At 36.5% G+C, this 118463-nt stretch overlaps 18 protein-coding genes, 2 non-coding genes and 3 pseudogenes across 29 annotated transcripts; 9 read left to right on the plus strand and 14 right to left on the minus strand.

The window, feature by feature from the left end:
- The window catches only part of LOC125589702, a 5044-nt pseudogene extending 2634 nt beyond the window's left edge, over positions 1 to 2410 (minus strand).
- Positions 2411 to 20338: 17928 nt separating this feature from the next.
- Positions 20339 to 21304, plus strand: LOC106409997 (annotated as a pseudogene).
- A 4135-nt stretch (positions 21305 to 25439) lies between these two features.
- Positions 25440 to 29179, minus strand: LOC106408290 (agamous-like MADS-box protein AGL8 homolog). Its single transcript, XM_022705445.2, has 8 exons — positions 28888 to 29179; positions 27930 to 28008; positions 27788 to 27852; positions 27160 to 27259; positions 26734 to 26775; positions 26623 to 26664; positions 25789 to 25892; positions 25440 to 25675 (listed from the first exon to the last, which is right to left on the minus strand). The coding sequence occupies exons 1-8, from the start codon at positions 29070 to 29072 to the stop codon at positions 25567 to 25569; spliced, it is 726 nt and encodes a 241-aa protein (XP_022561166.2). The 5' UTR covers positions 29073 to 29179; the 3' UTR covers positions 25440 to 25566.
- Positions 29180 to 39400: 10221 nt separating this feature from the next.
- LOC106411053 (protein COBRA) lies at positions 39401 to 41895 on the minus strand. Its single transcript, XM_013851730.3, has 7 exons — positions 41630 to 41895; positions 41186 to 41265; positions 40982 to 41108; positions 40572 to 40901; positions 40343 to 40502; positions 39974 to 40257; positions 39401 to 39878 (listed from the first exon to the last, which is right to left on the minus strand). Exons 1-7 carry the CDS (start codon positions 41730 to 41732, stop codon positions 39586 to 39588), a joined length of 1377 nt encoding a protein of 458 aa, XP_013707184.1. The 5' UTR covers positions 41733 to 41895; the 3' UTR covers positions 39401 to 39585.
- A 1375-nt stretch (positions 41896 to 43270) lies between these two features.
- LOC106410762 (kinesin-like protein KIN-4C) lies at positions 43271 to 49909 on the minus strand. Of its 3 annotated transcripts, none has more exons than XM_048762012.1 (26): positions 49591 to 49909; positions 49329 to 49475; positions 49088 to 49240; positions 48737 to 48990; positions 48474 to 48649; positions 48243 to 48367; positions 48115 to 48151; positions 47943 to 48034; positions 47740 to 47853; positions 47535 to 47648; positions 47370 to 47453; positions 47087 to 47291; positions 46819 to 46928; positions 46652 to 46750; positions 46458 to 46571; positions 46262 to 46378; positions 46081 to 46161; positions 45766 to 45837; positions 45587 to 45680; positions 45483 to 45514; positions 45293 to 45378; positions 45140 to 45211; positions 44823 to 45053; positions 44583 to 44727; positions 43854 to 44492; positions 43271 to 43764 (listed from the first exon to the last, which is right to left on the minus strand). In XM_048762012.1, the coding sequence occupies exons 1-26, from the start codon at positions 49699 to 49701 to the stop codon at positions 43456 to 43458; spliced, it is 3813 nt and encodes a 1270-aa protein (XP_048617969.1). In that variant the 5' UTR covers positions 49702 to 49909; the 3' UTR covers positions 43271 to 43455. The 3 variants fall into 3 exon arrangements, with proteins under 3 accessions (XP_048617969.1, XP_048617971.1, XP_048617970.1); XM_048762014.1 differs by having other exon boundaries at positions 44823 to 45050; positions 46819 to 46919; positions 49591 to 49908; XM_048762013.1 differs by having other exon boundaries at positions 46819 to 46919; positions 49591 to 49908.
- Positions 49910 to 50125: 216 nt separating this feature from the next.
- On the plus strand, positions 50126 to 52872 carry LOC106410620 (cleavage stimulation factor subunit 50). Its single transcript, XM_048762015.1, has 13 exons — positions 50126 to 50319; positions 50572 to 50655; positions 50731 to 50840; positions 50933 to 51002; positions 51121 to 51204; positions 51296 to 51373; positions 51455 to 51525; positions 51609 to 51660; positions 51751 to 51808; positions 51894 to 51994; positions 52087 to 52241; positions 52328 to 52436; positions 52523 to 52872. The coding sequence occupies exons 1-13, from the start codon at positions 50215 to 50217 to the stop codon at positions 52736 to 52738; spliced, it is 1293 nt and encodes a 430-aa protein (XP_048617972.1). The 5' UTR covers positions 50126 to 50214; the 3' UTR covers positions 52739 to 52872.
- On the minus strand, positions 52752 to 53934 carry LOC106410619 (COBRA-like protein 5). The gene is made up of 4 exons (XM_013851162.3): positions 53697 to 53934; positions 53507 to 53580; positions 52990 to 53428; positions 52752 to 52912 (listed from the first exon to the last, which is right to left on the minus strand). Exons 1-4 carry the CDS (start codon positions 53761 to 53763, stop codon positions 52872 to 52874), a joined length of 621 nt encoding a protein of 206 aa, XP_013706616.1. The 5' UTR covers positions 53764 to 53934; the 3' UTR covers positions 52752 to 52871.
- A 59-nt stretch (positions 53935 to 53993) lies between these two features.
- Positions 53994 to 55716, minus strand: LOC106410618 (pentatricopeptide repeat-containing protein PNM1, mitochondrial-like). Its single transcript, XM_013851161.3, has one exon. It carries the CDS (start codon positions 55714 to 55716, stop codon positions 54172 to 54174), a length of 1545 nt encoding a protein of 514 aa, XP_013706615.2. The 3' UTR covers positions 53994 to 54171.
- A 180-nt stretch (positions 55717 to 55896) lies between these two features.
- Positions 55897 to 55969, plus strand: TRNAA-CGC. Its single transcript has one exon. It is a non-coding gene; the product is annotated as a tRNA-Ala (tRNA).
- On the plus strand, positions 55935 to 58199 carry LOC106407451 (pollen-specific leucine-rich repeat extensin-like protein 2). 2 transcript variants are annotated; one of them, XM_013848310.3, is made up of 4 exons: positions 55935 to 56200; positions 56452 to 56988; positions 57083 to 57933; positions 58028 to 58199. In XM_013848310.3, exons 2-4 carry the CDS (start codon positions 56508 to 56510, stop codon positions 58055 to 58057), a joined length of 1362 nt encoding a protein of 453 aa, XP_013703764.1. In that variant the 5' UTR covers positions 55935 to 56200; positions 56452 to 56507; the 3' UTR covers positions 58058 to 58199. The 2 variants fall into 2 exon arrangements, with proteins under 2 accessions (XP_013703764.1, XP_013703768.1); XM_013848314.3 differs by lacking the exon at positions 55935 to 56200 and adding an exon at positions 56211 to 56298.
- Positions 58200 to 58373: 174 nt separating this feature from the next.
- TRNAT-CGU lies at positions 58374 to 58445 on the plus strand. Its single transcript has one exon. It is a non-coding gene; the product is annotated as a tRNA-Thr (tRNA).
- An 8618-nt stretch (positions 58446 to 67063) lies between these two features.
- On the minus strand, positions 67064 to 69029 carry LOC111213732 (transcription factor TCP5-like). The gene is made up of 2 exons (XM_022715553.2): positions 68720 to 69029; positions 67064 to 68452 (listed from the first exon to the last, which is right to left on the minus strand). The coding sequence occupies exon 2, from the start codon at positions 68414 to 68416 to the stop codon at positions 67322 to 67324; it is 1095 nt and encodes a 364-aa protein (XP_022571274.1). The 5' UTR covers positions 68417 to 68452; positions 68720 to 69029; the 3' UTR covers positions 67064 to 67321.
- A 5477-nt stretch (positions 69030 to 74506) lies between these two features.
- On the plus strand, positions 74507 to 80237 carry LOC125589706 (annotated as a pseudogene).
- A 238-nt stretch (positions 80238 to 80475) lies between these two features.
- Positions 80476 to 83435, plus strand: LOC106410936 (nuclear transport factor 2). Of its 3 annotated transcripts, none has more exons than XM_013851570.3 (8): positions 80476 to 80599; positions 81332 to 81511; positions 81614 to 82126; positions 82205 to 82370; positions 82461 to 82582; positions 82668 to 82733; positions 82802 to 82865; positions 82966 to 83435. In XM_013851570.3, exons 2-8 carry the CDS (start codon positions 81332 to 81334, stop codon positions 83208 to 83210), a joined length of 1356 nt encoding a protein of 451 aa, XP_013707024.1. In that variant the 5' UTR covers positions 80476 to 80599; the 3' UTR covers positions 83211 to 83435. The 3 variants fall into 3 exon arrangements, with proteins under 3 accessions (XP_013707024.1, XP_013707025.1, XP_048617977.1); XM_013851571.3 differs by having other exon boundaries at positions 82671 to 82733; XM_048762020.1 differs by lacking the exon at positions 80476 to 80599 and adding an exon at positions 80663 to 81063.
- A 260-nt stretch (positions 83436 to 83695) lies between these two features.
- LOC106410935 (DEAD-box ATP-dependent RNA helicase 10) lies at positions 83696 to 86501 on the minus strand. Its single transcript, XM_013851569.3, has 13 exons — positions 86201 to 86501; positions 85917 to 86076; positions 85749 to 85818; positions 85597 to 85659; positions 85440 to 85514; positions 85223 to 85342; positions 85078 to 85119; positions 84904 to 84978; positions 84634 to 84780; positions 84408 to 84545; positions 84211 to 84322; positions 84038 to 84126; positions 83696 to 83940 (listed from the first exon to the last, which is right to left on the minus strand). The coding sequence occupies exons 1-13, from the start codon at positions 86334 to 86336 to the stop codon at positions 83803 to 83805; spliced, it is 1365 nt and encodes a 454-aa protein (XP_013707023.2). The 5' UTR covers positions 86337 to 86501; the 3' UTR covers positions 83696 to 83802.
- Positions 86502 to 86544: 43 nt separating this feature from the next.
- LOC106409231 (replication protein A 70 kDa DNA-binding subunit D-like) lies at positions 86545 to 89831 on the minus strand. Its single transcript, XM_013849892.3, has 10 exons — positions 89375 to 89831; positions 89043 to 89189; positions 88737 to 88952; positions 88472 to 88649; positions 88129 to 88399; positions 87805 to 88032; positions 87492 to 87715; positions 87245 to 87405; positions 87035 to 87155; positions 86545 to 86938 (listed from the first exon to the last, which is right to left on the minus strand). Exons 1-10 carry the CDS (start codon positions 89503 to 89505, stop codon positions 86732 to 86734), a joined length of 1884 nt encoding a protein of 627 aa, XP_013705346.2. The 5' UTR covers positions 89506 to 89831; the 3' UTR covers positions 86545 to 86731.
- Positions 89832 to 90790: 959 nt separating this feature from the next.
- On the plus strand, positions 90791 to 93779 carry LOC106410754 (exocyst complex component EXO70E2). Of its 2 annotated transcripts, XM_048762016.1 has the most exons (3): positions 90792 to 91091; positions 91199 to 91350; positions 91701 to 93779. In XM_048762016.1, exon 3 carries the CDS (start codon positions 91964 to 91966, stop codon positions 93620 to 93622), a length of 1659 nt encoding a protein of 552 aa, XP_048617973.1. In that variant the 5' UTR covers positions 90792 to 91091; positions 91199 to 91350; positions 91701 to 91963; the 3' UTR covers positions 93623 to 93779. The 2 variants fall into 2 exon arrangements, with proteins under 2 accessions (XP_013706803.2, XP_048617973.1); XM_013851349.3 differs by having other exon boundaries at positions 90791 to 91091; positions 91199 to 93779.
- Positions 93780 to 93876: 97 nt separating this feature from the next.
- On the plus strand, positions 93877 to 95820 carry LOC106410386 (glycine-rich RNA-binding protein 3, mitochondrial-like). The gene is made up of 5 exons (XM_048762021.1): positions 93877 to 93990; positions 94277 to 94414; positions 94516 to 94584; positions 94682 to 94788; positions 94966 to 95820. The coding sequence occupies exons 2-5, from the start codon at positions 94291 to 94293 to the stop codon at positions 95590 to 95592; spliced, it is 927 nt and encodes a 308-aa protein (XP_048617978.1). The 5' UTR covers positions 93877 to 93990; positions 94277 to 94290; the 3' UTR covers positions 95593 to 95820.
- LOC106410385 lies at positions 95774 to 98153 on the minus strand. The gene is made up of 3 exons (XM_013850879.3): positions 97106 to 98153; positions 96747 to 97021; positions 95774 to 96644 (listed from the first exon to the last, which is right to left on the minus strand). Exons 1-3 carry the CDS (start codon positions 97764 to 97766, stop codon positions 95892 to 95894), a joined length of 1689 nt encoding a protein of 562 aa, XP_013706333.2. The 5' UTR covers positions 97767 to 98153; the 3' UTR covers positions 95774 to 95891.
- Positions 98154 to 98168: 15 nt separating this feature from the next.
- Positions 98169 to 101612, minus strand: LOC106410384 (histone deacetylase 5). The gene is made up of 13 exons (XM_013850878.3): positions 101322 to 101612; positions 100930 to 101131; positions 100700 to 100846; positions 100500 to 100612; positions 100216 to 100427; positions 100069 to 100133; positions 99797 to 99967; positions 99630 to 99713; positions 99321 to 99530; positions 99050 to 99243; positions 98832 to 98955; positions 98692 to 98756; positions 98169 to 98618 (listed from the first exon to the last, which is right to left on the minus strand). The coding sequence occupies exons 1-13, from the start codon at positions 101510 to 101512 to the stop codon at positions 98453 to 98455; spliced, it is 1944 nt and encodes a 647-aa protein (XP_013706332.1). The 5' UTR covers positions 101513 to 101612; the 3' UTR covers positions 98169 to 98452.
- Positions 101613 to 101697: 85 nt separating this feature from the next.
- LOC106407639 lies at positions 101698 to 104956 on the minus strand. 4 transcript variants are annotated; one of them, XM_048762018.1, is made up of 7 exons: positions 104817 to 104924; positions 104471 to 104519; positions 103513 to 104095; positions 103300 to 103423; positions 102957 to 103184; positions 102760 to 102899; positions 101698 to 102675 (listed from the first exon to the last, which is right to left on the minus strand). In XM_048762018.1, exons 3-7 carry the CDS (start codon positions 104075 to 104077, stop codon positions 101909 to 101911), a joined length of 1824 nt encoding a protein of 607 aa, XP_048617975.1. In that variant the 5' UTR covers positions 104078 to 104095; positions 104471 to 104519; positions 104817 to 104924; the 3' UTR covers positions 101698 to 101908. The 4 variants fall into 4 exon arrangements, with proteins under 4 accessions (XP_048617975.1, XP_048617976.1, XP_048617974.1 ...); XM_048762019.1 differs by lacking the exon at positions 104471 to 104519 and having other exon boundaries at positions 103300 to 103417; positions 104817 to 104956; XM_048762017.1 differs by lacking the exon at positions 104471 to 104519 and having other exon boundaries at positions 104817 to 104956.
- A 4553-nt stretch (positions 104957 to 109509) lies between these two features.
- LOC125589709 lies at positions 109510 to 111798 on the minus strand. Its single transcript, XM_048762022.1, has 2 exons — positions 110438 to 111798; positions 109510 to 110359 (listed from the first exon to the last, which is right to left on the minus strand). Exons 1-2 carry the CDS (start codon positions 110885 to 110887, stop codon positions 109835 to 109837), a joined length of 975 nt encoding a protein of 324 aa, XP_048617979.1. The 5' UTR covers positions 110888 to 111798; the 3' UTR covers positions 109510 to 109834.
- A 3853-nt stretch (positions 111799 to 115651) lies between these two features.
- Positions 115652 to 117235, minus strand: LOC106409134. The gene is made up of 5 exons (XM_013849815.3): positions 117025 to 117235; positions 116632 to 116717; positions 116246 to 116520; positions 115925 to 116119; positions 115652 to 115837 (listed from the first exon to the last, which is right to left on the minus strand). The coding sequence occupies exons 1-4, from the start codon at positions 117100 to 117102 to the stop codon at positions 115950 to 115952; spliced, it is 609 nt and encodes a 202-aa protein (XP_013705269.2). The 5' UTR covers positions 117103 to 117235; the 3' UTR covers positions 115652 to 115837; positions 115925 to 115949.
- Between the last annotated feature and the right edge of the window lie 1228 nt (positions 117236 to 118463).

Consider the following 118463-nt stretch of genomic DNA (forward strand, 5'->3'; position numbering starts at 1 on the left):
AAGAATGAAATTCCGTACCAAAAGTGTTTTGACTCTGGGGCACAAGGTTTTTACTCACCCTAATTATTAACTTTTTTTATTGAATTATTAATTATACTACCCGTCGGTTTTGAAGTTAGTTATCATGAGAAAATTGACTCACCTGAGTAGGCAACAGAGTGTCGGTGGGATGATCGAAGCTCAACCACAAATCTTCGCCGGAATCTTTGCTCAGCAACCGGAAGTTTCCGGCGTCGGTTATGAGCCCTCGAGAAACAGAGCCACTACCTGGAGGAAGTGAAGAAATCCAATGCTGTTGACCTCGAGGGTCTGTGATGACCAGACCGCGATCTGGTGTTAATGTAACCTTTGAACCCTCAGGGACAAGACCGGTGGTTGTGTTGACTGCTTGTGCGTGCCACACGATGGTTTTATCAGGAATCTTGTCGAACCAAATGGAGAGAGTGAAACCATGGTTAGGCTGGATCTTGCGGAACCCGAAAGCAAAGTCACCGGAAGGGGAGCGCCATGAGCTAGAGAATTGTTGGGACTCTGAAGCTGTAAGAGATTCTCCGACAGGAATAGATCCATTTATGATGTTTTCAGACGAAACCAGAAGTGTTTGTAGTTGTAAAACAAGAAAAAGATAAATCATCGAACAAGAGAGGAATCTCATTTTACTGAATGATCTTGAGATATATTACACAAGATTTATAATATATATAAGGTTAATATTTCGTTAATACTGAACGTATAAAAGGGTTAAGAAGACTCATCGAACGTTTTTCTTTCCATAAGTCAATGTATCAGTTTTTCAAGAGTCAACTGAGTATTTTCCTCCATGCAAATATATGGTTTACAAGCTTTCAAAGGAAAAAAAAGGTCTACAGCCATATAACGTGTGTTGTAAATAAGAGTACAAAGTGTAGTTATATATTTATTATGATAGGACCATTTATGAATTTTAAACGTAAAAGACTTTTGTTTCCTCGGGTTGAAGTTTGAATGGGAAAAACTTTTTTTTTGGACAAAAAGACTATGATTTTAAAATCGGGATATTAAATTGTTGTTCAAAGTACTCTTCATGCTATATATCAGGTATTTTGAATGGCAAAAAACTTGTAATATTTCCGATAGATTGAAATATTATAATTAAACATACGTTAAAAAAAATATTCAAGTATTCTTCATGCTCTATCGACAAGTCAAATGTTTTTGTCAAATGCCTCCATCTGACAAACCTCTTGATTGATTCCACATTCAAAGATTCGAATCATGTCTTTCAAGTTTCAACTATAAACTTAAGCTATTTTTTTTTTAGTAAAAATGTTAAGTTTATTACCATTTTCAATTTAGACAGAATTTACAAAGATCACAAGAAGCAGATTTGCAGAAAAATTAAATCTAAACACAACAACAAAAAACGGAAATTGAAAAAACGGAGGAGACCCCAATCACGCACAACATCGAATACATAGCATTGCCTTGACTGAAGGGAGAGGAAGCAAAGTTGCCTAATGCAACCGTTGAATGAAGCAGGCCGCTTTAAGCCCAGGAGCACGAACCCGGTAGATTGGCCCCATACCCGGTGTCCGCCTCAGAAGATGAGCGGCCAAGTCACCCAAACCTCCAAACCGGGAAGGCCACCACGCTCAGACACCGCCGCTGTTGGTTCTCACACGTGCGTGCGTGTGGGTTCTCAATGGTAAACTTACGCTATTACCATTGAGTCCAACCGTCTAGCTAGCTATCAGCATATACAAAGAAAAATCTTAAATTTAATTTGTTATAAATTTGCTATGGAATAGATCTTTCCTAAATCCGTTATCGGTTCTAGGTGAAAGTTGGTTTCTAAAGTTATGGTTTTCTTTTTTAGTTGTAGTTTCTTAGCTTCTGGGTTTGTCCGGTTAATGACTCCGGTTTCTATCCGGCTTATGTATCTCGTGGCCAGTGCCGTGCTTAGAACAATCGGGGCCTAAGGCAAATATAATTCATTTTAACAAAACCAAATTCTACATAGATAATAATAATAACAACTAAATAATAATATAAATAATATTAGTATAATAATAATATTTTAATATAAGTTGACAAATAAAACTGGGTTTTTGTTATTTCATAATTTGAAACTAGTTTATGAAAAAATTATAAAAGCTTTAAATGGAAAGCATTATATGTTTTGTTATTAACAAAACCAAATTCTACATAAACAAAAAAGTTTTCAACATTAATTAAAACAGAAGTTAAAGCTCACGACAACAAATGAGAATATAAATGGAGGTTTGGTTAATTAAAAACATATTTTCCGGTGACTATTATCATTTTATTTGTGTCATAAACTGTAAAATTGGGACTCCAAAATTAACAGGGGCCTGAGGCCAATGCCCTCAAAATCAAAAGCGTAGGCACGCCTCTGCTCATGGCCTATGTTTAGGTTCCTTTTGTTTGATTATTCTATCTTTGTTGTAATGGGAATGGGATGATAGGATGTACTGAACTTGTTCATCTTTGGTGGTTAACTAAAATTCACATATGACAAAAAAAAAAAAGATTTTTAATTCCGTTATAGAAAAACATCGACGAACATATATATCACATTTTACACGGATGGATTCTTGCCATCAACTCATTTGCAACGGTTTAGTGACGACTTGAATAAGACCGCAAGTTTTTATTTATATATATGAAGACCGCATATTAATCCCCTATATATTAATTGAGAAGCATTTGAAAAATTAGAATCTTAATTTTGTATTAATTAAAAAAAAACTCAAATCCTAGGTGGCACTCTAAATGCATTCTAAATTTAATTTCAAAGAATTCTAAAGCATATAATATAAAGTATAGTTTAATCTAATGGTGTCACATTATTCCATAATTATATAACACTAGAGAACATTATATTAACCCAAAATATAGGAAGTGTGTATTCTTTCCTTAAATAAAAGCTACAGAATTACCTAATATGATTTACATATATATGGCAATTAATGATTATGAATAATAAAGATTTGATAACAATTTTTGCATCCTTCTTCATTTTTGTTTAAATTTATATTATTAAAAAAAAATTAAACAATCACATTAACCATATAATAAAAAATTAGATTTTTTCTTATATGTTATATTTTGAATTTTTTAAAATGACTTTAAAATTACAAAAATGAGAAAACCTTATATGTTATATTTTTTTTTAAAAAAATGACTTTAAAATACAAAAAAGAGGACATCTTATATGATATATTTTTCTTATATGTTAGAATTTTCTTATATGTTATATTTTGATTTTTTTTAAAATGACTTTAAATTACAAAAATGTAAGTTTTCCTTAAGTATACGACTAAAAACATTAAAATGACATGTAACAATTCGATGGTTGATTTGAAGGCTTTCAAAACCATATGGAAGATAAGTGTCAAAATAATTTAACTGTGGAAACAATATTGTTCACTTTTTTCAAGAATGTGTTCGAGGGAAAAATAAGGTTTTTATGTCATAATTTGTTTAATGTCCACTAGAGAACATTATATTAACTTAAAATGTAAGAAGTGTGTATTCTTTCCTTAAATAAAAGCTACAGAATTACCTAATATGATTTACATATATATGACCATTAATGATTATGAATAATAAAGATTTGATAACAATTTTTGCATCCTTCTTCATTTTTGTTTAATTTTATATTATTAAAAAAATAAACAATCACATTAACCATATAATAAAAAAATTAGATTTTTTTCTTATATGTTATATTTTGAATTTTTTAAAATGACTTTAAATTACAAAAATGAGGAAACCTTATATGTTATATTTTTTTTAAAACGACTTTAAAATACAAAAATGAGGACACCTTATATGTTATATTTTTCTTATATGTTAGATTTTTTCTTATATGTTATATTTTGAATTCTTTAAAATGACTTTAAATTACAAAAATGTAAGTTTTCCTTAAGTATACGACAAAAAAATTAAAATGACATGTATCAGTTTTGTGTTAAAAAAAAAGAAGACATGTATCAGTTTAAGGGTTGATTTGAAAGCTTTCAAAAACATATGTAAAATAAAAGTCAAAATAATTTAACTGTGAAAACAATACTGTTTACTTTTTCAAGAATGTGTTCGAGGAAAAAATAAGGTTTTTATGTCATAATTTGTTTAATGTACACTAGAGAACATTATATTAACCTAAAATATAAGAAGTGTGTATTCTTTCCCTAAATAAAAGCTACAAAATTACCTAATATGATTTACATATATATGACAATTAATGATTATAAATAATAAAGATTTGATAACAATTTTTTCATCCTTCTTCATTTTGTTTAATTTTATATTATTAAAAAAAATAAACAATCACATTAACCATATAATAAAAAAATTAGATTTTTTCTTATATGTTATATTTTGATTTTTTTAAATGACTTTAAATTATAAAAATGAGGAAACATTATATGTTATATATATTTTTTAAACGACTTTAAAATACAAAAATGAGGACACCTTATATGTTATATTTTTCTTATATGTTAGATCTTTTCGTATATGTTATATTTTGAATTTTTTAAAACGACTTTAAATTACAAAAAGGTAAGTTTTTCTTAAGTATACGACTAAAAACATTAAAATGACATGTATCAATTCAATGGTTGATTTGAAAGCTTTCAAAACCATATGGAAGATAAAAGTCAAAATAATTCAACTGTGAAAAAATACTGTTCACTTTTTCAAGAATGTGTTCGAGGAAAAAGATAAGGTTTTTATGTCATAATTTGTTTAATGTACACTAGAGAACATTATATTAACCTAAAATATAAGAAGTGTGTATTCTTTTCCTAAATAAAAGCTACGAAATTACCTAATATGATTTACATATATATGACAATTAATGATTATAAATAATAAAGATTTGATAACAATTTTTGCATCCTTCTTCATTTTGTTTAATTTTATATTATTAAAAAAAATAAACAATCACATTAACCATATAATAAAAAAATTAGATTTTTTTTTATGTTATATTTGATTTTTTTAAAATGACTTTAAATTATAAAAAGGGCTTTTTGCAAAAGTGACTCAAAACTTGGAGTCAAACAGAAAACTAACCTTTTCTTTTGACTCCTTTTTTTTTTGAGATTTTAACCCCACACCTGCATTTTATCTACGAAAATGCCATTAACATTTTTTTTTTTTTTCGAAAATGGCTTCTTTACTGTCTCAACCTCATCTTCTTCAAGTATTTACAATATTGCCACTGCAATGAATAGTGGCAACAACCTTGTACGAACTGTTTGGAGCTTTTAATGCCCTTTAATGCACGTAAATCTCTTTACACTCTCTCTGTTTCAATTGTTATGAACTAAAAACAACATTTCTTTCACTTTCTCTCTATATTCATCCAAAAAACTCAAGCTTTTGATTCAAAATATGGGCTATGGTTGACAGAGCCATATTTCTTTCGTTTTGACTTACGGTTGCTTTCGTTTGAGGTTCTGGGTGGTTGGAGAAGACCCTGTGTGCAAACGAAGTCATCTCACCTAGTTTAAGGTACGAATTTGAATTTTTTTCAAGATCTGTTCGCGTAGAAGACTTACTAGTAAGTCATCTGTATGTAGAAGACTTACTGATGAGTCTTCTGGTCAAACGGACGACTTAAATTAAGTCGTCCAGCTTTGTTTGTTAAAAAAAAACACTCCAGACGACTTATATATACGTCGTCTACGAGAAACGGGCTAGTTTTGCATTTGACCGAATCGTGTCAGATCTTTGACTATTTCTGGACGACTTATAATTCAGTCGTCTCTGGGAAAGTTAAAATTTCAATATTTTATGAAAACTTGACGACTTACGTGTAAGTCGTCCTAGGTTAGTTTTGTAATTGAAAAATAAAACTTCATAATTTAACTTTAACCAGACGACTTAATATAAAGTCGTCCCTCCAGAAGACTTAATTTAAAGTCGTCCGGGGAAAGCAAAGTCGTCCAGAATTTTTCCCAATTTTCTGGTCAAACCTTGCTTATCCCGGACGACCTTAAATTAAGTCGTTTAGCTGGACGACTTTCATCTAAGTCGTCTGGAGAAAGTTAAATTTCAAGTTTTATTTTTCAATTACAAAACTAACCTAGGACGACTTACACGTAAGTCGTCAAGTTTTCATAAAATATTGAAATTTTAACTTTCCCAGAGACGACTGAATTATAAGTCGTCCAGAAATAGTCAAAGATCTGACACGATTCGGTCAAATGCAAAACTAGCCCGTTTCTCGTAGACGACTTATATATAAGTCGTCTGAAGTTTTTTTTTTAACAAACAAAGCCGGACGACTTAGAATTAAGTCGTCCCTTTTAATTTTCAATTGCAAAAGTGACCTCTTTAGACGACTTACCTTTAAGTCTTCTGGACGACTTAATGCTAAGTCGTCTGCGGCAATGTTTATTGAACTTCTTCATTTTCTCTATGTTTACTAATGTGTTTTATTTTGAATATTTGCAGATGATTTTTCAGTTACATGCAGTGTATGGAGAATGGTTGTTGAGAGATTTCCGTTGGGATTTTGTGGTTGATGATCTCAAAGGAGCAAGATTGTTTTTATTGAATGAAGATTCAACACATGCTGAACTTGTTGCAATGGCTCAAGAAGATTATAACCTGGACATGAGAACAGTGAGTGTGGAGATTAGCTACTCATTACCAGCAGAAATGATGATGGCTCCAGGCAGTCTTCCCATTCATGTTACAAGTGATAGACAAGTTCGAAACTTGCTGGAGATACTCAAAACCCATAGAGTATGTCTTTGTGTATCAAGCCGCAGCAAGGTCGAAACGGTTTCAGAGAAAAGGGATATTGATGAAGCTGGTGAATGGGAAAAAGATGTTGGTGATAATGATGAAGCTGGTGAATGGGAAGAAGATGTTGGTGATGATGATGAAGCTGGTGAATGGGAAGAAGATGTTGGTGATGATGATGAAGCTGATGAATGTTTTGAAGATGTTGGTGATAATGAGTTTGTTGAAGATGAAAATCAAGATGGGGAGGAGGAAAATGGGGAGGAGGATGCTGATAATTCTATTGTTGGTGAAACGGATCAGAATGGTGGGGATTACAGTCTTTATGGAAAGGTTCCAGATGAGGACGAGGAAGATGATGATAATATTTGTTTTGAAGAAATCCAAAAGACATATGCTAAGACAAATGCTATTGAAGGAGGAAAATCGAATGGTACCAGTATCTATGTCAACCAGAGTTTTGTTAGCAAGGGTGCACTGCTTTCAGAGCTGCGGTTGGCAGCAGTGAGGGGTAAGTTTTCTTTCAGATTATACAAATCAACGAAAACTCTCGTTGTGGCAACATGTCGGGTTAGCTATTGTGGATGGAAGGTCAGAGCGAGTGTCAAACATGGGACAAACACGTTTTGGGTAACAAAGTATGTGGAAAAACATTTATGCTCAGCGGGAGACCGAATCGCTCAGCGGAGACACTGTACTCCGAAGTATGTAGGTAGTCTTTTCATTGATCGTGTTGGAATCATTGATGGGATAACTCCGCAGCATATCACTGATGCAATGAGGAACATGTTTGGCATGGCGCTTGATTACACCACTTCATACAGAGCACTGTTATATGCACAAAGATTGGTGAGAGGATCAGCAGAAGAAGGGTATTCGCGTCTGGCATCATATCTCGAGCAAATCTCCATTGCAAATCCTGATTCTATCACGGCGATAGAACTTGATTCTATGAAAAGATTTAAGTATCTATTTCTCTCTTTTGGAGCTTCTATCAAAGGTTTTAAGTATCAGAGAAGGGTCATTGTGGTGGATGGAACTCACCTAAGTGGAAAGTATGGAGGAACTATGTTAGTTGCAGCCGCACAAGATGGCAATTTTCAGATATTCCCATTGGCTTTTGGGATCGTGGATGAGGAAGATATACCTTCTTGGGAATGGTTTTTCACAAAATTGGCTAGTTGTATATCTCATGACAAGCCTCTGGTGATAGTCTCCGACCGGCACAAGGCCATTAAAAGTGCGTGTGATAAGGTGTTTCCTTGGGCAACCCGAGGAATATGTTATTATCACCTTCAAGATAACATTGTCAAAAAGTTTAAAGGGAAACATCTCATGTACTTGGTGAAAGGGGCTGCTTATGCTCACACGGTTTACGATTTTGACCGGTACATGGCTGAGATACGGAGTGCAAACCCGGAACTTGCAACGTATTTGGAGAAAGCCGACGTCAGGCTATGGTCAAGGGTTTATTGTAAGGGGAACAGGTTCAACATAAAAACAAGCAACATTGCTGAATCTATTAATTCCGCACTGAAGCGAGCAAGAGGATTTCCGATTACGTTCCTGCTGGAGTTCATAAGGCAGAAGTTAGGAAAATGGTATTGGAAAAGGAGACAAGATGCTTTGAGTCTCACAACTGAACATAGCGGGGGTGTTGAATACTTGCTTGCTGTTCGAGAAGAGATAGCGGATACGATGACGGTCGAACCAATTGATGGATGGCATTTCTTTGTCAAAGGTGGCAAAATGGACTGTGTGGTTGATTTGGAACATGCAAAGTGTGATTGTGGTGTCTATGGAGTGGAGAAAATACCTTGCTCTCATGCTATAGCTGCTGGAATACATGCTGGTTTGCATATCTCCACACTTGTATGTCCACTGTACTCAAAGAATTATCTGTATGCAGGATACTCAGAGAATATATATCCTATCGTGTCACAACATATTGAGGAACGAGAATGCTTTCCTCCAGAACTAAAGCGTGGTCGGGGGAGACCGAAGAAATCAAGATGGCAATCTTGGTTGGAGCTATCTAGGATGAGAGGACACAAACCCAGGAAGAAACACAGGGCACGGAGATGCTCAAACTGCAAGGAAACTGGCCATACGAAACCACAATGTACACAACCAGTTGACTAGTTGTCCAGACGACCTAAATTTAAGTCGTCCAGTCTTGATTACCCGTCCAGACGACTAAATTTTTAGTCGTCCAGTGTATTTTATTTTTAGACGACCTTCTACTAAGTCGTCCAGTGTATTTTATTTTTAGACGACCTTCTACTATCCCTTCAAGTGTATTTTATTTTTAGACTACCTTCTACTATCCCTTCAAGTGTATTTTATTTTTAGACTACCTTCTACTATCCCTTCAATTGTATTTTATTTTTAGACTACCTTCTACTAAGTCGTCCAGTGTATTTTATTTTTAGAAGTCCAGTGTAAGTCGTCCAGTGTATTTTATTTTTAGAAGTCCAGTGTAAGTCGTCCAGTTGGAAAACCTTCCAGACGACTTATAATAAGTCGTCCAAACCTTCTAGACGACTTATTTGTAAGTCGTCCAGTTGGAAAACCTTCCAGACGACTTATAATAAGTCGTCCAAACCTTCTAGACGACTTATTTGTAAGTCGTCAAGTTGGAAAACCTTCCAGACGACTTATTTCTTCCAGACAACTTATATATTTACAAATCTATACAAAGACAAGCTGAAATACAAATACTTCGCTCGTTAAAAAATCATGTTCAAATACAAAGACAAGTTCAAATACAAACACAAATCTAATCATACATGCCCACGAACTTATCACCATCCACATTTTCTTTCAAATGCTGATCAACAAGCTCCTTCCATATATCCACCGCCATATTATCCCTCATTTTCTTCGCGTTGCACCTAGCAAAGTCTTTAGGGTCAAAGGAGACCCCAAGAGCATGACATTCAATGTACTTTACAGCGTACACGCCACAATCACCATTGTTGGCCGTGGGTACACCTTTCAGCGGTCTCTCATATGTGTATGGCTCCAACCCGTATTTGACCCGTATTTCGTCGGTGGCTGCGCACTCAACAAGCAGATAAGGGACCATCTGGAGAAAAGGCTCCATTATCGCATCCCATGCGTCTGGTACACTAGATGAAGGTATGCTGTCCCAGACGACTATGTGCCTCTTAGGGATCGATATCCAAATAGCAACCCAATGCTTGTCGTTCAAGTTCACTGGCGCATAGATATCATCAATGTCCTCCCCCCACTTCTTGTTTGATTGGCAAAATGAAGGTATTGATCCGTCATAAAAATTCGACGCCCCACCAGGTAGAACTCTTCCTAAACCTTTGTGATCAGGTTCCGATGTTTTGAAGAGCTGATACTGCTCTCTCCAAGACTGGGAAAAGTTGTGATCCAGGAAGCACATTCGCTCGCTCCTGAAAGCTTGTGGGTTCTCCTGATACCTCTGCCTTAGCACATTAATCCAAGCATCTATATGCTGCATATTAAATATAACAAGTTAGAAGTTACCAGACGACTTAAATATAAGTCGTCTACGTGGTCGATTTATCTTTAAGTCGTCTGGAAAGTAGTCTACTTGGACGACTTTGTAGACGACTTAAATCGTGTGCAGAAGACTTACGCAGTCTTCCAGCCATTCTCTGGCTGTCCGGAGGAAGTGGTACCACCTTGTTGGTGATGTACGTGGTTTGTCCTCGGTCTTAGTTGAATAATGACTGCAAACAAAAAAGCAATCAGTTTTGGACGACTAAATCAAGCTATTATGGGTAAAGCAATCACTTACGGATCAGTTTTCAACCAATCAGCGAGTTCCTTCAACTTATCTTTGTTTACTGGCGGAAATGGATTATAGGCTGCCACTTTATCTTTTTTTTTCTCTGCCGTATAAGGAGATCTCACAGTGGGAGCAGGTTTCTTCGCTCGTTTACTCTTTGCACGCTTGTCCAATACAACCAGGCTCGGTTCTGAAACTGGATCGCTTGGCTCGGTGGAAGCGAGGCTCGGTTGTTGATCGGTGGAAGCGAGGCTCGGTTGTTGATCGGTGGAAGCGAGGCTCGGTTGGTGATCGGTGGAAGTGACAGCAACAATCTCTTTGGAGGTGACACCATCTGCTTTATCCTCCGGCAAGATCTTATATACCGAGTTCGCCTCGGTTGCTGTATCCTCCGGCAACCATCTCTGCAATAAAAGTTGCACACAAGTTAACCCTGGACGACTTAAATAAAAGTTGTCTGGACGACTAGTTGACCCTGGACGACTTAAATATAAATCGTCTGGACGACTAGTTGACCCTGGACGACTTAAAATTAAGTCTTCCGTGGTCAACTAGTCGTCCAGACAACTTACGTTTAAGTCGTCCAGGGTCAACTAGTCGTCCAGACAACTTTTACAGTCGTCTGGACAACTAGTTAACCCTGGATTTGATACTAACCTCTTTGATTTGAGGAGGCTGTTTCTTTTGAGGAGGAGGCTGTTTCTTTTGAGGAGGAGGAGGAGGCTGTTTCTTTTGAGGAGGAGGAGGCTGCTGTTTGGTTTGATGAGGAGGAGGCTGGTTACTAACCACGGTTTCATTGGCATGAGGGGTAGCCTGTTTGTTACTACCCCCGGTTTCTTTGGCAAGAGGGGTAGGCTGTTTATCTTGAGGGGTAGCCTGATTGGTTAGAGGTGGAGGGGTAGCCTGATTGGTGACACCAACCTTCTTCTCCACAGCTTCCAATCTATCGGACAACTTCCTAAACTCCCTCATGCACTTATTAAACCCTTCTTTCATGCAGTCAGCTACGCCCTTGAACATAATTTCCAAATCCTCTCTGGTCACCCCTCTAGCCTCTTCTCTAGCCTCTTCACTAGCCACTTTAGGAGCCTCTTTACGAGCTTTCTTCCGAGGTCTTGGATTGTCTTCCTCCTCCTCCTCCTCCTCCTCCAACACAACCATCTCTTTGGCTTTCTTCGATGGAGTCACAACCTTAGGTTTTGTATTGACCTTAGTACCAGTGACTTCCCAGCAATCCATGGTCCACTTCCACGGTCTCCGCTCATACATGACTTTAATGATGTTCTCCGCGGGCAGGTCCTCAACATCAGAGTCCCATTTTGGCCACATTTCACTAATGTCCTTCTCAACAAAGTTGATCACGCGGGTCTGCAGTAAATAGAAGAATCGAGTTAGATATTTGAAAAAAAATACTAAATAGACGACTTAATTATAAGTCGTCTACAAACAGACGACTTATAATAAGTCGTCTAATAAGTCGTCCAGCTGGAAGACTTTCCAGACGACTTAATTAAGTCGTCCGATAAGTCGTCCAGCTGGGAAGACTTTCCAGACGACTTAATTAAGTCGTCCGATAAGTCGTCCAGCTGGGAAGACTTTCCAGACGACTTAATTAAGTCGTCCGATAAGTCGTCCAGCTGGACGACCTTCCAGACGACTTATTATAAGTCGTCTGCGCAGTCTTTTGGATTGAAGTAAATACCTGACTCAAGATAGCAGCTTTCATTGATCTGCGGCCTCTGCTGCCCTCGTAAGCCAGTATCGGTGGAGACGGACTGTCTGCTCTGGGACCACCAATACTAGCACCCAATTCCGGCATAGCTGTGTACGTCCAGACCTGAAGAACTTGTATAAACCCATCCACGGTGTAACAGCCAGCAATTTCTTTGTTCCACAAAGAGTCCATCAGCACCTTAAACGCGACTCTCCCCCATGGATAATTCTCAAACCGTTCTAAATCCATCACTAGCCTTGCCAGAGTAGATCGTGTAGCGGTTGAAAACTTTCTCCCTTCAATGAATCCAGTGAAGATGGAGAGGTACGCGAGCCGCTTGCGATCTTCCCTGGACCAATCCCCGCATCTCTTCAGTGCTGCTATTATCTGATCAGTAGTTGGCCCAGCTTCCAGATGAACTCCCAGCATCCCCCAGAAAGAAACCATCTCTTGGGTAACGTCACATTTTGGTGTCTCAAGGTCCTCGATGTACTCGCAGTTTAGACCAGTGAGGTTTTCAAACTCTAACAGTGAAAACCTCAAAGGTTCTGGACCAACGAGAGACCACATCTCATACTTCTTCTTAATGTCCAGCTTGAAACTGAGCATGTAGTGAACCAGCCTTGAAGCCCAACCAAATCCCTGCTCCTTGAACTTGATGAAAACTCCCAAACTCGACTCCTTGAGCTCTTCAAATTCGTCATCAGTAAGAGCTTCCCTAAGAGCAGTATGCAACTTGCTGTTATCCGTATGATACGAAATGCTATTGTGGGCTTCTGGCTCTTCCCCTGATGTGTATAACCTACGGGGGAGTTCTGGAATATCCATCCTTTTTGTCTGCAAAATAATCAAAGACAACAATATAAGTCCAGACGACTTATAATTAAGTCATCTGGAAAGTCTTCCAAATGGACGACTTATATTTAAGTCATCTACTAAGTCGTCCAGTTGGAAGACTTTCCAGACGACTTAAATTACTTACAAGTCTTCCAGTACAAAGCGGACCTGATTAGTCGCAGAACGAGTTGGAGTACTCGTCATTGCGGTTATAGATCTGAAAAAATAAACGTGAAACGGTGAGAATAAGTAAATTGATAGAGACAACGTTTTATGTTCATCTTTTCCTCGAGATTGATGACTTAGCGGCGTTAGGGTTTACAGAGAAACGGCGCTAAGGTTTACAGAGAAGAAGCGGCGGCGCTAGGGTTTAGAAGAAGCGGCGGCGCTAGTGTTTAGAGGAAGCGGCGGTGAGAACGTTGGTGACCACGGTGGCGAGGGCGACGGTTTGTTCGGAAATAGTGGAAGCGGCGGCGCTAGGGTTTAGAGGAATCGGCGGCGCTAGGGTTTAGAGGAATCGGCGGCGCTAGGGTTAGAAGAAGCTGCGGCGACAACGGTGAGAATGAAGTGAGATAGATAGCCGACGTTGAGAACGATGGTTTGTTCGGAAATCGTGGGAATTCGAAATCGCCTTTGAGAGAGAACTGTTAGGGTTTCTGAATTTCGCGAAAAATGAAACAAAAAAAAAAAATCACCTTATATATTGGGTAAATAATCCGGTTAGCTTTAAAAGTACATTGGTAAACTTTAAGGTTTGGTCCGGTTTAGACGACTTATTCTGGCTGATAATGTACAACAGACGACTTAATATTTAGTCGTCTGTTTTCAGACGACAAAATATTAAGTCGTCCTAGACCCTAAAATGAACCCCTAAACTAAAATGACTAGATTAACTAACTAACCACGTTATAAAATCAAATTATACTTAAATAGTGTTTACTATACACAGAAATGAACACGCATAAGTAATTTTAAAAATTTTCAAAAACGGTTTTAATGCTTTCCAAAATCTAACCCTAAGAACACATACAATACTACAACATATGTTGATGAAACATAAACTAAAGAATATCATGACTCACTACTTTCACTCATCTATGCTGAAAACAATTGAAATTTGTTATATCTTAATTTATACCTCCTAAGACATATGTTAATTACATAATTCCCATTTTTCACTTATCAAAATATTTTTTACAAAAATTTTAAATTATGTTTAAGACTAACTGTCCAGACGACTTTCAGTTAAGTCGTCTGGACGACTTATTTTCAAGTCGTCTAAACAGACGACTTGCGAGGGGTAGAAACGTAAAAAAAATTCCGTTTTTTTGTTTGGTCACAAGGGGATAGTTGTAATTTCAATAGCCTTTTAGGTTACTTTTGCCTTTGACCCAAGTTGGGGTATTGTTTTGGGTTTGACTCCAAGTTTTGAGTCACACTTGGCAATTCTCCCTTATAAAAATGAGGAAACATTATATGTTATATATTTTTTTTAAAAACGACTTTAAAATACAAAAATGAGGACACCTTATATGTTATATTTTTCTTATATGTTAGATCTTTTCGTATATGTTATATTTTGAATTTTTTAAAACGACTTTAAATTACAAAAAGGTAAGTTTTCCTTAAGTATACGACTAAAAACATTAAAATGACATGTATCAATTCAATGGTTGATTTGAAAGCTTTCAAAACCATATGGAAGATAAAAGTCGAAATAATTCAACTGTGAAAACAATACTGTTCACTTTTTTCAAGAATGTGTTCGATGGAAAAATAAAGTTTTTATGTTATAATTTGTTTAATGTCCAATCCGATCAACCCATGATGTATTAATTATAGTTTTGTCCCATTATTTTTAATAAAAATTGATCTGATCCATCGGAAAGAAATTATATAATAACAATAAAAAATATTTTATATATATAAATAAAATGATCAAATATATAAAAGAAACTATCGAAATATATACAAATAAATTCATCCTGCGCAAGGCGCAAGTCTTATTCTAGTATATAGTTAAAGGATGATTCAATTTACCATTCCTTTATATTAAAAGAGAAGCATTTGTCTTAAATGCATTCACATTACCTTTGACACGTGGCGGCCTCACAAAGCTTTTAGAATAAGACGCTGACGTGGCGACGTTAGAAAGCTTCTCAAAAAGTTTATTGTGGTTTAAAGACAAAGTTTCCTTATAAATGTTTACTAATGGGACAGAAACTTTGGGACAAATAAATTACGACTTATTCTTGGGTTCACCCCTTAGGGTGAACCTCTAGGTTCACCAATCAATAGGATTGTGTTATTTCATATTCTATATCTTTTAAAAAAGGAAACAAAATATTGTCAAATTATATTATCTTTTTAAAATTAAAAGGTAAAAAGAAATAAATAAAAAATAATAGTAATTACAAAAAAAATATTTTTAATGTCGTCAGCAAAACATTAAAACCCTAAATCCTAATCCCTAAACCCTAAATCTTAAACCCTAAACTCTTGGGTAAACCCTAAACTCTATGATAAATCTTAAACTATAGGATAAATCTTAAACTCTAAATCAAAATCACTAAACACTAAAACATTCAAGGGTTTAGGGTTTAGGATTTAGGGTTTAGAGTTTTAGGGTTTAGTGTTTTTATTTAGAGTTTAGGATTTATCCAAGGGTTTAGGGTTTACCCAAGGGTTTAGAGTTTACCTACGGGTTTAGGGTTTACCCAAGGGTTTAGGGGTTAGGATTTAGGGTTTAATGTTTTGCTAACGACCTTAAAAAAAAAATTTTAATTCTTTTTTTAGTAGTTGCTATTTTTTTTATTTTTTTTATTTTAAAAACATAATATAACCTGATAATATTTTGTTTCTTTTTAAAAAAGATATCGAATTTGAATTAATGAAATCCTATTGGCTGGTGAACCCAAAAATAACTCATAAATTACGAGACATTCATATCGGCTGCATGAGTTGATGAGTTTCGAAGGAGAGCAGCTAAAATTTGACTTTTATTGTCTACTAATACGAATAATTAGGCCTGGGCAACCGGGGTCCCATTCGGGTTTCGGTTAAGTCCATTCGGGTTTCGGGTTTTTGTATACCAAGAAAACAGCTCCATTCGGATTATTAAAATGTTCGGTTCGGGATCGGTTCGGGGTGTTGCGGGTTCGGTTCGGGGTGAGTAAGCTAGCAAGAAACCGGTGAAACCCGGTATACTTTCGGGTTCGGTTTTAAATCGTACTATCGGTTCTTCGGTCCTCAATTTATACTAATTTGTAACCAATTTAAAACAAAACATAACATTTGAAAGAAGGATTCATACCATTAAACAGAAGATCAACTTGAATGAAACAAAAGTCACCAATATTATTGATATGAAGAAAACCAAACAAATAACACTTTGATTCTCGTAAACAAAAGGAAGCAGATAACTCATTCTCGTAAACAAAAGGAAGCAGAAAAAGTGATAAAGAAAACCAAACGCTCAAGATATGAGAGACATTATGAATAGAAAAAAAATTCTTAAAACTTGAAAGTGCAAACTCCAACCTGCACGCTCCAACCATCAATCATCAAGACTTTGCGCTTCAAACTCTGCAACACAAACCAAATGAGACGAAGTTAAACATTCATTACAGTACATGATAAAATAACCTAAAGTGAAAAGGAACACAAACCTTTCTCAAGCAGGTCAAGCAGTTCCACATCAGCAAGCATCTGTTCGTTTGTAGGGACTTGTTCAGCTGCCTTGATATCAGCGTGCATCCACTGCTCAGAACACATGAGCACTTCAATCATATAATGAGTTAAGCAGCTCCGATAAGGCTCCAAGATCCTGCCACTTGTGCTAAAAGCACTTTCTGAAGCAACAGAGGAAACCTGCATGGCGAGTAGATCTCGAGCCATCTCTGCAAGAACAGGATACTTCAGCTTGTGGACCTTCCACCACGAAAGAATGTCGAACTCAACACCAAGCAACAGCTTTGGAGTTTCAACTGGATCCTTCAAGTACACCTCTAGCTCATCTCTTGTATCATCTCCCTTCTCAGCAACCAGCTCCTTGTACACACAATCCATCCTCTCATACCCATAATCTTCAACCACGAGCTCCATTCTATCCACGCCTTGTTCTTGAGAATCTTGACTAGGCAGAGAAGTCTCAGCTTGACTCGACTGAGAAGACTGTCCAGTAGACCCTCTGAAACGGTTGTTATACTCCCGGAACATGGACTTGAGAAGATCACCAACAGAGTCTAGCATTTCTTTAGACTCCAAGCTGTTCTTCCCATAGAGTTTCTCAAAGAAAAGTTTGGCAAACTGCATCTTCTTCCTAGGATCAAACACAGTCGCCAATATCAGCATCCTGTTGACACTCTTCATGCCATCCCAGTACTTCAGAAACTTCTGAAGCATATCAGTTGCTTTCACCTTCAGCTCAGGATCAAAACTGTTAGCTAGTGCAGTCAGGTTCCTCTCAATCGTCACAATCTCACCATAGCACTTGTAGGAGTTCACCTTTGATGACGAAGAGATCACCAAGGTGCTGTTGTAGAAGATGACCAGAAATCTCTTCAGCTTGTCAACAGCACTCCAGTCTCCATAACCAGGTGGTCCACACCTCTTAACACCATTTTCCGTATCCAGGAAATAGTCATTATATAGCCGGTCTTCTGCTTCCATCTTTTCAAACGCTACACGGAACTGAAGAGCCCTAGACAGCATAAGAAATGTAGAATTCCACCTAGTCTTTACATCTAGAGGCAAGCTACCACGACTCATTCTCCCACTAGTAACTCTAAGGTCAAATGCATTCAGCCTAGGTGTAGAAGACCGCACATACTGGATAGCATTCCTAATCGCTAAGACATTATCCCCCACCTCAGCCAAACCATCCTTAGCAATCAAGTTGATTATATGAGCAGAGCACCTCATGTGCAAGAAATTACCATCTAAAACGAATGCATCAGGGGCAACCTCACTAAAATCCCTATGGAATTTTCTAATGGCATAAGTATTAGCAGTCGCATTATCTACCGTGATGCAGAATACCTTCTCAATCCCCCAGTCAGCTAAACATTCCAAGAGGACAGTAGCTATGGTCTGACCTTTGTGGTCCATCACGTACTTGAAGCCAATAATGAGCTTCTTCAGCTGCCATGAAGCGTCAATGAAGTGGGCAGTTATCACCATGTAACTAGCACCTGTTAACCATGGAACAAGAAAACATGTTAGAATAAGCGTTTGAAATGTACAGAAAATTAAACAAGTAGAGTAGCATTACCTGTGACTTGAGAAACCCAAATGTCAGTTGTTAATGACACTCTTTGTTTGGTTGTGCGAAGCAGGTTCTTCAAAGCTGCCTTCTTTTGCACGAACATCTCAACAATGTCTCGAGTCGCAGTCCTCCTAGAGTGTGGCTTGTAAAGGTTAACCTTGCAAGAGAAAAGTTGGAAAAGTTAGACTTATATTAAGTTACACTTATATTAGAGAAGCTTAAAAGGGTAAGAGGTTCTACGGTTATACCTTTCTGCAGAAATGTTTCCAAGCCGTACTTTCAACAAAAGAAAGAGGCAATTCGGCTAAGACAATCAGCTTGTTAGAGGCTTCTCTAAAAACCGGCTCTGGGACCTTTGATGACTTCAGATTGCCTTCTGTATTAATCAGAGTCTGATTCTTTCCTTGGCTGGTTAACCATGTTTGGTATTCTTTGCAGATGGTCAAATGCTTCTGGAGGTTTGATGTTCCTGATTTGGTAGCACAAGAGAATACCTTCTGACAATAGTGACAAATGCACTTGTCACGAGTGTCCTTGGTTCGGGTGTAATGGCTCCACACACCAGACCTTGGCACAACAGCTTTCTTCACCTTCACCGACTGAGCAGATACTCCAGTTGTTGCATTTGCATCAATGGACTTCCCTCGACTTTGAGTACTTTGGTGCTCTTGTCCATCGTAAGTCACTTGAACATCAGTTGTCTCATCACCAGTCTGTCTTTGTCTCGATGATGAGGAAACCATCTGCAAGATAAGAAGAAAAAAATTTACATTTTAGTTACATCAAACGAGTGTTGTATATAGAAAAACATAAAGACAAATAGTCCCATCAAGCGAGTGTTGTATCAACTAAACTAATAGTCAAGCTCTCTAGTAAAACATAAACAAATCAAACCCGCATGAAGAGAAATTATCTAAGACAATATAAGATTGAAACAATGTTGACTAACTATCACGGATCAATCATCAAGTTACTTGATTCAAGAAACTTCAGATATGATATAATCTACACAATACAATACATGCATCTTAAATATTATATAACACTCAAAGCCATCAAGAGACAAGAGCATCGACAGTACTAAGGATAGAGAAGAATCGAGACTACTAAAATGAAGAGACAAGCATCGAGAATCCTAAGAATACAGAAGAATCAAGACTATTCATAACAAAAAAGCATTGACACTACTGTAAAATTAAAATCCGAAAGTTAAAAAAAATGAAGAGACAAGCATCGAGATTACTCAAAATAAGTCTGAGTACCTTTGATTGATTACTTGCGCTTTGATATGGAGAAGACTAGGTCGAAGATACATATATATGGATCTTTCGATTAGGGTTTCGGTTTCAAATCGACGAAGAGATTCAGTGAGATATGAGAATATGTGATGATTGAAAAAATTTCGGAGTAAGGAAACGAATTGGTGAGAATATTTAGGGAGATCAAAGCTTTAGGAAGGTTACGGAGATTCCGGGTGGTGAGAATCTGTGAGAGAGATCGAAATGAACTGAGTATCGAAAAGGGGAAAGAGGGCTTAGGGTTTCGTAAGCTCGGGTCTCGGGTGTAACCAATCGGATTTTCGGTTTATAACCAACCCGAACCGACACCCGATATACCAAATAACCAGCCCCGATCGGTTTTTGCACAGGATTTGAACCCGACCCGAACCGGTTTTATCGGACCGGGTCCGGTTCGGGTTTTCGGGTTCGGGCTTTTTGCCCAGGCCTACGAATAATAATGAAACTAAGACTCCTAAAACAGATAGGAAGAGGATTGGCTGTTAAGCAATACGTTTATGAGTTTCTACGACTTCTAAACCATTGCTAAGAAATCGTAAACCAGACACGAAAAGGATGGGTTGTTAAGCAAGAAGTTGATGATTTAGTGTATATCACGGCTCAGAAGCGTAGAATATTGTAAGCCTCTCGGCTCTAACGTGTACGTTGAATACCATAAATTTAACAAACCATCACAACTCACTTTATAGCACACACCAACTAAAAAAACTCCAACAGTAGAGAACACACAAAAACCCTAGAAGTTTTAAGATAATTGTCATCCATGGTTGCAGGAAGTGAGAGTTTTGACCGGACGGTGGAAGATACGACAACGAATTGTCTGATGTTGTTGTCGAGAGTTGGGGAATGCGGCGGAGGAGACGCAGAGAGTCGTGTTTTCAGATGCAAGACTTGTATGAAAGAGTTCTCATCGTTCCAAGCTCTGGGAGTTCATCGCGTAAGCCACAGGAAACCCGTTAGCAATAGCAGCGGCGAAGAACAGTCGTGAATCGTCATGAAGAAGAAGACCAAGAAGACGGGGTGGCATCATCGTTGTTCGATATGTGGCCTGGAGTTTGAGATGGGACAGGCTCTTGGGGGTCACATGAGGAAGCACTGGAATAAGGAAGACTCTGGCGGCGCGTTGGTTACACGCTCTTTTTTCCCGGAGGCGGCGATGGCTAGAAATTTGGAGGAAAGGAGTAAAGGGTTTTGGAACTAGGATCGGATTCGATAGAGGGTATCAATTTGAAGTTAGAGTTGGGAAGAACGATGTACTGATTTTTCTTTCATCTTTTCGTAGAAGTTTTATAGACTAGCCAAAATCTTGATATACTCTTTTACCTGACCCATCAACCTGAATATATTTTGATTTTACTATCCAAGATTTCTTTTCTTGGTAAGCTATCATTTTTTTTTTGGTTTTACACACTACAGGAAATAAGGGTAGGACTAGCGGACGAAAAACGCTATGAGTCATGTATAATAGCGCTTCTTTGTCCGCTCTGACATCGTCCGTTATAATAGGTCCAACACTTTTGATAGCGGATCTGTCGTATGTTATAGTTAAATAAACAACAATAGCATTAATTCCTATGCAATTGTTAATATTTATAATAATGAATTGATTTTGTTTTTTAAATGTAATATTTAATCCAAATTTTTGTAGTAAAAGCAATTAATCATATTATAAAAACAAAAAAAATTAAATGATTAAAACAATAATTAAAAATTTAATCAACCAAATATAATTAAATAGAGAATTAATTAAATTTAAAGGTTAAATTATTCATTAATTAAAATTTGTTTACAAACAAAATCAGTTTATACATCAAACCAAAAAAAATAAACCAAAACCTAATTAACCAAACCTAAATAAACCAAAAATTTAATAACCAAAAAAATTTAAACAAAACCTAATAAACCAAAACCTACATCTCTACTTCTCTTTCTTCTCTTCTTCTTTTCTTGTTCGGGTTCACCTACACCACAACCGCCACCGCCGCCGCCGCCGCCAGCTTTCTCTGCCACCTCTGCCATCTCCGACTAGCTTTCTTCCATGGCTTGAGATGTCACAGCTAAATTTTGTACCACTCTTTCTCGAAAGTTAAGCATTAGCATTAGTCAAGGTCTGAAGAAGCTCGACTTGGGACTTGGCAGCCTGTTCAGATTACCTGACAGAAAATATCAAAACAAAAGAAGACCATACGCATCAGATTGCAATGAAAGCTAGGAGCAAAGCAAGAAACTCACATAGCTTTTCTTAATCAAAGTTGAAATCTTTTTCCAAATCCAAAAACACATCCTAATCACTCGTATAAATTATTAAACTTCGGAGACAAAACATTCAAACCAACTCTGCTCACGACCCACTTCATGTACCAAAATCAAAACAAAATCAGAGAGAGAGAGAGAGAGAGAGAGAGAGAGAGAGAGAGAGAGAGAGAGAGAGAGAGAGAGAGAGAGCTTGAACGGAGAGGTCCATGGCAAAGAGAGGATGAGACTTCCCCCTCTACTTATGAAGGACAGCCGTCTTCCGCCTTGCCACCGGCGCTGCTCCGCCATCTCTGTTTGTCACTCGCCATCTCTGTTTTTGGATCGAATCTGACTCGAGTCAAACGTTGTCAACGAAGCTTTCGTCATGGCCGATTGAGAAAGATAGAGATAGAGAGAGAGGTTTGTATCCAGACAGGTTGAATCGTAAGAGGCTGAAGACTTTGTGATTTTAGGTTTAACGATTCAAAGGATAGATGGAGAAGACTGAATCGTGAGAGAGAGAGATGGAGTAGATTGATCTTAGGGCACATGATCAAAAATAATCAATGGCCACAAATTGTAATCCTGGTTTTTGATAGATTGACCAATAAGGAGAAAGTGAGAGGATTGACTAAGATTGATTTGTAACCATTGGATTAAAAACAATCAAAAGGTCAAAAATTAACCAATCCAAAACTATTTTTTAATAATTTTTTTAAAAATTATTGTTTAACTAAATTTATTTATATAAAATTAAATTAGATTCTTATTATTGTTATATTTATTTTGTATTTAAAATTTAGAGTTTAAAAATATGAGTTTAGAGTATATGTAATATGATTTACGGTATATGATTTGTGCTATGGTATACATTTAGAGTTTAGGGTTAGAGTATTAGAATTGAGATTTGAATTAAAATTAAAAAATTTAAACTAATAAAAATTTATAATTTGAAGACTTTTAGTTAGAGTTTAGGGGATGTGATTAATTTAGGGTATGGTATATAAAAGTGTATAGTTGATTTGGGGTATGATATATATAATGAGAATTTACGTTTGGCATTTAGTAGATTTAGAGTTTGTATAATTTTAGTTTTGAAATATACATAGATTTAAAGTTTAAGTTTGAATTTTGGCTTTAAAATCTGGAAAAAAAATTATTTAGAGATTTTATTTAGTATTTAGAATATCATCTAAGTTTGAATCTTAGGGTTTAGAGTATTAGATTTAGGGTATTAGATTGATTCGGGTTGCATTAGTATATTTATATCGAACTTTATTTTTATATAAAGTTTAAAAGTTTAAAATTTAGATCTTAGGATTATGTTTAGGGTTTAGGGGTTAGAGTATATATGGATTCGGGTTGCATTACTATATTTATATCGAACTTTATTTTTATATAAAGTTTAAAAGTTTAAAACTTAGATTTTAGGATTATGTTTAGGGTTTAGGGGTTAGAGTATATTTAGGGATTAGGGGTTAAAAATAAGTCTAGCAAGTCATTTTGTTAAAATTATATATCCCTAAATTATATATATATATATATATATATATATATATAGAATTTTAAGAATTTTAGTTAGAGTATAGGGGATGTGATTAATTTAGGGTATGATATATATAAGTATATAATTTAGGGTTTGAGGCTTAGATTAATGTTTGAAATTAAAATTTTAAAAGGTTAAAACTTGAATATATTTAAACTTAAGATTTATACTTAGAATAAGAAAATGCTTGAGTTTTAGGGTTGTGTTTTAAGTTTAGGGTCTAAGATTTTGGGTTTAGCTTGGGTTTAGGTTTTTTTGGAGGGTTGAGAAACGAAATGGAATGAGAGGGAAGTGAAAAACGAGGATGAGAGGGAAAATGAAAAAGATTAGACACTTGTTTTTTCACTAAGTATCTGGTGGAAAAATGAATTATGTGTTGTGTCTATTTACAATAGCGCTGAATTTTTGATCTGCAATGGTAAAGCGTTTACACTTTGCAAATTAACGCGGCTAAATTTTTTTATTTTCCCGCAATAACAAACATAGCGTTTAAATTTTATAAACACTATTAGAAAAGTCAGTATTGGTATACAATAGCACAATTGTTAAAAACTCTATACTACGATGCTATTAATACCCACATTGTGACATGACAAGGTTTGAGATGTGAATGTTGCGGTAGGTTTTGGAGTACAATATATAAGTTTAGTTTTCATGGTTACTGTGGTGCAACTAAATTTGAGAAGTTTAATGATCACTGGCATAAAGAAGCTTAACACCAAAAGACAATCATATCAGATGTTTGTATTTGAGAAAATTCAATGGAAACCTACTGCGTAATTAAATCTACATTTCAAACTGTTTGGTAGAATCAAAAGCTCTAATGGTCGTTGTATTGTGTGGAAAGATTAGTAAACAACTCTTAGAAGTCAATATACTTAATTAAAGAGATATATTCAGTCCTCGTCGAGAAAATAAGCAACATAAAAAGAAGATTACAAGTTTCGATTAAAACCTTCGTACAAATAGGAAAATGCATTTTTTCTTAATGACAAATCAATTTTATTTTTAATTAATTTTATGAAAGCATATTAACTTTCAACTGTTATATTGACCAAAACAGTTGTTTCAATATTAATTAACGGTATGTGATGCCCTTTTTCAAAAAAAAAAATAAAAAAATTAACGGTATGTTTATATATTTATCAATCACTTTTTATATTTTTACATATATATATATATATATATATATATATATATATATATGTAATTTAAGTAAATACCTATACATTTTAATATTCACAGTAAGTGAGATTTCTAAATCTATAGGAATTTCGAATAGAAAACAGAATTTTAATGGTTTATTTGACTTAGTTAATGAAATGTTTTTTTATAAATTCTTTTTTTCGTCGACAATTATCTCGAATTGATTTAATTTTGCATGTGTTTAGAAATTTGAATATAATATGAATGCTTAACATAAGTATTGTGTAAACTTCATATGACATGAAACCAAATAAGTAGTTATAGTCTTCCGGTTACAACCATAAAATCAAAAACTTCAACCATATTAACGTCGCCAATCTATATCATCCTCATTAAAACACAAAACAATCAACCCAAAACAAACTAATATCCAAATTAAACAGATTTAATGTCTTTTTATCTCGTAAATTACAAATTTAATCATCTCATCCCGTGCAAGGCACAGATCTTATCCTAGTTGTTTTGTAATATATATATGCGAATGCTAACTTTTCCTTTTCTCCAAAATCATAATAAACATTTGAGCCACGCGGTACCTTCCCGTGACAACTTTAAAGCGCACCTCCATAATGAGCAGATTTACAATATGAGTAAATTGACTAAATTCATACGCCTAGTGAGCACATTTACAATTATAGAATATTGATATAGTGTTGCTTTCGCGCATTTATGCCACAGCAAAAGAAAAAGTATTAACACGTCATTCATCAGAAATCATCACAAAGATAAGACGGAGTGAATCTAGTGAATAGTGATAGTGTACGTACGTCGACACTGTAATTACATCACTAGATATAAAATTTTATCTGACTAGTTAAAAGTTAAAATATATCGGTTCAGTAAATCCAGAAAAATGCTGATATACATAAATATTATGAGAATATTAAACATAAATTGTCTTAACATATAGAGATAATTCTATTCATTCGTGGTAGGGCGTAACATCCAAGCCGGAAGAAGAGAGTTTGGTTCCGCCAGTGATGATGCTACGCCGTTCTCTTCCCCAACCCTCCCCACGAAGCCATCTCTGCCCATTTAATGACTAATTAATCAGAATCATTCACAGCTAGATATGTACATTACACAATGAATCAAACTCTATAAATCTAATTTGGAATACTACGGAAAGAGAGACGATACCTGGAGGAGGTTAAGCAGTATTGGGGCTGAAGAATTGAAGAACTGTTGGAGCATTGGATTAGTTGTCCTCCTTGCTGAACCGTGTTCTTCTCCCTCTCCTTAATCTATCATATCATAACTTTTGTCATTGTTAATACTATACAGATGCACGAATATGTTCTGTTTTATAAATTACTATATAAATATAATTCTTATAATGTATTTTATATAAGTATAAAATAACAACTTTAAAAGTTTTCAAATAAACTATACATTTAGTTAAATAAAACTATCAAGGTTCCAAAACTAGGTCAATTAATCGATCAAACTATATATGTTGTTTTTAAAACTAATCGGCTTCTAATTGGCTTGGCTTCATAAAAAAAACTCACAACCGATTGTCCTAGCGCATATAAATGTTTTCAACATTGATATTTAGTAGTACACTAATAATAAACAAATAAATACTAACCATTTCTAATGCTAATAGAATATTAGAGACACTACTAATAAATAAACAATAATGTATCTGGTCGTGAAGACTGTTACCGACACATATAATATATATGTCGTAAACAATACTAATATAGAAACATTTCTCTACATTTATATATTAATATTAATTATGCAAATATTTTTGTAAAACAGTAGTATAAAAGCTACTCGAGAATTCTATCGTAAATAAATTATATTTAAACATACGTATATTTTATAATGCTATAATATATTTTGTTCAAATAATCTTTTACTGTAAATTTTGGTGAGATGACATACTTGTATAATTCACTTTGCAACTTTCAGTCCCATTTTTAATACAAATGTAACCACTAAATACATAAAAAGAAGTTGTATAACCTTTTTGAGAAGCGCATTGTTGTGATCTTGCAAGGCCTTATCCTGATGAAATCAAATAAAACAAGTAAGCTTAAATCTAAAATGATGGTCTGCTTGGTTGCGACACTATACCTTCTTTTGGAGCGCCGATATGGATTCGAACATAGCTTGGTTCTGCAAATATTATAAATTTATTAAAAAGGCCATCACAAATTTCAACTCCAATTCATATGAATGCAGGGCCGGAGACAAGCGGTGCGACCGCCCCGGGCCAAGCCCGTGTCCCCCGTATAATACTAATTAAGGGGTCCAAATTTTTAAAAAATCTATATTTTTATATATAAAAAATTATAAATATAATAAATAAAATTAAAAAGGGCCCAAATTATTTGATATGTATATAGTTTTATTTTCATTACAAAATATTACTGATTAAATTTTATAAACATTTTAAACATTATCTACATATAATTTTAGAGGGTAAAAAAAAATATTTTTCGCCCTAAGACCTTTAACAGTGTTGAACCGGTCCTGTATGAATGTACGTTCTGATATTACCTTTCTTGACCTAATGCTCTTGATAGCAGCATGGAGCTGATGTTCCAAGCTTTGGAGCTCCTTTAAGCTCAACGAATCAAGATCTTCCCCCATAAAATTCCTGCACATTATTTTACCAAAAAACAAAATTCCTGCACATTTTCATTTTTGCAACTTCTTATTATATAAGCATTGTGCTTTCTTTTTGTTCCTTGCTACATGTGTGATATTACGCGCAGGTATTACGTTCAAATTTCCTTACAGAAAATGAATATTGTGAGGATTTCATTCCAAAAAAAAAGAATATTGTGAGGATCCAAAGACACAAATAGTAAGTTCCCCGATTACCATATATTAATAAAGGATTTCGAAGATGACGAGATCTTAAGTCAAGAAGTACTTGTTATTATAAGTTGTGAGAAATAAGTCTTTACATAATGCATTCCCCCTTAAGCTGTGTTATGTGTTAGTATTTTTAACGATAGGTGCTAAGGCAGCAAGTTGGACGCGTTAGATATTTATGTTCAACCAAAATCTAGTTCAGTTAAAACAACTCTTGTATATATACGTTTAATTGCTAGTTGACAAGCACACAGATTATGAAGCAATCTTAATTTGGCATTATGCACTACAAGATAATATTACATACCTTTTGTTCTTCTCGAGTACCTCAATTCTAGCCTTGAGCTTAGCATGTTCAAGAACCCAATTTTCCTACAAAATTGGTATACGTTAGGATTAAGACTTATGAACATAAACAGCTAGAAGTAAAACCAAATCTTAAAACTTACACTCTGTGAAATCTCTCGGCCTACAAGTTGTTTGTCCGAATACAAATAGCGATCGTAGCGTTCAAGTATCCTTTCCATGCTAGATTTCAGAAAATTCAAAAGAAACAAAAATTTACTTAATTAATTTGATCCATACATATAAATCAGACTATAATTTAAAACGTTGTAATTTGTAACATTAATTTGTTACAAAGTGTTTAGCCAAAAGTTTACCTTGCTTGATATACTGACAAAAGATCGCTAAAAGTAAAGCACATAAAACAAAAACGTATATAAAACCTGGTTCATGGTGAGTCCACACAACATTATAGAAATTATAGGTACAAATTCAATGTCAAGATTCGAGTACTGACTTAGTTATCAAAGCAAACGGTAAAATAGTACAAGCAACACATATATAAACATACAAAAGCGCATTTATATCAGTACGAACTTACATATATGTTGAACGTTATGTATTGTCCATTGGATTATAGCACATCCTTGTAAATGCTTTATTTCTTTGTTTCAAATCAACCTTTCTTTCAAATATATGTCATTAAGTGTTATACATGTTATATACATATACATAAGCGTACGTCTCACTGTGAGCACGTGCTTCTATACATGAAAAGAGGCAATCAAATCGTGAGTCTGTGTACTAAGTATCATAATTTTATGCTATTTTCATTCGGGTAAAGCAAGGGAAAATAAACATAACCAGCTTTTTCATGCGTCCATATACGTAAAATCCCAAAAAAAAACCCTAATTTCTCGAGCCACTTCTTAGGGAACAAACAAATCTACAGTATATATGCAACACACAGGGATAAGATTTGGATTTAAAGACTGACGACAATCGAGATGGAGACGTACGAATAAGAAAACAAATCTAATTGAAAATCAAGAAAGCAGATATGGATACGATCGATGTGAATATAAATAATATAATATATGGTTTATAGATGAAAATAATTACCAAGAGTCGGTGGAATATTCGAAGAGTTTGCCTTTGGAAGAGAAGATGACGAGGGCAACCTCAGCATCGCAGAGAACAGAGATCTCATGAGCTTTCTTGAGCAAACCAGACCTTCTCTTAGAGAAAGTAACTTGCCTATTGATCTTGTTTTCTATCCTCTTCAGCTGAACCCTACCCCTTCCCATGTCTCTCTCTCTCTCTCCTCAAAAGCTCAAGAAAAAGAGAGAGAAACGACAACCTTGAAATGTCCAAGGACCTCTCTCTAGGTATCTTTTGTGTTGAATGTGTGATAATTTTTTCATTTATTTATTATTATTTCCGTGGACTTTTGTTAGGTTTCGCGTGAGTCTACAGTGACGTAAGCGTGTGAACAGTGACGTAAGTGATGTAGGTATAAATACGGTATGTTGATGTTTATACATAGACGATGGTATTTGTCGAAACAGAGAGAAAAAGCCACATAGAAAGTGGAAGAGACCAGAGTGGAGATAAAGTTAAGGGCTGTTTGGGAAATAAACCATACGAATTGTTGTCGAGTTCTCATAGGCTCTCTTCTACTGTAATTACAACTTGTTCGTTAGTTTGTGCCTCCCCATTGGCTTACGTTGTTTCCGTACCGTACGGAGTTTTAAATGTCATAGCTTTTAAGGTTAAGAACAAATCAGTCAAGATTCAAGAACTCAAATGTTAATGCGTATTAAAGGGAAAAAAAAAATTAATTCCTTACAGGTTTGCACAGTAAAACTGTATATGAAATTATATGATATTTTCATGGAGTTATCACACTGTCTCTATTTAAGTTGTTTTATATTCGTTCATGTGAGTTGTTTTATATGATATTTTCATGGAGTTATCACACCGTCTCTATCAGACCTCGACGTCTCCTCAGACAACACAAGGCTCATCAGAGCAATTAATGAATCCAAAGAAAAGAGAATCGGAATCATTAGTGATATACGATCAATCTCATCTGGATTCACCTCTCTATCTTTCTCTCATATCGCAAGATCAAAAAATGTTATCTCAGACTCCAGAGTTCTGTAATGACACTTTTAGTGGACTAACATTCTGTATTTCTACTTCGGCTTGGCCCTTTAATTATGAAGTATTTTGTGACAAAAAAAATATATATTCACTCATGTGATAATTAGTATATTTTAAGCATATGAATTTATGATAAACCGTTTATCCTGTCTTCAAGTATCGAGTTATCAAAAAAAAAAAAAAAAAGTATCGAGTTTCTCTTTGTATCATCACAAGTGGAAACTAGGCTCAGTTGACCCAACTAAAGTTGAAACATAATTAAACGAAAAATTAAATTTTCTATCGGCTCCCGTTGATCTTTTGGACCAACATGCATATGTACTAGAATAGAAGTAATTCTATATATATATATATATATATGTATATATACAATTTATCTTTTGACCGAAAAAAGTAGCCTATTTATGGGATGCGAATCTCGAACGTATGATACTCTCAATATAGGAAAGCTAATTTTAATTATCAATTTTATAATTAGTTTTTATATTTTGTTTAGGTAAAAATACAAATAATAATAATAGTGTTAACTTAACTAATATCAAACTTATTTATAATATCTCACTGAAAAACAAAAAACAAACATACCATTAGATAGGTCCCCAATCTCTTTTGCTTAAGGCCCCCATATCTTCAGGGACGCCCCTGCCTCTGCGTGATATACGTAAACTGATCAGAATAATGAAAACCATAACTGAGCCGGTGAGATGTATAATTGAATGATATCAAAATTCTGAAAGAATTTATAAGGTTATAAGTTATAACTGAGGGAATCACTTGTGATTTTAACCTTACTTCAGACGTTAGTAAGCCTTCACTGAAAAAAAAAAACCTTACTTCAGACGTTTTTGTTGCACATATTAGCACTGGTATTCTATTGTTTGATTAAAGACATTTAAATTTCAGTTACCAAGAAAAAAAGACACTTTAAATTTCTGTCAAGCACCTTCGGAACAATAAATATATAAAGAACTGCGAACAGTGCACTTTTTATTTCAATGTCAAGTTGTCAATGCCTCAATGGTACAGTCTCGAGAGAGAAAGTTATTCTACAATTTTGAAATGTGTGATAAATTGTACTATACTAATATATATGAAGTGATTAGCATAGCCTATAAATGAACGAATAAAAGGAAAACTTTTGCTTTTGTTAACAATAAAAGAAAAAACTTAATTTGACCTTCTTACTATATAATTCAAAATTCCAAATGTAATTTTCAGAATAGTAATTAGCGGAACAAATTGGAACAATAGTGTAATCCACGATTATGAATAGAGAGTGTGCATCGTGTAATTGACAATAGTGAACTTGGAACAATAGTGTAATACTCGCTCAAATCAAATGTACGTAAATTTTTATAGACTAAATAGTATATATACCAAAATCGGACCACGTAAAGAAAAAGAAATGGACCACAATTGGGTGTTGATGAGCCCTAATCATCTAAATGGATGGGTAGTACCCTAACGTATTCAATTTCTCTGAATCGTTATTAACATAAATTTGGTTCGCTCCTTAGTACCAAATATGTTTGCCCTCTTAGATCAAAACTCTGGATCATTTCTTCTTCTCATACCTTATGTTAAGTCCACATCTCAAGAACGCATATATTATATCGCACGTACGTCTTGTCAAACTTATACCAATATACCGTGGACATAAACCCATATTTTCCATTAATATTATTTCTATCGAATCATCCTTTCGTGAAATTTGAATTTTAAGACATCCATCGCTAAAAGCTTGTAATTTACGAGCACATGTCAACATATGACTATTTAACATCACGCCTTGTCTTTGTGTAAATGTATATGTGTGACCACATTCGTACATGATATCTCGTGTGCACATATATGGTATGGTGAAAACTGAACATTTCTGTGCCATTATATATTAATATTCATAGAAGTTTATTTCTTTGTTTTTGCAGAATTTGAAAGTTTGTGAAGCCATTATTATCATATATTTTTCAAGTTGAATTTCTCTAAAATTCTATTAATATTTAATAATAAAAAATATTATGAGTTTTTGTGTTCATATAATGAGAAACTCAATTTGATTTTTTTTCAAATATAGATACTATGAGGTTATGTTTTAACCAAGCATGATATAAAAATTCTTTTTGAAATGTTATATTTACTTTAGTTTACAAAAAATGTTATATTTACTAGCTTAAATAGTTTAGCATGAAAATGATTTTAACAAAATTTATTACTAGAAGAAAGAGGAAATCGTCCACAAAACCCTTAAATGGTTAATGCAAACATAGATCAACAAATTTTGATAGTGACTTCGCGATAGTCGTTTGGAAATCAGATTGGCATGAGTTGCTAATTGCAAATAGCAGATCGATGCCAAATTGATAAATTAGATTTTGGATGGCCGTGTCGATATAGACACTGTTGCATGGATATCCAAGCAGTTTCGGCCAATTGGTAGAAGGGATGTGACGGTGTCTTGCAAGTCTTGAGTTGCGTTGTCGTTTACAAATGTTGCCGTTCAGCTAGTCTACACTAAGTATGTGAATGCATTATGCTTAGACATACAAATAACAATGGTTACTAGATTTTTTCATTTTAAAAACATAGAAATTGTTAAATAGAAATAGTTATTCTTATTCTACTTTATCTGACTACGTGTTCTTGTATGATCAATTCGTTCTAATCTTTATTTTAATAAATGTTTATGCGTTTATTTAAAAAGTAAAGGTTATATATTAATAAATTTTGTTTTCTAGTTTTGTCCAAAAGGAAACATCATCCATTCCTCGAAGTTAAATTATAGGAGTCAAAATTTGACACGTAATAAGAATCTAGTGAACTTTTAAACCAATCGAAAGGGATGATTACGAAGAACAACAACCACAGAAGTACTTTGATTTGTCACTCGACAAAACCAGAGGAGACATCCATGTGGAGCTTATTGAATTATTGTCCTAGACTCTTGGGAAGGCACAAAAACTAAAATTTTAATTGAGATTATCAGATAACCACGCCAAAAAAATAAGGAAAATGTAGGAAATCACTCCTTTCTTTTCAAGTTTTTCATATGTTTCGTACGTAACATTCTTAAAAAAAAAAAAAAAAAAAAAAAAAAAAAAAACATTCTTTTTGATATTTTTTTCTTTCCATTTTAAACTGTCAAATAAATAATATTAAGATGAGTTATACAGTTCTGAAAAGGAGTTTCGTTTTTTTTTTGTAATACAAATTCATTAATTCAAATCTAAAATATTTCGGCTATTACAACCGGAGGTATGCTCGACGGTAAGATAAACAACAATAACAATAGTACAATAAAACATGAGATAGAACACTACAAGAAAACATAACTATAGCGAGGAAAAATAACGAGGAAATTTAATCCTCGTAAATTTACGCCGACTTTACGAGTATCTTACAAGGAAATTAAAAGCAACGTTAAGTCGTCGTAAAATAACGACGAAAGGATTTCCTCGTAAAAACGACGTAATATAACATGGTTTTTACGAAGAAAAATAGTTTCCTCGTAAACTCGACGTAAAAGTAGTGTCTACTTTACGAGGAAATATTTTACGTTTACTTAACGACAGAATTTCGAGTCCACCAACTTTATAGTTGTAACACGTTTTTTTTGTTTCGGCTACCTAACTAAATTTTGTCGTAAATTCCAAGTAAACATTCAACTATCAGATTCGAAAATTCCCTATAAATATGGACGTTTGAACATCATTTTAAACACACCAACAAAAAAAAAGTGAAAGAAAACAAAATGTCGGCTCTGAGAATATTTTCAAGTTGCGGAGGTGGATGTATATGCACAGAGATGCTAACGGGAGAGTGACGAAAGAATACCTCGAAGGGCTGGAGACATTTAGGCATCAAGCAGATTCCACACCGCTCGCCCAAGAAAGCGGTAAGATGTTCTGTACTTATCGGAAATGCAACAATTCGAAATTGACAAATCGTGAAAATGTTTGGAAGAATTTAATAAATAGAGGTTTCACGCCAAATTACTATATCTGGTTTCAACATGGAGAATGTTATAATTATGAGAATGAAGCTAGTAGTAGTAATAGCAATTTTCAGGAAGAACCGGTTGATCATCATTTGCATAATGAACATAGTTACCATCAGGAAGAGCAGATGGTAGATTATGATAGGGTTCATGATATGGTAACTGATGCATTCGTAGCTCATGATGAAGATGAACCTAACATAGATGCAAAAAAGTTTTATGAAATGTTAGATCCTGCGAATCAGCCACTTTACAGTGGTTGTAGAGAAGGTCTCTCTAAATTGTTGTTGGCTGCTAGAATGATGAATATTAAAACTGATCACAATCTACCTGAAAGTTGCATGAATGAATGAGCAGACTTGTTTAAAGAGTATTTGCCGGAAGACAATGTGTCTGCTGATTCTTATTATGAGATTCAGAAACTGGTTTATAGCCTTGGGTTGCCTTCGGAGATGATAGGCGTTTGCATCGACAATTGCAAGATCTACTGGGGAGATGATGAGAAGTTAGAAGAATGTCGATTCTGCAAGAAGCCACGATTCAAGCCGCAAGGACGATGACGTAATAGGGTACCGTACCAAAGAATGTGGTACCTACCAATTACAGACTGATTGAAAAGATTGTACCAATCTGAGCAGACTGCCGGAGGGATGAGATGGCATGCCGAGCATACTCAGACGGATGGTGAGATGACTCATCCATCAGATGCAAGAGCCTGGAAACATTTTAACAAAGTACATCCGGAATTCGCTAGCAATAGTCGGAATGTGTATCTCGGATTTTATGTTAATTAGTGTTGATTAGGTGGTTAATGTAGGGAATTTAGCTACATTTATAGAATTTGTTGATTACTGTTGATGTTAATTTTAAAAATTAAAATTTTTTTCCAGGTTCGAAAGAACAGACTTACTCCTCATTACAGAGAGATGTTCGGTGAGCTTGGTAGTCGTTTAGACCCGTCTTCTTCAGCTCACGGTTCTTCGGGTCCGGAGACTGTCCCCGAGAGTTAGTCTTCTCAGAGAGTCTCTCGGTCGCCTCCTTCTGGTGCACCATCGGTTCTTCGATTCGTTGCACCACCGGTTCCTCATGCTCATGTCCCAGAGGTGCCTCCTCCTGTGCCTCCTCCAATGGCTCCTCCGATGCCGGCCGGGATTCATCCCAATTTGATGGTGCCGCCGAGTGCTCCTTACTCGCAGTACATTGTCGAGGACCTTCTCGCTCAGCCAGGCAGAGAAGGTTTATCACTCCTAGACCCGACCGACCGGACCAAGACGATCAAAGGTTACTTTAAATTTATACTTTAAATTTATACTTTAAATTCTTCTAAAATTCTTTTATAACAATAATAAATAATTTATACTTTAAATTTGTTTTTTCAGGTTTGGGGTTGACAATTGTGTTGCTCGAAACGTAACCGAGACGATCAAAGGTTACTTCTCCGAGCCACATCCGAACTGGAAGAAGACGCCGATCTACGTCAGAAAGACGTGGTTCAAAATTTTCGCTGTAAGTAATTAATTAATTATATATACTTCAATTTTTTATTATTTAGAGTTTTTAATTTTTTAAAACTAATTCTTAATTTGATTTTTTTAAAACAGCAAAAATACCATTGGTCCAAAAGGGTCAATGAGAGGGTAAAGAAGGCGTTTAACGCGAAAACGAAAGTTCGTTTGTTGGAAATGGTCTCCAACTGGAAGGGAGACTGGATCGTGAAGGGGTATGAGCGTGGCAAACCCCCTGAGCTCACCACAGATGTGTGGGATGGCCTCATTCCTTATTGGCGGGATCCTGACGCCATTAGAGTCGCCGAATCTTGCTCTGCCTCCCGTCAGACGGTAGATGAGCACGGCCACGGACCGATGTTTCACTCTACGGGTCAAAAACCCCACGCCGGTATCCGTCTCGATATGATAATTAAATATTTAATTTAATTAATTTTTTTTATATATATATTCTAACTTTCTTAAATGTTTTTTAGGCCAAAGAGACGGGAGAACTCCCGTCTCTTTTGCAACTTTACGAGAGGACCCACAAGAACAACGCGGGCCAATTTGTAGATGCTAGGTCCGAGGAGATCTTCAACGACTTGGTTGGCTGGGTTGAAGACCGCCAGACCCAGCTGACCCAGGAGTCCACCGACGGATTATCCGTCACCTTATCCACAATTGAAGTGGATAAGATTTACGAGGAGGTAAAATTTTTAAAATATTAAATTTTTTTATTATTCATTTAATTTAACCTTAATTTTTTACTAACAATATTTATTTTTTGTTTTTAAAGTTGTCCCTAAGAAAAAAGGACGGACGTTGGGGATTCGTTCCGTCAACGTTCCGAGAGCGACATCGTCTTATGGTCAGCGACGGGATAATGAAGTCACTCAGCTGCGTAACGAGTTGGACTCGACGCGATCTGCGTTCACAGCTCGTATGGCTGGAGTCGAGGGCTTCTTGGACGTTGTAGCGTCCACAAATTTGGAATGGGAGTCCTTGTTGAGGAACATGTGACGAAAAAATCCCATTCCAGGCGAGTCATCCGGCACACATGACGAGACGGATGTAGAGATGAGGAGTGAGAAATTCTACCGGGCGATAAACGACCCTTAGTTCTTTTTCTTTTCTTTTCGTTGGTTGTATTATAAATTCAAAATTTATTTATGTATAAAATATTTTCGTATTTACGTTTATTTTTATATTATATTTTTATAAATTATTTTTATATAAATTAAATAATTTTTATTATATTTTTTAATTCTGGAAAATAAAAAATCGAAGTAAATTCGTAGCTAAATTACGAGCACATTACGTGGAAACTTTGCGAGGAAGTTACGAGGAAATTATTTACGACAACACTACGAGGAAAGCTTACCGAGTATATTACGTGGAAAGCTTTACGTGTAATTTACGAGGAATTACTTTCGAGGTATTTACGAGGAAATGTAGCGTCCTTCTTACGTGGAATGGTTACGTGGTTTTTACGACGAACACTGTGCTTCGTCTTTACGATGAATTGTGTTTCTCGCTAGTTTACGACGAATTTGCGAGGAATATGTGTTACGACGAACGAATAACGACGAAACGTGTTTCCTCGCTAATTCCTCGTAAAGCTCGTTTTACGACGAACTTACTACGAATTTCGCCGTCGTTAATGTTGTGTTTTCTTGTAGTGAAAGTTTTAAAATTAAAGGAGAGACTTGCTCAAAGTAAAAAGACCCACAAATAATCTTCACTTGAATCCTAGAAATGACAGTTTAAAAGAGCTTCAAATAGTCTGAAACGACGTAAATACCTTAGTGAAAGAGATTTGGAGGAGTTCAATATCAGGTTGAACACCGGATATGATTCACCTCTCACAGAGAGGGAAGATGCAGGAGAGTATCTCTCAACTGCAAGGTCAGCAGTAACCTCAACAAAACTCACCGAAGAGACTAGGTGAATCTCAAACGACGGCGAGGCGGACTATGAAGCATAGGTATCAATAGTATCAAAAGGCCTTAATTGCATAGGTTTGACATTGAAACGTGCACTATCATCTCTAAATACCGCAATGCTTATTCAAGAGACTAGGTGAATCTCAAACTTTAGCTTCACTTTCAGAAAAAACAATTAAAACAACAATGGAGTTTGGTGACAAAGCATACGGTTTAATCGGGTCAGAAGCTCGGACCTTGACATTAATATGTTAAAGTACAACAGATTTTCTTAAACATAATAAATTCGTTTATTTTTTAATCCGTAATTGATAATCATATGTTATTGGGTACTAAATGTACATAGAGTAAAATTTTCGGGATAGTTTAATCTTCTTATGTTTCATATAAGTGTCCTTGTAGATTTAAAATTTTATTTAAATATAAGTTTCATTTATTTTTAATTCATATGTTTGCTAGTTTTACCAATTTATGTATATTTTCAACTCATTAACTAACAAAATAAAATAAAATAAATATTAATTATAATGTATAATAGAAAATTTAATAATTTATTAATATGTATGAAAATTTTTAAGGGAGGGTGTATTCAACTAAGAGTTTGAAGTGATTTGTATTAAAATGACAAATCCACTGTTATTCTTAAAAAACACTTTAAAATCTAGTGTTATTGAACTTGTCATTTCATAAAACACTCTGAAATCCGCTGTTATTGAACAAAATTCAAATCAGAGATTTTAGAGTGCTTTAATTGTTTTTAGAGTATTTGAGAAGAGTTCATTAGTTATTAAAATAAAAATAAAAATCTCATTGTTTTAGATGAGATTCTAGAGTTGTTTAACAAAATCATCTCAAATTCTCAGATTTACCTAAAATCATCTAAGAATTCACTAAATATCAAATCACTTAAAATATCAGATTCAATACAACCGCCTAAACTACATATATAACATTGGCATTTTAGGGTTTGAGCCTTATCACTTCACTTGTATGATGTTCATTTTGAGAAATAAGTCCACGAATCCCAGTTTTTTTTTCCTTCATTAAAAACAATCATCTCAATAGAAACACACACGACTATATCGATTGAACTAAATTCTATAATAATGTACACTTGAATAATCTAAACTTTTACACTTTAATTTCTTTGTTTGCTTTTAAGGAGAGTTGGCAATTTTAGGGTTTATGTGCAAATATGGAGTCGACAGCGCACACAAACTTTTTTAAAGCAACCTCCCACTTTGTCTTATTTTGGATGGGATTCTGCCACAAAACTAATCAAAGAGCCCCATTTACACGAGTCCATTATCTCTTTCTATTTGTTTTTTTCTTCTTTAATGATATTGATACCCAATAGATTCTTCAATCCAATAATTGTCTTTTGAAAGTTACAACTAAGAAGGAAATAATTAACTTCCAAATTTTAGCAAAAAAAAAAACTAAGAAATTTAAAAAAAAGAAGAAGATTTGATTGAATTTATTTCATATCAAACAATAATTTCAATGTCAAGAGGGATGTAATAGACTACTAACTGCTCTGGCAGCGGGCAATGTTTTTTGGTTATCGTCTCTTTACAACTAATTACCAGCACCAATCCTAACAACTTCGCTTTATGACATTGATCAAAGATTGCTAAGTCCTTCTGTAGCTTCTTTAGATTTTGTTTGCATTGTATATAGTCCTTCAATTTTTATATGTAATAAAATGTAAATATGATAGATTGTGATTAATTGTCAAAGATCAACATGCAAAGCTCTCATTCCCCCCCCGGTAAGGATAAGATCAAGATCTGGATATTCGACCGAAGATAAAAAAAACGAAAACAAAACATGAAGATATAAACCGACTGAAACCAAAAAGGACGATTCAAAGAAACTAAACCCGACTCCGGCTCTGAGAGAGCAACCGGAGACGGAGAGTAAGCTTCAATAATAGAGGGTTGATGAGAGAAGGCAGAGAATTTTCGAAGAGAGAGAGAAGGTAGATGTTTTTTCTTTTTTTTTTTTTAACTTACGAAATAAAATAAGAAACAGAAGAATAAAAATAACGAAGATGAAAACTATATATAAATTATAAAAGTATCAAAAGATTCTATATTTTTCTTTTGGGAAACAAAAGAATTACGTAAAAAACGTTTATACCAGTCGACCGAACAATCAAACCAGGCGCCCTCTAACCCGTAACCGAACGGGACACAGGATCGTTCGTCAGTGGCAAAAACTTTCAAAATTACGCGGAAAAGAAGAAAAAGACAAGAAGAACAGGGAGGAGGACGGCGGAGAAGAAGACAGAGAACTCTGTCCGGAAACCACCGTTGGGAAGAAAAGGGTAAGCGTCAGGAGGAGGCATGACGCAATTGTCTCCGTTAAAGTAGATCCTACGAGGAAAAGCCCATCCTTTCTCGAACGTAAACGTTGATTGATCTTTACGGAACAAAATCTCCGACTGCACATTCCCAAGAGGCCCTGCTTCTGATAAGAAGTCGTTGTAGAACTTCATTCCCCACAGCATCGCCGTATCGTCTGCAAATTAAAAAAAAGAAAAAAAGAATCAATCTTTATGATCCACCACAGAGAGAGAAGATAAGATAGAAACAGAGTGGATGTGTGTGTTTTACTTAATCCGGCGTAAGGAGAGAGAGATTTGTAGTTGAAGCTGAAGATCTGAGTGATGTTGTCGAGGTTAGGATGCTGAGCAACCATGTTCCACTGCGAGTAGTTTAAACGGTAGTTGAAGTTTGTGATTGTGATCTTCACTCGCCAATACTCTTTGTAGTTCTGCTTCACGTGCCAATGCACTCGGATGGGGCACAAGTGTCTCGTGCATTGCACCAACGGTGGTAAGATCGTTCCTTTCTTGGTCGGTGGTGAGATGACAGACGCTAAGTGAGGTGTGTCCGGGCTGCAATGTCACAAAGTTTCAGACTTTGTTGTTTTGTAAAAAACTGAAACCAAAAAGAAACAAAGTTTGAGACTTTATGACTCACTCGAGACAGGCGCCGGATCCTGTTTTGTTGTTCTGGCATCCGCAAGCGCAAGTTGGACATCCGACAATGGTTTCGTTGTAAAAAGAAGACAAAGAAACGCAGCAGGTTGGGGTTCTCTGAGCAAGGAACTGCGAGTATGTGCATGTAATGTTCCATGTCACTGCAATGATTGAAAACTGTTAGAACGAAGACAAATGCTACAATATAAAAACGAATTATTGGTTCTTACTCATAGCCTGAGTGGTTCTGCGAGTGTCCGGGGTGACAAACTGGGTTGGTCTCACGATCTTAGCAGGGCCGCAAGTGTAGCCTGGACCAGGGCCCATGAGCGTGAAGTTTCTCGGCACGCGGACGGTTTTATTCGTGGTTCCAGCAGCGCCAACGCTGATCTGGAAGGAGCTGGCTGCAGTGCCAGGGTCTTGAACCCATGAGTTGAGGACACCGCCTTTGCAGCAGTTTGCAATCTGCTGGTTGTAAGGAGTCCCCGGGAGCAAATCTACAACCGTTGGATCTTTCTTACAACAATGCGGTAGGTTTCCTTTGTACTTTGAACAGTCACCTGTTTAAAACATTAACACATATTAAATAAACTCGCAATTAGAACATTAGACTAATGGTACTTAAAACATTTTAGTTGACCTTGTTCGGTTGTTTGTGCTCCGACCATACTCCATATAACTTCCTTCTTAGCCCATTTCCAGCCTAATGTCCATCCTGGAGATGGAATGTGTCTGTACTTCTGGAAGTTGAACATGGTAACCACGGCCTAGATCACAAACAAATAAACAATTTAGCAAACTTAGTTTTGTGAATCATAACCGATAAACAAGTTCTTAAACTTACAACATAGCCATCAGGAGTCCAGCTCATGACATCCCATTTCATTGTAATGTTGCCTTCTGGATCTAGCGCATCATATGCTTCTGCCAAAATGGTTTTACCAATTATATAAAACAAAAGGTTAGAGAACTTTGTTTCTACTGATCCAACTTTGCTAACATACCAAACTGTCCGCATAACTAAAAGTATGCATCAAGTTCTGTACTTCTCGGAAAGTTTCTATTTTTGGATCACAGAAACTTGAAAAGCATAGAACATACAACATTACTAAAAATATAGGAAGCACTAATATGTAAAACTGAAGTCATAGTTTTATGATCTGAGATTTGCAAAAGCTTTTTGTTTCACTAATTGAATAAAGATCTAGCATTGCCACCAAGAAGGCAATTATGTAACAGAGTATAAAAAAGAAAGCAGATCAATGTAATAAGGAGAGTAAGAAGTCACCTGTGGAAGTAAAAGAAGAGGAAGAAATCAAGAAGACGATCCCTACGGCCAAGAAACTCATCTTGGAGACAATGGAGGTGGATCTGGAGATGAAAGACTCCATTTTTGTTATTCCTCTGTTGATCAGAGCAACGGAGCTTGTTCCAGATCCCTTAAGATGGGTCTGGTTTAAATCTTATACGAATCAATCTCAGAGTAATAAGCTTTGCTTGAATGTGAAGTGGACTTATAAGAGAGAGCAGCAAGATTTTCAGCTTTGCAAATAGAAGAAGCACTGTTTGGGATCTGGCTGGCTTAGTGGCTGTTGCAGTAATTTTTGAGCTGGGTTTTTACTGATTTGCCCACTTTACCCTTCTATTTTGGAGTAAATGAATTCAAATGATTTCTCCACTTAAAGATTATAAATATACTTTCTTCAAATAAAACCCTTAATCTTGCATATTTTAAATCAAAATTAATGTTTAACAGCTATAATAAATATAATATATTTTATTTTAAAATTTTGGTAGTATATTCGAGACTGACTAGGTGTTTTGTCCGCGATGCGGGTTTAAATATTTTCATAATTTTTGAAAAGTTCTTTGTACACTATATTCATAATTTTAGTAAAAATTTTATTTGATTAATATTTAATTATATAATTTATGTTTTTAATTTTTTACTAAAATACTTTTTCGGATAACAATACAATATATATATAGAAATTATATTTTTTAATTATATTTTTATATTTTGGATAATTCAATATTTTATTTTTAATTATATAATTAAGAATTTTATTTGATTAATATTTAGTTATATAATTAACTTTTTACTAAAAGACTTCTTCATATAACAATACAATATATACAAAAATTATTTTTTTTTTAATTATATTTTCAGATTGTGGAGAATTTTTACTATTATTTTTATTTTAAAATTTTGGTAGTATATTCGAGACTCATAACGATTTCTAGTCTAAAATAAAGGTTGTTTGTATAAATAGATTCACATTTAAATAAAAAAAAGATACAAATTCTGAAGGAAAAAAAACATATATATAATTAAGTACAATAATTTTCTTGAATTACTTTATTCAAAGCTCTAAAATTTTCTGGAAGTGTTTCACGAGTTAGAAAGGGGCTTTTGTGTAATTGTCATCAGAAGTTAGTTTAATACCAGAAGATTATTACCGGAGACGACAGCTTTAAGAAGGAACGTGGGCAATTAACACTGTTTTAGGTTGTCGGTGGGGAAGAAAAAATGACATATGTGGACAGATTTTCAATTATTCTCATTTATCTACTTGTGTTTTTCAAGATTTAAAAAGCTAAAATCGTCGAATTTAAGGTGTCGATATATAATGTGAAAATATGAGACTACTATTCTAAAAAAGAAAAAAGACTAGCCTTGGCTTATTAATTTCGTACTGGTAAAGTGGTAGTATGGTATTGTTTGTTGATTCATTAGTTCATTATTAATTTTACTGATATAGTATTGCCGACACTATCAAAAACTAACCCAATAGTAACATTCGGTTTGGTTTTTGTTTGACTAAAATATCCGAAATAAAGACAACAAACCAAACACCAGTTGTATTAATATTAGTGGTGAAAGTTTCATTCATTAATTGATCACCGTGAAGGCGTGAAACTAACCATCAAGTTCAAACATGTATCTCAATGATTTTGTATTGTCAACAAGACTCACAACTCTAAAAATTCGCATATGCATTCGTTCATCTAGAACATGTTCTTGACACACACCAAAACAAAGATTATCGGATAATAAGAAAAAGATCCAAACCCATCTTTCCTCGTTCGTCAAGCAACGTCTCCGTTTCCTGGTTAGATCCGACGAGTGTGGTTCTCTTTTTCATCTGAAGTTGTACTTCCACTTGCCCCACCAGAACTGCTCTGCACAAAACCACCATTACCAACTGATTCACCACCGCTTTGGTCGGCGTTTCTTTCTCTCAGCATGTTGCTGCCTTTAGAAGTCATCGACCTCGGTAGCTTCAGTTTGGTATTATTTGCCTCTCCAGAGTCGCTCGGCTCCTGAGATGAAGTTGTTGCTGGTGGTGGATCTACAACGAGCTGAAGCAGAGGCTTCCTCCATTTCCTTCGTTTCATTGGCTTTGGCACATTTGTTTTACCCTGAAACCAAATATCATCAAATAAGCTATCTGCTGTCACAGAAACGGAGAAATGATCAAATACAATGAAAAAGTCTTAGAGAATGTTACCGTCGTGTTTCCTATGTCTGACAGAGGCTTTCTTCTTGTTCTGGTTCCTTCTCCATCATTAGTCTCCTCAACTGGCTTGTCAGCAAGAGCGTTTTGGAGCAGCAAAGCTCCACGTGAAGCAAGGACTTGTTGTTGTTCTTCCTGAGAACTCTCACTGTTGTTGTTCTGCTTTTCGTCTGCGTTCCTGTTGGAACATTTAACTGAAGAGCAACCGCATGAAGGACCACAAGATCCCTTTGTAGCTCGACATTGACATTTCATCGTTTTGCAAGAAGAGCTCTTACTGCAAGTGCAGCACACATCAGATGTTGACGTGGGTTTCACTGCCTCATCTGAAGGAGAGTCCAGGTTCTCTTCGTATGAACGCCTCGGCACCACACTAGAGCGCCGTCTTCCCACTTTGAAGTTTCTTTTCCTGTTCAGTTTTATAACTGAGTCCTGCTCCGACTCACGCTCTGATTCTTGCTCAGGTTTCCACTCATCGTCAAGATCTGGATCTTCCCGTTCATGGTCCGAGTCATCAGAATCAGAGGTGTCCATGTCCTCATGAACTATAACCGAGTTCCGGGCTTCCTGCTTTTTCAAGCTGTGCTCGTTGTTTAAATTCCCCTCCGCAGACCTTTTGATCAATTCAGAAGCCTGTAAAATGGAATCCATGCAAAATTTCAGAGGATAAGTGGCATTAGCTATCAAGATAAAACAAGAGTAGTAGAAGCTAATTTTACTAACCTGTGCCTTCACCTGATGCGCGAGGTCTGCTTTTTGGATCTCCAAGTATCTAACAAAACTGCTAAACTTCACAATTTTTTCTTTCAGGTCTCTTATTAGGACGTCCTTTTCCCTGCAGTCTGCTTCTCTATCTCGAGCTAGACACCTTTTAATTAAACAATGGACATGTATAAGAATAAAGAATGAGTTGGGAGTCATATTTGGAATATGATCTCTAAAAATGCTTCAGTGAGATCTTACCTCGCAGTTGATGCCAAATTGAACAGATAGTTCATGATACTCTTTGCGTCACCTAATGTTCGAACTTGGTTCCACCTCCCTCTTCCACCAAATACACGCTCCCGTTCCTCTGCTTCAGACAATTGTGATGCCATGGAAACGAGAGTGTTTGAAGAGGTCGCAAGCATATTCTCCAGAGCGAAAATCCTTGAGTTTCTTGCACCCGGAGACATGGTATCATCATCAACGCTGCTTTGGTTACAGAAGACGTAAAGGGTTTACTAGTTTTTCAGTAATGAAATGGTAGTGGTACTGGTTTATACAAAATCACCACTCACCTTATCTTGGCATTCTTGAGCAACTCGTTTTCTTCCCTTAGCCTTGCAACTTCCTTCGCCATTCTTGCTCTCCTGAATTATGACAGGAGAAAGTTTAATAGGAACATTATTTTAGAATCAGGCCATGAAGAAAGATATAAAACAAGCACATACTCTTCCATTTGCCTCTCGTACTCAGAACGCACTTCGTGAACCCGAACAGTGACTTCAATCTCATGCTCAATTGCTTGCATCAATGCCTGCAAATAAATCATCAGAAAGTTGCATTAACAAACCAACCAACACAGTCACCTAATAAATGGAAAAACAAAGCATCGATTTCATATAAGTTGGCGGGTGTTACCTGAGTTCCTGGACCATTAGCACTTGCACCACCTGCATATATAGTAGGATAACCAGTTAGTAATTTATACCAACAAAGATAGAACTGATTATACTAATCCTTACTCAATGTCTCCCGCGAAGACGCCTTTCGATTTTCTAAAAGCTCTTTGAGTCTTTTTGTCGCCTGGGAAGCCTCTTCTGTCTTTCTTTGCAAAACCTGTTAAAACCACAGACGATTGAGCAGACATGATAACAGAAAAGATCAAGTTAATTTGTCTGAAAGTTTATAAAGATGTGCGCACCAGCTTCTGTTTTTGATTCAGAGCCATGAGCTTGTGCATCTCATACTCGTTTCTCCTTCCCTCTTTTTTTAGCTGGTTAAATTTCAAAATACAATATAACGAGAGGTTCAGTACACACAAGAGATTTCTGAATAACCATGTCAAATGTCTTCCAAACTACAACGAGACTTTCTACAAGCACATGTTGTATTTGAATAGAGGTGGTGACTAATGATTGAGAAGATGAAACTTGTTTAACTTGTTCCTTAGTGGTGCAAGACAGACACACTTATCAATCAAGTAAGCCTCAAAGTGATCAAGAAAAATCTAATATACCTGCATGACTTCCTTCTCTCTTGAGGCCTTCCAAGCCCTGAACTGTTCTGATTCTTGCTTAATTTTTTGCTGCAATTGCACCTGCAAGTCCAACCGAAGCAGAAAAGTATAGTTAAGAGACACAGCATGAGCATATATGTTACAGTGTATTAAAATGGAGATCACAGGAGAAAAAGAACACCTTTTGGGACTTAATTCTGTGTATTTCATCTTGTAGTTTTCTTGCTGCGTCGTCACTTTTCTGCTTTTGCCTTAAGAGTTGAGCTTGTGCATCTTGTTTCTTCTTCAACTCAGAAACCTAAAGGGACGATGCATCATGAAAAACCATACTGTATGTAGATGACTGAGTATAGCTGATAAACCAAAAGAGGCGGTACCTGGGTTTCAAGCGTGTTCAGTTTCTGAAGATACGATTCCTTTAGTTTTTGGGCACCATCGCCTGGGGCAGATGGTATGCTAGCAAGGTTCTGTCTCAACCCTTCAATTTCTCTCTGCCAATCCATATATTATTTAATCAAAATCCGAGTTCATAAATTTCATCAAAATACAATATAGAGCACATAACACTGACCTGCAGTGCCCTTTTTTCTTGTTCTAGTTCATGGACCTTTTTCTCATAATGTTGTTTGAGAACAGATGTACCACCGCTTGAATAACGCTTCATTTCAGCCTTCATGAATGAATTGAAATGTTATTGCAGATGAAATACTAAAGGAGAAGTTGATATGAAAATAGTACCTCCTTTTCTTCAAGCCTCTTATCCAATTCCTTTAGCTCCATATCTAACTTTTCTTGAAGTGAGCAATGTTCAAGCTCCTTTTCTTGAAATTCAACCTCATCTGCACACACTGCAAATCATGTCATCTATGTAAACAAATGAACACAGCTTAGCATGGCATCTATGTAAAGAATGTGTTTATCAATTTAAGAATTAGCATATGAAAGTCTGAGGCGCTTCTTTCTATTAGGCAAGCAAAAATGGTAAAACATTAGTAAAAGTTTCAACCTGCGACATCGATCACTTTGTCTTCACAATCTGACGACTCATTGGATGAGGGGAACAAGACATTACTCGAACGGGGTCCATCTTCATGGGAATCAATAGACTCAGAATATTTGTAGCTACTGACTTTCTTTAAGCTTTTGACATGCAGCAGCTCTCCTTCTAGCTCTTGAATTTTTGAAACGTACTTGTTGATCAAACCAACATCCTGGAAGAATAAACACGTTAGCCAAAAAGTATCACTTGGTCATAGATTTTAACTAAGGAATCGTAAAGGACACCTCACCTCATCTTGGCAGGATTCAATCTCATCCAAGGATTTACCATTGCGAACAGATTCAATTTTCATTATAAGTTTGTCCTTCTCAACCTAAATGGACGAAAACAGAGTATTAAATGCTAGATCTCATATAAAGCTGACCCATCAAAATAACGTGAATAGAAGAGAAACCTGAGCGTCATAAGCACGTTTTGAGAAATGCTCACAAGCTACTCGCCGTTCTTGAAGTTCATTTTGTAGCTCACGATTGCTCGTCTCAAGCAGTGCTACTTTGTGCTTGAGGATCTAACAAAGATTATATAGGTTTAAGGTTTAAATACTGAAATCATGTGACTAGCATCAAATGTAAATGTCTTTCTAAGTTCGGACTGAATACCTGAAGCTCATCAAAAGCACCACTGTCACCCCTATAGAACAAGAGTTCTGTCTGCAGCTGCTCAATTTGGCTCCTCATTCGTTGCATTTGTGCGGCTGCTGGGTCTCGATTAATCTAATCATTTCAAAAAATGACAAAACGGTAAGGTCATAAAGTGCAAATAAAAACATAGAAATATCTAGTAAGAAGTAAGATATACGTACCACGGCTTTATTCTGAATATTGCGTGCACGATTAGCATATTTTAGTGTGTTTAGTGTCTCCTCAGCATTTGTATCAGCGGGACTTACACAAGCTGCGTCATTACTTGCGTGATTAAATCAATGTAGGAATAAAACTGATTGATCAAAAGGCTAATATAAGTGAAAATCATACCAATCATCACAGTTTTACTATTGCCACCAAGAGAGTCCTATATTACAAGATAGTACGGTTAATATGCTCGTGAAATATAAGTTTTATTGACAAAGTATTGTAAAAAAAGATACAAAAAGCCTTAGTACCTGAAGCAAACGAGTGAGCTTGCTGTCACGGTAAGGAACATGACCTCCTTCCTTTCTCTTTCTCTCATCTCCTAATGCACTGATTACATTTCCTAGCGCAAGTAGACCTTTGTTGATGTGGATTCCTGTAAAAACGTACAGTAGACAAATCTCACAGCTTAGTAATTTGTCTCTCTTTACAAAACAAAAGAAGAGTAATGTAGAACAGAAAGAAAGGTGGGAGATGATAACCTTCTTTCAAGCGCATCCCATCGGCTCCGGTTCGTTTTGCACGTTCTGAACCAGCAAGATCGACCAAATGAAGCTTTGCACATAGTATATCTTCACCGGCATCTTCAGTCATTGTGGAAGAACAACTAGAAATTTTCTTTTGTTCCAGCGTGATTGTGAAGATTGCATGAGACCGACTATAAGAAAAAAAACTTACATTAGCAAATTTGAGGAAAACGGAAAGGAATATCTAGTGAAACCATGTAAATTTTACTAGATTTCACCTTGACTGGCTATTCATGTTTGTGCTGCCAGTAGCACGAGCCAAAGATCCTCGAGCTAGAAAGGAGCCCATCTCCTCTTTCGTCTTCACTTCTGCCTCAGTAACACCAGCCAAAGTGATGCCTCCACTAGCAGTTTCCCTGATCTGAATTGGAGCTCTTGAGAGGGCAACATGCTTCGCCTGAACCGCACCATCATTCTTTAAGAGAGCCGGGGAATTTGAGTCAAGCAGATCGAAAACTTCTTCCTTAAATATCTGCAATTTGAAAGGCAAGCATTGAAAATCAAATGGAAACATACAAATCAGATCTCAAAAAAAAAAAAAAAAAAGCAAGCTTGATAAATCCTATTACCTCGATAAAAGACACACGTATCAACAGTTCGGTCGAATCTTTAGTTGTCCCCACTCTTTTAAATATATCTTCCATCACCTTTGGTATAATACCACAATTTGCTCCATCTCCACTATAGTTAGTCCCCATGGTGTAAGTTTTACCTGAACCAGTCTACAATAAACAGCAAACAATGAATTTCAATAGTTGAACATCATGTAGCTCTAAAGAAAACATCATCAACGAGAATCTAAAATCAAACCTGTCCATAGGCAAGAACTGTAGCGTTATATCCTTTAAACAGTGCGTCCACAAGAGGAGCACAACAATGATCGTAGATCTCCAAACACGGTAATCCCGCATTCCCGAATACGAAGTCGTATGTAAAGGTGTGTGAACCTATATGAACCTGTTGAATTCAAAAACAAAAAAACTCAATTCAGCAAAACCCTATATCAGAATCGAATCAGCCAATACGAAAACCACCAGAAAAATTTGAGAAATTAGATGCGGAAACGCCTTACCTGAGGCTCCTTGGGCACAACGGTGATGCAATCGGTGCATCCATTGAGAAGCTCGGGGGTAATCAACGGACGAATGTTGACGGCGACCTTGACGCACTCTGCGGCCTCCATCTTCTCAGCTCACAAACGCGGAAACCCTCCGTTACGGATCCAGCAGAACCACAGCGAAAAACCCAATCGGCACACCACCGAAAAAGCAGATCCAATCCGGGAACCGAGAGCTGGGAGATTTTGAAATGTTCGCGATGTGCGAAACCTGTGGAGGAGAGGATTCAAAATTTGAAGGAGAGACAGTGAGGAGAGAGAAGCTTATACGAGAAAGAAATAATAGAAAAAAAGGTAAAATTAAAAATTAAAAAATATATTTCTGTTTCGGGTGGAATACCGCGCCTCAAGTCCAAATTCAAAACTCTTTGCGACCGTTACGCACGTGAGCGTAGCACGTGACCACTAGAAATTAAAAGGCCCATTAGTTTGATATTCGCTCATTTTAAGCCCATTTGGCCCATAGTTAAGGCCTTTTGTCTGAAAGTGAAGGCGAGGAAGACGGAAGGTTTTAACTTAACAGGAAGCTCAGAGCTACTCTGGTTTCGAGCTTGAGAAAGAATTTTAAAGGGTTAAAAGATGGAGAATAGTGGCAGTTTAGAGCAAGCTCTGCAAGAGGGAAACATCTTGAGGCAGCTCAATGCCCTTATCGTGGCTCATCTCCGTCACCATAATCTCTCACAGGCATGTCTCGTCTACTAACTACATACAGCTTCTCAATTTGGGTTCTTTTTAGTGTTCAAGGGTTAAACTTTGAAATTCATTTATATATATAGTTTGTCTGGATTTGAAATCTAGCTAAAGCTCTTCTTTTCCTGAAGATGAATCATGTGATAGTAATACTTAGAGGATGATGTGTTAGAAGAGTACTTACTTAAGTTCTCAATCATTATTGTTAAATGGTTAAAGTTTTGATTTTGAGGTTGAACTTTTTAGGTTGCAAGTGATGTTGCTTCAGCCACCATGACACCATTGAATGTTGAGGTTTCTCCAACCCGTCTTCTGGAGCTTGTTGCAAAGGTTGTTCGTTGTTTTTTTTTTTCGGTTTCCCTCTCTTTTCCACATATGTATGTTGTTTATGACCCATGAGAACAGGGTCTTGCAGCGGAGAACAACGGGTCACTGAGAGGTGTTTCTTCATCAGTCTTGTTACCCACTTCTTATGGATCAGTCACTAATCCTCGCACAGCTTCTATTGACTTCAGGTCTTGTCCTTTTTTTTCCAACGGGTAACACATTTCTATGTTACTTCAGAGCTGAAATAATCTAATCGAATGTTTGGACTTTTCCCAACTAGTGCTACTCATGTAAAGGGCTCTTCAAAAACTCTCCCAAAGCATGAATCAAAGCAGCTATCAGAGCACAAGGTATATATAAATGCATTATTCATGTCTCTGTATGAGTCACATCTTAGTCTATCCTTAGTTATATTCTTCTCTGAGCAGTTTGATATTAGGCTGATGTTAAGCTTATGCATTTTTATAGAGCGTCGTCAGGTGTGCAAGATTTAGTTCTGATGGAATGTTTTTTGCAACCGGCGGTGCAGACACATCTATTAAGCTCTTTGAGGTACTAAAACTACCTGGAAACTTTTACCCCTTAAAGCATCATCAAGAATTGATAGTTCTTTGTATATGCCCTGTTGTGCTGTGTTTTTGAGGTGCCAAAAGTAAAGCAGATGCTTTCAGGAGATACTCAAGCTCGACCATTAATACGAAGTTTTTATGATCATGCTGAAGTAAGCCTTACCGTTCTTTTATTATCCCACAAACTTCTTGATTTGTTTGTGTCTCATACTCTTAATGAAAATCATTTGTAGCCAATAAACGATCTTGATTTCCACGCTCGGAGCACAATCCTAGTATCCAGTGCCAAAGACAACTGTATAAAGTATCTACTTATCATTTATGTTCCCTATCTGAATGTGATTACTAGAAATTGTGTGTTCACTTCTTTCTTTGCGTCTCTGTTAGGTTCTTCGACTTCTCTAAAACAACAGCTAAACGAGCATTTAAAGTTTTTCAGGTAGACCTCATGGTTGTTCTCAGTTTCTGTTTAGCTACATTGTGACAAAACACGCCATGTCATTGAACTAATAACTCTAAAATTCTGTAGGATACACATAACGTGCGCTCTGTGTCTTTCCATCCTTCTGGAGAGTTTCTTCTTGCAGGTGAAATCTCTCAGAAGACTGTTACAATAAGCTGTTTTATGATTCTTCGATTGTATATACCATGTTAAATCTTTTCTTTTGGCAGGAACTGATCATGCGGTTCCACATCTGTACGATGTAAACACTTATCAATGCTTCCTTCCTTCAACTTTCCCAGACAGTGGAGTAAATGGAGCCATTAATCAGGTACTTAACATGTTCTGAAGTAAGGCTCTATCTGTCATCATCTCTTGTGGTTAATCATGGAGTCATGACTGTGAGATTCTTGGTTTCCTCAGGTGCGGTATTCTTCAACTGGATCCGTCTACGTTACAGCCTCAAAGGATGGATCTATTCGACTCTTTGATGGGGTAAGCGCAAAGTGTGTACGCTCCATTAGCAGTGCACATGGAAAATCAGAGGTCACTAGTGCTGTATTCACCAGAGATCAAAGGTAGAAAGAATGTTCAATCATTCTTCTCAGAGCATACACTAGTTCTTGACAGAACAGTTGATTGAATCTCCTAGAGCTTTTGTTAGGTTTGTTCTCTCGTCTGGTAAGGATTCTACGGTTAAGCTATGGGAAATAGCTTCTGGTCGAATGGTCAAGGAGTACCTCGGAGCAAAGAGGTTAAAACTGCGGTCTCAGGTGATGATTTTCTCAGCCTCTTGGAACTGTAATTATTCACTTGGTCGACTTATTTTAAACGGTCTTCATTGTTGTGGTTAACGCAGGCAATCTTTAATGACACGGAAGAGTTTGTAATCTCCATAGATGAAGGAAACAATGAGGTCGTTACGTGGGATGCGAGAACAGCAGAGAAAGTGGCAAAGTGGCCTTCAAACCATAACGGTGTACCGCGGTGGGTCGAGCACTCACCGGTTGAATCAGTCTTTGTTACTTGTGGAACCACAGATAGATCAGTTCGGTTCTGGAAGGAATCCGTGTAGAAGATACTTTTAATCAACCAAACAAATGTTTTCATATCTTGAAAACATAAATGTTACATGAAGATACAAAACAACATAATTTATGGAGATATATGTGTCCTTATGAGGATATTATTTTAGAGACTTGTGGTGTTCATGTTGCCTTGTTGAAGACGCAAATAATGTTCCAGGTCACTGCATAAGTATAGAAACAAAGGAAGTGAGCTCAACAATTAGAACTATATACTTGTATCTGTTGGGATTATACTTACTCAGTGCTCTAGTCATTCTCCTTTTGTCAGCGCTTATAAACGTCGTGGGTCTAACGTTCTTAGTAGGTCCACAAAGATACTGTTGTTTAGGTGCTGTGAACATGAAGTTTACCGGCATCCTAACAGTCTTAACCGTTGTACCAGCTTTACCAACGGATATCTGAAATGCACTTTCTAAACCGGGTTTCAAGACACCGCCTTTGCAGCAGTTAGCAATCTGCTGGTTGTAGGGAGTTTTAGGAGGCAAGTCTACAACTGTTGGTTTATTTATGCAGGAATGAGGGCTGTTTCCTTTGAACATGGAACAATCTCCTTGCTTTGTGGTTCGTGCACCGACCATGCTCCAGATCACCTCTTTTCTGGTCCATCTCCAGCTCATTTTCCATCCCGGTGAAGGAATTGAGCGTTGTTTCTGGTAATTGTAGGCTGAAACCACAGCCTGAGAAAACACAAAGGTTCGTTTATTCTCTGAGTTTTGGTGAGACAAGAAGTAGCTATCTATGATGGTTGAACTTACTACGTAGCCATCAGGTGTCCAGTTCATGAGATCCCATTTGATTGTGATGTTTCCGTTGCTGCTTGTGAGAGCTTCTGCAGATTAGATAACACAAAGACTTCATAAGTTTTTCAGAAGAGACAAACAGAGAAATGAAGGTGAATGTGTAGGAGTAGAGAGATCCTCTTCTTCTTAAGATTCAGAGATTTACCTGAAGAAGTGAAGCATGAAAAGGAAGCGAGGAGCAGAACGATCATGGCAGAGAAGAGAGACTCCATTTCAATTTCTTGTGGTTTCAATGGGAGAAAGAGATCAAGTTATGTAAGAAGAAAGATCAAGCCGCAGACTTTGACTTCATACCCATTTGACTTCTTACCCACGTGATGAACAGCTGTACAGTGATATCCGGGATCCTTGTTTTAATTATTATCAAACATGATCAACGACAAGTGCAACCTAACTTGGATTCACAAGAGAGCATTTTCAAACAAGTGAATAACCAAGCAAAAAGCAAAGAACTTTCTTTTATCTCCGATTCTTGAGCCAACCCATAACAAGTGTCTAAACGTTACACTAAGCTGAAAGATTATTCGGCTACTGATCAAAAGTTCACAGTACCTTCTCACAAAACAATAACAAGGAAAGAAGAACAAAGACTGTTTTGAACCATAAGAGAATGCTACCGATCACATTCTCCTCCTCATCTTATTATGCGGTTTCTTAACAAAACTCATGTTGATCTGCTTGAGCCTTCTCCTCTTCCTCGCGGTCTTCTCAGGCAAAGTCTCCCTCTTCTTCACATTGCTATCAACCTCCTTACTCTTCTTCTTCAAAAACCTCGGATCAACTCTGTACTCCTTAGGACTAACAGCAACACCTCTCCTCGCCGCTTCTTTGTACAAACCATTAGCTCTAGTCAGCTGGTTATTCGCACACATCTTCCCCATCAACAAATCATAAGTCTTGATCCCAGGCTTACACCCATCAGCCTTCATGTTCTTGAACACACTCATCGCATGCTCAAGCCTCTCAATCCCACACAGTATCTTCAAAAACCCGTAATACTCCTTCTTATCCAAAGCCTTACCGTACCCAGCCGACTTCATCTTATCAATCATTTCATCTCCTTCTCCGATCCTAGCCGCCTGATACAAACTCCTTATCAAAACAAGATAAGTCTCAGCATCCGGCTGACAACCCCATTCACTCATTCTACCGAACAACTCCATCGCCTCTTCGGTTCTCCTGATCTTAGAGAGATTGTTAATCAACACATTGAAAGTCTTTGTATTTCTCGGCACGCCACGTGTCTCCATCTCGAGCAAGACCTTCTCGACTTCGGACTGGAGCCTAAACGGATCTTTCTTCCTACAAAGCTTACACACACAATCAAGAATCACGTTGTAAGCCAACGTACCTATCTCGAACCCTCCTCTCGCCATCTCGCCGGCGAATCTCGTCGCCTCGTCGAGCTTCTCGGCGGCGCACCAGCCGCTGATCAACAGATCGCAGATCTTTTCGTCGGGGAAGATCTCGTTAGCCGTGCTCTTCACCATCTTCTCGGCGAAACTCGCGTGTCCTTTCTCGCAGAGCTTCTTCACCACCAAGGTGAGCGACTCTCTGTCTCGTTTCAACCCGTAATCGATCTCCATCCTCTCGAAGAACTCGACGGCCTGCTTGGCTCGGCCAGCTCGGGCCAGCCTGTCGACGGCGGAGTCCAGCGTCTTGGCTCCGGCGACGCCTTTGTATTTTGCGATGATCTCTTGCATCCCTTTGAAATCCTTGCGACGGCCGAAGTAATCGACGAACAAGGAGACGGTTTCGTCGTCGTGGGAGAAGGCGGCGTTGGAGTCGAGCCAGTCGTTGAACCCTAGAGCGGCGCGGCCGGCTTCCGGGGAGAGGTTGAGCGTTTGGAGGATCAGGTCGCGAGTTGGAGTGATGTGGGAGAAGCTGAGGTGGAACCTCTGGGAGATGGACTGGGGATCGGCTTCGGGGGTTCCGGTGAGCTCCTTGGAGAAGGAGAGAGCGATCTGAGTCGGGTCTGGAGTTTGTGGATCCGACGCATTGGTTTCGGATGAGAAGAGTCTGGAAGGGAATAGAGGGAACCTGGGAGGGGGAGGGTGGGGAAATGACGTGGTGGGGGGGATGATGCGGGAGCGTGATTGGAGAGGAGTGGTGAAGGTGCGGAGGAGGAGTCGCCGGAGTTGCAGAGACGGTAACGGCGGCGGCATTTTAGAACTAGGGTGAGAAATGAGAAATCGAGGGAGAGGAGGAGAAACAAGGCAAGTAATAATATCCAAAAACCCTACTTCATGAGTGAGATCGGGCTTCGCTTTTGGGCTTTCGGATTGATTGAGCCTTTTTTGAAATAACATAGATTATTAATAGATAAGTGTAGTGAGAAATCGTTAGGGGATGTAGCTCATATGGTAGAGCGCTCGCTTCGCATGCGAGAGGCACCGGGTTCGATTCCCCGCTTCTCCACTTTTTGATTTTGTTTGGCCTCTCTAGACAACACGTTGGTAAAACTAAAATCTAAAGCTCGAATCGAATCTTCCTCCCCGGTTTAACACACTGCAATAAAAATCTCCGGAAACTTTCACAGATTTTAGGGTTCTTCTTGTCCCTTTCCCAGTCAAAAAAACTCCCTATCCAGAGTCTTCATCTCGTCGGGAGTAAAAAAAAAGAATCATCTCTTTTTGATTTTGTAATCTGGTGAGTATCTCTGTCTTCAGTGAGACGTCAAACCTTCGCGATTGGAGCTATGTTGCGTTGCGTTGATAACTTTTTAGTTTTCTTCGATTTTTGTATAAGTTAGTGTCTTTCTAATATCCATTTAGTTAGGTTTCTGATGAACTCTCAGGAGTTTAGAGTCGATTTCTAAAAACATTGGTTTTCTCTTTGCTTAGAGCTTTAACAATTTTTTTTTCATCCAGCTAACTTGTAACTAAGTGTTTTCTTGGCAGTGGGCGTTTAGCTTGAGATCACAAGCATCCTAACTTGTCGCATCTTGTACCAAAGAATGTACACTAGTGGAAGCTCTAATCCTGCGCCACGAAACTGCCCTCCTAACGAGATCCATCCGCCTCCTCCTCCCTATATGTATCCGCCGTCTCCTGCTTCCTCACAGCAGTATCACTCTCATCTTCCACCTGTTTCAATGCTGCCGCCTCCACCACCGTTACCTCCTGGTGCCACGCCACCCTCACAAGCATTCCCTAATCCGTTTCATCCTCCACCAAGCTTCCTCCCACTTTCTTTTCCCCTGAAGAGTTTGGAACCTCCTGGGATGCCTCTTCCTCCTCCTCCATCTTCATCCCCACTCTTTGCAGACACCGCTTGTGCTAACCCTGAATCTGCAAGCCATGTAAGCGTGTCTTTAAATGGCAGAGCTCTTGACCTTGAACAACCTGTTGTTGAAGACGCTGGATCTTCTTCACCACATGAGAAGAAGGCAGAGCATGGCTCTCCTTTATATGATGATCCTGACATTGAGATGGAAGGTTCGTGTTGAGACAATTTTGTTAACTTTTAACACCAAAGTTTGGTTCTTTCTTGTTTACCCATTTGTTTTATTTGTCTTCCTTTTTGTTTCAGATGATATCACTCTGCCTGAGAGTAGTTACCCAAGCCAACCTCTCAACTACGGTTCTGAAACCAATACTCTCACAGGCGCAACGCTTCCTGTTTCAAAGTCAGATACTCAAATACACCAAGATGTAGATGATGGTTCTACACAAGCTTCTTCCTCGCCTTACTCCGGAAGAGCCAAGATTGTTCCCGTCGGTGACATGTATGATCCTTTCGTAGACAGCTTTGAACCAGCATCTGTTAAACTAGATTGCCTTCAGGAGCATGAACCAGTCAGCGACTCTTACACTGTACCCAAGGCGAGCATTTCCTCAAACACCCCACTCAATTTGGAAGAAAACAACCAAGGTGTTGTTGATAAACAAGCTCCAAGTGAGTCAGACATGACAGCTCGTGTCAGTGTTTCCTCAAACAAACCACCTGACGTGGAAGAACACACCACGGGAAACGATATCGGAGCAGTGGTCTCTCAAGATAACGATGAGTTTGGTGAGAATGCAGGAGAAGGTAACAGCCATGAGACCCTGACTCCAAACTCCAACAACGAGAATCCAAAGGCGACTAACACTGCACGCGAAGGTGATATCACGAGGAAAAAGTCTCGAGGGGATGCAAAGGAGAAACACTCATCGAGGTCCATGAAGCTTTTCAAGGTGGCGCTAACGAAGTTCGTGAAGGAGCTTCTGAAACCTTCGTGGAGGCAAGGGAATATGAGCAAAGAGGCGTTCAAGACTATTGTGAAGAGAGCCGTGGATAAAGTCTCCAACTCAATGGAAGGTCGTCCTGTGCCCAAGTCAAAAGCTAAGATCGATAAGTACATTGACAGTTCACGGGACAAGCTGACCAAACTCGTCATGGTAAGAAAACATAAAAAGCTGTGGCACAATCTCTTCATGGTCCATCGTTACCCGGACTAGACTCAACCTGGTTCTTCATTGTTTTTGTTGGCAGGGCTATGTAGATAAGTATGTGAAAGCGTAGAGAACCACGTGACACGGTGTTGCTGCCGCTTGGAGAAGAACTAAATGTTGTTCTACAGTTTTGTCTCGTCTGAAAACAATGGATGTTTATACAGAAAAGTTCTTCGCTTGTGATTTTTACGATGATGAAGTCATTTTGATTATTCTCGTAATCTCTTTCTAACTTGATAGCGTTTTCGCAAGTGAATGAATCCATTTGATAAAGCTTCATGGTTAATAAACATGAAGTTATTGTAATCTTATTCGTGCTTGATAAAGGCGAGAATGAATGATTAGTTGTAGCAAATGTTTTAGTACTAGCTAACAATGGTCGTGATGCCTCCGTAGCATAGTGGTATTGCGTTCGCTTCGTAAGCGAAAGGCCGCGAGTTCGATCCTCGCCGGGGGCTTGCTGAATCCCTTAGTATTTTTCTTACTTTTTCTTAAGGCCCAATGGTGTTATGTGACTCCCCAATGGTGTTATGTGACTCATGTCATCTTTGCGTAGATAGAAATACGGCCCAGATTATACTTTTGGGATCCTACCTCTGAGAGCAAAATAACCTTTGTATTATTTTTTGTTACATATACTCCTAATCTAACCATAGTTAAAGTAAAATATAAAATCCTGGATTTTTATTTACTCTCGTGGAACGGTTAATATTAGATATTAGATCTTTTCAATATCAAACACTATAAACATGCATTTATCTTTTTTAAAAAAAATTTAATATCAATTATCAACTTTTTTGTTTTGTCACAACTGACATATGTGTGAATATAAACCAGTTAGGTCTATGCTTAAAAAAATATTGTCAGTTTAACAAGCTCGAAAATGTCCAGCAGATATATTTTCAGTGGACTAGTAGGAGGAGGGGGGAGGGTTTCAAACCTATAATCATCCAAAGATCTAATACTCATTTTGTAAAGTAATAGATGTTTTACTAACCCAAACTCAAGAGATGGTGCGGAAGAATTAATCATTAAATGTTTATAACACATTAAACTCGATGTTATAAGTGGACTGCATCGACATCAAAATACTAATATTTAGATACTTGAAAATGTGAACATAAATTTAAACTCGAAATGTTCTCAATCTATTGAGTGAGAGGCTGTTTGATCGGGAAACGGTACGGAACGAGAGAACGTTCAGTTTTTAGATGTGGGCAAAGCAAAGACGTCTTATTAATGGTCAGAAGAGCGTTTCAATGGTTACAAGGAAAAGAGATGCGTAAAAAGAAAGGTACCGAAGCCTAGAAGGTTTTTCCGGAGAGATACAACAAGGCGAGATAACAAATGTAAAACCCTAATCTAGCCGCCCAGTGAGTGTCAATGATTTCGGATCCTTCTCTCGTTGCGTCTCCTTCCCTTTATATAGTTGACCTCGTGCTCTCCCATGACCTAGTTTGCATCGTCTTCGTGGGCTTCTAACTCGCTGGACCGAGAAGCCCATGCTGCCTCGAGAGGCCGTTAAGTCGGGGACGCTTAGCCGGGAAGTCGACCGAAAGCTTTCCCACGTTACGCCGAGAGACACGCGTTTTGAGCCATCACGCCGAGCCACCGTTTCGTCCTGAGTGGGCTGGGCCGTCTGTTCTTCGGACCTTGAGGGATGTCGAATTCACCCTCTACAGTAAGTCCCCCCAGTTCATCGAGATAAACGTCCTCTTGAACTTGATGAATTTAGAAGGTTAATGGCTTGGAAGAACAGACGGGTCGCCTCGAAGATACATTATCGGATCGGGCATCGCGAGGCACCGTTAAGTATTTCGCTCTGTCGGGCAGTTTAATCAAATCTTAGCTAAACCGGTTTTGGTTTGGTTAGATCCGATTCCACCCCAACCGCTGGTTCGACTTGGAGTCGGGTCCGGTTATTTCGGGAAGCCGAATCGACGTTTCGATTTCTTAGGCGACTAAATACTGTTCCTAGGCCCACGTAGGCCCACGTAGATATCATGATGACGCCTCGGGGAAGCACCCCATCACTCCCTATAAATACTTGCTCGTTTCTCATTCCTTCTATTCTTCGCCGCGTTATCCAGGTACTTTCTCTCTCTTTCCCTCCACTTCTCTCTCTAGGTTGTTGTTGTAACATAGATATCGATATGTCGTCTGCTGGGAGGTTATCTCGTGAACAGAAAGGGAAAGAGGTCGCGACCGTATCTCATCCCTCGAGAGACGCGAGCGAGGTTCCACTCGAGGAATTCGAACGGGTTCATCACGACAAGGTACCGGAGCCTAGAAGGCTTTACCGAAGAGATATAACAAGGCGAGATAACAAAGGTAAAACTCTAATCTAGCCGCCCAGTGAGTGTCAATGATTTCGGATCCTTCTCTCGTTGCGTCTCCTTCCCTTTATATAGTTGACCTTGTGCTCTCCCATGACCTAGTTTGCATCGTCTTCGTGGGCTTCTAACTCGCTGGGCCGAGAAGCCCATGCTGTCTCGAGAGGCCGTTAAGTCGGGGACGCTTAGCCGGGAAGTCGACCGAAAGCTTTCCCACGTTACGCCGAGATACGCGCGTTTTGAGCCATCACGCCGAGCCACCGTTTCGTCCTGAGTGGGCTGGGCCGTCTGTTCCTCGGGCCTTGAGGGATGTCGAATTCACCCTCTACAGTAAGTCCCCCCAGTTCATCGAGATAAACGTCCTGTTGAACTTGATGAATTTAGATGGTTAATGGCTTGGAAGAACAGACGGGTCGCCTCGAAGATACATTATCGGATCGGGCATCGCGAGGCACCGTTAAGTATTTCGCTCTGTCGGGCAGTTTAATCAAATCTTAGCTAAACCGGTTTTGGTTTGGTTAGATCCGATTCCACCCCAACCGCTGGTTCGACTTGGAGTCGGGTCCGGTTATTTCGGGAAGCCGAATCAACGTTTCGATTTCTTAGGCGACTAAATACTGTTCCTAGGCCCACGTAGCCCCACGTAGATATCATGATGACGCCTCGGAGAAGCACCCCATCTCTCCCCTATAAATACTTGCTCGTTTCTCATTCCTTCTATTCTTCTCTACGTTATCCAGGTACTTTCTCTCTCTTTCCCTCCACTTCTCTCTCTAGGTTGTTGTTGTAACATAGATAGCGATATGTCGTCTGGTGGGAGGTTATCTCGTGAACAGAAAGGGAAAGAGGTTGCGACCGTATCTCGTCCCTCGAGAGACGCGAGCGAGGTTCCACTCGAGGAATTCGAACGGGTTCATCACGACAAGGTACCGGAGCCTAGAAGGCTTTACCGGAGAGATACAACAAGGCGAGATAACAAAGGTAAAACCCTAATCTAGCCGCCCATTGAGTGTCAATGATTTCAGATTCTTCTCTCGTTGCGTCTCCTTCCCTTTATATAGTTGACCTCGTGCTCTCCCATGACCTAGTTTGCACCGTCTTCGTGGGCTTCTAACTCGCTGGGCCGACAAGCCCATGCTGTCTCGAGAGGCCGTTAAGTCGGGGACGCTTAGCCGGGAAGTCGACCGAAAGCTTTCCCACGTTACGCCGAGAGACGCGCGTTTTGAGCCATCACGCCGAGTCACCGTTTCGTCCTGAGTGGGCTGGGCCGTCTGTTCTTCGGGCTTTGAGGGATGTCAAATTCACCCTTTACAGAGGCTCGGATGGATCTCCATATCGAGTTTTTATATTTCTTTATAATACCAAAGGAAGAAAATGTGGTATAATGTTTCTTTGGAACGATAAACTAGATAGTTTCGTTGTTGTGGCCTACAAAAATTAGGAATTAAAAAGGGGAAAGAAATTTTATGTGTACCACTTTCATGGTACCATTTTTCATCTTTACCACCACTAAAATAATTTTTTTAAAATATCTTATTTATTAAGTGGCAAAAGACTCTTATACCCTCGTTATATATATAATAAATCATTATTTAAATAAATAAAAAAAATAAAAAATATTTTTCTTTATGTTTTCAAATTATACTTTTTCAAATTCGAACTTTATTATAAATTTTTTTTATATTTTTTTCAAAATTTCTCTTTGAAATTCGAAAATTATGTTTGAAACTATATTTTAAAAAAAAAATGGGAAATTGCCACAAATATCACATTCATAGTACCACTTTTCATGTCTACACTAATCACTTTTACCCTCACTTTTAATGAAGGGTAGAAGACACTTATACCCCTAGGGTTAACTAATCTAGACTTAGGATTTAAAGTTGAGGGTGGGGTAGGGTTTTTGGAATATAAAATTTAGGATTCTAATAAATATATAAATAAATATTTAAAAATATAAAAAAAACTTTTAAAAATAGTTTCAAACATAATTTTCTATTTTTAAAAAGAAAATTTAAAAAAAAAATCAAAAAAAAAATTTGAATTGTGTTTTTAAAAAAAGTTCGAATTTGAAAAAGTATAATTCGAAAACATTAAAAAATATTTATTTTTATTTTTTAATTTAAATAATGATTGATTATATATAGATAACAAGAGTATAAGAGTCTTTTGCCACTTAATGAACAATGTATTTTTGAAAATGTTCCTTTAGTGGTGGTAAAGATGAAAAGTGGTACCATGAAAGTGGAAAACATGAAATTTTTCCAAAATTTTTATATTTTTTAAGTATTTATTTATATATTTATGAGAATCCTAAATTTCACATTCTAAAAACTCCACCCCTCAATTCTAAATCCTAAATCTAGATTAGTTAACCATAGAGGTATTAGTGTCTTTTACCCTTCATTAAAAGTGAGGGTAAAAGTGGTTAGTATAAACATAAAAAATGATACTATGAATGTGGTATTTGTGGCAATTTCCCAATAAAAAATGTATCATAAATAAATGCCTCTGCAAAAAAAAAAGAATTGAAAAAGAAAAAGGAGAAAACAAAAAGAATTGCATGCCTAAGTCAGTGAATTATGTGAAAATGAAATGAAGTGGACCTGTTTGTTTTCTTCCTCTCTTAACTTTGAAGCATGCTGGTGATGAAAAAGAAGTCTATAATCATATGGATCATATATATATATCCCATTAATTTAAGATATACTCGTATTATTATGTCATCTAATGCCCATCTTGAGGTATCATACTCTCATATATATATATATATATGTATGTGATCTCGTCACATGCTCATTTATATGATATTGTAAATCACATCAGAGAGCTGTAGAGGAGATATACATGTAGGTTGATGGATTAATAATATTATCATCTAAGACTAAGTGCAATGAATACCCTTTCAGCCGATCTATAAGAAGAGATGTGGTGTAGGTAATTAATAGAGATCTTGGTTGAAAGAAGAAAGAGAAAATCTAATGGCAAATCTTTGAATTTTCTTGACAAGTATGTGCCCATCTATATCTAAACAAGATTTATTAAAAAGATCAAAAGGACCACCTAAAAGGAAAATAAGTTATGTTTTCAACCGATAAATTACTAATGGCGATTAATGGCCCTACAACTGAGAGAGAGGACTAAACTTGGAAGATAGGGATCAGTTCTTGCCTGCAATTCAGTTGCTGTCTTAACTGCTTCTCTTATTTCCCTTTCCTTCTCTGACCCCTCTAATCCCAATGCTCACTTCTCCTTCTCACTTCTCCTTCTCACTTCTCCTTTTTCTTTACATATTTATATTTTATTTTATTTGGTGGTATATTATTATGAACCAAGAACTTGAGATTACAAAGACGTTGCAGATTTTATCATTTCTGTCGCGATTATAAACTATAGATCGTTCAGTGAAATTGACCAGAAAAGAATGTTCAGTGAAATAAGACCTATATATATACATACATTTGTGTATATGTTATTTGATCACAATATTAATTGATAAGTAAAAGGATTCTTGCTGGTGTATCGTCTGCGACATAATCCAAAATCCGGATCCAAAACTATTTTTGTATTATATGCTTTTTGAAGTGTTTAGGAATTATGTGTAACTTAAATTATTAATTTAGATGAGTTATAAATATAAGATTAATTGGTGATAAATAAACTGACTCATAACTTTTAATGTATCAGTTCGAATCATTTTCATTTTCTAAAAATAAATTTTGTCCTTAATACACCATTTTAAAATGATCCTTTGATCATTAATTTTAAAACATTTGGACAAAGATTAATATACCAATATTGTGTTGAGTTGATTGTGGATCAACTTATAAGAGTATTTTACATCATTTTTTTGTCTATTACTGATTTTTCCTTTAAATTTTGTCTATATTACATGACATCAAGAAAAGCCTTAAATTTACTTATACACAATAAATTTAATGGTGCGTTTTATGTTTGTCTTACAAAGAATATTGTTTTATATATATAGCTTTGGGATATTTTGTTTTTCTTATAAACAATTTTATTCCTTGTAGATGATGATTATTTTGTGAAATTTGCAGAGTTTTACTTGGAATCCATACAAATTTTTTAGATATGTTTAACTTTTTGAAAACACTTAATCAGCATATTACTCATAAATTTTACTGTTCTTTTTTTTGTAACTGAAAAAATTAATATCTTCTCTCCCTCACACACGAGGGTGAACCTCTAGATTCACTAACCAATAGTGTTTGAGTATTTGATATTTGATATCTTTTAAAAAACGAAACAAAATTGAATTTCCAAATAAGATTATATTTTTAAAATAAAACAATAAAAATACATAAAAATAGTTACAAAAAATAAATAAATAAATATTATCAAACCGTTAGCAAAATACTAAATCCTATACCCTAAATCCTAAACTCCAAACCCTAAATTATAAACTTTAAATCTTGGATAAACCGTAAACCATTGGAAAATTTTAAACCCTAAATCATACATTAAAAACTAAATCTTAATAACACTAAACCCTAAACTCTAATCACTAAACTCTAAACCCTTGGATAAACCATGAACCCTTGGATAAATCATAAACTCTAAATCAAAAATATTTAAAATTAAACCCTAGAGTTTATGATTTATCCAAGGGTTCAGAGTTTACCCAAGGGTTTAGGGTTTAGTGATTAGGATTTAGGGTTTAGTGTTATTAAAATTTAGTTTTTAATGTATGATTTAGGGTTTAAGATTTTCCAATGGTTTAGAGTTTATCCAAAGTTTAAGGTTTAATGTTTAGGGTTTAGGGTTTAGTATTTAGGGCATAGGGTTTAGTATTTTGCTGAAGACTTAACAATATTAATTAATTTATTTTTTGTAACTATTTTTATTATTTTATTTTAAAAATATAATCTAATTTGGATATTTAATTTTATTTTCTTTTTCAAAAGATATCAAATATCAAATACACAAACACTATTGGATAGTGAATCTAGAGGTTTACCCTACGGGGTGAACCCAAAAATTTCTTCTCACACACAATCACAAACACGTGAATTCGAATGTACTTATGAGTATAATTTCATCACATTTATTACCTCTCTTATTGAAATCAACCCAGTGTCGGCTAAAGACCACCATGTCGAACATTTGGAACTCTGATCTTGAGGAATAGATCAAAAGTCAGCAATTACGGAGATGAGGAAAACGCTAGCTAACAATCTCAACTAGTGGTTCTAAGAAAAAACAATCTCAAACTAGTTTGTCTTACAGTGTATATTATATATATACATATATAAATGCACACTTTCTTAGTAAATACTAAATACTCACGTATATATATACGTGTGACGCATATTTACACACGAGGCTAGGGTTTGGCATGCATTATATACTGCCGTGCGCCTAGGCACTACGAAAAGGAATCTATCTATACTTCTAATTTTGTATACGTAGAACATGCATATAACACATTTGTATTTTATTAATAAATTCGTAAAATCTCGTCCAAATACACGTAGTTGTTATAAGAAAATGTATAATGGTAGATATACAATTATTGGAATTATTGGTGTTCTTTTTCTGACACATGACAAGCAACGATCCCTTCAGTTGCTTTCCATTTGACTTGTGCACGAATAAATTTATTAGATATATCACCACAAGAATATTTAGCGATAGCGTACAGTACAAATTACGTACTTAAACGAAAAGTACCAAATTTGTATATATACATATATATATATATTCAATTTGTGACTATGGAATCATGGTTGAGGTCGATCTTTTATTTTTTCAAAGTTTCAACAATATTTTTTTTGTTAACATTTTTCCTTGTCGAATTTGGATTAGAACTGAATTTAAATTGTAATACTTTTGAATCATATTCGAGTAGTGAGGCCTAATCTCTTGAAACTAATCTCTTTAAATTGTTAATCAATACAAATGTTTATAGAGTTATCTGGATTCATTTTGCCTAAGAGATCTTCCTGAATAGATTGAATCCTGAATGGATGATGAACAACTCAATCTCTTTTTAGGAACTCTTAAGGTTTCTCTAACCTCGCCTATAACGTTAGTTGTTGCTTTTATGATATCTTTATGATGGTATAAAGATATGTATTTATAGGTGGAGAGATGACATAATTCCTCTTTAGGATTTACTTTAGATTAATCTCAACCGTCCATCAAAGTAGAGATAAATTAAAAATTATTCATTTATTTCCAATTTCATTGGTCACCAAATATATTAAAGAATAGCAATATTCCAATAGAAAACGGATAACTATAAGACCATATAATAGGGAAAAAAAATATTCCTTACGACTAATGCGTGTTCCGACGACCAGGCTGCACACTGGTGACTATAATTTCAAGATGTATGCTCGTATTATTGTCGTTTATCATTTTTGTTAGCGAGAGAAGCATGTTATGATAAAATTCATAAACATGCCTTTATGTTTTTTTTTTCTAAATCGTTTTCTAAGCGATCGCTGTGGGATTCAAATGCTAACAAGTAATGCCATGTTTCCAAAACATAAACCCTAACTAGTGAAATATAATTACTAATCAAAACTATACATATTGCGAGAATATACATTATGTTAAAAATTCTCTACATGTTAAGATATTTATGACAAACCTACATCGTCTATATCCCTTTTTATTTGAGCACCATGTTATGTATATATTAATCAATGAATAGTTGGATACAGAAGACGAACTAGGAGAATTCATAGAATTTCATAAGCAAGCAAAATCTAACGAGACATCGAAAATTAAATTATATAAATACAAGCACCAAATATATATAAGCATAAAACACCAACCTCGCATTACGAATATCTTTATTCGAATCCAAGTCCAAGACTGATCATCAGATTATTAAAACTCAATATATACATAAAAGATGAATTTATAAAAACCAAAACCAAGTCCAAGACTGATCATCTAAATATAAACTATAGAAGAATACGTACGTATGCATATAACATATGTATGTATAGTATAGATATATGAATCTTTCACGAATCTGAATCATTGTCATCACTACTATGGCGATCCGTATCATGATTCGAGCTCATCAAATGATGAAACGGTCTAATCAAACTAGAGTTACCCGTCATCATCTGTTGCTGCGACGCTGTGTTAGCATTGGATCTAAAGAGCTGAAGGTTTCCTGCTCCATCAACGACATGATGATGTTGATGATGAGAAGCTCCAAGGAACGATGGATACGTAGGAAATAGAGAGCTCATTGCCGGAGGAGGAGGACCAAAAAAGAGCTGAGATCCATCTCCAGCAGACGACGGTGGAGGCAAATTGAGATTATTGTTGTTATTATTACTAGGAACATTGGATATTGCGACAGTAACGTTATTACCGGACTGGTCTAACGAGTGTTGAAGATGTCCAAGGTTGTAATAAGAGGAAGCATTGCTGTTGTTGTAAGGATTGGTGAGAGAGAAATGTTGATGACTGGCATCGAACCCATGATCTTGATGATGGTCAGCGTTCTCATCGTTCTTGATCCATTTCCCTTTATCAAGATCGAAACTCTCTCTAGGTGTTTCTTGGATTCTTGATCTTGTTCTTGAAGAAGAGCCACCAAGATCATAACTCTCCAAGAACCCAAGATTAGTACCTGGAAACGCTGATGTTGATGATGATGATTCTCCTATTCCTGAGTTTCCAAAGAAAAGATTTGGATACATTTGGTTAAAGCCATGTGGGAATTGTAATGGAGGAAGCTTGTCGACGTCATCTTTTGCTGCTTCGAGTAGCCAATCAACGACTTTGCTTGGCTGACTCAGCCCTAATCGATCTTGAAGGTCGTAAAGTTGAATTGCTGTTGGAACGGACAACCTTATTCTCCGGTCTCTAAGGCCACGGACTGTGCAGACTTTGCTGTGTCTATCTTTGCCACCGAACGTTCTAGAGACTCGAACAATTCTTGGATTTCTAAAAGCTGAGGTCCATTGCCTCGATGATGATAACGAACTAGGCTGATTCTGCTGCTGCAATATGTTGTTTAAGTTTACTTGATGATTATTATTTTCATTATGATCTCCTTCTTGCTTTGCTTGAATCTCCTCTTCATCGCAGTCTCTTGATCTCATCTCAATTAAATGATATTTTTCTTCAGAAGAACAGATCTGAAAACAAACAAGAAGGCAAGAAAATCAACTGATTTAACAACATAAAAGAGAACAAAAGGTTGGTGTAGCTTCTAATTATGCAATGAAATTGAGGTGAATTGAAGTGATGTAATTGTTGCTTTCTTCAATGTTTAGGAGCAAAATCATTTACATGAAAAACAAAGCAAAATAGATTTGATTGATATGATATCTTTCACTGCATCTAAGAATTGGAAGTTCAAAAGAAATTTAAAATTCAAGCAAGTTTATTTCACAAGGTCTTACATCGATTGAAGACTGGTATAAGCTCGAGTTCCTAGTCTAAGATCTTGTTGGGTCTAGAAGAAGAAAGAAGAGATAAGAAGGCAGAGGATGAACAATGTGAAGTATTTTTTTTTTGGTAACTAGAATTTACGTATATATTATTAATGATTGTGGAAAGTTAAATAATAAATGAATTTAAGATATATATTTTATATTATTTATTCCAATTCCTAGGGTTTTATTTTGGTATGAAAGGAATTTATGCACAAGGACAAAAGAAGAGTAATTTATGTAGTGTATGATACTCTGATGGGTATGTCCATGGCTTCGTCTAACACTCATGTCATATAAGAATTTTATATGTAAACTTTACAACAAATTTTAAATATTTTAATATTTATTTTCGGTTCCCATTCGTGGGTTTCACTTTGATTTTGATTTAATCCTTCGTACCATGTTTGCAGTTAATCACTGTCGTCTTCTTTGTTTTATATATTTTAATCTCTATTTCGACTGTGACAAACAATTATAGCATCCGTTTAAATTCATTTTAGGAAGGCAAGAGTTTGAAACCATTTACAATCGTATAAGACAAAACATACATTAGAAATTAATAATCGATAAACTAATAACACAATAAATTAATAAATTTTATCAGTTCCAATATTGAACTAACAAAATATAAAATAATAAGATAAATAATAAGATAATATTTTTCTTAAAAAAAATCATATAAATATATTGTTCAGACATAAATATAAATTAATATTTAATGTATGTGAAGTTTAGAAAAATATTATATTTTTCTTCTTATTCACAATAAAATCTTTTTTAGTTATCTAAACAATTCAAAATATTTCATATTATTTTACACCAAAAATACACTAATATTTACGGTATATATTTTATGTACACCAAATAATCGGATAAAACAACATAAAAGATATATTAAAATTATTTATCTTTCTTATTTTACAGAAAATACCAAATATACATATCTAAAAAAATTGTAAACTTAAAAAATACCATATTTTAATATTATTAATTTATAGAGTTTTTATTACATTTACAGTCGTTGGGAAATTCAAATTATTATACAACTACAATAATATAAAAGTTTGGATAAAAATTATTGTATATCAACGAAGCAACTTTGTTGGAACGTAACTGAATTTAGTGATGAAGAAGTTAAACTTGTTTAAACCATATTGTTGAGATTTGAGAAAGCTTTTATTTCTAAGTAAATATATGCATGTAACTTGTAGGTTATATATTTTTTAGCAAAAAAAAAAAAAAAAAATTGTAGGTTATATATTAAAACGTATAATTTTGTAACAATTATAAATTGACAGCTAGAGGAGATAAGGGTCTCTCTCTGACATAGAGAATGGACCAAAGAGTATAGGTTTTTCTTGAAAGCATCTAATGCTTAAATACTCAAAGAGATATGTGGACCACTTCTCTTCTATGCGTCTTTGCCACTGAGATTTTTGCCCACAATCACGCCATGTTTTTGTTCTTTGTATCCAAGTTGATCACTAGCTATTATAAAGTCTTCTATAACTGACCGTGCATTTAACCCAATGGAATATTATTGCGTTATTGACATATGGTTTCAAATTCAGAAATGCTTCAATAATTATGTAATATATTCATAATCTTGTGATCAAATTCAATAGAACATATAGTCTTCTGTATATTTATGACGGAACTTTTAGAGAAAAGTTAGCTTAATTGAAAGTCTCTCCACTAACAAGATGCTGTATATATATAACATCTTTATTTTCTTAAATACAAGTCGCATAAATATCATAGTTATAAAAAATAACTCAAAAGAGTATTAATTGTATACAATATTAATAGCCAGATAGAGTATGATCAGATCTGATAGACTGGTATGTGTTCATCTCGCATCAAAGGTTGCATAGATTTTCCGAAACATTAGTATAAATAGGGAATGATGATAAAGTAGTACACTTTAGTTTTTTTTCTTCTTGAATTTCAATACCACAAATTATTATAGGGACTTTTGTAGGGTTTTTTAATTATGTATGGGAACGGCAGATATATGACTTTAATTTGCATCGGCTATGTGTATTATACTCCTTCGTTTTTGGCTAAAAGCACGAAGATTAAGAAGCATTTTATAATAAATAGGTTAGATATAATTTAACTAATAAAAAATAAGTCTATTTAATTTGATTGGTCACACTGTATTCAATAAATGTAAAAGTTACCTAGAAATACGAAAACTACTTACATTTTGAAACAAAAACATTTCCCTAAAACTATTTACAATATGAAACGGAGGGAGTATATGATAAACTACTACGTATAATAGTTCGTAGTTCGTACCATGCATCTTCAAAAAAAGTTTTCTGATAAAAGCATCTTCATAAAAGCTGTTCCTGCATTTTCTACATACCCTCCTTAGATTTATGTTAAAGGAATTTTCTTAACGTAAACCTAATCATCATATTGACAAAAGTAACATAATCCTATAGATGAATGCACAAACGAATGGAAGCAGAGGATCTAGAGATGAATGATGGGACTTGCAGCTTCTGGACTTAAACTCCTCTGACTTTTCGAGCATAGGATCTTGTGACCCTTATACGTTTTACATGTATATATATTTGTATATGTTTGATACTTTTGAGTTTTCGCACAATTATGTCAAAGCTCTGCAAAATTTTAAATCTCAGTCTGCTTCTCCATGTGCATTTTTAATAGCCAGGTTGTTTTTACTTTCCATGATTTCTCAAAATAAGTATATAGCAAGCTCGGCATTAAAAACCCTAAGTATTATTAATTAAACCCTTTTAAGAATGTGTACTATTCTTCAACATAATTGCCTTTTTGGGATTTTCTGATTTAGCGGAAATTGAAATGATTACTGAAAGAGAAATGTTGGGGATGTCTGAGAAGAAAATGCCAATATGTGGTCGCATGCCTATAATGATGATGGATGAACAAAACTGAACTTCTCATCGCAGTGATCATTATGACGTAAAACCTAGAAATAGGAATCTGTTTTGTTCTTACATAATTGTCATTGCGCAACAAAAACTGTATATTTTTATATGATTTATGAGTCTAAATATCATCGAATGAAATCTGCTAACCAGCCATATTAACTGTATATTCAAACTCCCCAACCTCCATATATTAACCCAAATGAATAACTCTTAACATAAGAAATTACAGTGTTTCAGTCATCCAGTAACCGTTTAGAACAACGATGTTGGAAACTAAGACAACCGTTAGGGTTTAATTAGATGAGAGAATGTGTATATATCATTGGTGATGACTTGGTGATACATACCTATAAGTATCATAAAATTCGAATTCTATCTCGCTAGGGAGGGAGTTGAGAGTGTTTGTAATGTGGGAACACAAGTTTTTGCATCCAAAACACATAAAATCAATACTATTAAATTAGGAACATGTCCGGTTGATATTAGTTCAGTCCAACTTAAAATAATACGGCATCAATATATAACTGGTTATATGACTAATTACATGCATCTAAATAACAAAGCAGTTCCATAACCACTAATGTCCTGTTTTTAAGGAATATTACTTATTTGCCATTGGACTTTTTTTTACAAAATCAACTGCCGATACCTTTTATAATTTGATGTATTGTAACTACTCCTCTAATCCTATATTCTAGGGATCCACAACTCTTACCTATACAAATAAAAAAACTCACGTTACAAAATATTTACGAGCCTGTGCAAATAAATGACTGGAACATATTTGACTAAATCTATCTAATAACTATAACCAATTTTCATTTTTTTTTCTTTTACTGCAGCTAATTTATATTTGTATAACATGTAAGTTCCTTTGTTTTTTTCGTATGAATCATACAAAATAGATGGGACCCATTTCTCTCAACTATTTCTTTTATAGTTATAACTAAATTATCAGACCAAAAATCTTTATAGTTTTTTGGGAGCAAATAGTAACATATTTTATCAACATTTTTCCGTTATATTAACTTGATAGGTTTAAGATTCACCTTCCTTTTTTCTTTCAACATAAATTCATAGTCTTTGGACTGACAGAAATAGTTTATTTGAGATATATATATATATATACTTTATTTTAATATAATATATTTTACTTTTATCATCTGATATATTTTACCCGTATAAGAAAAACCAAAAATATATTAACACACAAACAAAATATTATAATAATTCTATTAGATCTTAAAATTAAACAGGTCTATTTATTTTATTGTTATATCTTTTCTGATAAATAGATTTTAAAAAGTTCAGAATATCTGTTATATCTGGTTCGGATTCGGATATTTTTTAACTGAAATAACCAAACTTTCTGACTTAGTCTGGGTATTTATATCCAAATTACATAAATTTACCCAAAATAATTAAAAATAACCAAAAATACTTATTAGATATGGTTCAAATAAGTTATTTTGATCTGAAAGTAACCATGAATACAATTGATCTGGATATTTTGTTTCTAAAACATCCATTTTTAATCATAAATACCCAAAATAACTAATATATTTTATTTATAATTTTAGCTTTAGGTATGAATATTATTATAAGTATAATTATAACTTATATAAATGTTCGGATACTCATTCGGCTCTTGGGATTTTCAGATTTGATATAGGTTTTTCCGATATAGCAATTTAAAATCCATTCAAGTATATAAACTAGGTCTAATCAGATCTAGGATGCTGACTTTCGGATTGATTACGGGTCAGATTTTAGGTACGGATATTATTAACTAATTACTATGATAACTCAAAATGCTATATAAATGTAAAAAAATACCCTTATTTTATTCAAATCTGATTACATATTTTAAATCTTTGTCGCCTATATTTGCATATTATTCTAAAACCTGATTACATATTCCATAGTCGAAATTATTTTCATCTGAACATATATATATATATATATATATATATTGTAGAAATATATTAGTTTTGTTGTAGCATTTAAATGCAAAATAGAAAAATAAAAATACAAATTTATATCAAATAAATTTACTTTGTTTCGAAAACAAACCCGCGTTTTTAAAGCGCGGATCAAAATCTAGTGTTATCTTAAATCTTCGAGACATTTTAGGTCAATAAAAGCAGCAGCTTCATTTTCTCTCTCGTCCTTCTATTATATTTATATAGTCAGGAGACTAATTAAAATTAAGAAAGCTATATTTGCAAACCCTCGTAGCTTTTTAACTGCCGATCGATTTATACGGTATTGTGATCTAAGATATAATATCAGTAAGTTAGCAGGATGAACATGATCGAACTAAAATTCATTTTAAAAAGAAAAGAAAAATGATGGAACTGTTAAGCAAACAAAAAAAAGTATTTTAGTGTATCTTTTTGGGCAAAATTTTATGTTTACCATTTTCATGATATCACTTTTCAACTTTACCACTACTAAAAGGACATTTTCAAAAATACTTTCTTCATTAAGTGACAAAAGACTCTTATATATTTGTTCTCTATATATATAATAATCATTATTTAAATAAATAAAATAAAAATAAATAAAAATAAAAATAAATAAAAAATAATTTTTTTTATGTTTTCGAATTATACTTTTTCAAATTCGAACTTTTTTTATAAATTTTTTTTCAAATTTTTTTTTTAAAAAATTATTTTTGACAATCGAAAATTATGTTTGAAACTATTTTTTAATTTGTTTTATATTTTTTATAGTATTTATTTATATATTTATTAGAATACTAAATTTCACATTCCAAAAACCATACCCCACCCCTCAACTCTAAACGCTAAGTCTATATTATTATTAGTTAACCCTAAGGATATAAGTGTCTTTTACCCTACATCAAAAGTGAGGGTAAAAATGGTACTATAATGTGATATTTGCGGCAATTTTCCTATCTTTTTCGTAAATAACCTCGGCTTGTTTTTATTTACTATAAACAACTTCAAGTGACAATATAAGAAAATTACAAATATTCCGTCATAAATGATTAAGCGTTGAGCACAACTTTTAAGCAAATAACATGCTCTAAATTTATTTAAAAGGAGTTCAGAAACAACGATCTATAAGAGCAGCATTATCCCTGAAACCACATTGTGGTTTCTTATTATTATTTTTTTTCTAATTAAAAAAAAATATATATATATATAAAGTGCATCAATCGCGGGCCACCATGTGTCGGTGGGGCCCGCGAACAGTGCAAAAAACCAACAACAAACGATCCTTATCCAGGGGCGGTCGTACACGGTTGACTACGGGGGCACGTGCCCCCTACTACTTTTGAAAAAAAAAATTATATATAGCTTCTAGTCAAAGGATCAAAGTCGAGACACAACTCTTGTAAGCATATCCTATATATAATTATGTATAACAAATATATTGTAGCCCATATAAAAGTACAAACACGTTTAGTTTTAAAAGCCCAATCAAAAACTAAAAGAAATTAATAATGGAAGCTGAAATTTTCCTAATTAACACCCACGTCTTCTTTCTTTTAGGTTTTACTAATTGATTTTTTTCTTAAACCAAAAAAAAACTAAACGCCGCATACATAGATTACGTCTAGCAATTTTTACAGAGAAGCTAAAAGGTAAAACTACATAAAAATTTGAATGATTTATGTGATTTAAGAAATCGTGAGAACTTATAAACTTTAGTATTGACTATTGTGATAACTTTTTTTTCAGAGACAACTTTGATGGAAAAATATTTCAAGCCTAAAAGAAAATTTGCATCTACTTCTGAGAACTCTGAAGATGATTTGCCTTCTTAAAAAAAAGACTCTAAAGATGATTTGGAGAATTTACCTACTGATCCTGGAGATAGAAAAAGGATAACTGAGTATCTTCCGAATCAAAGAGACGAGGTAAGACGCAAATATCTTATGAGAGGTCCTTGTCAACCACGTGGTCATGAATTTCCTAAAACATTGTTTCAAGGTAAACTGAGACGATTCAATCCCTCTTGGTTTGATCTCTATGGCGATTGGTTAGAATATAGTGTGAAAAAGGATAAAGCGTTTTGTTTGTTCTGCTACTTGTTTAGAGATTACACTGAAAACAAATGTGGAAGTGATGCATTTGTGACCAAAGGCTTTGATGACTGGAACAAGACAGAGAGATTACGTGATCATGTAGGAGCAGTGAATAGTTTTCACAATAGTGCATTGAAAAGGGCTGATTATCTGATGAAACCAGGACAATCAATTGTTTATGCTTTTTATAAGCAGAATGATGCGGCTAAAAACGAATACAAGATCAGATTGAATGCTTCAATTGATGCTTGTAGGTATTTGTTAAGACAAGGACTCCCGTTTCGAGGTCATGATGAATCATTGGATTCAGTTAATAAGGGAAACTTTTTGGAGCTTCTGAAATATACTGCACAGCAAAATGAGCTTGTAAGTAAAGTTGTGTTAGAGAATGCTCCCAAAAACAACCAGATGGTGTCCCACAAAATTCAGACAGATATAGTTCATTGCTTTGCGGAAGAAGTTATTGAATCTATTATTAAAGAAGTTGGTCATGGTGTATTTTGCTTGTTGGTGGATGAATCTGCAGATGTTTCTGATAAAGAGCAAATGACGATAGTTTTTCGCTTTGTTGATACACACGGGATAGTTAAAGAAAGGTTTCTTGGTCTGACTCATGTGAAAGAAACATCTTCTTTATCTCTGAAGAGTGTTGTTGATTTCTTGTTTGCTAAACATGGATTGAGTATGAAGAAGTTAAGAGGACAAGGTTATGATGGAGCGAGTAATATGAAGGGTGAATTCAATGGGTTGAGAGCTCTAATTCTGAGAGAATGCAGTTCTGCATATTATGTCCATTGTTTTGCTCATCAGCTTCAGTTAGTTGTCGTTGCAGTTGCTCAGAAGCATTTTGAAGTTGGAGATTTTTTTTGATAAGATTGCTGTCTTGTTAAATGTGGTTGGAGCTTCTTATAAGAGGAAAGATATGGTTCGAGAAGACCACCGGAAAAAAAGTTGAGGAAAAAACTAAGAAAGGGGAAATTAAGACTGGAAAGGGATTAAACCAAGAGATTTCATTTCAAAGACCCGGTAAAACTCGTTGGGGTTCTCATTATAAAACATTGCTGCGGTTGGTTGATTTGTTTGCTTCTATCATCAAAGTGCTTGAGTATGTTGAAATCGATGGAAGTGATGGTATCAAAAGACGCCAAGCTAATGGTCTTCTCAAATACTTCCACACCTTTGATTTTGTGTTCTATTTACAATTGATGTTGCTTCTTCTTGGGATCACAAATAACTTGTCAAAGGCTCTTCAAAGGAAAGATCAAGACATTCTGAATGCTATGTCACTTGTGAAGTCCACCAAGCAACAATTGTACAAGATCAGAGATGATGGATGGGAATCTCTGATCAAAAAAGTTTTTACCTTTTGTGAGAACTACAAGATTGAGTTCCTGGTTACGGATGATGAATTTGATTCAAAGAATTCAAGGAAAAGAAGCAATATAACCAATTTGCATCATTACAAGGTGGAGTGTTTTTACAGTGTATTGGATATGCAGATTCAAGAGTTTAATGACCGTTTTGATGAGGTAAACACAGAATTACTTGGCTGCATTGCTTCCTTGAGCCCCACTAATTCATTTCAGGAGTTTGATCAGTTAAAAGTTATGAGATTGTCTGAGTTCTATCCTGAGGATTTTGGTCATATCGAGCGGATAACTCTTGAACATCAACTAGGTCTTTATATTGACAATATTCGGGAAGATGAAAGATTTTCTAATTTGAAGGATCTTGGAGATCTTGCATACATGATGGTGAAGACAAAGAAACATCTTTCACATCCTCAGGTTTATCGGCTTTTGAAACTAGTTTTGACTTTACCTGTTGCCACTGCTACAGTTGAAAGATGTTTTTCAGCGATGAAGATTGTGAAGACTAGCTTGCGGAACCGGATAAGTGATCAGTTTTTAAATGATTGTGTTATTTGTTTTGTTGAAAAAGAATTGTTTGAGAAAGTAACAAATGAAGTAGTAGTGAAAAGATTCCAAACTATGGAATCTCGTAGGATAAATTTGTAAGGTATTTTTTTGGTTATGAATTTTTTTTTATTTAAATGAGTTAGTTGTTAAAGAATTTGGTGCTCCCGATTAATACTAGTTTTGGATCCGCCACTGTCCTTATCACAAGCCTTTTGTTACCGGTTTTTGTGTTTTCTGTGGGACCCAAGGGTTGAAAACCCCTTTTGTAACATGCGTAGTTGATGCTAAGTATTACATTGATATGCCAAGAATACTATACCCAATGATACGTCTTTAACCTCGTTTACGGAATTATCTTGAGGGTCTTGTTATTTACCATGAGAAAGTTTATTTTTTGAAACAATTAAAAACATGATAAACAGTTCTATATGCATCATAAAAACTAGATGCTAGATAATATCAAAGACATCCCGCTCACCATATACAACTAATTGATCTAACATATTATTTAACGAAGTAGCATAGTTAACTATACGGATGCAACTGACATTTTGGCTAACCCATGCAGAATTATTTACTTGAATATCTTCCATGATTAATTTGGCTAACATTTAATCAACCTTTAACATTTAATCAACCTTTAATGTAGTTAACATACCTTAGCTATAGACAGTTTCAAATTCTGTAATTTTCCACATATGTAAACGAATAAAAAATTTAGACAAGTTGGTCTTAAGCCATCGCCATCACAACTCGGACTAGATACCAGAATCAAATGATTTAAGAAAAATATCCAAGTTTTCAATATGTGATATCAACGAATCATAACATCCACAACTCTTTTATTTATTTCGCCTACAAGACAAGAGAATTGAAAAACAAAAAAGTGAAAACATAACACAAAGAGCTAAAGACGGTGTCGTTCATTATCTACTACAGTACACGATGGCCTAAGTAACTTCTTCTTCTTCCTTTTGTCTTTTGGTTCTGAGCCGTCGTTTTCGGGTCTGGACGTCAGTAAATGTGGAAGGATCATGCTGAGACAGAAAATGACATGTCCTTGTGAGAGACAACACCAAAAGGAGTAAAAACCACCAAAAAAGTAAATCGGGTAAATTTTACTACATGCATTACTAGTGTACTCAAACCCATATATATATATATATATATATCATGCATGTATATACACACTGACATAATACATTACTGCTCTTGCTTTTTGTATTATTGATGCAGGAGTTGGCTGCACTTTAAAACACTGATGAAACTACCCGTTTCTCTCGGTGTTTTACTGTTACACATCAAAACTATTCATCATATTTCGAGTTTCATATAAGATAAAAAAACATATATCATATAAGGTTTTTATATGGCAAGACAAGGATTGGCTTTTATATATGGATATGGGAAAAGACGTACCCATAAGGTAGACAAATTAATTTACTTGATTCTGTTTGTTGAATTTTAGTTTGTAAGATTCATTTGGATTCCTATCTTTGTCAGGAAGTGAAATAGCCTCGAGTTGGATTTGGAGGAGACAAAGGGGGGGAAGGTATGAACCTGCCAAAGGAAGAGAAAAGTTACTGTATGGAATAGTGAAGTGCCTTTTTTTTAATGAAGTGCCTTTTTTTTAATGAAGTGCCTTTAACTGTCAGGAGAGAGCAATAAGCAAAGGGGACACACATTGAGTAAAAAAAATTATTGCAGATAATGTTTTCTCAGCTTTGACTTTGAAAATAAAGCAATCCCATGACTTCAACAGTACTCAATGCATTATGCCAATGCAATGGAATGGCTGAGATCACTGGCTTTTAAGATCAGAAAATTTATACATAACATGTGAATACATATAAATCCCAGGCATTTACTTGCTCCTCCATTTTTTCCAGTAGCACCTTTGATCTTACAAGTATTGAACTCTCAGAGATGTTAAATGAGTAAAACATTCACAAGTCAGAGTCAGTTATATATCCGTTTCAGTTACAAGCTAATCAAATTAATAATTGATTCATCAAGTTATCTCTTAATATCTATATGAAAAGACTCAGATAAACTAAAGTGACAATATGATCTTTCGCTTTATGGATGAAACAAAAGAAAGATGATTGACATGAGAAGATAATTCAGCATCCCATTGGATAAATTTTAGACGCAAGCTTTCTTTTATGCTACAGCATTAGTCCAAAGAATATTAAACACTGTACTGAATATGAAGTAGTTCATATCCACATTTTTTTTTTTGTGCACGAGTTCATCATATATATCCTCTAAACTACGTTATTGGCATCTCAAAAACTGATCCAATAAAAGACCAAATATATAAAGATAATATGCTGCTACAAAATGTGACCTAAAGAACCCACAAACTAAGCCACACATATATTAATATTGTATATTCATGGAAAACTCGATTTATATTATATATAGCAAAATGCTAGTTGTCTTGCTCTCTTGACTGTACTAGAGATATCAAAAGAATAATAATGGCGTTATGATTGTTCACAGATCACAGTCCAGCTTCAGGTTCACAGAATATTTTACACCAACAAGTAATCGTCGAATAATCATCACAAAAATCAGACCAGATTGATGTGTCATGGAAACCTATTGTAAATCTCGAACTCGAAGTTGTAGAGATCAAGTAAAAAGATAGAAGATTTAAGAAAGGCCCAACTGTGAGTCTTTGTGAGATTTAAGAGAAACCCAACCTTAAGTCTTAGTGGGCCGAACCTAACAGCCAGATGGGAGATATAAGAGAGGCCCAACTTTGAGTATTCGTGGGCCGAACTAAACTAAACTAAACTGAACTGAAACTTGGTAACTAAACTAGTTTGGTTCCATCTCACACACTCTATTTTCTCCGTCTGTCGCTGTCTCGCTCGTCCTTGCTCTGTTTCCCAGCTTCTGCAGCAGATCTCTCTTTGTCCTCTCCCTCCTTTAGATCACTGTAAGTACAAACCACACTTCATTTCCTCTTTCGATCTCCTTTCCTTTTTTTTTTTTTTCTATCTTTCTCGATTTGGTCGAAGTTATAAATAAAAACTTATTTACCGAGATTTGATCTGACCAATTCGTTCATTTACTTTTCTTCTCGATTCATTTATTACAAAACATCATTAGCTCAATTATTATTGTTTGTTTCTCGGTTTCTGAATTAATGCTGTTCTTGTAGAAGTGTTCTGATCCCTTAATTCATTGTAGGGTTTTGTGTTTGTGTGAGCTAAGTGTTACATCTAGAACAGTGAAATCTCAAGACTCTATTAGATCGTTGACTTTTCACCTGAGTTCTAATAAATCAGATCATTCTTAATGTTATTTGATCAAAAGTAAATTAAATTTACAAATCTAATTACCAAATCAGAGAAAGGTTTTGTTCTTCTCCCTGAATCAAATCTCAACAATGGCTCTGAGGTTAGAATCAAATGAATACATCATTGTTAAATGTTCAATTCAACTCGTGTTTTTGTACGTGGAACATGAGTTTCAGTGTTTCACAACTTGAGTTGATTTTTTGTAGTAAGTCCTTTTTGGCCTTTTCAGTGGATTTAGTTTATGGAGTTCTTTTTATCATTTAATATTTGGATATAATAAACCTTCAAATTTTTTTTTTTTTTAAACCGTTATAAAGAGCATAAAATTTTGTTTAATAATATACTCTCACTGTATTATATGTATATAGATGGCACAGCAGGAAGCTAGCCCTTCCCCTGGCGCTGAGGTTGTTGGCCGCGCCTTTGTGGAGCAATACTATCACATTCTCCACCAGTCTCCCGGTTTAGTTCACCGGTTTTATCAGGATTCCAGCTTGTTAACCAGACCTGATGCGACCGGTGCTGTGACTACTGTCACAACTATGCTAGTGAGATTTATGCTCTTTACTTTATTTATTAACTCAACTTTTATATGTTGTTAGATTAAACTTGATTTTACTTTTGATATTTTTTTTTTTTTTTTTGTTCAGGCGATCAACGATAAGATCCTGTCATTGAAATACGAAGAGTACACTGCCGAGATAGAAACTGCGGATGCTCAGGAGTCTCATGAGAGAGGCGTCATCGTCCTGGTGACGGGACGTTTAACCGGGAACGATAACGTGAGGAAGAAGTTCAGCCAAACTTTCTTCTTGGCTCCACAGGACAAGGGCTACTTTGTCTTGAACGACGTGTTTCGCTTCCTCGAGGAAAATAAGGTGACAACGCAAGCCATCAATGGAACAACCACCAGAGATGTTCACACTCCTGTGGAACCAGAACGTGTTGTTGTCAGTCGCGAGGCCGAGGTGGAGCCAGAGCCAGTTGCTACTATTGAGGAGGAGGAAGATCTTGACAGTGTGGCGGAGGTGTACGATCCTTCTGATAAAGATGAAGGAGTTGTTGTTGACGCTGAGCCTATCGAACCTCCAGCGCAAATAAGTCACAGTGAGGTTCCATCACTGCCTCAGGGAGATGCTCCTAAGCATTCATATGCTTCAATCGTGAGTCTTATCTGCTTCATTAATCATTTTTGTTTTATAGTAATACGTTACAAGTCTTCTTTGTGTGTTTTTCAACAGCTCAAACTGATGAAAAGCGGTCCAGCACCAACAACACAAGTTGCTCGGAGCAAGCCAAGAGCAGCAGCTCCTGTCGTTACCAAACCGAAGCCAGCTGCTCCTCCTGCTGAGCCTGCAGCAGCAGCACCAGAGAATGTTCCAAACAGTAGCAATGTTGATGTTGAAGGTCGGTTAAAAAAAAACTTTTTCATTTTTCTGCTTGAATATTGAAGAGACCCTTTGGATATTTGATTTGATTTTGTTTGTTTGTTGTCAGATGATGGACATTCGATTTATGTTCGAAACTTAACTTTCGACACTACACCAACACAGCTTGAAGAGGTGTTCAAGAGCTTTGGTGCTATCAAGCATGAAGGGATTCAAGTCAGAAGCAATAAGGTTTGATATATAGTTATACAAATCTCTTCAAAAAAAAAGGGACCAAAACACTCTTTCCTTACACGTTGTTTGTGTGACTCTTCAGCAGCAAGGTTTCTGTTTTGGTTTTGTGGAGTTTGAAACGGCTAGCGGGAAGCAAAGTGCTCTCGAGGTAAATAAAACCATAGCCGTTCTTATAGCCTTGTTGGAGTTAAAAGTCTTGACTCTTTTGGTTGGTAGGCCTCACCGGTTACAATTGGTGATCGTCAAGCTGTTTTAGAGGAGAAGAAAACAAACAGTCGAGGTAACAAAGAAAAAATGAGAGACCTGATGATCCTCAAGAAAAAGATGGTTTTGGTGAAGAGTTTGTGTGTAATATGAAAGTTGGGTTTAATCTTTTGTAGGAGGAGGTAACAATGGAGGTGGAAGGGGTAGGTACTTTGGGGGAAGAGGAGGCTTCAGAAACGAGAGTTTCAAAGGAGGACGTGGTGGAGGAGGAGGAAGAGGAGGCTATGGAAGAGGTGAATATTCCGGTAGACCAAGGAGTTCAAACCCTCGGAACAATGGAGAAGGTTACCAAAGGGTTCCTCAAAACGGAGGGAGTGGAAGAGGAGGACATGGTGGGCCTCGCGGTGGTGCTTCATCTTAACTTTGCATGTAACGGCATCCTCCTCCATAAGAGGATAGTTTTTTTTTATTTTTGTTTTGCACCTTTTCTATTCTTTTTGCTTGCCGTTACTTGAGAGTTGAGTTTGATAGTAGTATTTGTTTTCTTGGTCGGTTTTTCATCCTTTCTTTTAAGTCTTCTTTAGAACCTTTCTTCATAAACATTCAATTTCATAAAAGTCCATTATAAAGTTGTGTTCTTTTTCCTTTTGTTGTGGCAAGTTGTGTTCTTGTTGCAAACATGGTCTTAGCTGTTTAACTTAAGCAAGAACAAAGGAAGTAGAGTAGATAAAATAATGCAAGTTGTGTTCTTGATGCAAACATGTTCTTAGATGTTTAGCTTAAGCAAGAACACAGGGAAGTACGATGCAAGTTGTGTTCTTGTTGCGAACATGTTCTGATTTGTTAATTTCATTAGGTAATTAACCAAATTAAGAACAAAACCAAATGTAGCTTAGCCACAAGGAATAGAGAGACCAGAGCTTTCAAGTTCTTTAAGTTAACATGGCAAATATCTCGGATACAAAAAAGTTCAAAATGTTTATTATTAGAAAACAATACAAAGAGAGAGCAGTTTATCGTTTGAACTTCTTGGAAGATTTCTTGTCCCTGTTACCTCCTTTGTTACCACCTTTGTTACCATCCAAGAACCTCTCACTCTCTTCATCATCTTCTCCTCTTCTCTTCTTCCTACCTCCTGATTCTTTCATATTCTGCAACAGAGATTGCCAAAAGAACACCCATATTCTAAGATTAGAAAGCAAACGAGATTTAACCTTTTAAACAGTATCAATGCAAAGTAAAAAATACCATTGCGGATAACTTTTTGGCTTCTGAGACTCTCTCCAACAATGACAAGACTTCGTCCTCCTCAGCTGGATACTCAGGCAGCTTCTTGCCTGAACGTAGAAACATTGTCAAATCTCTTTTATCCAATGAGAGAAAGAAAATTAAATTGCAACTTGTAGAATTATTTTACTTACCTATGAGTTTTTCAATTTGCAAGTACCATTCGAGTTCATACTGGTTTACAAGTGATATCCCAACACCAGAACGTCCAGCACGAGCTGTTCTTCCAACTCTATGGATGTAATCCTATATGACAAAAACATGGAATGTGAATGTTTGTTACTTCTCAAGATCACTGAGCTATAAGAAACAAGAAAAGAATGAGACTAACCTTTGAATTTGTGGGAATGTCGTAATTAATAACCATATCAACAGATGGGATATCGAGCCCTCTGCTAGCCACATCAGTGCAAACCAAGATGTTACATTCCCCTGCTTTGAACTTATTCAACGCTCCTAATCTCTTTGACTGGTGGATATTTGGAAAAGAATTGAGAAAAATTTAAAGAGAATTGCAACAGTCATGAAACCATTAGAGATTGGAGCAGGTCATTAACCTGAGTCATCTGACCACTGATAGGAATGGCTCTAAAACCAAGGCTCCGAAGCATCAAAGCCATAAAACGAGTACCGTCACAAGTTCGGGTGAATATCATCGATGTTGAGTCAGGCATTTCGGTCAGAATGTACACAAGGTAGCAGTCCTGATTAAAAAAATAATAATTACAAGTTCATTATATATTCAAAGAAGTTAAAAGTCTCCAATGTGTTTGCTGTTATCTATATATATATATATCTATCAGGCTGTTGTAGTGAAAATAAGGTACCTTGTATTTAGCAGGAACAAACCGATACTGCTGTTTTAGAGTATCAACTGTGGAGTATTTGGAGGCAGCCTCAATCTGGAGGCAAACAACAAACATTAAAATAATGTTATACCTAGGGAACTATGATTGCTGCAATAAGAAAAATAATTGAAGTTAATTTAGTGATTCCCATACCTTCACAGGATTCCTTAAGCATGCTCTTTGAAGTTTCCGAACCTACAAGGCCAAAAACAGATTCAGTCACTTTATGAGACTTCCACACCACCAAAAGAGATACGTTTAGATCGATAAATCACACACTGTCAAGCAAGGTCTCTACCTTTTTAGTCATAGTTGCTGAAAAGAGATACGTTTTACGGTCACGAGGGATCTCTTCCAAAATCTGATTAAGAGATTTCTCAAAATCTTCATTCAGCAGTCTATCTGCTTCATCAAGAACCTGATAAAAAAAATGTGAAAGTAGATTTTTAAAACAGATGCGAACAAAGAACAGCCTATATTATACCAAAACGAAAAAGAAAAGCTTAAAAATTTACCAGATATTTCAACGTCTTGAGAGAAAAGCCTTTAGTGTCAGACATGTGATCCCATAGACGACCAGGTGTTGCAACCTATAAAACAAGATTCACTCCCGTTAAGTGACTGCAGACACTCAAACAAATATAGAAAACAATTTCAGAAAATAAACCATACAATAACATGAGGCCGTTTTCCAAGAGCAATAGTTTGCTGCATCCTGTCAATACCTCCAACAAGCTGGAAAAAAAATCAAGAAACATATTCAGTTTGAAACCCCATTTGTAGAACAAAGATTTCAACCATAGTAAGTAAAACCATCAGCTTACCACAGCACATCTAAGACTTATATCAGATCCTAGAGCTTCAAACTGCTCAGCAATCTGGATTGCTAGCTCTCTGGACAGAAGACAAAAAAAAAAGAAGAACAAATTAAATCCAACAAGAATAAGAATAATCTCCCCACACTAGAAGAAACTAAGGAAAGTGAATCAAACCTAGTTGGAGACAAAACACAGGCGAAGAAGGCAGGATCAGGTCTACGTCCTTTCTTAGGCTCAGCATCATTAACAAACTGAAGAAGTGCTTGCAATATCGGCAACGCAAAGGCTCCGGTTTTACCAGAGCCGGTCTGCGCAAGTCCAATTACATCTTTCCCTGAAACGAGACATCATCATTCACATTAGACTCAATGATTGACCCTAATACTCACAAAGTTTCAAACTTTCTAGTCTCTCGCAAAGACCGTAAACAAACCTCAAAATAAATACAAAAACTTTACCTTCAAGAGCATAAGGAAGAGCTTCAGTTTGAATCTTAGTAGGGTTCTTCCATCCCAGCCTCTCGCAAGCTTTCACAAGCTCCTCACGCACACCAAGCTCTTCAAACGTCTTCACCACTTCGTTCTCTTCCTCCATTCTCAATACCCACCACCAAATTCGCGCGTGAATAAGAGTGCTCGCGTGTGTAGGACTTCCGGGGACGAAGTGCAGTACAAAGTTTAGAGCTTTAGACCAATCCAGCAGCGTTAAGCAAATCGGCGCGAGTTCTAGAGAAAAAGCAGAGGCGAATGTGTTGGCGACGAAGGGTTTTGGTTTTAGTAGCCTAACTGGGCCTATCAATAAATATATTTCCAAAGGCCCAATAGATTCATAACACTATATCTCACTTGCTAGTGTGAAGCAGACAGAGATTACCAAGGAATCCAGTTCAATAATGTTACTCAAAAGCTGCAGAGAAGCTTATAGTATATTACAAGCAAAGTTGTGGAACTTTTAGGCAAAATAGAGTCATAACATGTGAAACTTGAAAACTAATGAGAAGCTGATGTGTTCTTCTTGGAGATGTCTTGGAGCAGTAATCTTGACTCAGCAGCAAAATCAACAGGAGCTACCGCTTTAACAGTTATCCTCTGCCTCTTCTCACCGTTATACTCGTTCTGAGTGACACTGATCCTGAAGGCATGAGAGGACCATGTTGCTTCTTTCAGCTTTGTCTGAAATTCATTCACTTCACCTCCCTGTGAAAACAAGTTTTAACATTGAACATGAGATCGAAATGCTCAATGTGGTTCTAAGTTGACTGATACTAGCTTTTATAAAGGTTGTCTCCTTACCTCTGATCTTAGTTTGTTGAGCTCATCAGCTGAACATCCAATAATCTTCTCTGCTTCGTCATTGAATGAGGAAAACCAAGCTTCTCCTGTCGAGTCAGAGACTTTCACTACCATTATGTACCTGACAACACCCAAAGTAAACAGAACTAAGTTGTCTGAAGAGGGTAGACAGTGTGGTACCACAACAAAGTATGAATGTGAGTTTCAAACCTTAATCTGCATTCTTCATCTTTTTTCTGGCAACTTTCGCACCAGTAACCAGAGTCTATTGCTTCAGTTACTTTCTTGTTACAAGTCTTACAACCTTGATACCACATTGTCTGGTCCGGTTTGATGAAGCTTATGTAACCCCTAGTGCTGAAAAACACAGGCTGCAACAGAACAAAATTCATAATAAGTATGTAACTCTTTAGTTAAAGTAATATTGGTACAGGGCAGGTATTTAATGTTTTAGTACCTTGTCCTCGCCTAGAGATGGGTTGCTTGTGATTTGAGAGAGAGGGACTCGATCAGCATACATAGACCAAGATCCATTCTTGGCAGATGGGCTCATCCCTGAGCCAATGGAAGACATGGATGTTTCCTTGCCTTCAAAATCATACCAAGATTTAAGCTTTTTGGCTTCTGGTGATTCAGGATTAATCACTACATTGCTTCTGCTGATGGTGGACAATGAAACACCTGAGATTAGATTGGATGAGATCAGCAAACAAGTCTGGAGACAAGTGTTATTTAAACAAATTGTTCAATCATAGCAAAACCAAGATTACCTTGAAAGTCTCCAACTTTGAGAGACTTGATTGCAATCACAGGAGACTTATCAGCCATGTCTAGCAGTTCTTGACCTATGCTGGTTGCCAAGTTGTTCCACAGTGACACCACAACAGTCTTTTTTGACTCATCAGCCAAAGTTATATCCCTCTTGGGTATCATCTCATTGTCAGTTCTCCTTCTAATACTCATGGTAGGGGAAACACTTTGAACAACTCCAATAATATCTGCAAACAGCATAATATTAAAGTTGTTATCATCCTAAACCAGTGTATATTAAGCTACTAGCAAAATAAATATACAATGAAATAAACGGCTCTTACCAATAAGCTCCTTCTGATTCACATACATACCCAACTCTTCAATGGGTACAAAGTTGAATTTAGTCTCAGGAACGAACATTTCCTCGTCACTAGCTTCTTCCACCTCTGAATTTTCATTCAGTGTCATCTCGTAATCATTCTGAACTGTCTTGAACTGCTTGTTAGCAAGCTTAAGTGATCCCCTTGATATATAATACACCTTTCCCAGCTGGAACCTGTCATAAAACTTCCGTGCAGCATCATTGAACATCGTGGCTTGAATCTGTGTTCCCTGAAATACAACAGAAAACAGCAAAATGAGTAAACACACTTCACATAAAAAGTCAATAACAAGCTTTCTTACTTCTTCATCTGTTAGTTCAACATTGAAGACACATCCTTCTCCCCTAGCGTTTCTGTAGTTTCTCATGACTCCCTTGTTAGTGACTCGGACTTTGATGGTCCAGCTTCCTTGATAAGGATTCAAGGACAAAAGTGGGTGAACTCTTCTGGTCATGGACATTCTCGCAGCTGGTGCAGCACTGCAACAAAAAAAAACATAGTGATTAAGCACACACTCAATATAAATTTTAAAAGAGAACATTGAAAACATTAGAGATTTTGCTTACTTTCCCCTCTGTTCAGTGATTATCTGAGAAGCTGATTTGGCAACAAACTCTTGCTTAGGTTTCAACGTGATCCCAGTGGAAACAACATCACTCATGGGAGAGTGATCTAGCTTCTGCCTCTTGGCCTCACCACCCTCCTCTTCGCTTTTACCCTCCAAGTCAACCTCGGAATCAAGCGCGGAAGCAACAGACTCACATTTTGTCACAAGTAAGTATCTGCAAGGTTTTCAATCACACATAAAAAACCATATCTTAGCATCTGTTATGATTTCAAAGATCAGAGATGTAAAAAAAAAGAATATTTACTTGGTTGATTTGCCTGAGATGTCGTTAACAGTGAAATCAAGGAGACGGATCAGACCCAGATTCTGGATCTTCCCAGAAATGATCTCAGGTGTTAGCGAAGCAGTAAACATTGCTTTGACTCTCGTCTTCCCATCATTAGCACTGAATCTGTAAAACCAAAAATCATAAACATCTAAGCAACCAATCAAATCAAACACTAGACCCAACAGAACAAACCCTATTACTGTTTCAGATCGGTTACCAAAAACCCTAAACTATGGCGTGAAAAAGGAAAGCTCTTTTCAAAAACCCAGATCTCTATAGAATGGAATCATACACAATACGAGGCTTACGTGTATCGATTGCCGATAGGCTTGAGATCAACGACTTGAACGACGATCTCAGATCGATCTGAAGACGACGAATCGAAAGATGGGTTTGACAACACGGCGGAGATAGCATCTGGGGTCACTGAAGTCTGCATTTTTCTCTCTCTCTCGATTGAAAAGTTCTGTTTTCAGAGAGGAAGAGAAGAGCTAAGGGTTTTTGTAAAGGGGGAGAGAGAGTTGAGCGGGAGCTATTAAGTTTTTGATTAATCACCCCCCTGCCCGCGAATTATTCTTTTTTGATTTTCTTTTTCTTAAAACGTCAACCGCTTTTGGCGCCTCTTCGAGTGTTGTAACCTTTGGAATGAAACGGATGGTTTGACACCTGTTTTTATTTTTTTTGGTCAAAATGGTTTAAGACCTGTGTGTAATTTTAATTTCGAATAAATTAAAGGATTTGACTTTAAAAATCTTCCTACGATGAGCTGTAGGGCATATGTATCATCGAGCGGTTCAGATCAATACATGTAACAGTATTTTCCTTCAGCCAGTCAACTTCTAGTATAGTTGACCAAGTAGACTATTAATTAATTTAGCGCGCAATAACTAAATCCCACAAAACATGAGCAATTTTTATTCTACCCTTATTTTCCTAAAACCTACAAAAATGTCCTAATAAGATTTTCTACTTTATTCTACCCTTATATTCCACAGTTTCGATTTAATTGTCATTATTGGAAACAAAAATTTGTTTCAAAATAAGTGTTATTTTAGAGTTTCAATGCAAAATTTATTAATAAAATTTTTTACTTTATTTTTCTATTGATTGAAAAAATGGTTAAGTGTATAAGTAATTGTGTTTTTGTTTTAAAAATATATAAAAATTATATGTTTTTTTAATCTGTGTGTATAAACTTAAAGTACCAATTAAAATGAAACGGAGAGAGTATTCAATTGATCTAACAACCTCGTTATTCGTTAATATGTGGGAAATGAAAACCAATTTATATTCTTCTTATGATAAATACAGTATTTGTAAGAATCATATTTCAAACACACAAGCAATATATCCAAGTGACATCACAATTATATTGGTTAACAAACATAAAACTGGAATCGTAACTAAATTTAATAAAAATAATAATTGATGATAAAAGCTTAGGTGTAGTAATTTGTGTCTGGGCTCGATATTTATTATATCAACATCCAAACTCAAATGTGCTTAATGAAAAATTATTTACAAAGTATAATTAAAAAGAGATTATGAAACCAAAATATTGGAATCAATGGAGGCAAGTGTAACCAAATGAAACAATAGGTGATATTTGTAAATAGCGAGAGCAAAAAGGATTATTTCGTAAGATTCGTACTTGTATTCCTATCCCCAAATTTGTGTCGAGTTTGGGTCATGTGGTGTGGAGGAGAAGTCAATGGCCGAATCGATCTCAATTAGATATGGGGCGGCCAAGCCATAATAAGTCACCAAAGACAAAAAAAATAATATTCATTTTTTCCTCAAACCTTTCTCCATCACTACGAAATTACGAGCTCCCTTTCGCTCCTTCCTTATACTAATTCCATTTTTCAACCTTTTCTTATAATGAAGTTGCTTCCACGAACATCTTTTTCTTTTCGCTACCTCTTCCGCATATTGATCTCGCTTCATTCTCTTCCTCTTTGATCGTTACAGAAAGTGAAATCAAAACCCTTTCTTTTTGAAGATTCTGTTTTTTTTAGATTAAAGGTACGTCTGATCACCAAGTGTATGATAAAATGTTTCTGTGAGATCATGTAAAGGTTCCAACTTTTTTGTGTCCGACTTTCTTCAAAATCTCTCCTTTTTTTTTGCAGAAGCAAGAAAGGTGTTGACTTTGACTGTTTCTTCCCGGGATTGTAGGGGACTCTGTTTCTTCAGAGAGAGAGAGGGATAGAATGGTCTTGTGAGGAGGTTTGGTAAAAAAAATGTTGGATTTGAAGAGGGCTTCACTGATCTATTACCATAAGTATGTCAAAAGGGTTATTAAGACTGTCTAGTTTATGGTTGTTACCATGTTCATGTGGGGATTCCTCTTCCTCTCTGTCTATTTCATTCCGGGTTCCCAGGATTAAACTTACCTAGTGATTACACAACAACAGCCCTTTTAGTTTATTAGAAAAGCTTCTCCTGTTCTACCATCTTTAAGGATTATTGGTTTAAACATTTTCTATTAGTCTACCTTAGTCTTATTCCCCTTTGTGGTTTCACCTGGAAACAACTTTTGAGTTTCCTGTCTTCTTCTCTGTCTTTTTAGAGTTTGCTCCTAGAGTTTGAAGTTGAGTTTTAGGCTCTAGTCTTTGGTTTTGGATATGGCAGGGCTTGAATCCAAGCTTCCCGTTGTTCCTGGAGTGAAAAATCATGTCTTGGAGGCATGTCACCATGTCGTCAAGGCGCTGAGGGCATCTGATAACAACCTCGATCCCAACTTGACAAAGCTTCTAAGTGACCTAGAGTCTCATTTGTCAACACTTGAGATCGTTGATACCAAAGTTGTTGTTGAAGATACAGGATTCTCTGAGATCAAGAAAAAATTCAAAGAGGCTAAGAAGGTTATCCTTGGCTGGGAACAAAACCAGTCGATGATATTGGAAGCTGGTGTCTCTAAAGCTAAAGCTGATCTGTTCTTCCAAGCCCTCCACGATGTTCAAAGAGTTCTTACGAGTTTCAAAGCTTTGCCCATCAGAACCAACAAGAAGGAGAAAGATGTTTACAACCAAGCTGCGGTTGTTCTTGACATCGCGATGTTTAGGCTCGAGAAAGAGCTCTGCGATGTCCTGAATCAGTACAAACAGCATGTACAGCCTCAGTACTTGTCCGTCAGTTCCCGTGGAAAGGATATTGTTTACGATGAGTCCTTTGTCTCCCTAGATGATGTTGTTGTTGAAGCTACTGATGACCAACAGATATTGGGATCCAACAATGTCGTTTTACTCGATCCCCTCGTCATTCCTCACATCAAAGCTATTGCAAAGGCGATGTTCGCTTGCGACTATGGTCAAGCATTCTGCGAAGCTTTCATCACCGTCAGAAGAGACGCTCTCGATGAGTACATGTCCACCACTCTCGAAATGGAGAGATTCAGCTGCGTGGACGTTCTTGGAATGCAGTGGGAGGACTTGAACGGTGAGATGAGAAAATGGACGAAGGTGTTAAAGATCGTGACTCTGGTCTACCTCGCCAGCGAAAAGCAGCTCTGCGACAAGATCTTGGTAGACTTCGAGCCGAGCTCCGCCGCTTGCTTCGTCGAGATCTCGAAAGATACAGTACTATCTCTCCTCGCCTTTGGCGAAGCTGTGTCCCTCAGATCATGCCAGCCTGAGATGCTGGAGCGCTTCCTCGGCATGTACGAGGTTTCGGCAGAGCTTCTCTTGGACGTTGATAACCTCTTCGGTGATGAAACGGGGTCGTTTCTAAGAATGGCTTTCCACGAGCTGGCGAAGACGCTAGCTGATCGTACGGTTGCGACGTTCTCGACGTTCAAAAACGCAATAGCCTCTGATGAATCCACACGCGCCTTCTCTGGCGGCGGAATACATCACCTGACCAGGTATGTAATGAACTACTTGAAGCTTCTACCTGAGTACAAAGATGCACTAAACACACTCCTCGGGAACATGCAAGTCGACGACTCGATCCCGGAGAAGACAGGACAAGACATCCTCCCTTCCACGTTCTCTCCCATGGCGAGACACCTCAGATCAATCGTCACAGCTCTAGAATCCACCCTCGAACGCAAAGCTCAGCTCTACGCAGAGGAGCCGCTTAAGTACATCTTCTTGATGAACAACTGTCATTACATGGTCCAGAAGGTGAAAACATCAGAGCTGAGACACTTCTTCGGAGACGAGTGGATCAGGAAACACATCGCGAGCTACCAACACAACGTCACGGACTACGAGAGAGCCACGTGGAGCTCTGTCCTCTCTCTGCTTAAAGACAACAGCAAAGACTCTGTTTCCACCTCGAGAGACAGATGCAGGCTCTTCTGTCTCGCGTTCGATGATGTTTACAAGAACCAGACTCGCTGGTCGGTCCCTGATCCTGAGCTGAGGGATGATCTTCACATCTCGACCTCTGTCAAAGTTGTTCAGTCCTACAGAGGGTTTCTCGGAAGAAATGCAGCTGGTATAGGTGGGAAACACGTGAGATACACTTGTGAAGACATTGAGAGTTTGCTTCTTGATCTCTTTGAGTGTTTGCCTTCTCCAAGATCATTGCGCAGCTCTCGTAGGAGATGATGAATTGATGATGATGACTCGAGCCTTTTATTGTGACTCGATCTTTTGTAATTTATTTATTTTTCCGTATTCAGTGATTTTGTGTAACATGATGTGTAATATATATATACTCTGTCTCTAATTTGATTTGCAATAATTGAAAAGTAATCGTTTTTAATTCGTTATAGCTACTAGGCTGTCACGCAAAGTAAATGACGGCAGAGCGATACACGTGTTTTATACATACAACTCCAGATCTCTTTGTTTTCGACGGTCACGATTTGTTAAAATTTGCAACTTGGCTACATAAACCCTTCATCGAGCACAAGTAGGGTTTGAAGGCAGAAGCGAAGCATCACAGAGGAAGCAAAGCGTGTCGAGAGAGAGAGGTATTGCTCGTCACGCTCATTTCTTTCTCATAAACCCTAAAAGTTTTCAACTTTGAATCTCTTTAGCTATTTTAAAGGCTCTCTCGTATCGGATTTGATTTGAGTGATCTATCATTTCCCTGCTTTTCATTTTTGTGGGTTTTGATTCTGATGTTTTGCTACTGGTTTTGTTTCTTTTCCGACATGACAGCTTGTGCTTTGTGTTTCGTTTTTTTTTTGTCAATTCACTGCTTTGATTCGTCAAAGTCAGGGAAAGGACTAATTACGTTTTCTGTATATGTTAGAGAATATCTAAAGGCGATGGCTTTTCTGAGTAAGTTGGGAAACATATTGAAGCAGACCAATGCTAAGGGCTCTTTATCAACAAGCCCTTCGCTTTTCCAGGCGATAAGGTGCATGTCGTCTTCTAAGCTCTTTATTGGAGGTGAGGAGTCTAGCTCTAGAATGTCTGTTGCAGAGAACAAGTGTTTAGTTTTCTGATGTGTTCTTGCTAACTGTACGAGTTTTTGTTGTTGCGATGGTAAGGTATGGAATATGGGATGAACGAGGATAGCTTAAGAGAGGCTTTCAGCAAATACGGTGAAGTCGTCGAAAGTAAATACACTGATCTATTTCTTGTTCTTGTTTATGTGATTGCAGTAGTTTGTATAAGTTGCCTTTTGCTAACTTAGTCTTTGTGATTTAATACCAGCTAGAGTTATTTTGGATCGTGAGACTGGTAGGTCGAGGGGGTTTGGATTTGTCACATTCACCTCCACAGAGGCTGCCTCTAGTGCTATCCAGGCTTTGGACGGCCAGGTAACTTTTCTTGCTGATCTTTGACTCTTTTAAAGAAGAATAACGTCTGTGAGCTTCCAGGTGTCTCGTTGTGTTTAACTTTCATTAATTATCTTTGTAGTATTCTCCTCTGAGAAAATTGTTGGTTTCAACTCTGAATCATTTCCCTCTCTGATCCAATGCCTTGATCCTCATCAGGATCTCCATGGCAGGATTGTAAAAGTGAATTATGCACATGATAGAACAAGTGGCGGTGGCTATGGAGGAGGCGGTGGTGGCTATGGGGGTGGGGGCTATGGCGGTGGTGGCTATGGAGGTGGAGGTTATGGCGGTGGTGGCGGCTATGGAGGAGGTTCTGGTGGCTATGGAAGTGGTGCAAGTGGTGGTGGATATGGTAGCGGGACTGGTGGCTATGGTGGTGGATATGGTGCAAGCGGTGGCTATGGATCTAGCGGCAGCGGTTATGGTGAGGGTTCGACTGCAAGTGCAGGTGCTGTTGGTGGTTATGGTGAAGGTTCGGCTGCAAGTGCAGGCGCTGTTGGTGGCTATAATGGAAGTAATGGTTATGGTGAAGGTTCAACCGCAAGTGCAGGTGATGTTGGTGGCTACAATGGAAGTAGTGGTTATGCTACTGGCAATACTTACGGTAGCAACAATGGTGGATTCGCTGGAGAGAACCAGTTTGGAGGAAACCCTGTTGGCAACAGCTCTCAGTTTGGTGTTGGCGGTGAGGCTCAGTTTGGAAGCAGCATGGAGAAACCTGAGATGATGAATGGACCAGTGGGAGATTTCGAAGATGACACTGATGTTGCCAAAAGAGCTTGAAGCAACAAATGTTGTCAAGACTTGTCTTTTCATATTTTATCCGATGATAGAGATTCTATAGCTTTTCATGAATGAAAAACTTTATCTAGAAACAATCTGGTTTTTGCTATCTTGAAAATAAATTTGTTGCTTGAGATTGGCATACATTGAACTTAAACACAAAATGTGAGCTTTGTTTTGAGGCTTTCAACTTTGCTTATGTTCTGATATGAGAAAATTTCATCTGTCTTTGCATATCTACTCCATCAACCAGACTTGAAAATTACATATATCAGACTGAATCTAAATGTGGTCTAATTTTAAAACTTTTGTTCTGATTCTTCCATGAGAAACAGCATCTTCTGAGCATTCAACACAACAGGAGAACCTTGTTTTGTTTTCTCAACAATCTGCTTTATCAGTTGCTTCTCCATTTCACTCTCAAAGTCACTAATCTCTTCATCTTGTTCTTCCAAACCAATAAAATCTAGCAGCTCCTGCTCCTGAGCCTTGGAATCGTCCTCCTGATGATGGCTCCAAGGTGAGGTCGACGAGAAATCTTCATGGTGAATAAGCTCGCTCTCTTGCATCTCCTCCAGTGGTGACTCATCATCATCTTCAGAGTCATCGTTTATGTTCATCAACTCATCGTAAGACTCGTTGAATGCATCAAGTGCTTCACCTGTTAAGTTCATAACCAAAGGTTGCATCTCAGCAAGATTATTATTAGTCTTGGTGTGCTCTATAGCAATCGAGTCACTCTTATATGTCATCACTTCACGGGCTTCCCATACTCTTGACCATGAACTCTTCTTGCTTTCTGATTCCATGACCAGCTGTTCCACCTTCCTTTGGCTCTCTTGGAGTGCAGTCTCGAGCTCTGTAATCCGCTTCTCAAGACGTGAGTTGATAACTTTATGCAACCGTAAGCTCAACTCGCGAGGTGAGACAGCATAGTTTCCTGACTCTGGTGTGGAGTTACCACTTGGATCTTGGTTGGACTCACGCTTCCCTCTAACCCGGTCAGCTATCAGTTCGCCTTGTGCAAATTCTACCTCCAAATCCTGCTCCATCTGACAAAAAAAAACAAATTGAAACAGACGTGAGTTTGAGTCTAGGTGTTCAGACAAGGCAAGGCAAAGGAAAGAGCATAGTTTAAAGTGTAGACAACAGACCTCAACCATGTTGATTTCTAGCCTTTCAAGTTCAGCTTCAAGCTCTGCTTCAATATTACTTATAGACTCTGAATTCTCAGCTGCCTTTTCAGTATCTACCTCCTTCACAATCAACGAGTCTTTCATCTCGAGCTCACCTTCTACATCATGAACCACATTCTCTGTCTTCTTCAGCTCTTGTTTGACTTTGCTCACTTCGGCTTGCCTTGCCATGAACGATGCCATTAGACCAATCGAGACCCCTACTTGTAGCAGCACCGTTGCATCACTTAGTCCTGAGAAAAGAAAGAAACTTGAAATGTCATGTATAGTCTTTTCCTTGAAGTATCAACAATCTAAAGATTGTAAGAACTTCTTACCATGCTTTCTACTCTTGCTGCTCTTCTCATTTCTATGTGCAGCCTCATCTTCATTGAGAGTCATTTGTTGTTGTTGGCTCAGCCACAAAGAATCTGCAGTTCCCTTGCTAATAACTCGATCCCCATCAGTCACAAGCAATGGCCTCGAAACTGAACCTCGTGGAGATGGGAATGGGCTAGTCAAGTAATCCTCCATCGTCATCTGTTCTCCATGGAACCGAGACATTAAGCAGCTTTCCATACAACTCAAAGGTTTAGTTAACCGTCTGTACCGCTGGTTCCTTTTAACGAACCTTCTCTGCCTAAAAGAAGAACTCAGCTCCGTCTCACCTCCAAGAACACCACAGGCTTTCCAATATCCATGCCCAGTCTCCAGGAACTCAGGCAGTAAACCAAACAAAGAAGAATCTGAATGAACAACATCTTCATAGTTTCCTGAACCTTCCCCGCTCGTTGATGGTACTTCTTCATCCCCAAACTTGTTTTCATTCGGTTTCTTGGCCAATCTGCCAAGCAGGGATCTACAAGGAGATTCTTGCTTCTTCACAGTCTCTTCGGAAGAAGAAGACTCGAGAAAGTTACCTTTACCTTTGGTAACATTCTGCAGCTGCTTAGCTATATAACCTGTAGCAGCTGTAGCTGCGATTAACCACAAATCCATTTTCTTCCTCTCTCAAAGAATCTCTCTTTCTTCATTCCAATTCACAGCGCAATAAACATCTTCCATAAGCACACCAATCCAATGAACTAAATCGAAAGCTCGGGCCTTTGTAAAAAAAAACTCAAGAACTAATGCAAATACTTTAGAAACCCACTTTGATTTCTCCGTCAAAGATAAGCTGACTAAGGGGAGGAGCTTTGTTAGAACAAGTAAAGGAGAGACCTTTGCTCTTGTAGCTAAACCAATGGAGGAGCTGAAGAAAGGATAAGAGAATCGGAGAAGGTGGAGGATCTTTGTCGGAAGTTAGTTCAATGGAATCTGCCAAACACAAAGACAAACGTACAAAGCTCTGTCTTTTATTTATTATCTTCTTCCCACAAAAATAAAATACGTTACGGCAACTATAATAAGGTCATTATCAGACCAAAATAAAATGATTAAATGGTACTAATCTCTACAATAAATTAAGTTTATATTCTGAAAATAGTTTTAGATAACCGGTGGGCTACAAACCCCCATAAAATAACTAGACAGGATACAACTTCTCGGTTGAGCCTAAACCGAAGATAACCAAAATACATACACTACATAGTTTGCGCCTAAGCAAACTCAAAAGCAACACTGAAGAGAAGGCACAATGTTTCTTAAACTGTGGTTTTAAATAGTACACGAATAACTCAGATGATCTAGAGAGGTTTAGATGCAGCATTGTCTATGTAAGCCTTAGCTTCTTCTTCAGATAATCTTCCTCCTTCAACAAGTCCCCTCACCATAGTGTTGACATATGCTTCTGAAGGAGGTCTTAAAGGGATCTCGCCGGATTTGAACTTCTCAACAGCAGATAGTGTGCAACTGCAAGTTGGAAGGGAGCATTAGAGCTTAGATGTTAACTATGTTTTGAGCAAAAACAAATGTATATACTTACGTCATTGTAAGTATAGGGATGTCGCATTCTTTCCCCAAGCAGACAATGTTTCCATACCAACCACCCTGTAATCATTATCCATAGACGAATGTAAGTGTGATTAAATTACATATCAATCAAACATTTGTTGTCTGACTAACCGAAGCAAGTGGAATGGATCCTTTCTTCTCTACTAACTGCAGAGTATCTAGACCAAAGAGCGGAGAATCAGAATCTACTTTCAATCCATTTTCCTGAAACAGAACATCGTTGAACTGCTCAAGCCTGTTCTTCAAGTAAAAACGGTGTTAGCAGAAAAGACCACGAGAGATGGTCCTAAGTGAAGACAGAAACTTAGATAAGAAAGGGTACACTTAACGTGATTCTGTACAAACACATGTGAGTTTGATCATTGAGATTAGTAAGTGGGTTGATGAAAGCAACTCCTCCTACACCCCAAGTAACTGATGATTCACGTCCAAAGAACAGCCTGTGTGGAAATGATTCCCACATTATTTGCTTTGGTGGAGTTTTATCCATTGAACCAACGCAGACCTTTTTCATTCCCTCTACCTGAAAATAAAACATAGATAATGTCAATTTAAGACCGAAGGTCAGAGTAGACCCACACAAAACAACATATTACTTACTTGTCCCCCTAGAATATAGCAAAGGAACCTTGGTTTCCACATGTTGGATCCAAAAGAGGCATACCAGACATCAACTTTTGAGAGATCTCTTCTCCAAGATGTAGAAACTGTATCTACGTGGTGGTTTTCAATGTTGAGTCTCGACATTTGATCTAGGATATCATCAGCGTAGTCTTCAGTTTCAGAGTCGGAGCTTGAGAAAACGATGATCTAGAATGGAACAAACAAAATCAATTGATAAGAGATTCGGAGACTGGCTAGAAGAAAAGAAGATCAAGTATAAGAAGTTAGCAAAGAAAGGTGCATAACTGGAGTGGAAGTTTTCTGGTCAATAAGGTTCGATGATAATACATCTGCAAGTGAAGGCCAATATGCAGACAGCTTCTTTCGTACCTAAACCCCACAAGAAACAGATGACCTTTGTCACCTAGGAACATAGGGGCACTATACAATACTTATGAGACACAGAGCCATACCGCTTGTATGACACGCCATGTAGACTCGAATGGGTAAGCTTCAGAAGAACCTTGAATTGGTTTGTCTTCAAGCAAGACTTGGACACATGCAAGTGAAGACTTTGCAATTGAGTCAAGATTGTATCCTCCCTCTAACGCCAACACAATCTTTCCTTGTGCAAACTCCATCAGCTGCAAGCACATTGTTTAAACGTATGAAGATAAACAACCAACAAAACCAAACAGTGTTATGTTTAATACAAACGATAGGTCAAGTTCACATCAAGACCAACCTTCTTCAACATAACTGAATATCCATATGGTGTTACACGACAGCCCCCAAGTGGATCACCAATAGCTATTACAAAGAAATTGAGAAGGTTATACACTTCTTAACCTGACACATCCTTATAAAAATGCTTAAACCATATATACTATACCTGCATCAAATCCAGCTGATAACAAAATAATATCAGGATTAAACTCCTTCGCCACAGGAATCAAGATATGGTCCCATGCGGCAAGATAATCTGCATCTCCACATCTTCCTTGTTCCCATGGAACGTTTATGTTAAACCCTTCACCTGGACCTTCCCCAACCATGTTGTGGTCTCCATCATCACCCGCTGGATAGAAGCCTCCGTGTTCGTGCCTAGCCCACAAATGAATTATCAGTAACTTCCCAAGTACTTTTGAAACAAGAGTAAGCATCACAAAAACATACCTGTGGACAGAGAAAAATAGTACTCGAGGATCTTTCCAGAACATCTTCTGCGTACCATTTCCATGATGGACATCCCAATCAACAATCAGAATCTTCTTGACACCTAGTTCAGGCTGCATTCAAGAAAAGCAAAAGAGCTTGGGAACAAACACACCAACGAGAATAATAATAGCATTATCATAGTCAATACAAGTCCTTACTCTTTCATCAAGTAAATAGCTAGCAGCGACTGCTACGTTGTTGAACAAACAGAAACCCATGGCTTCATCTGGCTCAGCATGGTGCCCTGGGGGCCTGACAATAGCATACCCACAATCCAACTCTCCTTCTGCAACTTTCTCCGCCAACTGTTAAGTTACACTATCATCATCAAATCCAATCATTCTAACAGTTTCTTCTCTAATGTGAATTATGCAAATAGCATTATTACCTCTACAACAGATCCAGCTGCAAGAAACGCGGCTTCAGATGAACTTCCATTCAGATATATTGAATTCCACTGCGAAGCAATCCTGTTTCTCCGGTAATCTTTCTTCTTTGTGCTTAAACTCTTAACTACACTAACATGGTCCTTTGTGTGAACCAATTGGAGATGCTTGTCTTCAGCTTTGCTACCACCAAAAACCACACATCTGCAAAAAGGTAGACACTTTACTAAGAGTTTCAAGTAAACGAACATTTACTTCATCAGCATACAAACAATTCGATTCTTAATGTCATACCAAACATGGAAACAGTTAAAAAGAATCAGAATTTGAGTAAAATTCTAGGGCTTTATCACCAAAACACACACAACAAACAAAAAGAGCGGAAAGTTTGAACCTTTGAGAGACTCCGGCGAGCTGGAGCTTCTCCCAGATAACTCTGATGCGATCAGGACACTCAGGGTGATCCTCTCCGTTAGGTGTGTCGTGTTTGCACATCGTCTCGTCATAGACAAGACCCACCTTTCGATGACTCTTCCCGTCACAGTCTCCGTAGTTGTTATTAGAAGATTCACCGGCCATTGCCATCTCCGGGAAGATGTGAAAGTCTCCGAAGGTGAAGGGTCAACGTGAACTCCCAAGTCTAAAACGGAGCTTCAAAGTACTTTACTTTTCAATTTTATTATTATTTTTTTTTTTCTTTTAACCCTACTTCTCACTTCACTTTTTTCTTACGACCATTTTGATTTTTGGAACTTCATTGGAGGGAAAAGTGAGAAACATTATTAGCTTATCAACCAACCAGAGACTGACATGTCACATCTTACAAGAACCAAGGAAGCTCTCTTGTTACTTTGACAAGTTAAACATCGTTTGGTTACACTTATTGCTTATGCGATGTCACATTAACACTCAAAAGATCTTCTAATTACTCACAAGATATGTACCTACCTCTATCTAAAGCTGTGCTCATCACTGTGACTGTTACTTGACAGCTGCAAGACGGTCTTTCTCCAGAAGATCCACAAGGCCTAGAGGAGGGTACTCGAAGAAAACCAATCCTTGAATCTGCTCTCCATCTAATCTGCTAGTTAGCCACTCCGCACACGAGTTCTCCTCTTTGTTGACATGGTAAACGTCACACTCCCAGCTCTTCAAGATCATGTCCTTGCACAGTCCCAGAATCGATTTTCTCTTGTAGAAGAGGTCTGGTTTTGTTGTCAGAGCACCGAGGACGTCAAGGCTCGTCGTCTCCAAGCGGATTCTTCGGCAGCCGCTGTCCCAGAGGAGTTTAAGACCATGGTAGATAGCCAAAAGCACAGCCGCGGCTTCGGAGATGCTCTTGTGACACCTGCTGTAGCCGAACACCCACTTCCCTGACTCGTTGCGCACTAGTCCAGCGGATCCGGTTAGACCAGAGAGAGCGTTTGAAGTTCCGTGTATGTTGAGTGTCACCAAGGGTGGTGTCCATATCTTCTCGAAACCAGGAGGCACGCTAACTTGTTTGTTCGCCTTCTCGAAACCAGGAGGAGGCGCGTTGACTTCTCTGTGCAGTTTCGCTGGTGAGCTTGAGGGAATGGTCTGTGATTCTGCTATTAGCTTGAGAGCTAGATTCGGGGTTGGGTACTCAGTGTCTATGTCCATGTCAACAACATCTCTATCAGTTTGATAAGAAGTTCCTGGAACATGTGCTTGTGAGAGAAAGAAGCCCCAAAGATAGTTTTCTGTTTTGTACTGCTTCTTGAGGAAGACTGCAACACATATAAAAACAGATGTTATTCTTCGAGCCATTGAGATATTATGGACAGTGTGTATATATATACAAGTACGCCTACACTGGGAAGTCTTGTCTAATAGTTTGGAGGAGAATATCAACAACAGCTCTGTGCCGTTTATATTAGCTTTGATCATGGCATTGCGAGTCGACATGGCCTCAAACAGATAAGCATGTTCCCTTTTAGACCTGAAACATAACCTGATTGGATAAGAATGAGAAGCTTTGTCTGTAGTAGAAAAGGGCTTTTGAGAGTACCTTTCTGTTTCCTTCTCATCCGAGAAGAGGAACAGTTCCACATCCGATAGCCTTGGGCTTCTGTGAAACACATCGTTCAGAATATGTCCTGTAGGAAGCAGTTCCACCTGGAGTAACGTAGGGATCGCTTTTGAAAGTCTCAGTGCCTTCCTGGTGATATTGGATGCCGGTTTAGCCCAAAACTCGCAGTCGAACTCAGGCAGTGAGGAAGAATCCACAATGCGTCCCCTGGTACCAGTGGTTGAAAGAGAAAAGCTCATCATATACACGCACAACGGAACTGCATAGCTAGCTAGTAACTTGTGTAGGTCAAAAGACAATTTGGAAGTGTTAGGTAACTCACTTCCAAGTAGGATGCAGAGCTGGTCGATGACGAAGTAACTCCGAGATTCTTTCATTAGAGGCTGGTTGACATGTCTCCTTGGCATTATGATCTTTAGCTTTATCACCAACTTCCACAACTGTCCCTAGAGATATCAAACAAAACCGCAAGACATGTTTCTCAGTCATCTAGTGAAAACAAGTTTAGAATACTTGGCTCCTAGAAAGACATCACCTTCTACAGTATGTGTTGCATTAGTAGCAGCTTGTTGTTTAATTCTTGAACGAATCTGCAAAGCACGTGGACTAGGAGGAAGGCCATCCGTAGACTGATGGAAACTTCTTGGATTGGTTCTCCGTCTAACTGTTGCAGTACTCAAACTCGGAGCTCGAAGACCGCACACAATCTTTTTTTTAAAACCTGTTGCAAAATGAGCCGCTACAGATTTTGGTGGTTCAAAAGTGGGACGAGCCAGGACAGGTCTTGGTGCTTCAGGAGTTCGAACAGCCGGGACAGGTCTTAGTGCTTCAGGAATTTGAACAGCCAGGGCGGGTCTTGGGGATTGAGAAGTTGCACGAGCAATCTTAGGTCTCGGTGACTCAGAAACTGGAGGAACAACCACTTGATTGAATCCGGAAGATAGTTTAACAGCTTCCTCTGGAGTGATCAACATCACCTTTGAAGTTCTACGCATTGGGGTCCCTCTGGCGACTGGGTTTGAAGATTCAACCCGCAGTTTACTCCTACCAGGGACTACTTTTATCGAATCTGAAGGCATTTTGCTGTGACCAGGACTCATTACTTACAAATTGGCAACCTGCAACAACAAAATGGGAAGCGGAAAATTAATAAAACTCAAGAATCTAAGAAGAATCTTACTCAGAAAACTTCTACTAGCCAACACTATCTATGAACCCATGTCACAACTGAAAAAAGTGAAATAAAAATCTAATCTTTTGACATAACCATTACAGAACTTATGCACCAATGTAACGGTGAATCAGATAATATAGCAAACTAAAGAGTATAAACTAACCAACCAGTAGGATCAAAACACCGAAGATAAAACCCTAGTTTTCAAAGGCTGTTCTTTGCTAATTTGGTTTTACGACAGAAAAAAAAAACAAGGCAATGTCATAAAAAAAAAAAAAAAAAAGGCAGAGAAACAAAAAGAATCGCATAAAGTCGACACCTTTCGCCTTTATCTTTAGGGCTTAGTCTGATTGGGGACTTTTAAAACCCTAAGAAACAAAAAAAAAAAAAAAACATTTTCAGTTTACTGATGACAACAAAAATGTAGATAAACCGGACGTCCGGAGCAGAGAATCAACCATTTTTACTTTGCTCGAGTTGAAAAAATAAGTATTTTCGGACAATCGAAAACCATCTGTAACTTGTTTTTTGCTTGCGTTGTACGGAATAGGAAATTATCAAACAAGCATACAAAAAAAAAAAAATCCGAGGAAAACAGAGTTTAACGATGGCAAAGAAACAAAGAAAGATGGTGGTTTAGATAGCAAACGATTCAGCTTTCTTACCTTGAAACCACAAGCCAACGGAGGTTTTTTTTTTTAAATGTTGAGAAGTGAAGAAACAATGTAGAGAGAGAAAGAAAGTGGACCGATGTGGAAGGTAAATTCAGTGTGAGAGAGAAAGAGTGGGACAAAGAAGACAGACATTTGTTTAATGAAATATTGCAATATAAGGCCAAATCGTTTGCTTTAAGTAAACAAATACCCTTATATTGTATACAATTTTGAAAACAGCTTAATTTTCTTAAACTTTGCATGAAAGGCCCACCTGAACGAATTTCTTCTGGTTAGCTTATTCAACACATTTTTTTAACACTCTAAATCATCTTCCGGTTAATATTATAACGTCATATTAATAACAACTTCGTATTCAAATTAAGTTAAGTAAAAAAAATGACATAGTTTTCAGTGATTTTTCCCTTAACTATTTTTAAAAAAAATAGTAATACCAAATTAATAATATTAAAACAAATAAAATTACAAAACTTCAAATACAATACAATACTAACATTCAATAGCAAAACAAAATACACAACTAATTAGAATAATATTTTATTAGTACAATAATGGATTGTTTAAATGGCAATTCTCAGACTATTTTCAAGTTTTGGTCACAAAAGTAGACCACAAGGAGGAAAGTGACCAAAATATTTCATTTAATAGGTAAAAAACTCATAATACCCTAGATATATAAAAAATAATAATAAAAAAAAATTTATATTTTTAGATTATATGTTTTCAAATTCGAACTTTTTTATAAAAAAAAAAATTGAAAATTTTTTTTTTGAAATTTTTTTTAATTTTTTTTTTAATTTTTTTTTTCAAATTTTCTTTTTGTAATTCGAAAATAATTTTTGAAACTATTTTTAAAATTTTTATTTTCAATTTTTTAATATTTATTTTTTATTTTATAAAATTTTAAACCTTAATCCCAAATCTCCACCCATTAACTCTAAACCCTAAGATTTGGATTAGTTAACCCTAGGTGTATAAATGTATATTTACCTCTTTAATAAAACATTTTGATCATTTTGATTTTTAGAGTTTATATTTGTGACCAAAACTTTTTTAGTGCTATTCTTGGGTATTTCTCCTGTTTAAAAACTAATAATTTCTGGAATTTGGATGGTTAAAAGAAAATTTAGTAGATTTTTGAATCTTAGATTTATTATTGTGTATTAGTTGGAATTTAGATGGTTAAAAGAAAATTTAGTAGATTTTTGGATCATAGATTTATTATTGTGATATATTTAACCCGAAAGAAGTTTTAAGGCACAACAATTTGATTGAGACTAATATAAAGACTATAAAAAGTTGACGGACTTCATGTTGTAATTAGAGAATTTAGAGACTGAATATTTCTCTGTATTATTATTAATGATCTTCCTTTATATAAGGATTACAAGATGAAAATAAATGGAAAGTATCCAAAACTTAAACTCACTAGGATTAGGAAAACTAGTAATACATAATAATGGAAAGATTACATCTACTAGGAAAATGAAAGTGTTTCCTTTTCTCCAAGCTTTGTGGCCGCCTCTCTCTCTCCTGAAGCCGGCTCTCTCTCTCTCCTCTCTGGGCTTCGACCATCTCTCCATCTTCTAGGTATTGGGCCGGTCTTGGATCGGGTCTGGTTAATGGCAATCCACTTCATGATTTATAACACTCCCCCTTGGATGCCATAACCATACAGGATTTGTAGTACGCTTCATGTTGCCTCATTAAAACCTTATCAGGAAAACCCAGTGGGACAAAACCATGATGAAGGAAAAAAAGTACAACACGCACTACTCCCTCTGATGTGAACCTCAGTGTAGGTTTCTACATTCTACGCATCTTGGTGAGTGATCTTTCCTGTATATGTAGGAAGGGAGTAATCGGCCAAGTTCATTACTAAGCCGTATCTAGACCACTTCGACCTCTTAGGTCGTTTCTCGTGTCTCTTGACATCGAGTGTCCCGGTAAAGCATGTGTGCTTAATAATGTGAATCACATTGTCCTCGGAGATCACTATTGGATCTTTGCAAATCGTGTTTGCATATGTCCATAGTCTAGACGTGATCGTCTACTCTTAACTCTTTACTATGGTCGGACAAACCAAGTACTCAAGGACAATGTACTAAGCATGGTTATCATGAACCTATGTCTCGGTGTATCTTCTATACACAGATGTATATCAATGGCTTTATAATTTTACCATACTATGGCTTATTGGCCAGAACATATTCATGATCCATACATATGGTCATCGATCTTTCTTGCTTTAGGCAATACCATATGTATTTATCTCGGACATTGCAGTCCTTTATCTATCTCTTGATGGTGTCTCATAACCTTTGTTGTTGTGGACTATATCACACACTGAAATATATATATTATTAGGTCATAGATCTCGGCTCTCACAAGCTTATGGACTACAATACATTTGTATCCGGTTGATCTTTTGTCTCTACTAGCCCGTGATCAAGAAGAAGGGCCAGACACCTTTTAGTTTTAAAAGCCGGACGCGTCTAGTAGAAGAGCCAGACGTTCTTTGCTGTAGAGCCGGACGCCCTTAGACGGACAGAGTCGGACATCTTTAGTTTGAAGGGCCGGGGCCGGACGCTTTTGGTCGGACACCCACATAGATTTATTCTATGCCTACTAACCTCATTTAGGTTTAGTATAATCACAAGGAATTTCAAATATATGGACTGTATTGGATTGTCTTTTATACAACTCCAAGATCAATGATCATGCGTGATCAATTTCTTTTACATACTATATGCAGTTGCTTTATGTTTCAGTCCATGAATAAGCTTAGGAACGAAGTTGTTCTTTCATCTTATCCAGTGATCCATATGCTTCTTACTACATCATTTGTATCTAATTTCTTTCTTATGGCCAGACCATTGTCAATTTTGAAAATCTGTAGCAGCATCCACCACATAGGAGTTTATCTCTTTATAATGTATTCCTTTGATCTCTGTGAGTACCTTGTGTAACAAGCTATAATCTAATGCTGTTAAGTAGGAATACATGAACACTCTTAGACCTCGTGATCATGTGCCTTCTCTCACGGTTTCTTTATCTCACAAGATCCATCTATTTCACTGGTTTATCAGATAGCGTTTCTGTATATGTATATGGCCAATACGCTCATCTCTCTTTTAGATACTTTGAATCTCCACGTTTATCTTTCAATCTAATCTTTATTCTTTATGATTGTATGAGTACTCTTTCGTGGATTCATGATCCTCTCTTATCTCTTTATGTTCAAGTGCTATAACTTTATGTATCTTTATACAAATGTGTGTGTGTATCGACACTTTCATGTGGTTCCATTATGTTCCAGACATGATCTGATCACTTTGAGATTTCATTATCCAGGACCTTTGTTACCTAGTAGCTTGGCGTCCCAAGACTACATGGTTTGGTACCTTAGATGTGTAGCTGCGCAGCCTTTTCTCAATGTCTGGTATGGTTTTTCTTATAATCTCGGATCTGTATTCTATGCACCATTTTTCTATCCGAGATTCCTTTATCTTATGGAACACTTGGTCTATCTTGTATAGACTCTATATCAACTTGATTATGTCTCTTCTAGGACATTCATTTGGTGCTAAGCTGGTTAGTCATTTCTCGGGTCAGTGTCTGGCATTTAGATTAGCTTCTCAATTAGCTAGCTTTATATAATCTTTCTTTGGACGTCTTAAATTATAATCTCTAGTCCGAGGATCTTTGCCAAGACAGTGCTGGTTAAAACCATTCATAATTTTAACATTCTTTATCCAGCTTATAATCTTTCTCCTTTAATATTCGGATTCATTTGTTTCATGCAATCCGTACCTGGCCACTATTTTAATCACCCATGTTTTGGCTTACGGTCCTTTGAATTCATGGATAAGATCTTATTCTTATATATTCTCAATCCTCTTCTGAGGTTCCATCTTAGACGACACATATATGTTTGTGGTGGTTTATTCAAAATCTCTTAAGATGGTGTATGTCTGGTTTTATGACCCGTATATAATCTGAGATGGGAATATCTATGCTCACTTATATGGCCTGATGCATATTATCATTCTATATATGTAAATTCATAATGTCCCCAAGCTTATAGACTTTAGAATCTTAGTCTTATAGATAATGGCTTACATGGTCGAGCCTTTTATAAGTAATGGATTGTGTGCGGCCAAGCCTGCACTATGCGGCCAAGTCACGGCCGAGCCGTTTATTCTCATGGTCTCTTCAGCCGGGTAATGGCCTCTTAGGTTTGGCCGTTTGTATCATGGCCTCTACGGCCAAGGAATGGTCCTTTATGGCCGAGTAATGACCGAGCCATATAACATGGTCTTAGACCATAGTGGTACACGAACTTGTAGCATTGATCATGGGTTTATCCTCTCTCCTCCTCATGACCATACTATAAGGTCGTGGTGCTTGGGACAATTAAGCCTAATGAGTTTTCCTTTGTGTACATGTTTCACAACGTGAGATCTTTTACGGGATAACTCTGTGCCTTTTCAATCTTTGCATCAAGTTTAGACTTTATGATGGTTAATCCTATCATGCCATATAGTGTAAAATTTTGTGGGATATATCAGTATAGTCACCACTTCTCTTGTCTCTTATCATACTGATCTTATAGCATAGTTTTAAATCAGTAGAGATCATAGGTATAGTCTCGACCACTTATAAGGTCTTAGGCGTTTGTTTTTCTTTAAAACCGAAGGAACTTGTTTCCTTCTTGCCCATTGTTTCTATTTGGAAACCATTTATAATTCAATGGGTCACATATCATTGGGTGTGTATAACGCCCTTTAGGCAATGTCTTAGCCATAGTTTCTTTACTAAGCTTACTATACACATTCATGATTTCTTACTTGGTTTTATGCCATTTAGGCAACTCTTTAAAATCATTTATATGTTCAAGTAAGATCAGGCAAGATAATGAATTCAAAATCAATTCTTATTATATATATATATAAAATCGTGAAACATAAAAGCAAAACATAAAGCAATAAGACAAGTCGTATCGAAATTTAGTCCTTGAGACAATCAGAAGTCTCAAAGTCCATCTGGTCATCTTTAGCAATGTCGGAATCATTATCGGCCTCATATCCGGAATCGTGAACCATGTGAGCCTCCGGGTTCTTGTTTTTCAGACTTTCTTGGTAGAGCTCACATAAGTGCTTAGGGGTTCTACAGTTCTTGGCCCAATGGTTTCCCATTCCACATCTGTGACAAACGGATTTGGTCGAGTAAGACGGTTTGGATATGCCGCCTCGACCACAGCCATAATTACCTCGGCCACGACCATAATTGGAACCACGACCACGGTTATTGTGGTTTCCTTTCCGGCCGGTCGAGTAGTTGTCTCGGCTGTTCGAGTAATTGTCACGGCCACGCCCCTTGTATCCACTTCGGCCTTTGCCGTGTGATCTTTTGTCATTTTGGACATAATTGCACTCGTTGGGTTCTTTCCTTTCAACCTCATTAGCCTCCGGTAATGGTGCTCTTCCAACAGGTCTAGCTTCACTGTTCTTCATCAGGAGCTCATTGTTTGCCTCGGCCAGAAGCAGGCACGAGATCAGATCAGTATATGTGGCGAATCTTTTCATTATGTACTGCTGTTGCAGTATCACATTCGATGAATGAAATGTAGAGTAAGTCTTCTCAAGTAACTCTTCTTCGGTTACTACTTCACCACAAAGTCTCAGCATCGAGACCGTCTTAAATAAGACTGAATTGTACTCATCCACCGACTTATAATCCAAGAATCTGAGATTCTTCCAGTCGTTTCTAGCCTTTGGAAGTAACACCATTTTCTGGTGATCATATCTATGCTGTAAAGCATCCCAAAGTTCTAGTGGATTTTCCATTATGATGTACTGATCTTTTAGACCTTCAATGAGATGATGGCGTATAATACTTATAGCCGTGTACCGATTCTTATCGGTCTCATTGTTGCCCTTGATGATAGTATCACCAAGTCCCTTTGACCTTAGACTGATCTTTGTATCTAGCGCCCACTGCAAGTAGTTATCTCCGGAGAGATTAAGGGCTGCATAGTCTCTGTTTGAGATTTTCGACATCTGAATCACATCATCATTCAAAATTAAGTCTCACAATGTGATCATATGGCCGCAAGATAATCAACAAGCTCGGCCACAAACATGTCTTACGCATTTATGAAAATCAAGCAATCTAATCGACCATGGTGCGAAACAATCATCAAGCCACACGACCATGTAGTTCTACTTAATGCAAACGGTTTCAAGATTGTATAAACTACATGCTGGTCGATTCTTATTTAAACAGTATGAATGCAATTCATATTCAGATTCATATGTATGCAAGCAATCCTTAATCAATTCTAGGGTTTCCGATTTAAACATTAGTAGAATTTGATTTTAAGATTAAGGTTTCAAGGCCTTTAAGATTTAAATTCTAGATCAGATTATTTCAATCAATCTAACAATCATAAACCTCATATTTTATCAAAACAATCAATCAAACAAGAATAAATAAAATCGATTTCAAGCTTATAGGTTTAGGGTTTTTCGATTCCAAAATTAGGGTTTTAGGGGATTTCGAAAACTTTGATCTTTGATCAAGGGGATTTGATTTGAGATTCAAAACCTTTAAGGTTCTGATTTTAATTGATCAATGGATCAATCTCGTTCTTAGGTTTAGATCGAACTTATAGAGCTCCGATTTACTCATAGGGGATTGATCTATTTAACCTATGGCTTTTAGTTTTAGAGATTATCTTTTAGGGTTTCAATCTTTACAAAACAACCAGGTTTGATTCATGTTCTCAGAATTAGGATTACCTTTGTTTTGCAGATTGTAGAAACCGGACCTCCAAAGATCAGAGACGAGCTGAGACGAACAGGCACGGGACGGCTCCTATCGGGTCGCGTTGCCGAGGGCTATCGTGAGCTTGTTTCTTCTCGCGGACGGTTGCGTCTGGTCGGGAATTTGGTCTGAGCTGGACGCAAGCTGAGCTGAGGCTGAGGACGTTGATCACGGATAGGGAACGTCTGAAGCTGAGCTTGATCGGATTTTGCGAGCCGGAACGCAAGCAAGAACAATTTAGGGTTCTTCGGGATTAGGGTTCCAAAAGATTAAGACGGCGCCGCATATTGTTTCTGCGAGTGTGGGCGCGTCTGAGATTGGATCGACGAACGGTTTGCGCTGATGGATTTGTCTTGTCAAGAGCTTCAATTTGATATATGGCTCGTCGTCTGGTTCCTCAGGGTTTAAGAGATAAATCAATTTTTAAGTTGCGTCTGGATTGGGGTTTATGTGTGACGGATTTTATGTTAGGTTTTGTCTCAGGGTTTTTGGAGTCTATCGTGATGATAACGTGTTGTAATTAAAGAGTTTAGAGACTGAATATTTCTCTGTATTATTATTAATGATCAAGGGGGTTCCTTTATATAAAGATTACAAGATGAAGATAAATGGAAAGTATCCAAAACTTAAACTCACTAGGATTAGGAAAACTACTAATACATAATAATGGAAAGATTACATCTACTAGGAAAAGGAAATGGTTTCCTTTTCTCCAAGCTTTGTGGCTGTCTCTCTCTCTCATGAAGTCGGCTCTCTCTCTCCTCTCTCTAGGGCTTCGGCCATCTCTCCATCTTCTAGGTATTAGGCCGGGCCTGGTTAATGGCAATCCACTCTATGATTTATAACATTGCACTATAACATTGCATTAAAAAATATGATTATATTCTAGTTAGACCAAGAGCAACGAGGGTGTTAAACTTTTGTTTTCAACTGTGTAATTAATGCAGTGAGCCTATTGAATTTTGTAAAAATACATATGGAATTAACTTAGTTGAATATATTCAACCAATTGAAAGAAAATGAGATTGGTCCAAACCCGCCACATGGCAAACTATAAGAAGAGAAAAAGTTGGCACTCACCCACATCATATGTTTTTTATTGGTTGGCAAATTTGTGTATTTTTTTATTTCCACCAAATTATTGAATATTAATTATTTTGTGTTAAACTATTTTAAAAAAACACAAACTACACAAAAAATTATATATTTTTTATTATCTAGTTATAGAGTCTAGACTTATTTGTTTGGATATAAAAACATCATTTTAATACAATTTTCTGATTAACTTTTAACCAATTTCGTGTATTTAAACTTTTGTGTTGAATATATACTAATAATAATTTTTAAAATAAAAAATTCTTCTAATTTTTAAGTACTCACACTTTTAAATTTTATAATGATGATTGTTATTTCTTGTATGTACTAATTAAAATTAAATTAATAAAATTAGTATAAATTAGTTCAAATTGATTTATTTAACTTTGAAAATACATTTTAAATATAGTGTTATTGTTGACAAATTAAAATATAAAAAAATATGAGATAAAAATGGTGGAACAAGGTGTTGGATTTTTTTAAACAAAACTATTGTAGGGTATAAAAAGTGAATGGGTGTTGAATTAATATGTGGAAGATATACAAGATGATATGGAATATTAAAATTTTAAAATAGTCTTATAGATCATAAAAATCAAAATTTTGATATAGTTTCTTTTCCGAGAAAATAGTTTACTATAAAATAATCGAGCTCTAATAATTTGAGAAAACAAAAAGTTGATAACCAACGGAAATACAACACCTTCCAAATAGATAATAGAATGTCCATTCTTCCAACCATTTTTCCACCCACACAATTTACCATATACAGTATCATTGACTCATTGTAGATCATATTACTTTTGTATTCGAACCAAATTATTCCATCTGTTTTTTTCAAAAATTTAACTACTTCATGCAATGGATTAAACAGTTGAATGAGAGATTCAACAACTTAATTGCTCTTGGCTTAGAAAACTTCTTTCGTTGATAAAAAAAAAGAAAATATTTCTCAAAAATTCAACCATATAACTTTTCAACTCTGAATTATTATTACATTTCATTTTTTATAATTATTACATGACTATTTCTTATCTTACAATAATTAATATATAATAGTTTGTCTCATGGTTTACACCACCTTAAATTGTTTTATCAGTTCCATACATGATAATTCTACTTGCATGACATGCTGAATTTTTTGTTTCGTTAGTTTATATAATTAATGATAATTAGTCTTTTTATAACTCGAAACTCATATAATGATCATTTAGTGAAATCATTCATATTTGCTTATACTGTATATCATGTAGTAATCATTTAATGAAATTTCGTAGATTTATTGGTGCAGAAGATTAATAAACATTTAATCATATTGATTTATATTAAACATGGACGTTCGGATGTCCAATCTAATTTACTTGGTGTTTAATCGGCATTCAGTTATTTAGAACATGAAATTTGACTTAGGTCGAATATCTTAGAGTTTGGTTCGAATTCAATTCGGATTTTCTCAAGTTTGGTCTGAATATAGTAACACATTGTAAACCCAATTGAACTCATTTAAATTTCGGGTTAGATTCTATATCAGGTTTCTGTTACGCAAATAATTATTTGTGATTTAAACTACACACTTTAATTCATATAATTTTCACTAACAAAAAAAAGTAGTCGGTTATCGGGAGAAAAAACATAAAACAAATTCAAAATAGCAACTTTATAAAAAACATTGTTTAAACTTTAAACTAAAGCAACATTGTTTAAATTTTAGAAACAACCATATTTATAACCCGAAATATCGTAGAACAAGACTCGGTATCGGATTCGATTCGTTTTGAATTCATTTTTATTATGTCATGTTCGCTTCGAATTTTTGGATTTGGTTTATTTTCTCACCTCCTATTTATACCAACCACGTAAAATTTTTTTTGCTAAAACTTTAACCGCATACACTTAACGAGTGAAAGTAAATACCAAAACAGTTAATGAAACAATCTTTCATGTTAAAATTTGACCATTCACAATTTTTTTTATATACATAAGTTTCTACACTACTGTATTTTGAAGTTTGAATAATATTGTTGTATTCTACATTAAACAAATATGAAATTTGAAATGGAATAACTTAATAATATTGGGTTTTACCCCTGTTCGGGAATACGCTAGCCGCTAGTCGGGCGGTCGGGTTGGGCCTAGCGCCTAAAGAGAAAATCGGAGATTAATCGGAAATTATGCAGGCGGGAATTTTTAGATAGTTTACTATGTTATAAAACACGTTAATCTTTAATTGTGTATAACATTAATACATTTTCATGTTTAAGATCGTATAAAACACACAAATAGAATATATAAACTTAATATAGTGTAATTTTCATCAAAATAATGAATATAAATGATATTTATAAAATTTTAGATCAAATAAACAAATAAAAATATTATTAAAAAATAGATTAGGCGGCCGCCTAAGCGGCTAGGCGGTCATTTAGGCGGTCTAGGCGGAAAAAAGCGGATATCCGATTTTTTAAATCGATTTGGCATAAATCGGAACGGAAAAGTAACGCGTAGCGCCTAGGCGGCCCATTTTTAGAAAAGGGGGTTTTACTAACTGGTCCCATCTATGCAAGAAAAAGGGAGAGGTAGGTTTCTATTTTTGGTAAACATTGATAAATGAGCCAAACATGTTGTCATTAACGCACCTCTATCATCTTTCTGCGAAACTTCACCTTTAAGTTTTTTTTTACCAAAGCTTTGGTCAGATTGCAATGGGTCCTTAGTCCTTAAGGGATGCAGATGTAACTATAATTTCACAATAAAACAAAATTTAAATTAAATGAAGAAAAAAAAAGAATATGCTGCCTTTTAATTCACTCGTTTGAACAAAACAACTTTAAATTAATTGTCTTTTTTTTCATCATCTAAGTGAGTGTTTCAGCGAGTATAGTAGCAAAAAGGGAGACAGGTAAACAAAAGAAGAGGAAGAATATAAGTTGAGTCATGAGTGTGGCTCAAATTGATAATCAAAGAAGTGCAATCTCATTTTTTTTGTGAGAAACTTGTGATCTAAGGAAGAATACAACCGCATCACAATCAAATGGAAAAGTATATATACACAAGATGCGACCTATATGTACTAATCTTTGCTTCTGTACCTGCAACAAGACCATATCCGTTAGTTCTACAGATATCAACCTTTGAAGATTTAACAACACTTGATGTAATGTCTTTAAGGAGCTTACCCATTAGCTGAAGCGTTCTTGGTTTTCACTTTGGTGAGGCACTCCTGTTAAAAGATTGATCCAGAGGAGAGATCAGAGTCCGATCATGTGACTGTGAGTGGTGTTTGCCCATCACCCGAATCGTCCTGCGTTTTTTAGGAAAGGCCTGAGTTGGTTGATGCAGCTCCTTGTTTTGAGATGACAAAGTTTCTTTAGCTGCATAAATTAAAACCAGAACCTTGTAAAGACTCACTCCTTCAAGCAAAGGCTAATAAAAGGATATGGATAAAAAGCAAAGGCAGATCCTATATTTTGATCAACGGAGAAGATAGGTTTCATCACCTAGTGGACGTGTATGTGGTTGTGAAGGTAGATGCATCACTCTTGTTGATGCCTCGCGGGTATCTACGACTTCTTCCATATCATTAGCTCTTAATTTAGCAGTCCCGTGATCATCTACTCTTGAGTTGCTAGTGTTCTTTGGATCAGCAACAGTGGTTTCTGTATCCATTAGATCATCAGCAACATGCGATATGAACAATACGCGAGATGGGAACCGGCACGCTTCACATAGCCAAATGTCACGGACAGGTGATAGTGCCACCCTTGCGCAATAACTGAAAGAGACACGAAACGGAATATCCCATGAAACCAATAAGAAGGAAGACCAACGACTTTTGAGGATAAAGACAGGATTGGGTTTGTTGGTCAGAGCATCATTTACTTACGTATGCTCGCGAGTATGTCTGCACTTGAAACATATCATCATCAAACCAGCAATGCCCACACTTCCACATATCTCACAAGGCTCCTCCTATGCATAACGCAACAAAATAGCAAATTCATCAGTTGATATGATAAGCAAAGGAGCAGTGGCAACTGAATCAAACCTCCTTGCTATTACAATCTGAATCAACAACACTAACAAGTCATGAAACAACAGTTATAAGTTTCCCGATTTCAAGAAAAGTGTGAAAATCAAGAAAACAACAAGCAGTCACAAATCACAAGTCTTTATATGCCAATCAAATTAAACTTAAAACCAAAAGAATCCAAGAATCACCAAACCAAGATCAAGAATTGCAAGCAAACTAGTAAAGACAAGATTTTTAAGCTTTTACTTTCGATTCTTGCGTTGCTTTCTCTGAGGAAAGAGACGAGCTTTCGGATTTATCTTTGTTTCCGTTTCTTATTTCCATCGTTATTGATCTCGACGGCTCTTCAGTGGCCTCGAAACGTGGTTCCGATGTGGAAACGACGGAGAAAAGATGCAGTTTCCCTAGAGAACCCTAAAACTCAAATCTTGATTTCATCATATAAACCGAAAGGACCATGTTAAAAACAAATAATATTAATTGATTTATCTAAATCTTAATTCGCTGGATCCTGGTATCAACTTATTTAATTATTAATTTATCTAGATTTAAAAGTTTATCAAAACTATTATCTAACTAATTTCAAGTTTTCAGAATCATTGTGAATCTTGGTTAAATGAAATTAAATATGTAAAATAATTTCTCACAAATCAATAATGGTTACCTCTCTACAAAATATTTGTATATCAAATATACAACTATTTTTTTTAACATGTTATTTGCATATTGGAATAAAATACATAACTCGTGACATGTAGAATCATATCTCCCCCCCTAATAACATTTGAGAGATATGCCATTAATTTTAATTTATGAGGAACTCTTGAAGTTTGTATACATAAACTGACACCAGAGCATATATCAGTTTTTGTAACAAAAAAAACAAGTTAGTCATCAAAGAAGTCTAATCTCACATATAGCTAGGGATGTTAACAATGGGTTTTTACCCATAGGGTACCCTAAACCCGGTTGGAATTTAAAAACCAAAACCCGTATATTCAGTTTTCAAAATTCGCGGGTTTATTTTGGGCGGGTCTTGATTTATAAATTACCCGTTCGGGTTTTACCCTATCGGGTTTCGGGTACCCTATGGGTTTTTAAAAAAAAAAATATAATTGAAAGGACGACTTTTACCCTAATTTTTAAGGATTTAAATGATTGAAATCAAAAATTAGATGTATAAATCAAAACATACAATGCCCACTATTAAATTTTGCACTCTCTATAACTTATTTATTTACTTACATTATGGATATAGTATAAATTTGCAAATTGAAAATTATGAATGATGAAAATTTTATTTGTTACTTTATACAGAAAATAAATTTGATAATTGAAAATTAATCAAATTTAATACAAAACATGATTAAAATTAAATATTCAATACATATAAATTTAAGTTAAAACTATAAAACTTTAACTAAAAAACCACAAAACTCAAAAAAGGGTTTTTTCGGGTACCCTTGGGTAACCCTAAAGTTCTAGGGTTTTTCGCGGGTTACCCTAATAGTACCGGGTTTTTTTCGGGTTTTATAGTTTAGGGTATTTTCTGGGCGGGTTTAGTTTGGGTTCGGGCCGGGCCGGGTTTTTTTGCCCATGACAACATCCCTACATATAGCTAGTAAACTGACTTGTGACCCAAGAAAAAAAACCTTTTCAAAAGGAAACCCTTGTCGACATGGCGA

Source organism: Brassica napus, chromosome C7 (genome assembly GCF_020379485.1).
Source record: "Brassica napus cultivar Da-Ae chromosome C7, Da-Ae, whole genome shotgun sequence".
NCBI lineage: Eukaryota > Viridiplantae > Streptophyta > Magnoliopsida > Brassicales > Brassicaceae > Brassica > Brassica napus.

Bases quoted from the DNA above. Each gene is read 5' to 3' on its own strand.
- LOC106410762 (XM_048762012.1), bottom strand. From the start codon at position 49,701: ATGGAGGCCGCAGAGTGCGTCAAGGTCGCCGTCAACATTCGTCCGTTG. The intron at 48,650-48,736 runs GTGAAATCTAGT...TTTTTCTTATAG, and splicing joins AACATGAATAGCCAGTCAAG to TCGGTCTCATGCAATCTTCA. The intron at 47,454-47,534 runs GTTTCTCTTCTA...TCGTCCATTTAG, and splicing joins AACGTGCTTATGACGCTCAG to GTTGAGAAGGACAAACTTAT.
- LOC106409231 (XM_013849892.3), bottom strand. From the start codon at position 89,505: ATGCAGACTTCAGTGACCCCAGATGCTATCTCCGCCGTGTTGTCAAAC. The intron at 87,406-87,491 runs GTACTAAAACAT...GTTCTGTTGCAG, and splicing joins CATCTCTAGGCGAGGACAAG to CCTGTGTTTTTCAGCACTAG. The intron at 87,156-87,244 runs GTTTGAAACTCA...GGGTGTTGTCAG, and splicing joins GATGAAGAATGCAGATTAAG to GTACATAATGGTAGTGAAAG.
- LOC106409134 (XM_013849815.3), bottom strand. From the start codon at position 117,102: ATGGAAATAAGAAACGGAAACAAAGATAAATCCGAAAGCTCGTCTCTT. The intron at 116,718-117,024 runs GTAAAAGCTTAA...CGTTATGCATAG, and splicing joins AAGCAACGCAAGAATCGAAA to GAGGAGCCTTGTGAGATATG. The intron at 116,521-116,631 runs GTAAGTAAATGA...TGTCTCTTTCAG, and splicing joins AGACATACTCGCGAGCATAC to TTATTGCGCAAGGGTGGCAC.
- LOC106410385 (XM_013850879.3), bottom strand. From the start codon at position 97,766: ATGGATTTGTGGTTAATCGCAGCTACAGCTGCTACAGGTTATATAGCT. The intron at 97,022-97,105 runs GTAAGAAGTTCT...TTCTTTTCTCAG, and splicing joins CAGCAAGAGTAGAAAGCATG to GACTAAGTGATGCAACGGTG. The intron at 96,645-96,746 runs GTCTGTTGTCTA...TTTTTTTGTCAG, and splicing joins TAGAAATCAACATGGTTGAG to ATGGAGCAGGATTTGGAGGT.
- LOC106410386 (XM_048762021.1), top strand. From the start codon at position 94,291: ATGGCTTTTCTGAGTAAGTTGGGAAACATATTGAAGCAGACCAATGCT. The intron at 94,415-94,515 runs GTGAGGAGTCTA...TGCGATGGTAAG, and splicing joins TTCTAAGCTCTTTATTGGAG to GTATGGAATATGGGATGAAC. The intron at 94,789-94,965 runs GTAACTTTTCTT...GATCCTCATCAG, and splicing joins TCCAGGCTTTGGACGGCCAG to GATCTCCATGGCAGGATTGT.
- LOC106410935 (XM_013851569.3), bottom strand. From the start codon at position 86,336: ATGGAGGAAGAGAACGAAGTGGTGAAGACGTTTGAAGAGCTTGGTGTG. The intron at 84,979-85,077 runs GTATGGGAATCA...GTTTGCCTCCAG, and splicing joins GCTTAAGGAATCCTGTGAAG to ATTGAGGCTGCCTCCAAATA. The intron at 84,323-84,407 runs GTTAGTCTCATT...TTTGTCATATAG, and splicing joins ACATTCCCACAAATTCAAAG to GATTACATCCATAGAGTTGG.
- LOC106410618 (XM_013851161.3), bottom strand. From the start codon at position 55,716: ATGCCGCCGCCGTTACCGTCTCTGCAACTCCGGCGACTCCTCCTCCGC.
- LOC106408290 (XM_022705445.2), bottom strand. From the start codon at position 29,072: ATGGGAAGGGGTAGGGTTCAGCTGAAGAGGATAGAAAACAAGATCAAT. The intron at 27,853-27,929 runs GTAAGTTTTAAG...CCAATTTTGTAG, and splicing joins GCCGAGAGATTTCACAGAGT to GAAAATTGGGTTCTTGAACA. The intron at 25,676-25,788 runs GTATCGTCTCTC...TTAAATGGGCAG, and splicing joins TACTGCTTAACCTCCTCCAG to AGATGGCTTCGTGGGGAGGG.
- LOC106407639 (XM_048762017.1), bottom strand. From the start codon at position 104,077: ATGAGTCCTGGTCACAGCAAAATGCCTTCAGATTCGATAAAAGTAGTC. The intron at 103,424-103,512 runs GTGATGTCTTTC...TGATATCTCTAG, and splicing joins TGCAACACATACTGTAGAAG to GGACAGTTGTGGAAGTTGGT. The intron at 103,185-103,299 runs GTGAGTTACCTA...CACTGGTACCAG, and splicing joins GCTCTGCATCCTACTTGGAA to GGGACGCATTGTGGATTCTT.
- LOC106410936 (XM_013851570.3), top strand. From the start codon at position 81,332: ATGGCACAGCAGGAAGCTAGCCCTTCCCCTGGCGCTGAGGTTGTTGGC. The intron at 82,371-82,460 runs GTCGGTTAAAAA...GTTTGTTGTCAG, and splicing joins TAGCAATGTTGATGTTGAAG to ATGATGGACATTCGATTTAT. The intron at 82,583-82,667 runs GTTTGATATATA...GTGACTCTTCAG, and splicing joins TTCAAGTCAGAAGCAATAAG to CAGCAAGGTTTCTGTTTTGG.
- LOC106410619 (XM_013851162.3), bottom strand. From the start codon at position 53,763: ATGGAGTCTCTCTTCTCTGCCATGATCGTTCTGCTCCTCGCTTCCTTT. The intron at 53,429-53,506 runs GTAAGTTCAACC...GTGTTTTCTCAG, and splicing joins GGACACCTGATGGCTACGTA to GCTGTGGTTTCAGCCTACAA. The intron at 52,913-52,989 runs GTAAGTATAATC...ATACTTATGCAG, and splicing joins GAGAATGACTAGAGCACTGA to TGACCTGGAACATTATTTGC.
- LOC106411053 (XM_013851730.3), bottom strand. From the start codon at position 41,732: ATGGAGTCTTTCATCTCCAGATCCACCTCCATTGTCTCCAAGATGAGT. The intron at 41,266-41,629 runs GTGACTTCTTAC...CCATTTTGGCAG, and splicing joins CTCTTCTTTTACTTCCACAG to AAGCATATGATGCGCTAGAT. The intron at 40,258-40,342 runs GTGAGTCATAAA...GTGACATTGCAG, and splicing joins GGATCCGGCGCCTGTCTCGA to CCCGGACACACCTCACTTAG.
- LOC106410384 (XM_013850878.3), bottom strand. From the start codon at position 101,512: ATGGCAATGGCCGGTGAATCTTCTAATAACAACTACGGAGACTGTGAC. The intron at 99,968-100,068 runs GTTGGTCTTGAT...ATGTGCTTGCAG, and splicing joins ATTCAGTTATGTTGAAGAAG to CTGATGGAGTTTGCACAAGG. The intron at 99,531-99,629 runs GTTATGCACCTT...GTTCCATTCTAG, and splicing joins ACCAGAAAACTTCCACTCCA to ATCATCGTTTTCTCAAGCTC.
- LOC111213732 (XM_022715553.2), bottom strand. From the start codon at position 68,416: ATGAGATCAAGAGACTGCGATGAAGAGGAGATTCAAGCAAAGCAAGAA.
- LOC106410754 (XM_013851349.3), top strand. From the start codon at position 91,694: ATGGCAGGGCTTGAATCCAAGCTTCCCGTTGTTCCTGGAGTGAAAAAT.
- LOC106410620 (XM_048762015.1), top strand. From the start codon at position 50,215: ATGGAGAATAGTGGCAGTTTAGAGCAAGCTCTGCAAGAGGGAAACATC. The intron at 51,809-51,893 runs GTGAAATCTCTC...TTCTTTTGGCAG, and splicing joins TGGAGAGTTTCTTCTTGCAG to GAACTGATCATGCGGTTCCA. The intron at 52,437-52,522 runs GTGATGATTTTC...TGGTTAACGCAG, and splicing joins GGTTAAAACTGCGGTCTCAG to GCAATCTTTAATGACACGGA.
- LOC106407451 (XM_013848310.3), top strand. From the start codon at position 56,508: ATGTACACTAGTGGAAGCTCTAATCCTGCGCCACGAAACTGCCCTCCT. The intron at 56,989-57,082 runs GTTCGTGTTGAG...TTTTTGTTTCAG, and splicing joins TCCTGACATTGAGATGGAAG to ATGATATCACTCTGCCTGAG. The intron at 57,934-58,027 runs GTAAGAAAACAT...TTTTGTTGGCAG, and splicing joins AGCTGACCAAACTCGTCATG to GGCTATGTAGATAAGTATGT.
- LOC125589709 (XM_048762022.1), bottom strand. From the start codon at position 110,887: ATGTCGAAAATCTCAAACAGAGACTATGCAGCCCTTAATCTCTCCGGA. The intron at 110,360-110,437 runs GTGATACTGCAA...CTTCTGGCCGAG, and splicing joins CTACATTTCATTCATCGAAT to GCAAACAATGAGCTCCTGAT.